This window comes from Aquarana catesbeiana, linkage group LG03, assembly GCF_042186555.1.
Source record: "Aquarana catesbeiana isolate 2022-GZ linkage group LG03, ASM4218655v1, whole genome shotgun sequence".
In the NCBI taxonomy this organism is placed as follows: domain Eukaryota; kingdom Metazoa; phylum Chordata; class Amphibia; order Anura; family Ranidae; genus Aquarana; species Aquarana catesbeiana.
The window spans coordinates 132,124,357-132,268,535 of record NC_133326.1 but is presented as its reverse complement, the minus strand read 5'-3'; the positions used below and the strand labels follow the sequence as shown (position 1 = coordinate 132,268,535).

The 144,179-nt window shown below is 43.3% G+C and overlaps 2 protein-coding genes across 6 annotated transcripts; one reads left to right on the top strand and one right to left on the bottom strand.

Moving 5' to 3' along the window:
* The first annotated feature begins 38,703 nt into the window (after nucleotides 1-38,703).
* Nucleotides 38,704-85,032, top strand: MIOX (myo-inositol oxygenase). Of its 5 annotated transcripts, none has more exons than XM_073619261.1 (10): nucleotides 38,704-38,825; nucleotides 53,973-54,035; nucleotides 55,562-55,642; nucleotides 69,123-69,285; nucleotides 74,474-74,541; nucleotides 75,136-75,245; nucleotides 77,313-77,380; nucleotides 77,956-78,005; nucleotides 79,050-79,162; nucleotides 84,624-85,032. In XM_073619261.1, the coding sequence occupies exons 1-10, from the start codon at nucleotides 38,736-38,738 to the stop codon at nucleotides 84,730-84,732; spliced, it is 915 nt and encodes a 304-aa protein (XP_073475362.1). In that variant the 5' UTR covers nucleotides 38,704-38,735; the 3' UTR covers nucleotides 84,733-85,032. The 5 variants fall into 5 exon arrangements, with proteins under 5 accessions (XP_073475362.1, XP_073475365.1, XP_073475366.1 ...); XM_073619264.1 differs by having other exon boundaries at nucleotides 38,781-38,854; XM_073619265.1 differs by lacking the exon at nucleotides 38,704-38,825 and adding an exon at nucleotides 38,829-38,849.
* Nucleotides 85,033-95,097: 10,065 nt separating this feature from the next.
* LMF2 (lipase maturation factor 2) lies at nucleotides 95,098-135,196 on the bottom strand. The gene is made up of 14 exons (XM_073619260.1): nucleotides 135,002-135,196; nucleotides 130,754-131,007; nucleotides 127,452-127,480; nucleotides 126,552-126,748; nucleotides 122,172-122,350; nucleotides 120,830-120,965; nucleotides 119,017-119,151; nucleotides 111,683-111,788; nucleotides 107,986-108,082; nucleotides 105,675-105,857; nucleotides 103,364-103,532; nucleotides 100,748-100,859; nucleotides 99,190-99,298; nucleotides 95,098-96,021 (listed from the first exon to the last, which is right to left on the bottom strand). Exons 1-14 carry the CDS (start codon nucleotides 135,093-135,095, stop codon nucleotides 95,707-95,709), a joined length of 2,115 nt encoding a protein of 704 aa, XP_073475361.1. The 5' UTR covers nucleotides 135,096-135,196; the 3' UTR covers nucleotides 95,098-95,706.
* Nucleotides 135,197-144,179: the final 8,983 nt, after the last annotated feature.

The window sequence follows — 144,179 nt, the reverse complement described above, 5'->3', positions numbered from 1 at the left end:
CTCAATCTAGAAGCAGTATAGGCACAAGTTTGTCTCTTACCTTCGTTCTTACGATCGGCGCGTCCAATGCTCCTTCCTCCGCTCACAGATCGTACGTAATACGCACGCGTGTTACGCTTTATACACACTGCGCATGCGTGTAACTCCGCCCACCCCTGACGTTCTTTCTAGTCTATTCCCCGCCCCTTTTCGTTCGGCGCAGTGGGTGAAGAGCATGATAGCGGAATTACAGCAGGTGCATGCTAATTCTAGCAACGAGGAGGAGGAGGAAAGGCCGGATCCAGGCACGTCCCGATCCAGAAGGAGACGTTTTAAGGCCACAAATATGTCGTTTGGGGAGATGTTGTAGATGGTCGACATCATGAGGAAGTCCGACTATGACGGAAAATATGGGCCTTACCCCAACCCCAACATCTGAAAGGCCAAGATCATGGCGAAAGTGGTCAGGAGTCTTGAGAGGAATGTCGGGGTACGAAGATCTAAAGATCAGCTCAGGAAGCGGTGGTCGGACCTGAAGTTGAGAGAGCCAGAGCAGTACCGAAAGATCCGGAGAGTGCTGCAAAAAAGTAAGTAGTTGTGCTGTGTTGCTATTCTTTCTGTCTTTATTCCGTTCGTTCTGCTCCATATGCTTTTATTAATTGTAACGTTTAAAAGGGCAACTTTAATGTTCATGGGCCCATTATTCGTTCGTATCAAACATTTTTCTTTCGGCCTCTAGAACACCATTGTTTAGGCCATATGCATTTTCACACATTTTTGGGGCCTACTTGGATGCCAAATATTTGTTTGTGTAGATGGGTTTGTTACTAGAATGAAATGCCAACTAGATTGTGTGTAAGGAGAGGACACTGAGCAGCTGTTTTCACATCTGGACACTGGAGCACTAGTGTGGGACACAAGAACACCATTTTTATTAGGGGGGGCACACAGGTGCTCCAGTGTATACTATAGGGGGGGCTACATCTGTGAAGCTTGTACCAAACAGGTAAAGTACTGCAGCTTGACAAAGGGCAATAAAAAATATACATCTTGGAACTCGGCTAAAATAGACAATTGTACCCCACTTCCAAGCAATGTTTCCTAGTTCTGCCATCAAATATCTGTGTGCTAAGTATACCATTTTTGTTTTACATAGGGGAGAAAAGACTCGGAGGACACCCCTCATCCCAGGAGAACACAGACCCCCCACCTCCGGAAGAAGGGGAAATACCGCAAACACAAGAAGCTGAGCAGGAGGAAGAAGAAGATGTGGTGGAGATTGGCACCACAACAGGTGAGTGTCTGTGACCACAGGCTCAGGTAAAAGAGATGGATGGTGGCAGATTTTTGAGACCTTTTTTTTTGTTCTTTATCTCTTTTTAGGTGATTGTGATGTGAGGGAGAGAGAACGTTTCACATCTGAAAGTTCCCAGATACTGATCGGGGAGATCATGGGGTGTAATCTCGAATTGCACAACATACAGCAACAAATCAGTGATGTTATTAAAAAAAATAATAACATCATTGATGTTTTGGGGCGAATTTAAACCCCACAAAATCACCTGTTTTATTGTGGTCCAATCTTCCAAAAATTTTTTCAATGTTTAGAAAAGCCAAATTTGGAGGATGCACACAGTGTGCCAACATGTGCTATCTGCCATCACGGGAGATCAATGGACGCGTTTTGGGGGTGCAACCCCTTCCTCAATTATAAAGTCGCGTTGAGGAAGGGCTTGCTCCCCCAAAACACGTCCCTTGATCCCCCCTGATGGCAGATAGCACATGTTGACATTCGTAAATTGGTGTGCATCTTCCAAATTTGGCTTTTCCAGGGGTGATTTCCCCCCATCTGAACGCTATATCAAACCCAGTTCCTAAATACTCATGTCTGATATAGCCTTCAAGTTCTACCAAATGTGAACTTTGTAAGTTCAAGTTTTTTGGCTTTCTTGTTGGTTTTACACAGGCCTGTTTTATCTGAAATGGATATTTCGATTTTTGATAATGCTACTGCAAAAATTGTTATACAACAAACATGTTGGTTTGTTTTAAAAAACCTTTCGTAAATGCACATGTGATTGTGCAGGTATAAAAAAGTGCCTTACTCAAGAATGTGTGGATTATTGTCTCAACACTACAACACTTTTGGGGTGATGTAATTACTGTTTTATGCAAAAATGGGGGTTATTTCCTAAGGGCAAATACACTTTGCACTACAAGTGCAGGTTCAGTGCAGTTGCAAGTGCACTTGTAGTAAAATGTGTTTTTGCATTTAGGAAGTACCAGCCAACACTGTTTTTTATAAGGTTACCCAATCACGACATTTTCTGCACTCAACACATTTCTGTCAGGGTCAGCTAAAACAAACACAAGCAGTAAACGTCCACAAAGAATTTCTTTTGGTTGTTTTTTATTGGAAAAAGGTTTCACAGATTGTCTGGCATATTGATAGCTCCCCTACCCGCAAAGAACTCCAGGTAGCGTAACCGGACATCACGGGCACTCAGGGAGGGCAAGCCAGGACGGCCACTTTCAAGCGCCGTCAGTGTTGATGGATTTGGGATTCCGGCCTCAGGCCCAACTGAGCCAGCATAGTTGGCTGAATGTTTTCTTAAAAAATTATGGAGAACACAGCAGGCAAGTATTATATGGTTCAGTTTATACTCCGCCATATGGATGGGTGTCAGAAATAATCGGAACCGGCTGGCCAGGATTCCAAATGTGTTCTCCACCACTCTTTGGGCTCTGGCCAGCCGGTAATTAAAAACCCTCTGTTCCGGGGTGAGGGTCCTCATCGGGAATGGCCGCATCAGGTGGTCCCCCAGCGCAAATGCTTCATCAGCAACGAACACAAATGGGAGACCTTCAACATTGTCCTCTGGAGGTGGCAAGTCCAAGCTGCCATTCTGAAGACGCCTGTAGAACTCCGTCTGGGCGATCACTCCACCATCGGACATCCGGCCATTCTTCCCCACGTCCACATACAAGAACTCGTAATTAGCCGACACCACCGCCAACATCACTATACTATTAAACCCCCTGTAATTATAATAGTACGACCCCGAGTTGGGTGGTGGGATGATGTGGACGTGTTTCCCATCAATTGCCCCTCCGCAGTTAGGAAAGTCCCACCGCTGGGCAAAGTGGGAGGCCACAGTCTGCCATTCCTGTGGCGTTGAAGGAAACTGTTGAGGAAAAAACAATAAACATTACTATTTTTTCACAGAAACATGGCAAGCAGATTAGACACAAACATTATGGGGCAACCTCCAGATAGCATTTATTAAGAGGAATTTAACAACAACAAAGTATAAGGTACACCTATCATATTCCCCCTCCCCCCCTCATGGGCCATTTCTAACATTATAGGGGGGGAACTCTTGGACAGGTAACCCTCTTCACTTCATTGAGAGATGAATGCCTAAATACAGGGTATTACTTGGAACAGACCCTCCTTAGTTACACTATTGACAGACCACTGGACAGGTAAGAAGTGTCATAATACAAAGATATAAATACACACTGTACACATTTGAGCACATTTGAACATTCTGCTATTACCTATCAAGATAATAATAGGATACAAAAACTTTAAACAGTACCATTGGAAAGTATACAGGCAGGCCCTTGCACTACATGCTTTGGGGAATTCATCCATAAATCTGACCAGTAAAGAGGTGGGTATAGTGTGTATGGGTTTGGCAAAGTCAGCAGATAGATGATTGAGGATAGAGAATTGGGATCAGCTGACTTAGCAGTTGGGGGTTGGGAGGGTTACAAAAAATTTGGGGACACCACAAAAAAAAACCCTCTGGCACTCTGCCTGAATTTAAATAAAAAATAACATTTCCAAACATTTTAGGGGGTGTTTGGGGTAAAGCACTACTATAGAGCTGATAAAATACATTGTTAAGTGACTACATGAGGTGAATATAGGGGCAGGAGACACCATGCTGGAGAGGTTATTGAAGGGCAAATATGTATGAAGGACCTAAAATAATAATTACCTAAAAATCCAGCATGCATGAGGACAAAGGGGACATTCACATCATATTACAATCATGGTAATTAGGGAATGAGGAAAGAAATACAATATATTATCAAATATTAAATACAATAAAATGTGATATAAAAGGATAAAAATCTTACCTTCATATACTCCTTCTGCAGGACCTGGATGATGGCAGAATAGGTCTCTGGGATAATGATACCCAGAGCCTGGGGGGAGATGCCTGTCGAGAACTTGAGGTCCTGCAGGCTTCTCCCTGTGGCCAAATACCGCAAGGTAGTGACCAACCTCTGCTCCGCAGTGATGGCTTGCCTCATGCAGGTATCCTGCCTGCTGATATAGGGGGTCAGCGAAGCCAACAGACGGTGAAACACGGGGTCCGTCATCCTGAGAAAGTTCCTGAAATCATCAGGATTATTCTCACGGATCTCACAGAGCAAAGGCATATGACAGAACTGGTCACGCTGAAGCAACCAATTCTTGGTCCATGAACTCCTCCTCACCCTGTTCATGGACTGGACTTGTGTCAAGGTCAGGACCCCAACACCAAGCCCCCGCACAGCACGAACTCTATGAGGAGTACGCATACGAAACATGGCTAGAAAACGGTCGGCTGCTCAGAACGAAGTAACAGAACGCACTGAAGAACAGCAAGGCCTGTGAAGAGCGACCTGAAAACCAGTAACGAACGAACAAGAATACAATGACTACCTAAAGTCACGCGGAACTTGCTTGCACGCACTGAAGAGCAGATACAAACCCACAAGCACAAACTGGAAGGCAGAAAACGATCTGAAAACCACAAGTCTGAAAAAGCGCGAATCGTCTCTCACCAAACGTTTACTAACACGAGATTAGCAAAAGGAGCCCAAAGGGTGCCGCGCTTGGTTCTGAACCGGCCTTTTCTAGTCTCGTCGTACGTGGTGTACGTGACCGCGTGGTTGTCGATTGGAAATTCCGACAACTTTGTGCGACCGTGTGTAGGCAAAACAAGTTTGAGCCAACATCCGTCAGAAAAAAACCTAGGATTTTGTTGTCGGAATGTCCGAACAAAGTCCGACCGTGTGTACGCCCTATAATGTAAATGAGTAAAAGTGGTTATATAACTGGGTTATGTATTGTTTATTGCCAACTGAGCAACGGATGTCAGAGACATGTGATGTAAAACAAACTTCTGCTGACCCCGCAGTTTACCGTCTTCTCTATTCACCATAGGGTCCCCTCCTTCCAACATGCTATGGTCAAATGACATTCACTGTAGTGGAGGTTTAGTAATTGCTTTAACGCATGAGCAAGTTCTCCATCATGCTATTGTGAGACCTGCCACTACAAACATACAATATACTGCACGCTTTGAAACAAGTGGAAGAGAATGTAGTGAACAAGTGGTAGTTAACTTGCTATGTCAGTTGTATCAAGTTTACACAGTTTTGTGCAGTCAAAGATATACTGCAGTCAGTTGCATTTTAGTAGCACATACACTATATTGTCAAAATTATTGGGACACCTGCCTTTACATGCGCACTTTAATAGCATCCCAGTCTTAGTCCATAGGGTTCAATATTGAGTTGGCCCACCCTTTGCAGCTATAACAGCTTCAACTCTTCTGGGAAGGCTGTCCACAAGGTTTAGCAGTGTGTGTATGGGAATGTTTGACCATTCTTCCAGAAATACATTTGTGAGGTCAGGCACTGATGTTGGAGGAGAAGGCCGGGCTCGCAGTCTCCACTCTAATTCATTCCAAAGGTGTTCTGTCGGGTTGAGGTCAGGAGTCTGTGCAAGTCTTTATGGACCTTGCTTCTTCTTTCTTTCTATTTTCTTCATTGGTTTCATTATATGGATGCCCCCCCCCCCCCTTTTCTACAATAAATGGATTACTATGCTTCTAATACTAATAACTAACGTTGAAAGAAACAATTTTTCTGACATGTATTCCAATAGTTCTCCAATGTGTTGACTTGTATGATTCTGTTTACAGATTATTTACAATGTACTCTAGCACACGTGACTTTGGGACCTGACATCACATTCTAGACCTGGTGTGATAAAAAAACATTTTGGCTTCCTTTCCCCTTTTATAAGATTATAGGACGTCATACGTAATTTGCCCACTAGATGTCAGTGGCCTTATTACCAGTCTTTGAATGCAGAGATATTTTTACTTTATGTGGGCACAATTTTTGGCAGATCGCTTGACGCGGCCAATGCCCAGTTTTTCTGTGGCATCCAAGAACAGGTGGACTGGCTGGTATTTTCCAGCCATTGCCATCTGTCTGCCTGTTCTTGCTTTCCTCTGTGGTGTTTTTCATCGCCAAGGAATGTTGGCCGCGTCGGTGGGGGGCGTGCGGGGTGCTCCGCTCCATCGCGCATGTGCAGCAATGCTGCTTGTGAGCACAGCATGGCGGGGTCGCGTGCGCGCCCCTCAGGGGGCTGATATGGATGAACATCTGTTGTGCTGGTTGCACTCAGCTGACGCTGATTACAGGAGGCGGGGATGCAGCCAGCGGTAAGTATTTAAACAGGGTCCATGATTGTGGACAGAAAATGCAATCTGTTCACAGGAGACCCGAGAGAGAGAGAAACACACGCTTAATACCAACTGCTTAAAGGTAAGGCCGGGTCTGCTACACAAGAGGTGAATATCTATGGCTAAGGGAGGCATTTTGTCTGTCTGAGGCAGTTAGACATATGTGAGGCATTCACAGCAGACCTGGATGTATATCTGATGTGATTCACATTCTTTGTCTGCTGATCCTCTTAGTATCTAATATGAACTAGGTAGACATGTATATTTCATTATCCAATTAGACTACAGGCGTATTTGCCTGTTTTCTTTGGCTCTGAACAAGGTGTAGTGCAATTATCAGTACATCAGCAGAGCTTGTATCAATGCTATACTATATACCATTCTTTTATAGTCTAGTTCACTAATAAAGTGGTAATAACTTGGACTTTAATATATTTATTTTCCAACCCTGCAGTGCCTCCTCCAATTTCCATTTAAAAGAAGTATACCTTCTCTTTTCCCCTCTGAGCATATACTCAGGTATGTCAATGGTATCATGAGGAAGGAGTATCTCTATTAGACTCCGAAACGCATCGGATGAAGGATTATTTCTACATATCATCTATTTGTAACTATTGCAACATCAGTATTGGCTGTCATGTATACTCCAATATATATTTTTTTATCTATGTATCTTTAATAAATTGTATATTTTTTCTACTTTATTGTTTTGCTAAATTTATGCAAGTGCCGCTAAAGTCCTACCCCAAGGAGGTTCCCTTTTCTTTGTATGTTCATATATTTGGATGTTGGCACTGTGAAACAGTCACTGATACTCTTTTCATGTTGGAACAGGAAGGGGCCATCCCCAAACTGTTTGCACAAAGTTGGGAGCATGAAATTGTCCAAAATGTATCTGGATGCTGACGCCTTAAGCGTTCCTTTCACTGGATCTAAGGGGCCAAGGCCAACTCCTGAAAAACAACGCCACACCATAATCCCCCCTCCACCAAATGATTTGGATCAGTGCACAAAGCTAGGTCCATAAAGACATGGATGAGCGAGTTTGGGGTGGAGGAACTTGACTGACCTCTACAGAGTCTTGACCTCAACTTAATAGAAAACCTTTGGGATGAATTAGGGTGGAGACTGTGAGCCAGGTCTTCTCGTCCACATCAGTGCCTGACCTCACAAATGAGCTTCTGGAAGAATGGTCCAACATTTCCATAGACACACTCCTAAACCTTGTGGACAGCCTTTCCAGAAGAGATTAAGTTGCTGTAAGTGCAAAGGGTGGGCCAACCCAATAGTGAACCCAACGGAATAAGACTGGAATGCCATTAAAGTTCATGTGTGTGTAAAGACAGGAGTCCCAATACTTTTGACAATATAGTGAATCTACATAGTTGACCATTAATAAAAAGGCTTGTAAACCCTGTCAAGTAAGTGAAAATGGAATGAAGAAATGCTTTATCAGTATTTTGTGGTTACCTCCACTTCATTAACTGCAGGCTGGAGTCTTTTTGGTTCATATTATAATAGAATTGTTGCTGCAAAGTATGAACAAGGCCAAGCGTACATTAGTGAGGTGGCAATGACAAAAAGAAAGCACCATCAAATGGGAGGTAAATTAGCCACAGCTCAAAGAACCCCTAGCAACCTCTGGAGAAGCCCTAAGGTTCCATAGAACCCTGGTTGGGAATGGCTGATCTATACAGTACTAGGCATCATGATATGGCACTAGCACCATCACATCATTTTATAATGAAATGTTATATTTATCAGAGGGCATTTTGTAAAATATATATAGACCACTATGAACTGTGTGCCAGCAGTTAAAGAATTGGCACTAAATATTAGTCATATTAATCTAGTCATCAGGAAATGAGCACTATAAAATGGTAGATCACACCAGGAATTAGGCAAACACAATATTGGGTATTAGGCAAACACAATATACTAATGTCATAGCTCCCAACTTTTTCTCATTTGGATGGAGTAAAGCCAAATCTCTTCATCCCTCTTTTTGGTCTGATGTACAGACCCCGATAAAAAAAAAAAAAAAAAAACTATTAAACTACCAAAAGTATTATACTATATTAAACTTTCATCTGACCTCTATTTTATTGCATTGCTATTTTGAAAAAGCAGTATTAAGGAAAATTTAGTGGTAGAAAAAAACATTTGTGGGTTTAACCAATTATTTTTTAAGTATTAATCCGTAATAATTTAGAAAGTGTCAGGTGTGTGTCCTTTACCTACATACTTTCTAACTAAATCATCTCAGAAAATCGGGGGGTGTGCAACGACAACTAGGAAATTCCAGACAATAAATGGGAGGAAGTTCTGGACACAAAAACCACAGAGGAAAAGTGGGAGTGCTTTAAGAATACATTAATTATGGGCATAAGCCAATGTATTCCAATGGACAACAAATATAAACAAACTAAAGCCAAACCCAAATAGCTAAATTCAAGTGAAAAAAGGCTTATTAAAGAGAAAAAATTATCCTTTAAAAAATACAAGGCCCAGGCTACAAGGCTACAAGGCTCAATGTTAGCATTCCAACACTACAAGGAATGCAATAAGAAATGTAAGGGTGCAATCAGGGCAGCAAAAAAAGCCACGAAAGACACATAGTGGTTGAGAGTAAAAAGAATCCCCATTTCCGGGAGATCGGGCTGCAGCGAATTACGTCAGCAGCTCGGCTCCCTCCTCCTTCCCCTGCCGCCGGGCCAGTAGGAGAGTGCAGAGGTGCCTCCCGCATGCGCAGTAGGGACCCAGCGTGAAGCCGTAATGCTTCACTACTGGGTTCCCTTACCGGCAATGGTGGCGGCAGCACCCGACAGCTGATGGAAACATCTGCTGTGGGGCTGACATCGCTGGACCCCAAGACAGGTAAGTATCCTATTATTAAAAGTTAGCAGCCGTAGTATGTGTAGCTGCTAGCTTTTAATTTTTGCAGGGGTGGGCAGACCCACACTTTAATGTGAAAAAATCATCAGGACCAGATGGCTTACAGCTGGGCGTTCTCAAAGAACTTAGTCATGTCATTGCTGACCCATTATTCCTAATTTAAAGGGAAAGCTTACTGACTGGAATGGTACCAACTGGCTGGCGAAAAGCTAACATAGTTACAATATTCAAAAAAGGCTAGAGATATATGCCAGGAAACTTAGAAACAGTTAATCTAACTTTAAGAGCATGGAAAATATTGGAGAGGATGATAAGGGACCACATGTAGGAATTTGCTGGTGGAAATAGTATCATTAGAAGTAGCCAGCATGGATTTATGAAGGATCGTTTTTGCCAGACCAACTTATTAACATTCTATGAGGAGGTAAGCTGGAATCAAGATAGAGGAAGGCCAGTGGATGTGGTGTATCTGCCAACAGTACCTCAAAACACTACAGTACCTCAAAAACACTTAGATTAAAAACTGAGGTCAGTTGGCATTGACCATAATGTGTGTACCTGGATAGAAAACTGGTTACAGGGACACGTCCAAGGGGTGGTGATGAATTACATATTTTCTGAATGAACTGGAGTTGGAAGTGGGGTACCAAAAGGCTTTGTCCTGGGACCAATTCTGTTTAACTTTGGCATAAATGATATTGAGGTGTGAAAAAATAGTTCAATCTCAGTGTTTGCTGATGATACAAAGCTAAGCAGGGTAATAATCTTAAAACAGGATATAGTAACCTTCCAGGAAGACCTCAATAAAATAGAGGGGTGGGCAATTACATGGCAAATGTCTTTACATTTATCAATATTAAACCTCAAGTAATGCATTTGGGGGCTAAAAATATGAGTGGGGAGAACCACTGGGGGAATCTAGGATGGAAAAGGATCTTGGGGTTCCAGTAGATCACAGGCTCAGCATTAGCATGCAATGCCAAGCTTCAGTTGGAAGAATATTAGCATGCATCAAGAAGGGTATCTGCTCAAGAGAAAAAACTATAATCCTACCACTTTACAAGACTCTAGTTCGGCCGCATCTTGAGTATGCCATCCAATTCTGGTCACCAGTCCCCAGGAAGAGTGTGCTGGAACTTGAGAGAGTCCAGATAAAGGCAACACAACTAATAAGGGGACTGGAGGGCCTCAAGAATGACTGCATACATTAAACTTATTCTCCGTGGAGAAGAGACGCTTAAGAGGTGATATGCAACATACAAATATTTAAATGGTGATCCTAAAATAGGGAAAAGATTTTTAAATTTTAGGTCACTTAACCGCTTGCCGACCGGCTCACACCGATATACGTCGGCAGAAGGGCACGTACAGGCATACTAACACACCTGTACGTTGTCCTTTAAGGCGTGGCTCAATGCCCGCGAGGATACCCGCGATCTTCTTTCGGAGAGGAAGAATGGGGAAATGCTGATGTAAAGAAGCATTTCCCCGTTCTGCCTAGTGACACTGATCACAGCTCCCTGTAATCAGGAGTGGTGATCAGTGTTATGTCACACATAGCCCCTCCCCCCACAGTTAGAATCACTCCCTAGGACACATTTAACCCCTGCAACGCCCCCTCCTGGTTAACCCCTTCACTGCCAGTCACATTTACACAGTAATCAATGCATTTTTAATTGCACTGATCTCTGTATAAATGTGAATGGTCCCAAAATAGCGGCAAAAGTGTCCGATATGTTGTTACTAGTAAAAAAAAAAAAATATTAATAAAAATGCCATAAAACTATCCCCTATTTTGTAGACAATATAACTTTTGTGCAAACCAATCAATAAACGCTTATTGCAATTTTTTTACCAAAAATATGTAGAAGAATACGTATTGGTCTAAACTGAGGGAAAAAAAATTTTTTTTTTTAATATTTTTGGGGAATATTTATTATAGCAAAAAGTAAAAAAAAATGCAATTTTTTCAAAATTGACACTCTTTTTTTGTTTATAGCGCAAAAAATAAAAAACGCAGAGGTGATCAAATACCACCAAAATAAAGCTCTATTTGTGGGAAAAAAAAACGTCAATTTTGTTTGGGAGCCACGTCGCACGACCGCGCAATTGTCAGTTAAACCGACGCAGTGCTGAATCGCAAAAAGTGCTCTGGTCTTTTGCCAGCCAAATGGTCCAGGGCTGCAGTGGTTAAGAAGACATGGGGCCAGTCAAGTTTGATGAGAATCAGTTTATTTACAAACTGGTAAGGGGATACTTTACTGTTAGGGCAGTAAGAATGTGGAAATCCCTTCCACAACTGGTGGTGTCAAAGGAGGTTGTTGATAAGTTCAAAAAGCATCTAAGAGCAATATACAGGGATATGGCAATTGGTAGAGACATAGGGTTAGGTCCATATATATGTGGACACAGGCACAATTTTGATACTTTTGGCTCTGTATGCCACCAGAATACAATTAAAATGAAACAATCCAAATGAATTTGAAGTGTAGACTTTCAGCTTTAATTCAAGGGGTTGAACATAAATATCAAGTACAAATTTTAGGAACTGCAACCATTTTTATACACAGTCCCCCCATTTTCAGGGGCTCAAATGTAATTGGACAAATGAATATAATCATAAATTAAATGTTCATTTTTAATATTTTGTTGAGAATCCTTTACTGGCAATGACTGCCTGAAGTCTGGAACCCATGGACATTACCAAAGACTGTGTTTTCTCCTTTCTAATGCTTTGCCAGGCTCTAACTGCAACTGTCTTCCGTTGTTCTTTGTTTGTGGGTCTTTTGCCTTTAGTTTTGCCTTCAGCAAGTGAAATGCATGCTCAATTGGGTTGAGATCTGGTGACTGACTCGGCCATTGCAGAATATTCCAATTCTTTTCTTTCAAAAACTCCTGGGTTCTGAGACCTTTGGGAGTCAATTAACCCCCTTTGAACTGTTGTGCTTGGAACCAACCCCGTTGAGACATGCTATCTCCCAGGCCTACCAACTATTACTAGCCCATAGTTGGTAACTATTACTAGCCCATAGTTGGTAGCCCAACCACCAGACTCTAGACCTCCTTACATAACCAAATACAAGCTACTAGTCCGGTGGTACTACACCCCGGAAGGAATACATCAGATGTTCCCCCAGAGCACAAACCTTTGTTGGAGATGTGGGGAGGCGACTGGCTCGCTTCTCCATGTCTTCTGGGCTTGTTGAACACTCCAGCCTTTCTGGATGGAAGTACATCACATTGTGAAAAAAATTCACAGACCGGGAGGTACCTGAGACCCCTGAATTCTTCCTTCTACACCACCACAAGATCCCCACCAAAGCCTACAAGAAATCAATTATCCCCCTCCTGCTTACAGCGGCAAAGAGCTGCATCCCCCTGCTTTGGAAACAGACACAGCCCCCTTCAGTGGCCACGTGGCTGAGAAGGGTATCGGAGGTAAGGGCAATGGAAGACTTGGTGGCCACAGAAAAAGGCATCAGTGAGCAGTTTTCAAAAAAATGGTTTTACTGGCACGAATTTGTATACTCCGAGGAATATAAGGAGCTGATAGTCTAACTTCCCAGAGATACGTTGACCTGGCTTGCTTCCCGGATGGGGATGGCGAGGCTGGACGGAGGTACATGCATCTTCCCCGACCCTCCTCACCAGTGTAGAGGAGGCTCCCCCCACTTTTTTTTTCTCCTCTTCCCCCTTCTGCTCCCTCTTCCCCTTTATCCCGTCTCGCTTCATGTTCTACTTTCTGCTGCTCTCCCTAAGCTATTGCTCATCTTGTACTTTTTTCTTTTCCTTCTCTCATTCTTGGGTCGCCAGACCTCAGGATCAATGCGGTCCCCATTACCTTTCTTTTTACATAAAATACGGTGTTTGCCGTTTAAAGAGTGGTCATGTGTGGGGCAGAACCTCCCTATCCTTCTACAAATTGCTGATACCCCAAGGAGGGTGAAAGTTTTCTGTATGATTAAGATGACTGTATTATCAAATGCCTTTGGGGAGACTATTGTTTCTCTTGAACATTTTATTGGGAATGTATCTGTGTTTTCACATGATTACCTCTCTAAAAAATAAAGAATTAAAAAAAAAGCTCCTGGGTTGCTTTTGCAATGTGTTTTGGATCATTATCCATCTATACTGTGAAGTGCCGTCCAATCAACTTTGCTGCATTTGGCTAAATCTGGGCTAACAGTATATCTCTAAACACTGCAGAATTCATCTGGCTGCTTTTGTCTTCTGTCACTTCATCAATAAACACCAATGGACCAGTGCCACTGGAAGCCATGCATGCCCATGCCATCACACTGCCTCCACCATGTTTTACAGATGATGTTGTGTGCTTTGGATTATGAGCTGTTCCAAGCCTTCTCCACACTTTTTTCTTCCCGTCATTCTGGTACAGATTAATCTTAGTTTTATCCATCCAAAGAATGCTTTTCCAGAACTGGTCTGTCTTTTTTTAGATGTTTTTTGGCAAAGTCTAATCTGGCTTTTCTATTCATCCGGTTTCTGAATGGTTTGCACCATGTGGTGAACCCTCTGTATTTGCTCTTGTGAAGTCTTCTCTTGATTGTAGACTTTGGAGTTGATTTACCAAAGGGAAATCCACTTTGCACTACCAGTGCATTGCAAGTGCACTTGGAATTACAGTCGCTTTAGATCTGAGGGGAAGATCTGAAATGAGGGGAAGCTCTGCGGATTTTATCATCCGATTATGTACTAGCAAAAATGATAAAAATTTTCCTTGCATGTTCCAGTCAGATCTACAGCGACTGAACTTCCAAGTGCACTTACAGTGCACTTGTAGTGCAAAGTGGATTTGCCGTTAGTAAATAATCCACTTTGACAATGATTCATTTTTGAAGCCTTACAATAGCCTGTTTCACTTGCATGGACAGCTCCTTTGAACGCATGATGTAGGTTCACAGCAATAGATTCCAAATGCAAATACCACACTTAGAATCAACTCCAGACCTTTTACCTGCTTAATTGATGAAGAAATAACGAAGGAGTAGCTCACACCTGGCCAGGAAACAGCTTTTGGTGTAATTGCCCAATTACTTTTGGCCCCTTGAAAAAGGGGGGGGGGGTGGCTATTGTTAAGAGCTGTCATTCCTAAACCCTGCCAAGGATTTGGATTTACATACCCTCAAATTAAACCTGAGTGTGTGCACTTTTAGCCCATAGCCATTATATAACTATATCTTAAATATGTTTTGGTAAATACCTAAAAAAAATTGTGCCTGTCTCTAAATATATATGGACCTAACTGTAAATACATACACCCACACGGGTTCAACTGGATGGACTGATGTCTTTATTCAACCTTACGAACTATGAAATTATGAAATGTTCTATTTTTGTGGATAGTGCATTTCTATAATACTCCAAGGCCTGTTATTACACTGGAACTGGAACCGTCCAGCACCCCGTTTGAGTGCTTCTGCCAGTATATCGCTTCCTACATTCTGGACATAGAAACCAGATATTATAGCTGCATAACATACAAGACTAGCCGACAAATAGCTTGTATGAGAACTGGAACACTTTATTGAAAAAACTCACACAGAATATATACACTACACAATCAGATGAGGCTGAACACATTATCGAATGCAAAGGCAACTGTATACAGAGATATAATTTAACATGAGCTAATTAACACTCACATTTAGGTTTCATTACTCAGGCACAGGATAGTCCGGTTACACCAATCTCCATCACAGCTTCCAGCAGAGGGGGTCACGTCCTGTGAATCCTTCTCATGGCCGGCGTCCTGACCAGCAGGAATCTCACATCATGTGGATCACAGGGAAGTCCAAAGCGAGGCTTGGAGAGCAGCTGGTGGATTACAGGGAAGCACTGGAACACAGCATGTGGCGTGATGGTGTCACAGATAAAATCGTGACACGTTTACGAGCATGCGCACTAGGGGGATGTCTGTAGTGCGCACTCCTTTCTCAAGCTTGAGAGTGATTCACAGGACATGACCCCGCTCTGCTGAAAGCTGTGATGGAGATTGGTGTAACTGGACTTTCCTGTGCCTGAGTAATGAATCCTAAATGTGAGTGTTTTTAATGCACTTTGTCTATTAAAACTATACAGTCCTAACTAAGAGGCGCCTGCTTCCTGTTTGTTTTCTCTCTACATGTTTGGAGTCTGCTTCGGCTCCCCCTGCAAGGCTGCCCTATCTGCATAGACTGTTTCCTCACATAGAGCTTAACAGCTCAAAGGACATTTGTATGGACTCTAATCTCATGCTATATACTATAACCTGCACCACTATCCATTGTATTTCTAGGTCACTCAATGCCCACCCAGACAATGTTGTGATTAATCAGACAATAGGTGACCCAATTAACAATGAGAGAGATATGCTTAGCAGAAAACACATGACACCTTAATAAACAGACGATAGTAGGAGATCACCAGCAACAGACTGTCTGGCTCCTACATTGGAGTACATGAAACAGAGGTCAATGTGACCAGGTCTTTCAATGAACTTGTATAGTTCAGAATCAAACAAACCAGGAATAGTCTTCATATATTTCTTGAGAGATATTTTTGATAAATATTACTGTCCCATTTGAAGTAATCTAAACCACATTCTCAGCATCCATTCAGTAGTTGTCCATCATTTTCTCGGTCACCCTGTACCTCTAATAGACACAGGATAACTTACACATAAGAGGGGCCCCGGGAGCTGAACCAGGAGTTTCCTGACCTCTCTAGGGTAAGCTGGGTTCCACGGGCCCCCTGCCCAAAGTAAATCCCATCACACACTGTACAATAGGGACTGGTTAATACAGTAGCCAACACTCAAAATGTACAGGGAACCATATTTTATGCAGTAAACTGTTATGCTGGCTTGTAAATGATCTATATACTGTAGCTCTGATCAAAGATTTTATTGCACAAAGCCAAGTTAGATGTACTTTTTAAAAGATGTGTTAGTTTCCCATATTACAAATGAATGGGCTAAAGCTGGCCATAGATGGATAGAATTTCAAACAAAAATTCCTAGGAAAATTCTCAGAACATTTGTTTGTCGTTTGAAATATTTCCTTTGCTTTTAACATTTGATTTTGGAATTAAAGAAATGTATTGAATGAAAACCACATACACTGTTAGAAAATTGTTCGTCCGAGAAAAAATTTCCATCCTGCTTCCTCTGAATTGTCTTGTCACCGCAATCAAAAATAAACTTAGATTTCACCCGCTATCGGTTAGAAAAATGAATGAACTTTCTCAGAACATTCCTTTCCTAAGAATTTTCATTTTCTACCCATCTATGGCCCAGAACCTGCCTAATTTCGATCCTTCCATGGGCAGGCGGGTTATACTTAAGTTGATCGGAAACAGCAAAAAAAGGCCCTCTGGCAGGACTTTGAAAGGCAATGACTCCAAAAATTGTGCATATGGACAATGAGTATAAGAATTAATATGAGTTTAACCACTTCCGTACCTTCCTAACGCTTCAGTAACAGTAGTAATGACAACGGTATCATTAGCAGTAATCAGCATGGATTCATGAAAAATCGTTCTTGCCAAACCAATCTATTAACCTTCTATGAGGAGGTGAGCTGCCATCTAGATAAAGGAAGACCCGTAGACTTGGTGTATCTGGATTTTGCAAAAGCATTTGATATAGTTCCCCTTAAACCTTTACTGTACAAAGTAAGGTCCATTGGCATGAACCATAGGGTGAGTACATGGATTGAAAACTGGCTACAGGGACGAGTTCAGAGGATGGTGATAAATGGGGAGTACTCGGATTGGTCAGGGGTGGAAAGTGGGGTCCCCCAGGGTTCTGTCCTGGGACCAATCCTGTTTAATTTATTCATAAACGACCTGGAGGATGGGATAAACAGCTCAGTCTCAGTATTTGTGGACAATACTAAGCTAAGCAGGGCAATAACTTCTCGGCAGGATGTGGGAACCTTGCAAGAAGATCTGAACAAATGAATAGGGTGGGCAACTATATAGCAAATGAGGTTCAATGTAGGAAAATGTAAAATAATGCATTTGGGTGGCAAAAATATGAACGCAATCTATACACTTGGGGGAAAACCTCTGGGGGAATCTAGGATGGAAAAGGACCTGGGGGTCCTAGTAGATGATAGGCTCAGTAATGGCATGCAATGCCAAGCTGCTGCTAACAAAGCAAACAGAATATAGGCATGTATTAAAAAGGGGATTCATTCCAGAGATAAAACGATAATTCTCCCACTCTACAAGACTCTGGTCTGGCCGCACCTAGAGGATGCTGTCCAGTTCTGGGCACCAGTCCTCAGGAAGGATGTACTGGAAATGGAGCGAGTACAAAGAAGGGCAACAAAGCTAATAAAGGGTCTGGAGGATATTAGTTATGAGGACAGGTTGCGAGCACTGAACTTATTCTCTCTGAAGAAGAGACGCTTGAGAGGGGATATGATTTCAATATACAAATACCACACTGTTGACCCCACAATAGGGATAAAACATTTTCGCGGAAGGTAGTTTAACAAGACTCGTGGCCACTCATTAAAATTAGAAGAAAAGAGTTTTAACCTTAAACTACGTAGAGGGTTCTTTACTGTAAGAGCAGCAAGGATGTGGAATTCCCTTCCACAGGCGGTGGTCTCTGTGTGGGGCATCGATAGTTTTGACTATGTGACCTGGCCACATGGGTACAGGAGTGAAGGAGTTAATAAGTGCTCTATGTGCACCGTGGCATCCTATTATGTTACTGGAAACAGAGGTACTCGCAGACTCAGCAGTGTCCCTCCTATTGCATCTAGTTACAGTGAGGCTTCTGGATAATTGCTGACGTCACTTTCTGTCCGAACCTGTACCAGATCGAGGCTTGGAACGCACACCAATCCCGGGAGACGAAGTGGCGGAACTAACCCAAAAAATACACTGCTGAAATCATGGGCGTCCGCAGGTAGCGGCAAGGGGGTCAAGTGCCCCCCCTGGCTCAGCCCGACCAGATCACTAATGACTTATCTTCTCTCCTCCTCCTTGGCTCAGACTGCCGGCTGTGTGTGCTCTGCCTAGGTATGTGTGAGAGGCCCTGCGCTCCCTTCTAGATAGGGGGCCCGAAAACACCCACCGCATGGGGCCCCAGCCTCATCTAGGCTGCTTGGCAAGTGCAGCAGTTGTTGGAGCCTTCCATCTGTCTTTTCTGGGGTTAGTAATCAATTTAATTCTCTCTAATGTCATCTGTAGCTTTCAATATAGAAATTAATTGGAGGGGAGTTCTTCATACTAATGATTGTGTGTGTATGGGGGTGTAATGTATCTGGGTGTAATCTGGGTGTATGAGGGTGTAATGTATCTGGGTGTAATCTGTGTTTGGGGGGTGTAATGTATCTGTGTGTATGGGGGTGTAATGTATCTGGGTGTAATCTGTGTGTATGGGGGTGTAATATATCTGGGTGTATTCTGTGAGTATAGGGGAGTAATGTATCTGGTGTTATCTGTGAGTATGGGGGTGTAATGTATCTGGGTGTATTCTGTGAGTATAGGGGTGTAATGTATCTGGTGTTATCTGTGAGTATGGGGGTGTAATGTATCTGGATGTAATCTGTGAGTATAGGGGTGTAATGTATCTGGGTGTAATCTGTGTGTATGGGGGAGTAATGTATCTGGGTGTAATATGTGTGTATGGGGATGTAATGTATGGGGGTGTAATGTGTCTGTGTGTATGGGGTGTAATATATCTGTGTGTATGGGGGTGTAATGTATCTGTGTGTATGGGGGTGTAATGTATCTGTGTGTATGGGGGTGTAATTTATATGTACTTTGTCCGCAGTCTCTGACCATCTCCTGTACTACGTCTGCAGCCTCTGACCGTCTCCTGTAGTATGTCTGCAGTCTCTGACCGTGTGACATTGTCGAAAAGGGGCGGAGCATGGGTGACCTTAAAATTATGCCCCCCCTGAAAAAAGTTCTGTGGACGCCCATGGCTGGGATGACTCAGTGCTGGTCTAAAGGCACCTGAATTATGAGTGCACATTTTTATAATTGGAGATGTTTACCTTGTTGGTTTAAATACATTTTACAAAAGCATATTGAGTAATGATGGCTATTTACTTCTTATGAGATATCAAGATTTGAGGAGTAACTAGTGGCAATCTAGCTGGAGAAATGCCAGGAAAATAAAGATGTTATCCCAATATGAACCAAAGGCAACGTTTTTTCTAGGCTCTGGTGAGTGACCATTTCAGAAGGTCGTGGTGATGCACGAAGTGGTGAAAAGGCTTCCAAAATAGCACGGATGTAATTTTGAGCACACCACGCACATGAGATTTAAATTATATAATTGTGAAGTGGACTTTGGGAAGTATTGTTAAAAACCTGTGCTCTGCAGTTTTTATAACTTTGCAATTTTACACTTGATAAATTAATAATTTGCACTATAACCTTGCACTATAGAGTTATAAAGTTTTGATGTTTGTGCACATTTCACTGATACTGTTTTCAGTGGTAATATTGTATAAGCACGCCAATTTATGATCAGCTCAGTTACATTTTTATATAATATCAATTTCCCTCTAACCAATGGTAGAGAATTCCCAACGGCAGCAGATTTTACTTTAATTTTAAATACAATTTTTGTGCCAGGTGACACATTTTTTTCACTTTATAGTTACAGTGTGTAGTGACACAGGTCAGTACTTTTTACAGAAGAATTCTGAACTTTTACTGCACACAGTTTGATGGCTCATCTCTAAGTTGGGGATCTGGTTTAATGTTAGACTTTCACATGACCGAAAAAAAAAAAAGGAATTTGGAGAATTAATACCTGAAAAATTTTTTTTAAACTAGTGTTTAGTGGCACTTTAATTAGGACGCTCTTTGAGAGATTACTAACGGTAGCATGTATTCATTATTTTTTAACTGAAGTAATCTAAATGTAAGAGCAGACTTGGAAAACCTTTCAAGCTTTTTAAATATCACTCCTAATTGCTGGTGACCTACGTCAAGCTCAAGAAGTGATGCCACTGAGTTTGAAAGGACAGGGCAAAAAAATCATACATAAAAGCACAAGAGCACTCCAATGTTAAGGTTCTGATTTTGGTGAATCAAGATCTGCAAAGACAAGTATCTATAATAAACTTAAAAAGCAATGGAACAGTTCAGTAGTTTATATTTCCGAGTGGTCCCCACAGTTGGCACAGATGTTGTGTTGGCTCGTATTGCTTTCAGTTTACCTTAAACTGCAGACGTTGGACAGTAGCAAAAGCAAATAATCCAACACATAATAGGCTTTGTTTCAAAGCTCAAAAAATTTGGCAGCTAAAAGGTTTGTTACACAAATCATAGGAAAGATGATGTGGTTAATGGGCAGGTCAGTGGAAAACAGATATTGTATTTTTTGCAATATGGCATATACAGTATCACAGAGAGATCACTACCCCGACTTCCCAGCTGCTGGAGGACTTTCAGCTGCTCAGAATCATTATGTAGATGTGAAGTATTTTACCCACAAAATGATTTGTAATTCTATTCAGTCTTGTAATCCAGTGTCACTAGGGTTGGTGTCACCACCCCCCCCCCCCCCAGCCCAGTAGGGCACTGAGCAGGCTAGCGCATCAGCAAGGCTCTCTCCCCATTATTGTCCTCGGCGACCCAATTCCTGTCCTATTAGTGTCCTTAGTCCCCCCCCCTCCAAAATGTCCTCATTCTCTCATTACTGTCCTCGGTCCCCCTCCCAATAATGTCCTCAGTGACCCAAATACTGTCCTCAGCTCTCCCCTCATAGCGCCCCACATTACTGTCCTCAGCTCCCCCCACAGTGCCCTAATACTGTCCTCAGCTCTCCCCTGCCCCCCACTACTGTCCTCAGCTCTACCTAGGCCCCCACTACTGTCCTCAACTCCCCCCAGCCCCCAGAGTGCCCCATCACTGTCCTCAGCCCCCCCAGCTCCCCATTGCTGTCATCAACTCCCCGCCTCACAGCGCCCTATTATTGTTCTCAGCTCTCCCCTTCCCCTATTAACACTTATCTCCACATCAAAATTTACCATTGAACTCCAGGCAAACAGTTAAATTCACAGGTTAACCATAGCTCCCAACTGTTCCTGATTTCGAGGGACTGTCCCTGATTTGAAACAATGTCCCTCTGTCCCTCTTTCTTCCTCATTTGTCCCTCGATTTGGCTTGATCCATATAGTTGGATATAAAATGCACTTTTTATATTTTAAAAAGTGTTTCCCAGTGCCAGTGGTGACTCTAGGAGCAATATATAGGGGGGCACAGTCAAAATTGGGGGGGGGGGGGCACTAATAATTTTCACCACTAAATCATACCACTGAAAAAACTAAATAAGTATATATAAATAAGATTACAAAATATGAGAGTAATGTGGTATGCAATAATACCTTTTTATTTTACTAACCTAACACTTAAAAGACATGCTTTCAAGAATCTTCCAACCAAGAGATGGTCAGAAAGTGCAGACATGGCACAAGAGATGGTCAGAGACTGTGGACATGGTACAAGAGATGGTCAGAGAGTGTGGACATGGCACAAGAGAGGGTCATTGAGTGCGGACATGGCGCAAGGGATGGCCAGAGGCTGCGGACATGGCACTGGTCAGAGGCTGCAAACATGGCACTGGTCAGAGGCTGCGGACACGGCACAAGAGATGGTCAGAGACTGTAGACATGGCACTGTTCAGAAACTGCAGACAGGGTACAAGGGATGGTCAGAGACTGTGGACATGGCACTGATCAGAGGCTGAGGACATGGCACAAGGTATAGTCAGAAGCTGCAAACATGGCACAAGGGATGGTCAGAGATAGTGGACATAGCACAAGGGATGGTCAGAGACTGCAGACATGGCACTGGTCAGAGGCTGTGGACATGGCACTGGTCAGAGGCTGCGGACATGGCACAATAGATGGTCAGAGACTGCAGACATGGCACAAGGGATGGTCAGAGAGTGCAGATATGGCACAAGGGATGGTCAGAGGCTGCATACATGGCACAAGGGATGGTCAGAGGCTGCGAACATGGCACAAGGGATGGTCAGAGACTGCATGTCCACAGAGCCTGACCATCCCTTATGCCATGTCCGCAGCCTTTGACTGGTGCCATGACCGCAGTTTCTGAAGTCCAGCAGAAGCTGTCAGGGCATGCTGGAAGTTCCGGTTCCACAATAGCTGGCAAGTGACAGGTCCACTTTGAAGCTCGGCCCCCAACCTCCACTCACCACATCCTGGGCTCTAGCACTGAAGGTCCCCCAGGAGCCTTATTCAACACATATGTCTCTGGCAGGGACACCTTCACACTGGCCCTGAACAGCAGAGTGCAGAGGCGAAACATGACCCCAGGAACAAGGCATGGCCGTCAGAGTTCCCAGCCAGCTGCTGCCCGGGAAGGCAGGGTATGCAGGTCACTGGGGACAGCACCAGACAGCGCAGGGTAATGGGACACCTGGGGAACCTCTATCACAGAGACCCCCACAACTCCTCTGTGCAGTCTGAATGTGGCAACCCTAGGTGCGGCGTGGATAGCAATCAAAGTAACAATGCACTGTGTCTGTCTCTCCCTCCAGCAGCAGAAAGCCAGGAGGAGTGAGAGGGAGAGAAAATGACTTTCAGCTGCTGGAGGGAGAGGCAGACACAGTGCATCATTACTGTAATTGCTAGCAATGCCGCACGGATCCTTTCCTGTCTTGCTCACACTAGTTTTCCCTGCTGTTTAGGCCCTCACAGGAGGACCTGTGCTACCCCTATCAGCCGCCCTGGTGGGAGGGCAAAAGGGGGGGGAAGGAATAACTTGGGGAGGATTGCCCCCCTTGCTCCCCTCTAGAAATGTCGCCAGTGCTAAACCTTTCATCCAATTTCTAAATTGCTGCATTTGTAAATTTCAAAAGCCAGTATAATTAGTAGTGATAAAAAAGCACTTGTGGGTTTAACCAATCTTTTTTTGGTATAATTCGCTTTTAAGGGTGTGTGTCAGGGGGTGTGTCCTATGCCTACGTACTTTTGCTAATAAGTGTCCCTCGTTCCCATCTCAAAAAGTTGGGAGGTATGGGTTAACCATTTGAGGAGGGGGTACTGGTAATACAAGACAGAGCCAAGTACTTGGAGGAAGCTTACAGACTAATTGGGGACACAAACACGTATGAAAGACTCTTGTGGGATCCTACTGGCACCTACAATAGTGAGCTCAAAAGTCTGCTAGTAGCTGGTGGAGAAGGTCCTGACGAACAAAGAGCATCAATTCTTGCACTCTAAACATCTGGTGGTCCCCCATTTTTACCATATACCCAAAGTCCATAAGGACATGGAGAATCCCCCAGGAAGACCCATCATTGCAGGAATTGACAGTTTAACCAGCAATCTAGGCAGCTACATCAATCACTTTTTACAGGATCTAGTAACCAGCTTGAATTCAAAGACTGCGGCTATGCTTTGGAAATTCTATCCTCCTATACTTGGGAAAAAGGCTACAGTTGGGTATCACTAGACATAGCCTCTTTTTATACATCTATACAGCATGAGTTTTGTCTCAGAGCAGTAGAATATTACATGGCGGAAGCCCATTCATTCAATCCATTGCAAGCACAATTCCTGTATGAGTGTATTAATTTTACATTAACCCATAATTATTTCTCTTTCCTGGGCAACTACTACAGGCAAGTCAAGGGAACGGCTATGGGGGCAAAGTTTGCCCCGTTATCCTAACCTCTTCATGAGTTATTGGGAGCTCCAATACATCTGGGCGAACAACCCATATGGGGGTAATCTAGTCCTCTATGCCCACTACATAGATGACATCCTCATAATTTGGAATGACACGGATGAGGAGTTGGAGGGCTTTCTGGCCCACTGCTCCAGCAATCCTTTTGGAATTTCTTTCACCCATGTAGTTGATGAGATGTCTTTAGTCTTCTTGGATTTGGAACTGCGGGCAGATGATGAAGGCGGTATATACCCAGGAACACACTTCAAACCAAGTGCCGGAACTCATATCTCCATGCCTGCAGTCATCACCATCCGAGATGGATTAAGAATGTCCCCTTTGGTCATTTTTGTAGGCTCACGCGCACCTGCACTTTCAGGAAAGACTATGAGGAACAAAGACTAGTCCCGATGAACAAGTTCAGGGAAAAGGGCTATAATGATACATGATGAGCTGTGGGGGTGGCTGCATATAGAAGAATCATTCTCTCCATCTTCCTCCTGCAGTCCCGGAATGCCTGCTTCTCCTCTCCCTCTCTGCAGCCACCCCCACTGCTCCTCCTATCCTGCTTCTTTCTGCTGCCTCCTGTGCTCTCCACCCCACCCAAACTCTTTGCTTTCTCGTGCTCTCCACCTCCCCCCATGCTCTCCGCCTCTCCCCCAGTGCTCTCCAGCCCCCCCAGTGCTCTCCACATCCCCCCATGCTCTCCGCTTCCCCCTGTTCTCTTCACATCCCCCATGCTCTCCGCCTCCCCCCTGTGCTCTCCACCTCCCCCCATGCTCTCCGCTGCCCCCCGTGCTCTCCACCTCCCACTATGCTCTCCTCTGCCCCCTGTGCTCTCCACCTCCCTCCATGCTCTTTACTGCCCCCTGTGCTCTCCAACTCCCCCATGCACTCCACTGCCCCCTGTGCTCTCCACCTCCCCCCATGCTCTCCGCTGCCCCCCGTGCTCTCCACCTCCCACTATGCTCTCCTCTGCCCCCTGTGCTCTCCACCTCCCTCCATGCTCTTCACTGCCCCCTGTGCTCTCCAACTCCCCCATGCACTCCACTGCCCCCTGTGCTCTCCACCTCCCCCCATGCTCTCCGCTCCCCCCCTGTGCTCTCCTCTTCCTCCCTGTGTTCTCTGCCTCTCCCCTGTGCCCTTGCCCCACCCCATGTTCTCAAGGTTCCTCCCTGTTCTCTCCACCCCCCATACTCTTTCCTGGTCCCCCTCGCCCCCCCCACACCTCTGGGGGATCCTTCAGGGTGGAGAGTGGGGAAGGGGCCGGTTAACATGTCATGGGCTGCTCAATCCAAAATGCCCGGGCCCTTTTTTTTGTCCCAGTCCGGTTCTGGTTAGGGTCTTTAAGGACAGTATATTTTGATAGATTCTTAACAATTCTTATGCAAACAAGAAGCACTGGTAGGCAGGGGTGTTGCTAGGTCTGCAAAAGATCTGGGGCTAGAGCCCATAGCAGCGGTCACCAACCTTTTTGCAGGCCCGGGGGGGGACACCACTGGTAAGCAATTTTTTGCGGGCAAAGGCTGGAGTTGGCGTTTCAATCATCATTTCACCATGGTTGATATGGTGTCAGGGTGATCGAAGCGCATTGTTTCTATTGTTACATTCTAATATATAATGAAGTGGTTCTACTTGCCATAATGCAGAATCAGTGGGAGCCCTGGGCATGTCACTTGCCACATCTCCTGCCACCATTTGCAGACTGCCACGTCACCTGCCACCATTTGCAGATTGTCACTTGCCACATCACTTGCCACCATTTGCAGATTGTCACTTGCCACCATTTGCAGATTGTCACTTGCCACGTCACCTGCCACCATTAGCAGATTGTCACTTGCCACGTCACTTGCCACTAGATGTGGGTTGTCACTTGCCATGCCAGCCAGTGCCACCAAATGTATAAGATATAATATATAAGAAAAAAGCTGCGCTATATATTAATAATCAAAAAATGTGACCTAAAAGATATTCATAAAATGAACATGGACAACTCATAATGTCACACCAATAAATGAATAATCATAGGTAAATTGTGCTGAATAAACATAAAAGTGAATGTATTGAATACAAAAATATATGAATAATGTATATGTGATAGAGTCTCGTCCAATGGGCTATTTAGATAGAAATCCCACTGAAAGTGCAGTTATTAGTGATTTGCCCAGTGATGATATCTTAGTCTTTCAAACGTTCGTGGCATACGTCCACAACACCATAGGAGATGTGGTAAAGTGCGTTAAGAAAGTTCCTCCACCTGTGATCTCAATGCCGCTTACCAGCTTTTTAGATCTCTTGTTAAGGAGATCGTGAGTGCCTGTGGCTCTTATCCCCAGCCAGGGGTCTTTAAAAACTTGAATGGCTAGACGTCACCGGACTCTCTATGTGGGGTGTCCTCTGTGGTAGTAGATATACGCTCATTCCCCATGTAAGAATATGAAGGTATCCATAGCATAATTCGTTTAAAAAGATGTGTTTATTAAAAACTAAAATATTGCACTTACAATTTCGCTGTATATAAAAGCATTCAAAGACGGCCGGCTCTCAATAGCTGCCCGTAGCTTCCAGGTTCAGCGCGGTATGTGGTGACTTCAGCACGCCGCTCCTCTCCCCTGTGCTCTCACCCCACCCCATGTTCTCAAGGTTCCTCCCTGTGCTCTCCATCCCCTCATGCTCTTTCCTGTTTCCCCTCGCCCCCCCCCCACACCTCTGGGGGATCCTTCAGGGTGGAGAGTGGGGAAGGGGCCGGTTAACATGTCATGGGCTGCTCAATCCAAAATGCCCGGGCCTATTTTTTGTCCCAGTCCGAGTCTGGTTAGGGTCTTTAAGGACAGTATATTTTGATAGATTCTTAATACTTCTTATGCAAACAAGAAGCACTGGTAGGCAGGGGCGTTGCTAGGTCTGCAAAAGATCTGGGGCTAGAGCCCATAGCAGCGATCACCAACCTTTTTGCAGGCCGGGGGGGGGTGGGGGACACCGCTGGTAAGCAATTTTTCGCGGGCAAAGGCTAGAGTTGGCATTTCAATCATCATTTCACCATGGTTGATATGGTGTCAGGGTGATCGAAGCGCATTGTTTCTATTGTTACATTCTAATATATAATGAAGTGGTTCTACTCACCATAATGCAGAATCAGTGGGAGCCCTGGGCATGTCACTTGCCACATCTCCTGCCACCATTTGCAGACTGCCACGTCACCTGCCACTATTTGCAGATTGTCACTTGCCACGTCACTTGCCACCATTTGAAGATTGTCACTTGCCACCATTTGCAGATTGTCACTTGCCACGTCACCTGCCACCATTAGCAGATTGTCACTTGCCACATCACTTGCCACTAGATGTGGGTTGTCACTTGCCTTGCCAGCCAGTGCCACCAAAAGTGCATTGTCGCTGCATTGGTGGCAGGCTGGCAGCACTGGTCCATTTAGTGAGGGCAGGAGAGCGGATATGCGGGGCGGGCAGTGAGAGATGATGTAATCTCTCTGCTCCCCGCCGCACCTCCGACATTGAAGAGGCCCACGCTTTGAGGGCGGAAGGGTGCTGATGTGTGGCAGGCAGTGAGAGGTGATGTCATCTCTCTGCTCCCCGCTGCACATCACTCCCAAATTGATGCGGCCCGGCTGTTAGGGCGGCAGAGTGGTGACGTGGAGCGGGCGGAGAGAGATGATGTCACCGCTGCTCGTCCGCCCGCCCGTCTCTCTCCTCCACCTCTAATGCAGCCCGTCCACCGCCGCAGCCGTGACCCGCTGAGACTTGGGGCTATGGGCTCCAGATTCGGGGCTACAGCTTCAAAAGCCACCCCCTGGCGACGCCTATTCTGGTAGGAAAACAACTGCTCTTGGTTGCATAAATCCAATGAATGAAAGCCATGGTTTGGGTACTACCCAGAAAAATGGGGTTTAGTAATCCCACCCTGATTGGTTACAGAAGGCACCTCTTGTCTAACATTTTATACTATTTTAACATTTTAAATGTTTCTAACACTTCTTTTATACAGGTCCTAATTGTGTTTTTAGAGTCATTATCCAAAGATGTCTGGCTATACTACTACCAAGACAGATCATCACCTAATACACATACGCCAGTGGGAGAGGAGCTCTTCTTTCCCACACCTGGTTGACACATGCCTATGGGTGCATGTATGTGTACATATATAAATATATATATATATATGTTTATGTGTGTGCACATGTATGTGCGTATGTATGTGTATGTGCATGTACGTATGGTCACATTGCATCCCACATGGCTGTCCCCCCTGTGTGTGTGTGTGCATCTGTGTGCGCGCAGTCACACTGGTGCACAGGTGGCTGTGTGTATGCATCTGGTTACACACATATCGTAGACATTCATGTGTGTGTGACAGTTTTGTGTATACAGCCTTGTGAGCCCATGGGTGTGTTAATGATGCCATAATGGATACCACCCATTTGCTTTTATTGCATTTCATTTGATTGATGCTAAACTATTACCTGTTATCTGTGAAGTTTCAACAGATCTCTTCTTGTCAGGTTTGTTGCAATGGCATGGATCTTGTCACGTACCTGGTGATGAGCCCGGAATGCAGAAAGAGACCTCTCTTGCATCCTTGACTCGCGGCCCCTGATAGAGGAAACAGGGAGCACGGAAGTCTAAGGTAGCAGGAGTGCCTGGCAGGATCAATAGCCGGTGGATGGATCAGGAAGCCTTCAAGAAACCGTAACAGAATCAGCAGGTCTTGGCAGCATGAGACAGGAACCAGCTGGAACCAGGAACACACAGGAGCAGGTAAGTAGCACTGGATGCGGTGCACAGGAGAGTCAGGCAAGCCGGGTCAAACCAGACAGATGGTGCAGGTACAGATGCAGCAGACAGGGATGGAGTCACAGGACAGGCCGGGTCCATAACAGGCAGGCACGGATGGACCAGAGGATAAGGCAGAAGCAGAGTCGTAGACAAGCCGGGGGTCAGAGGCAGGCAGCAGGCAGGGAAGGTCACAGGTCAAGCTGGGCAAACACTGGATCAGATCAAGTCAAACAAGTAAGGCACAGGAACGCTGTAGATCAGGCAGCACTTGTCTTAGGGAAGAGCTGTGTTTAAATAGCCCGCCTGGTGCCAATGGCTGTGCGCATGCGCGCTCCCGTGCACACGCACGCGCCCAGGCGCCCGCAGGCGCACACAAGCAGGTGAGGGACCACTGTTCCCAGCCAGTCTTTCCTGATATTGCCCCCCCCAATGGGCAGCCTCCGGATGCCCAACCGGGCCATCTTTTCTGGATGGGTCCTCTTGAAGGACTGGATCAGATTCCTGGCATGGATGTTCCCTTCAGGTTCCCACTTTTTTTCCTCGGGACCATACCCCTTCCACTTAATGAGATACTGAACATGGTTATTCCTCTTCCTGCAGTCCATTATTGCCTCTACTTCAAACTCTTCCTCACCATCAACTACTATGCAGCACTTGTCTGAGGGAAGAGCTGTGTTTAAATAGCCCACCTGGCGCCAATGGTTGTGCGCACGTGCACTCCCGCGCACCAACGCGCGCAAGCGCTCTCCCACGTGAACGCATGCGCGCAGGCGCACGCAAGCAGGTGAGGGACCACTGTTCCCAGCCAGTCTTTCTTGACAGATCTAAATAATTGCCCGACACCCATTGTATTACAGTAAGGGTTGGAATGTGAGGGCACAGCCATTGCACCTATTGGCATACTCTATTGGCCATATGACCCTGGCAGACACACAAACAACCACCTTGTCACCAGATACCGGATGTGACATTGCGGGGCATAAAAAATAGCGGGTAGACCATTGATCCCCCCGCACCTCCAAGTCGCATGAGGGAGCTGTGTCTCCCACGCACGCTAGCATCTGTATGAAACAGCTCCTCAGCTCCTTGCACAGATGGAAAGGGCTGCAAGGGCTGGGATGGTGATAATAATGGGGAATTTTAACTACCCAGAAATTGACTAGTGCAATGGCACTACTGGAACAGTTTAAGGGAAAAAATGTATAAACATATTACAGGACAATTTTATGGTCCAGTTTATTGAGGCCCCAACTAGGCATGATGCTCTGTTGGACCTGGTAATCTCAAACCATGAGCTTATTACTAATGTTCATATAAAGGAACATCTGGCGTAGGGACAATGTGGTGCCTATATTTAAAAAGGGAACAAAGTCTTTACCAAGTAACTATAGACCTGTTTAACTTCTATAGTCGGGAAGTTACTGGAAAGTTTAATAAAAGACCACATAGATGAATTCTTGCTGGAAAAAATGATTTTAAGCAACAGACATCATAGATTCATGAAAGAAAGAAGTTGTCAAACAAATCTGATTTCTTTTTATGAGGAGGTAAGTAAAACCTTGGACAGAGGGGTGGCTGTGGACGTGGTATACTTGAATTTTGCAAAAGCGTTCGATACAGTTCCCCACACAAGGATAATGTGTAAGGTAAAGTCTACAGGCTTGGAAATATCAGTTTGTAAATGGATAAAAAAACTGTCTAAAAGCTTGAATTCAGAGAGTAGTGGTTAATGATTCTTACTCTGAATGGTCTAAGGTTATCAGTGGTGTGCCCCAAGGTTCAGTGCTGGGACCATTACTTTTTAATACCTATATAAATGATATAGGGTCTGGGATTTCAGTCTTTGCAGATGACACTGAGCTATGCAGTGGAATAACGTCGTTACAGGATGTCTCCAATTTACAAGCCGACCTCAATGCACTGTCTAATTGGGCGACTATGTAGCAGATGAGATTTAATGTTGATAAATGTAAAGTTATGCACATGGGGGCTAAGAATATGCATGCATCATACATACTAGGGTGAGTACAACTGGGGGAATCCATAGTGGAGAAGGATCCGGGGGTTTTGGTAGATCATAAGCTCAATAATAGCATGCAATGCCAAGCTGCGGTTTCCAAAGCGAGTGAAGTCCTTTCTTGTATTAAGAGAGGTATGGACTCCAGAGAGAAAGATACGATTTTTTCCCTGTACAAATCATTAGTAAGAACTCATCTGGAATATGCAGTTCAGTTTTGATCACCAGTTCTCAAAAAGGATATCGGGGATCTGGAGAAAGTGCAGAGAAGGGCAACCAAACTGATAAGAGGTATGGAGGAGCTGAGCTATGAGGAAAGATTAGAGGAACTGAATTTATTCTCTCTTGAGAAGAGGAGATTAAGGGGGGATATGATCACCATGTATAAATATATAAGGGGTCCATATAATGAACTTGGTGTTGAGTTATTCACTTTACGGACAACACTGAGGACAAGGGGGCACTCTTTACGCCTAGAGGAAAAGAGATTTCATCTCCAAATACGGAAAGGTTTCTTCACAGTAAGAGCTGTGAAAATGTGGAATAGACTCCCTCTAGAGGTGGTTCTGGCCAGCTCAGTAGATTGCTTTAAGAAAGGCCTGGATTCTTTCCTAAATGTACATAATATAACTGGGTACTAACATTTATAGGTAAAGTTGATCCAGGGAAAAGCTGATTGCCTCTCTGGGATCAGGAAGGAATTTTTTCCCCTGCTGTAGCAAATTGGATCATGCTTTGCTGGGGTTTTTCGGCTTCCTCTGGATCAAATGTGGGTATAGGATTGTGTATATGGGAATGTATGATATTATTTTTTATTTATTTATTTATTTATTTATTTATTTTTATGGTTGAACTGGATGGACTTGTGTCTTTTTTTCAACCTGATTAACTATGTAATTATATAACTATAAAACACTTGGGTCCTCCCAAAGCCGCCACACCGGAAGTGATGCAGCGATGACCGGAAGTGACGCGGTGGTAACCGAAAGTGGCGGGTGGAATGCAGATCCTCCCGCACTTCCGGATTACAGTGGTGTGGCGTGCGTTCCACACATGCTAGTATGTTGGGAATACCTCTGGGCCCATCTTGGCAGTGCCTGGGTGACACAGAGTATGCTACATCTCACAGATCAATGGTTAAGGGAGACGTTAGAGGATACCAACACCCCCCCACAGTAAGCGGTTGGATTCACCATTGGGAATGTTTAATATATACCATATTATAAAGCTATATGTATACGTTCTAATCTCTACATGTATGGTGAGGCTATAGTGCTATACTTTTACACATGAACTGACAATATGGGAATGGTGGGCCTGCGATGCCTGACAGTGATATACACCCTCCTCCCCTTTGTCAACAGGGGAGGTGGTGTTTATGTGGATGGGTGTGGCACCACTTGCTATCATGTGGGCGTGTACACAGGTGTGTATGTGTGTGTATATATACAGACAGTTAAAAGAGGCCAGTCATTCATCGCTTTGGCTCTGAGGAAGAGGGTCCTCCCTCGAAACGTGTTAGCCACTCCACAGTACCGTCTGGTCTTCTGGCATTTCCGGTTGCAACTATAGACATTCGCTATTGCTCTTGCCTTGATATGCTTGTATACCACGTTCTTATGTGAGTATAACTATTGCTGTTTTTACCTATTTTTGGTAATGCACTAGGTCGTTGCACCCTCCCTTTTTTCTTACATATTAACCATTTGAAGACCGGGCCTATTCTGACACTTTTTGTTTACAAGTAAAAATCAGCATTTTTTTTTTTGCCATAAATCATTTAGAGCCCCTAAACGCTATGTGTATTTTTTAGCAGAGGCCCTAGAGAATAAAATGGAGGTTGTTGCAATTTTTTATGTTACACAGTATTTGCACAGCAATTTTTCAATTGCAATTTTTTTGGAAAAAGTATACTTTCATAAATTATAATGCAAAAAACACAATATATAACCACATTTTTAAGCCAAATAAATAAATACCTAACATGTCATGCTTTAAAATTGCACACGCTCGTTGAATGGAGACAAACTACGATACCTAAAAAGTCCCTTAAGCAATGCCTCAAAATTTTTTACAGTTTAGAGTTACAGAGGAGGTCTAATGCTAGAATTATTGCCTTTGCTATAACATTCACATGTGTGGTGCAAACACCATTTACATATGCGTGCATGACCTGCATATGTGTTGGCTTTTGCTCGTGAGCACGGAGAGATTGGGGTGCTTTAAATTATTATTATTTATTTTTACACTGTTCCTTTTGATCGTGCTTATTCCTATCACAAGAAAAGTAAACATCCCCATTGTTTTTACAGAATGTAACATGCTCACAAAAAATGTTACATTTTGTAAAGTTACAACACAATCCCAGTTCAGTGCTGTGAAGAGGACCAGGCATCACTGGAAAGAAGATTTCTACAGGAACCATCTGCCAGCAGGACATGGGACATTCTTCGTTGCAGGAGCTGTGGCAAAAAAAAAAAAGAAAAAAAAGAAACTTCAGCTTTAAAGTGGTTGTAAACCCTTACATATACCCAGTGAAGTGACTGGCCTCAGGTGATACACAGAGATGAAACAAATCCTCCTACATAAGTTGTGCCCGTGCATCTGCAGTTTTCTCTGCTTTATAGCCATCCAGAGTCCTGAATTTATAAAGTTTGTCTGAGCTGCCAGAAAAAAAAGGAGAGCTGAATTTGCACTCTGCAGAGCTCAGTAAGGAGAGCTCTGAGAGCTGATTGGAGGGAAGAGACACACCCCCTCACACTGCACACAGGAACATTGCTGAGGCTGTCAATCAGCTGAAGGTCCCTCCCCTGTCACCTTTTTTTCTCTCAAAAAAAAGAAAAAAAGAAAAAAGAAACCCCCAAGCCTCTTTTTAAAACGTAGACACTCCGTAAAATATAGAGTGAAACGTTGTTAATTTTATTTATTTAAGGGTGAATACTGTGATAGCCATGTATAGCTATCAACCTGATTCACCTAAATACCATGATTTTAAGCTTTTTGAAGTACTTTCGAATGACATTGCTCATGTCATCAAATATATTGTGGAGAATTGTTATTTGCTACATTGTTCTTAGCTATCTCTGTGGGCTATAGCATCCCTCCCCTCTACGTTATGAAGAACAGGGCAGGGGGAGATTATTGTAGTCCTATGCAAGGGTGATAATACTGCTTCTCCATAACTAAAGTTTCTCTGATTCCTCCTGTATTGAATTGTATTGTAACTGTAATGTCTGCCCTAACGTTGTGAAGCGCTGTGCAAATCGTTTGCACTATATAAATCCTGTATAATAATAATAATAAAGGCAAACAAAAAGGGCCTTGTGACCCTCGGAGAGGAAGTCTGTTTCCCGGCAGGCAATAAATAAAGGATAAAGCTGGTAATAAAGAAAAATAATGCAGAAACCACATCCAAAGGCTGGTAAGATGCATGCTATTAAATGTTACTACTTGGGTTTAGATACACTTTAAAGCCCAACTCCAGGAATAAGCCTTGGTTCACATCTATGTGAGCGTGTAGAGCTGCCTATTCATTTCAATGGGCTACCCTACCCACGAGAAACACAAGGAAAGAGGTCCCTGACCCTTTTATAAAATTGCACCACACCAAACAGCCCCATGCCGTTTGGAGCACACAAAAATGCATGCAGTTGTTGATGCGTTTGAGTTCCTTTAAGAATTAATGGTACCCTTGTGCATCCGCTAAAGAGTAAAACATTTCTGAGCGTGTCAGAAAAGTGCAAGATTTTGCGCACTGCTCCAACACGCAGAGATGTGAACCAAGCCTTAGACCCCTTTCACACTGAGGCAGTTTTCAGGCATTTTAGCGCTAGAAATAGCGCCTGAAAACTGCCTCCCATGCTGCCCGAATGTGAAAGCCTGAGTGCTTTCACACCCGGCCGGTGCTCTTTTGGGACATTAGAAAAAGTCCTGCAAGCAGCATCTTTGAAGCAGTTTGGGAGCAGTGCTCCGAAAACACCCCTGCCCATTGCAATGAATGGGCAGCACTTCCGAAGCACCTGAAAAGCATTTCAATAGCGCCACAACACGGGCCTTTTTAACCCCTTCATCGCCGCTAGCGGGGGTTAAAAGCGTCCCGCTAATGGCCAAAAATCGATGCTGAAACAGCGGTAAAACACCGCTAAAACGAGCGGCACTTTACCACTAATGCACGGGCGGCCCCAGTGTGAAAGGGGTCTTAGACAAAATCTACCTTTTGCAGCAGTACTGACACTCATAAATAAATAAAGTGTTAAGAATTCTATCTCTAAAAAGTAACAAGTGATCCAATCTTTTTTCATATCAGTTTTAGACTCGGCATACACTGGTGCGATGCAAGAACTACAGCGATTCCTGTGCGGGTTCCCACATTGCATCTGACTCGCAGGCAGTTTACACTGCTCTCTGCAAACCACTGCGGGTGTCAATGTAAAGGTAATGGCACCCCCAAATCGGTTCGCAGAACGCAGTACGAACTGTGAAATCTGATGGAATCGGAATGCATGGGTTTGAACACACATGCGATCCGATTCCAGTGTGGACAAAAAAAAAGGGTCCTGCACCATTTTGGTCCAAATGCGATGCGATTTCAGCCATACAAACTGTATGGCTGAATTCGCACTGCACAGACATCACATGTGATGTGCAAAGGCATGCGGTGTGAATCATATGCGATGTCTGGGATTGCACCAGTGTCAACCCAACCTTGAGCAATTTAACCTGTGTCCTGTACAGATTGGCATTGGTGAGATTAGAGCACATTTCAATTATCTGCTTTTATATATATATATATATATATATATATATATATATATATATATATATATATATATATATATATATGGGGGGGGGGGTTCTAACTAATACTGTAGATAGCTGTTCAAACAAAGGTGATATAATGTTGTCTTTTATCTTTATAGCGGATGAACGATAAGAAAGGGTGTGCCAATCAAACTATAATGTACCCTTGTGCAGACCTTTCACTGTGCAGACTAATAAAGATATATGTTTGTACATAGTATCCAGAAAATAAAACATATGTGTACACACCAAATATAAGTCCTAGAAACCAAGGTTATACTTCTGTAGGTCAATGCACTAAACAAATGTCATGGTGGCTATGTGGTGTATGCAGCATACCTTCTATCATACCTTCCATCAATCCCTATCACAGGGATTCCGTAGTTGTTTAACTGTGAAAGCAGCAGGGCATAAATGTTTATAGCTATTACACATATGGCTGGATTTGGGGTATGTTTTCCAAATGTTAGTGGATTTGTATCTGCATGGAGGAGTGTGGGTGGCTTAGAAAATTCTGCTATAAATGCTGGGATTCATGAGGCCAGTTTCACACAGATGTTACAAATGTAACAGATTTGGTGAGATGCTAATTCTTTTACTTTCACAGTACGCCATAATATTTCTTTTTTATCTAATAAAGAAAAACCCTCTAGTGTGCTAGAAGGATAATACATGTTTGTGAGAGTAGGTAAATTTCCAGGCTGACGTGCTGACGTTCCGCGTGTACCGTCCGCAGGACGGGTGTTCGCTTTAGCCGGCCGGCTGATTGCTATTTGCTGTTTTACTTCTACTACATTGTAAGCGCTTTTTTAAATTTATTAATAAACGCAAGTTATCAGGATTACGCTATGTCGATTCCTTTCCTTTTTCCGGGGAACTCCTGAGTGTTATCCATTCTGCTACCTTGGATTTTTACGCCTAATTGATCTGTGCTGTGACTGATCCCTCCGTGAGGCTTGGTGGAATGCTGCCCCCCAGATATTCCCTCTGGATAAAGGCCCCGACCGGGTAAAAGGTTGCAAGCTTTTAAAGCTTGCCTTGTGGTAAGCGTGCATTTTATATGGTGTCACCACAGCGGTGCGGTGGAGGAATTATTCACTCTTCTTATTGAATTGTCACAATAAAGACTGAGATATGGGCTTAAGGCTTTTCACATTTATTTAGATGGACAATTTTTTATATATGATTTTTTATACATGATTATTTATGCAATATACTCTATATTTTCTATTTTGGTGTTTATCACAATTTAATGTTTGTCATTAATGGTATTAGCGCTGCTACCTTTTATTTTATATGTTTTTGTGTGTATCCCACATTTAGCGGCTGCTCTTATTGGTATTCAATATTTTTTTCAGGGTCTACTTTTTTGTAATAATTGATGAAGGTCAATTTTTGTGTCACTATTTGCACGGTTTATTTCACCATCATACAGCGCGGTATTTTTTCCATCCTAAATTTCCAGGCTTGGCTGGCAGCCAAGCCTGGGTGTGATTTTGACCTGGGTTGGGAGTGGCTCAGGGTAGTGCTGGGTGACTCACAGCTAGCATCACAAGGGGTGTTCTGGGGAGCCCTGACCAATCCCCAATCTGGATTGGCAGGGGGCAGGCCTCCTTAAATACCCAGGGTTAGCCCAGCTGAGGGAGGAGTTGATCGGGTGGAAGATGAAGATGGAATGTTAGGCTGTCGGGGTCTTGGAGGGAGTTTCCCAGTTTCCCTCCCACAGAGGTGTCCTGACCAGGAGGCACAGGAGGAGCAAAGAGGACAGCGGGAGAACACTGCCGGGCAAGTCTCCAGGAGTTCCACAGAGGCAGCCAAGAGGGCTGGTGAGTGTTCACACAGTCGGGAGGACTGGGAGGCATGGAGTCAGCCTGCGGGTGGGACTGTGCTAGAAGTGTTCCCTTTAGTGAGACATGGGTTAGAAAATTAATTGTTGCTACTAGCAACCACCGGAAACCTCAGTGGCCATCTGCTCTCAGTTGCTCAGGCACAGTCATGCTGAGTGACATGTCTCCACATGCCTGCAAACTTCAGTTTGTCTAACAAGGGGTTACAGCAACATGCCAGGGGAGGGGCCTGCCTATCAGCTTCACAGATGCCAGCCTGTCTGGAAGCAAGGGGGGTGGTGCCACACCCTAGAGGAGACCCAGCGTTCCCTGCTAGCAGACACCACGAGGCGGAGGAGCAAGATGGCGGAGTGTGCTCCTGTGTTTCCAGCGCTGACCTGGTTGCCTGATCTGCAGGAACGGACACTGGTGGACACCGGTGTCCGGTTAGACAATCGCAGGGGATTTGCTCTCGGGATGATTGAGGGGACGGAGCGACTGTGCCTGCTGTGTCCAGAATGCCGGATACCGACTGCAGTGGTCAGTGCATGGATCCGGTGCAGTCATTGTGGCAAACTGCTCACCCGGATTGCTTCCAGCCAGCAGGAGCCACAGTACTACAGCTTGAACCTGCAGTCAGCACTGTGTTGTGTGCAGCCGCGGAAGTCCCGGAAGGCCAGATCGGGCCTGGAATTATTACCGAAAGGCCAGGTGGAGTCTGAGCCTGGTGACTCCCCTGTGAATATCTGTGCATGAGGGAAGAGGAGTCTGTCATGGCCTGCAGCCTGGTAAGGGACATAGTAACTGTAAGTACTGCCCAGCAGGAACCAGAAGTAGTCCCTGAAATGCCGGCTGGCTCTGTTACTCTAACTACTCTGTAACATCATTTACATCTCAAAATAAATTTGTAAGCAATTTTAATTTCTTGTAATGAAAAGACCTTTGCTTCTTTTAACCCTAATAGTATTATTAATATTAGTATTATTATCAGACCTCTACATTTACATGCTCATCACACTAGTGGAGAATGCTTCAAAACCAGTTGATAAATTATGAGGACCTCACAAAGAGATCTCACAAAGGGTTAATCAGTGAGCCACTGATCCAACTGGCAAGGAAGACTCAGCAGAATCTCTCCAATCACTGTTCTCTGGTTAAATGGTCACTTATTCTTGGCCAGTACCACAGTTACATAGTACACATAAATGAGGTCCATTTCATGCAATTTTCTTTCACTGTGTACCTTCAGTCTTTTCCTGGATCTCCTCTCCCTAACAGAAAACCCTTGAAAATGAAGGCTATACATCTGGTGAGTGTACCCTAAACCTGCAGGGTAAGGTGTGTATTATCTATATGTGTAGTATCTGAGAAATGTATTTTACTTCAGTTGTCTTATACAAATTGTATAGCAATACTACAGCTTAAAGTCATCAGTGACAAGTTATTATGTATCAAAATGTGTAATGTACTCACATTATAAACAAGAGGAGCCAAGAGAGAACTTTGCTTGTGCTCTGGTAATATGGGCTGTATCGTAACCAAAGACCTGTGTAATGGTTTCTAAATACCTTTTCAACTACTTTCTGCAGAAACTTTGCTGAAGAGACTGCGTGCATGTAATGTAGTCTTGGGACAGGTGATGGGATCCATTACCATGGTGGTATATTATTCTGAAGCGCTGAGATGCTTTGGAATCTTAGGTAGTTGATTAGCAGTTTTCTTTGACCTAACAATTACCCGAGTATTGATACTAGACTTCTGCTATTTCCTGACGGCTGCAATCAGGCTGGGGGGCTGTGTTAATAGCAAATAACAATCTTAGCAGTGTGTTTCTGCTCCTTCACTGTCCAATCAACAGGCTGCAGCATGAAAGATAAAACCACTAGTTTAATTAGTGTTTGCCCAGTTAAAGCTTTTTTTCTTAGTTTTGGACAGAATGGGAAAGGATCAGAACCCTTGTTTGGTTTTACTACTATCCCGGGTTTGTCGGAGAGTTTTCCCCTAACTTATTGTCCCAGTGACAATGATTTTAACAGGTGGAAAGTTAGGGAAAATCTACAACAGACACAGGCAGCAGTAAGAAAGTTGACAAGGTTTCTAGTCTTCACAACTAAAAAAGAATTTGAATTGCTGTAACAGGTGGCAATGTTACTGGTTATGCAGGACGTATTTTCCTCCACAAGGTGGCGGCAGCAGCATTTGTGCTTTTGTTGAAATTGACTTTAGACTATCGCACATTGGGAGATGTAGTCTTGATGGAGATCAAAGTCATTGCCAATACTGGGTAATCAATAACTGTACCCAGGGATACCTGAGAGCAGGAGGAGCGATATAAATAGAAAAGCCCGGGAAAGAGAAGGGCAGTTGGGAAGAGCGCCAACCAGAGAGCGGCTGCAGAGGAAGAGGTCCTGTGCCTTGCTGGGAACGGAGGGAGCAGGCGAGTTGCTTATACGCTGAACACAGATGTACCTTGAACCAGGATGCTGGACTGAGCTAGGCTTTGATGCGCTTTTGGCTGTTCCGGTACCTGTTCTGGAACGCTAGTCTGTGATCCAGGCTGCTGCTGTTCGGGCCTGCTGGAGGATCCACAGAGGTGAACTGCCAAAATACTTGTCATTCTTCCCACCTCAGCTAATGTTCAACAAATAAAGGGTGGCCCCTCCACTGCTTCAGCCAATTGCTACAGGAGGAATTGAGAGAGAGAGAGAATGGTGAGTGGGTTGCGGATCCACAGTTAAGCTGAACCATCTACGGTGTTGTTAGTCTCCACTTGCAAGATGCTGCGGGTATAAGTTTCCCACACACCATTGCTCTAACTGCTGCTGAATTTGGCACAACGTGGCCAATTCACCTCTTCTTTTCATCCCACTGAAAAACTGTGCACACTTTTCATCTAATTATTTAACTGTATCCAAATATAAATCCAACTCCTGAGGTGCAGTACTGTAAACACTCAAACCATAGACATATTCAATATCTGCATGCCCATGTCTTCAAGGGCCCCAACCTAGCCAGCGGAGAATACACATTAAGGACTATGGTCAGATAGCTTCATCCTGGGGGCAGATTTGTGTTTGACTTTAAATTAATACTCTCAGGCCTAAACCTAGTCCCTTGTCAGAAGAGCTCTCAAGTGACACAGCCTGATCTCTGTTGATACTTATGTGGTCACTTGCAAAAGTTCATCCCATGAGGAGAGCTATCGTTTATGCTATTTGGGTCATGGTAAGCTGGAGTTTAAAAACATTGCAAGGGACTTTGTGAAGCTGTTTGTGTACTCATTATTGTGTTTAATGCAGCTTGACTCTAACTTGTCAATACATTCTGTTATTCTTTCATAGAGTTATAAGTCTAATTCTTGTGTGCTCATTAAAGTTGCCAGGAAGATATACTGGTGGTGTCAGTGAGGTGTCAGTGAGGTTAAAGCCTCACCCAGGGCTGGACAGGAGCAGAGGACCCATAATAACCAGTGGTTCCCGCAGGGTGTGCGCTACAATAAGATTATTTACACTGAGATGATCTATTTAACATGTTTTTCTAACTATCCTGTTATAAGTACAATCAGAGAGAGAGACATTAAAGCTGAGTGGGGGGAAACACAATACCAGTTTTCATCTTGTCTCATTCAGGTATAGTGAGGCGAATATGAAGGGTAGACAATGGTAGTACATGGATGTGACTCTTGCAACGTGTTTTGTCTAAGAGTAGGTGGAAATATTTTTTTGCATATTATATGTTGCTGTCAATTTGTTATCTACCTACCAAATATCTACTTAGATGGATGCAGCATCAGTCCCCTGCCAGCTCTAAGGCTGAGAACCAAGCAATCAAACACTGCTGATCGCTCGTTTCTCAGGGCTCCCTAAGCAGAGATGTGGTGACTGTCTCTCTGCTCTATCCCCAGCACTCACTGGAGCACTGGGCTGTGGAGGTGGTGAGAGCAGCTGGCTCAGTGTCTCAGCAGCTTGCTGAGAGGCTGAGCTGGCTGCTGGTCCAGGCATGAGGGTGGATAACGACCATATGGTCGTGATCTTTCCCGAGCCCGGACCGGCTCTGTGAGGTCAGCTGACAGAGGGCTTCAGCCCACTGTCTGCTGGAAATGGGTCACAGGAGTGCCAAATGATCTGCACATCTGTGATCCACAGGAGAAGTACAGCCAAAGCTTCTCTTTTAAATTTAACTATGATGATATAGCTTTGCTTTTGTGCAAAACCTTTTCAGTGCAAATATAATGGCATTAGGATTATGGGTTATGTTTAGGAAATAATGTATATTATTATTTATTATATCTTTTCATGTGACAACATTGAAGAAATGACACTTTGCTGCAATGGGGGTTATTTACGAAAGGCAATTCCACTTTGCACTTGAAAGTGCACTGAAACTGCACTTTCAAGTGCAGTCGCTGTAGATCTGATAGGGACATGCAAGGAAAATAAAAAACAGCATTTTAGCTTGCACATGATTGGATGACAAAATCAGCAGAGGTTCCCCTTATTTCAGATCATCCCCTCAGATCTACAGCGACTGCACTTCCGAGTGCACTTGCAGTGCACTTGTAGTGCAAAGTGAATTTTCCTTTTGTAAATAACCCCCAATGTAAAGTAGTGAGTGTACAGCTTGTAAAACATTGTAAATTTGCTGTCCCCTCAAAATAACTCAACACACAGCCATTAATGTCTAAACCGCTGGCAACAAATGTGAGTACATCCCTAAGTGAAAATATCCAAGTTGGTCCCAATTAGCCATTTTCCTTCTCTCGTGTCATGTGACTCGTTAGTGTTACAAGGTCTCAGGTGTGAATGGGGAGCAGGTGTGTTAAATTTGGTGGTATCGCTCTCACTCTCATACTGGTCACTGGAAGTTCAACATGGCACCTCATGGCAAAGAATTCTCTGAGGATCTGAAAAAAAGAATTGTTGCTCTACATAAAGATGGCCTAGGCCATAAGAAGATTGCCAAGACCCTGAAACTGAGCTGCAACACGGTGGCCAAGACCATACAGCGGTTTAACAGGACAGGTTCCACTCAGGACAGGCCTCACCATGGTCAACCAAAGTAGTTGAGTGCACATGCTCAGTGTCATATCCAGCCTCTTCTAAAGATAATGCACAAGAAAGCCCGCAAACAGTTTGCTGAAGACAAGCAGATTAAGGACATGGATTATTGGAACCAAGTCCTGTGGTCTGATGAAACCAAGTTAAACTTATTTGGTTCAGATGTTGTCAAGCGTGTGTCGGGCGGCAACTAGGTGAGGAGTAAAAAGACAACTGTATCTTGCCTACAGTCAAGCATGGTGGTGGGAGTGTCATGGTCTGGGGCTGCATGAGTGCTGCCGGAACTGGGGAGCTACAGTTCATTGAGGGAACCATGAATGCCAACATATACTGTGACATACTGAAACAAAGCATGATCCCCTCCCTTCAGAGACTGGGCCACAGGGCAGTATTCCAACATGATAACGACCCCAAACACACCTCCAAAACGACCACTGCTTTGCTAAAGAAGTTGAGGGTAAAGGTGATGGACTGGCCAAGCATGTCTACAGACCTAAACCCTATTGAGCATCTGTGGGGCATCCTCAAATGGAAGATGGAGGAGCGCAAGGTCTCTAACATCCACCAGCTCCGTGATGTCATCATGGAGAAGTGGAAGAGGACTCCAGTGGAAACCTGTGAAGCTCTGGTGAACTCCATGCCCAAGAGGGTTAAGGCAGTGCTTGAAAATAATGGTGGCCACACAAAATATTGACACTTTGGGCCCAATTTGGACATTTCACTTAGGGGTGTACTCACTTTTGTTGCCAGTGGTTTAAACATTAATGGCTGTGTGTTGAGTTATTTTGAGCGAACAGCAAATTTACACTGTTATATTAGCTGTACACTTACTACTTTACATTGTAGTAAAGTGTCAATTCTTCAGTGTTGTCACATGAAAAGATATAATAACATATTTACAATGTGAATGTGTGTGTGTGTTGTCGGGGGAGGGGGCAGAGAAAGGGCAATACACTGATCTTCCCAGTGAATGGCTGTTATCCCAGCACAGCCAGAAACCTGACCACATTGGGATGGATGTGCTTCTTTGCCTAGCATTGTCAGTTTGAAGTATGAAAGCAGGTGGGGGTTGACAGGATCACCAGGAATTTTACACAAAGGAAGCAATGCAATGAGAACAGGATACTTTTTACCACAAGGACATGGTACAACATATACACATCAGAAATCTGAAATGTTTGGGTAACAAATTCTTTAAGGGTCAGGTTAAAGGTTAGATTTAACCTTTAGCGTGTGTTTACCCAACCGTATTTTTTTTTTTTTTATAGTTTTAGATAGAGTTGGAAGGTGTAGAACCCCAGTAAAGTTTTTAATTGCTGTATGTGTCCCCATTGGGTAGATTCACCCCACTTATTTGTTTTGGCAACCATTGCATCCAAGACAACAAAGTGCTGGGAATTCTAAAATTTTACAGTTCTAACCAGAACAAGAGGTGAGGGGAAATATTCTAATGGGGAATTCCTGTTACTTCCTGTTGTGTCAGCACAAGAAGGAGAGACAAAATCCCAACAAGACACAGACAGGAAAAAAATAAGCTCAGAGGGCTTTAACCCTTCTCAAATCTACCCAAAACTGAAAGAGAAAAAAATAGTTTGGGCTATGCATACACTTTAAGGGGTCAGGCTAAAGGACATGGTGTAGGGTACAAATTGGGGATCCGAATGAGGTCTAATAATCATTGGTAAGGTTTAAGTTTACTGTACATGGGTTGAGATTGGCTAAATTTAAGGTTTGGGATTAAATGTTAGATGGCGGTTTTCAATGAGGGTGCCAAAATATTATATGCACTAACATGATGGAATTGATGTGATGGAAACGCATCTGTATACAGTTTATTCATGTAAAACTTTGTGTCCCCACATTAAAAAGGAAGTGTGACCATTTTCAGAAATGGATATTGAATGCACTGTAATGAAGAATTTGATTTCTCTTTACAATAATTGCATACAGTATTTGGTTTATCTAATGCGAAAAGCCTTAGTAGATATTATATATTAAAAAAAAAGAAAATTGAATATCAGATACATTTGTAAATTTGAACAATTTCCCCTTGTCATAAACTGACTTCTTCCCCTTAAGAAACAAAAGCTATGTGTTGTAATTTTTTCTGTATTAAGGTGTCATAAGCAAATAGTGGTAGTACAATAAATAGTTTAGGACAGGGATATGCAATTAGCGGACCTCCAGCTGTTGCAAAACTACAAGTCCCATCATGCCTCTGCCTCTGGGTGTCATACTTGTAGCTGTCAGAGTCTTGCTATGCCTCATAGGAATTGTAGTTCTGCAACAGCTGGAGGTCCGCTAATTGCATATCCCTGGTATAGGAGTTATCCTTAACATCTGCTTACACTGCATGTTTTATTTATATTTTATATATTATATTATTTAAGAACAAAGGGTCTAAAGTTACATACACCCACACTGTAGGTCCCACCACTGCGCCAAGATATTATATTGAAGTTAAATGATACAGCTGCCACTTAAATAAACAAATGATCATAAAACATCTACTGTATAAACTAATGAGGTAAAAAGTGGTGTTGAGTAAAGAAGATAAATGAATGATGTGTAAACAGTGATCATAAATGAAAATGACCCAGTGACAAGTGATAAATCAATATCATACATGAATAGATCAATGAGCATCAAAGTCCACTAAATCAGTACTTCAGATATACAAAATGGAAATCAATGAAAGTTCAAAAAGTGTTGTAAGAAGGGTGTAAACATCAAGCTCATCCACCACGCCACGTGCAAATGGTGACTCCACTCCCCTCTAGGTGTCCGCTCACCAGATGAAGTTGCCTTGCACTCTCATGCTCGGCAAATAAGCATCAACTCACACAGGGTTAAATATTAACATCAATCTCCAATCCTTAATGTATATAAAAAATCAAAGTGATCCAATAGTGCAGTATCTTTTGATCAAATTTATTAAAATTAAAAGGCTTCAAACATTGCACTCACACTAAATCAGATAACATTACACATGTAATGAATCCACTGCAGCAGCATAAGACTGTCATAGCATGGTCACAGCGGATCCAGTGTGTATGTAGCGATATCTCACCCACACCAAAAATTGTCACCGCCAGAGCGTCACTTCCAGTAATTGCGTCTGATATCACTCTTGGTTGCCGTACAGCCACGTCCTGATGCTTTTCGTCATCACGACTTCCTCCTGGCATATACTATTAAAAATTCTATAATTACTATAACATTATATAACCATAAAATAAACATAAAATATGATACAAACAACCCATTCCTAACTATAGGCTCATAAGCAGGGGTGGACTGACAACTCATGGGGCCCCCAGGCAATAGGAGATTATGGGGCCCCCACGCAATCAGAGATTATGGGGCCACATAGTATACACACACACAGTATACACATACATGTAAACACAGTATACACAGACATGTTTCTATTGGTTGTCCCTGGTCCATACTGTCTATTGGCTGTCCCTGATCCATACTGTCCCTGGTTTTACTGAGGCTTGCAACCCTGATGGGGCCCCCTAGTGGCCCAGGGCCCTCGGGCAGTGCCCGAGTGGCTCAATGGTCAGTCCGCCCCTGCTCATAAGTCCATCAATTCATAAATTTAAATAAAAATTACTTATCAAGCAATTCAGATCCAGCTCACCGTTTAACTCCCAGGAGCCAAACTCTTTAATAGAAAAATCCACTTGGTTTCTCTTTGTGATAGGTCCCTAACCCGGTTAGATCCCCTCCACGATGGAGAGACATAATCTAAATCCAAACTGGGCCCAATTATCCATTTTCCCTCCCCGGTGTCATGCAACTCATTAGTGTTACAAGGTCTCAGGTGTGAAAGGGGAGCAGGTGTGTTAAATTCGGTTTCATCGCTCTCACTCTCTCATACTGGTCACTGGAAGTTCAACATGGCACCTCATGGCAAAGAACTCTGTGAGGATCTGAAAAAAGAATTGTTGCTCTGCATAAAGATGGCCTCGGCTATAAGAAGATTGCCAAGACTCTGAAACTGAGCTGCAGCATGGTGGCCAAGACCTTACAGCAGTTTATGAGGACAGGTTCCACTCAGAACAGGCCTCGCCATGGTCGACCAAAGAAGTTGAGTGCATGTGCTCAGCATCATATCCAGAGGTTGTCTTTGCGAAATAGACACATGAGTGCTGCCAGCATTGCTGCAGAGGTTGAAGGGGTGGGGGGTCAGCCTGTCAGTGCTCAGACCATACACTGCACACTGCATCAAATTGGTCTGCATGGCTGTTGTCCCAGAAGGAAGCCTCCTCTAAAGATGATTCACAAGAAAGCCCGTAAACAGTTTGCTGAAGACAAGCAGACTAAGGACACTGGAACCATGACCTGTGGTCTGATGTGACCAAGATAAACCTTTTTGGTTCAGATGGTGTCAAGCGTGTGTGGCGGCAACCAGGTGAGGAGTACAAAGACAAGTGTGTCTTGCCTACACTTAAGCATGATGGTGAGAGTGTTATGGTCTGGGGCTGCATGAGTGCTGCTGGCACTGGGGAGCTACAGTTTATTGAGGGAACCATGAATACCAACATGTATTGTGACATACTGAAACAAAGCATGATCCCTTCCTTTCGGAGACTGGGCCGCAGAGCAGTATTCCAACATAATGACCCCAAAAACACCTGCCTTGCTAAAGAAGCTGAAGGTAAAGGTGATGGACTGGCCAAGCATGTCTCCAGACCTAAACCCTATTGAGCATCTGTGGGGCATCCTTAAATGAAACGTGGAGGAGCGCAAGGTCTCCTACATCCACCAGCTCCATGATGTCTTCATGGAGGAGTGGAAGAGGACTCCAGTGGCAACCTGTGAAACTGAGAGTTAAGGCAGTGCTGGAAAATAATGGTGGTCACACAAAATATTGCTACAGGCATACCCCACTTTTAAGTACACAATGGGGTTTATTTACTAAAGCTGGAAAGTGCAAAACCAGGCTCACTTCTGCATAAAAACCAATGAGCTTTTAACCTCAGATTGTTCAATTAAGCTTTGGTAATAATACCTGGAAGCTCATTGGTTTATATGCAGAAGTGAGCCTGATTTTGCACTTTCCAGCTTTAGTAAATATACCCCATTGTGTACTTAAAAGTGGAGTATGCCTGTATTTTGGGCCCAATTTGGACATTTTCACTTAGGGGTGTACTCACTTTTGTTGCCAGCGGTTTAGACATTAATGACTGTGTGTTGAGTTATTTTGAGGGGACATCAAATTTACAGTTATACAAGCTGTACACTCACTACTTTACATTGTAGCAAAGTGTAATTTCTTCGGTGATGTCACATGAAAAGATATAATAAAATATTTACAAAAATGTGAGGGGTATACTCACTTTTGTCAGATACTGTATATATAGTGCCTTGAAAAAGTATTCATACCCCTTGAATTGTTCTACATTTTGTCTTGTTACTTACAACCAAAAATGTAAATGTATTTTATTGGAATTTTACGCGATAGACCAACACAAAGTGGCACATAATTGTGAAGTGGAAGGAAAATGATAAATGGTTTTAAACATTTTTTACAAATAAATATCTGAAAAGTGTGGTGTGCATTTGTATTCAGCCCCCCCGAGTCAATACTTTGTAGAACCACCTTTTACTGCAATTACAGCTGCAAGTCATTTTGGGTATGTCTCCAATTGCCTTCAGAAGTCACCTAATTAGTAAATAAAGTCCACTTGTGTGTAATTTAATCTCACAATAAATACAGATGTTCTGCAAAGCCCTCAGAGGTTTGTTCGAGAACCTTAGTGAACAAACAGCATCATGAAGGTAAAGGAACGCACCAGAGAGGTCAGGGGTAAAGTTGTGGAGAAGGTTAAAGCAGGGTTAGATTATAAAAAAATATCCCAAGCTTTGAACATCTCATGGATCACTGATCAATCCATCATCTGAAAAAGAATAGAGTATGGCACAACTGGAGACCTACCAAGACATGGCCGTCCACCTCAACTAACAGGGAGAGCATTCATCAGAGAAGCAGCCAAGAGGCCCATGGTAACTCTGGAGGAGCTGCAGAGATCCACAGCTCAGGTGAAAGAATCTGTCCACATGACAACTATTAGTCGTGCGCTCCACAAATGTGGCCTTTATGGAAGAGTGGCAAGAAGAAAACCATTGTTGAAAGAAAGCCATAAGAAGTCCCGTTTGCAGTTTGCGAGAAGCCATGTGGGGCACACAGCAAACATGTGGAAGAATGTGCTCTGGTCAGATGAGACCAAAGTTTAACTTTTTAGTCTAAAATTAAAATACAAGTTGTGGCGGAAAACTAACACTAACAACGTGAAACATGGTGGTGGGAGCATCATGTTGTGGGGATGCTTTTCTTCATCAGGGACAGGGAAGCTGGTCAGAGTTGATGGGAAGATGGATTGAGCCAAATACAGGGCAAATCTTAGAAGAAAACCTGTTAAAGTCTGCAAAAGATTTGAGACTGGGGCGGAGGTTCACCTTCCAGCAGGACAGCGATCCTAAAGCTACAGCCAGAGCTACAATGGAAAAGTTTAGGTCAAAGCATATTCATATGTTAGAATGGCCCAGTCTGAATCCAATTGAGAATCTGTGGCAAGACTTGAAAATTGCTGTTCACAGACCCTCTCCGTCCAATTTGACAGAACTTGAGCTATTTTGCAAAGAAGAATGGGCAAAAACGTCACACTCTAGATGTGCAAAGCTGGTAGAGACATACCCAAAATGACTTTCAGCTGTAATTGCAGTGAAAGGTGGTTCTACAAAGTATTGACTCAGGGGGGCTGAATACAAATGCCCCCCACACTTTTCACATATTTATTTGTAAAAAATTTTGGAAACCATTTATCATTTTCTTCCACTTCACAATTATGTGCCACTTTGTGTTGGTCTATCACATAAAATCCCAATAAAATACATTTACGCTGTTTGGTTGTAACATGACTAAATGTGGAAAATGTCAAGGGATATGAATACTTTTTCAAGACACTGTGTGTGTATATATATATATATATATATATATATTAAACTCCTGGGATATTGATGTAGTCAGTTAAATAGCGAAGGGGTTGTTAATCTGTTTCAGCTGCTTTGGTGTTAATGAAATTAACAACGGGTGCACTAGATGGGCAACAATGAGATGATCTTCAAAACAGGAATGGTTTTACAGGTGGATGCCATTTTTTTCCCTACTCATCTTTTCTAACTGTTTTTCACTAGTTTTGCATTTGGCTAGGGTCAGTGTCACTACTGGTAGCATGAGGCGATACTTGGAGCCTATAGGGTTTGCACAGGCAGTCCAACTCCTCCAGGGTGGCACATCAATACGTGCCATTGCCAGAAGGTTTGCTGTGTCTCCCAGCACAGTCTCAAGAGCATGGAGGAGATTCCAGGAGACAGTTACCCTAGGAGAGCTGGACAGGCCCGTAGAAGGTCATTAACCTATCACCAGGACTGGTATCTGCTACTTTTTGCAAGGAGGAACAGGATAAGCACTGCCAGAGCCCTACAAAATTACCTCTAGCAGGCCACTGGTGTAAATGTCTCTGACCAAAAAATCAGTAACAGACTTCATGAGGGTGGCCTGAGGGCCTGATATCCTCTAGTGGGCCCTTTGCTCACTGCTTGGCACCGTGGAGCTCAATTGCCATTTGCCATTGAACACCAGAATTGGCAGGTCTGCCACTGGTGTCCTGTGCTTTTCACAGATGAGAGCAGGTTCACCTTGAGCACATGTGACAGACATGAAAGGGTCTGGAGAAGCCATTAAGAACATTATGCTGCCTGTAATATCGTTCAGCATAACCAGTTTGGTGGTGGGCCAGTGATGGTCTGGGGAGGCATATCCACGGAGGGACGCACAGGCCTCTACAGGCTAGACAATGAAACCCTGACTGCCATTAGGTATCGGGATGAAATCCTTGGACCCATTGTCAAATCCTACGCTGGTGCAGTGGGTCCTGGGTTCCTCCTGGTGCATGACAATGCCTGGCCTCATGTGGTGAGAGTATGCAGCCAGTTCCTGGAGGATGAAGGAATTGATACCATTGAATGGCCCCCATGCTCGCCTGACCTGAATCCAATAGAACACCTCTGGGACATTATGTTTTGATCCATCTGACGCCGTCAGGTTGCACCTCAGTCTGTTCAGGAGCTCAGTGATGCCCTGGTCCAGATCTGGGAGGAAATACCCCAGGACACCATCCGTTGTCTCATTAGGAGCATACCCCGATGTTATCAGGCATGCATACAAGCATGTGGGGGCCATACAAACTACTGAGTACCATTTTGAGTTGCTGCAATGAAACTTCAGCAAAATGGTCTAGCCTGCTGCATCATTTTTTTACTTTGATTTTCAGGGTGTCTTTGAATTCAGCCCTCTGTATGTTGATCATTTTCATTTTCATTAAATGATGTGGTATCCTTTCATTCCCAACACATTACCCAGTCCATATCAGTATAGATATCAAGCATGATATTTTTCCTAATTGAGAGCTGATGTGTTTTCAAAGTGTTCCTTTCAGTTTTTGCGCAGTGTGTATATATATATATATATATATATATATATATATATATATATATATATATATATATATATATATATATATGTGTGTGTGCACGTTTTTTCCTCCCCATGATGCTTATTTATTTTCTATGAATTTTTTTTTATTCATGTAGAAAACTTTATTGAAAAAGTCAGACAATTCCAGAGCAGTAAGAAACTGTGTTGCATAGCATATGCAGCAAAAGGTTACAATGGTGACACAATCATAAGATATAGCAGATATAGCCAGATACACAGGGCCGGATTTCCCACAAGGCCACTGAGGCCAGGCCTCGGGGCGGCAGTGGTGCAGGGGCGGCGCCGCTCCTGCGGCGACTTTTCGGCTTTCGCGGCCGCCCCCCCCGCACTGGCATAGCAGCATGGCAGATGCGGCAGGTCTGTGCCTTCTCTAATATCACTGCACTGCCCCCTCACCACACTGCCTGTCTTATTCACACAAAACATAAAGCACGGCAAAGGGCGGGACTTTTTAAGTTAAGAAGTGGGTGATTGGTTGCTAGGCAGTGGGGCAGTCCCAGCAATAAATCACTCACTTTTAACATGAAAAGTCCCGCCCGTTGTCCAGAGCGGCCAGGCTCCATGTCTTGTGTGAATAAGATAGGGTTCTTTGGGGAGGGGGGAGTGCTGTGCTGTAAAGGAGTTTGATATTGAGAGAGGACTATGATGGGGGCTCAGTCTGTGATTGGGGGGGGGGTCAGTCTGTGATTTGGGGGGTCAGTCTGTGATTTGGGGGGTCAGTCTGTGATGGGGGTCTGCGATGGGGAGTCTGTGATGGGTCAGGACCAGTTTGTGATGGGGGGTCAGTCTGTGATAGGGGGTCTGTGATGGGGGGGTCAGTCTATGATGGGGGGGTCTGCTATGGGTCAGGTCAGTCTGTAATGGGGTCTGTGATGGGGGGTCAGTCTGTAATGAGGGGTCTGTGATTTGGGGGGGTCAGTCTGTGATGGGAGGGTCTGTGATGGGTCAGTCTGTGATGGGGGAGTCAGTCTGTGATGGGAGGGTCTGTGATGGGTCAGTCTGTGATGGGGAGTCAGTCTGTGATGGGTCAGTCTGTAATGGGGGGTCTGTGATGGGGATCTGTGATGAGGCAGGGGGGATGTGACGTAAGGGGGGGCCTAGGACACTGATGTAAAAGGGGGTCGTGATGTAAAAGGCAGTATGTGATGTAAAGGGGGGACTGAGGACACTGATGTAAAAGGGGGTCTGTGATTTCTGCACTAGCAAAACACAGGTCTCTGCAAGGGCAATAGAAAACAATTGTTTTCTATGTGTCCTGTTCACACTGCAACAGCGCCACTGCGTGCTGAGCAGTGTGGTGCAAAATGCATACTGTTTCTATGCACTGCAAATGAGCTGTGGTGCATAAAAATGAATTAAATGTATTTGCATAAAGAACTATTTACGATCATCTTTGGGTAAAGAAAGACTGAACAGTTTAGCTTTACTTGCCATTGAGTCAGAACTTTTAAATACTTTGTCCATGAAGATATTATGAGTTTGCCAAAAGAAAAGTTAGAACTAAAAAATTGTAGGGAGTTTCTTACTGCTATAATCTTTAAAAGTCATTTTCTGCATTACAGAGTATTTTCAGTCTGTACAATTAAAGCCAGTTATTTTCAGTGTTCTCGTGTGTGGAGATATGTTTTTAATTGATCTATTGTAGCAGTCATTGATAAAGGACGAGAATGGTGGTGGTGTGTGTGTGTGTGTGTGTATGTGGGGGGGGCAGCATTGAAGGACCTGGCCTTGGGGCGGCAAAGGGAGTAAATCCAGGCCTGCACATACAGTCATTGGTCTCAGCTACCAGGAGCTGTCATTGTTTAATAGAGGGAAAAACCAGAGAGTATGTAATTAGTGAGCTCTACCAAGACCCCCACCAGCCTGCTGATCACCAGGTCTAACGGGCAAACACCAGGTGTGTCAAGCCAAGGTTCCCATATTTTCAAATTGATTAGATCATCATGCACTGACATTTTTAGCCTAATTTTACCTTCGGGAATATAATATATTTTCCAGAGATTTCTTTCTTATATAATAACAAGGATTTTTCATGCAAGGAAAGCTTCATTCATATGTATACTAGTTATACATATGTACTGTACATATTGCTATAGATACATAGGGGTTGATTTACTAAAGGTATATGGACTGTGCACTTTGAAAAGTGCCGTTGCTCCCGAGCTTAGTAAATGTGGTAAAGTTTCACGTTACAAAGAATATCCAATCACCGGAAAGGAAAATAAAAAAAACAGCATTTTGCTTGCACATGATTGGATGATGGAAGTCAGCAGAAATCTCCTTCATTTAATAAGCTCAGAAGCAACTGTACTTTGCATAGTGCACAGTCTATTTGCCTTTAGTAAATCAACCCCATAGTCTCACATATACAGTATATTTTCTTATAAATCTGAATATAAGTGTACTTCAGTATTTTTCAAAGATACGGGAAAGATCCAGAGTTTATTAAACCTTGTGCCTGGCAAGTGTGAATACACATAGTTTTGTGTGGGAACAGGTGTATCAGGGCAGCGCTGTTTAGGAGTTGTCAGAGAACACTTCATGCGTGATGAGTAAAGTCTATGTACAGGGACATACGCCAGATTGTTATTTTGCAGTGTTAGTGTTTTTCACCTTCATCAGTCACAAGGTACACAGTGTATGTTGTTGCAGTATTGCTGTCAAAATTGTTTTTTTATTTTTAAAAGTAGACTTTCGAGGTACCATCTATTTAACCTTATCTACATGATACACAATAATCAGACTACTGAATAACTTATACACATTTCAGTGGTAAATAAGAGAAGACACAATACAAATGAACTTTTTCACTATGTACCATTTTCCTTAGTTGCAGGATCCTTCTCTCACTTATCGTCCAGAACCAGAACATCACAACTACAGGAATTATATGGTGAGTATATCACAATGGAATAGAACAAAAAAAGTGCCCCTAGTAATGCATAAAATATATACAGCATTCAGTCCAGTGTTTGCCTGCACTGACGATCTGGGGCCCATCGGAATAATGGTGTGTTATATTTGGAAGATACCTAGGGTGCCAGGTTGTCAGGATCAGCCCACTGGGTAGCACTGTAGAAGCATCCTGACCAAATACAAATTTGTAAAGCACTGGGCAAACTGTGAGTACTTTATAAATCCCATATAATAGAAATAAGAATTATTTGTGCAGGGGGTGTCATTTGTTGGGTATAGTGATGACAGTGAAGCTGCAGATGGAGTGAATGGAACGATGAATGAAAAAATGTGGCAAGGGGAACAGACAAAATGGGCAGTAACCTTCTGGTGATCCCAGGACAAATGCTGTCCACCATAGTACAGGAAAAATGACTATTAAAGAAGGATCCAGACTGCTTCTCTACACAGGGATGGGCTACTTTACATTACATGTGATTGCCACTGCTTTAAAGCAGAAGTAAACGCTCTCAATCAAGTTTAACTATTTTTAATCCTTAGGCTGGGTTCACACTTGTGCGAAGCGGGAACCAGCGAGATTCTTGTGTGGGTTCCCGCATCGCACCTGAAGCTGCGAACCGCTGCGGGTGTCAATGTAAAATTAATGACACCCCCCAGATCAGTTCGCAGATTGCACTGCGAACTATGAAATGGTGAAGGAATCGGATCACATGGGTGTGAACATCCATGCGATCTGATTCCAGTGCAGACCAAAAAAAGGGTCCTGCATCATTTTGATGCGAATGCGAAGCAATTTCAGCCATATATTTTGAATGGCTAAATTTGCATTGCACAGACACCCCATGTGATCTGCACAGCAATGCGGTGCGAACCCAGCCTTACTCTGCTAGCATTAGTAGATAGATAGGAAGGTGAACTATATTTCTTTGTTTTAAACTTCTTTTTTTTTTTACAACTCTTCACTTGCTTCCTGGTTTCTGGCCTAAGCCAAAATTATATCATACATCCCAAAATCTTAATAGAGGATGGGAGGGGAGTGGAGGTAGGGCTTTCTCAGCTAAGCACACCCATCTGCCTGCATACTTGAGCTAAGGGCAGATGTATTCCAGGATGTAAATGCTACATAAATCATCTGCCCTTACTCAAGATGGCAATGGCTAAAAATGCCAGGGGTGTGGCTTTCAACGTGATTTCTCATCAAAATAAAACAAGGATGGATGGGTGAGTTTGCTTTGAATCTTAAAAATATATTAAATGGCTTTTTCAGTTTGTGGTGCTCCGCTACAGTTTTGTTGTGCTTTAAGGTGAATGCACTACAGCTCAGTAGTGAAGCAGTGAAGCACAGGAGAAACCCTGGGGGGTTAAATTTTCTACTGTTTTACTAGGGATTATGTTACTTTGAGCAATAATTTGAGGCAAGAAGCACCCATTAAAAAGGTGATCATTATGGATGTTTTATTTAAAGCTTTTTATGTAACATTGTTATCTCTTAACTTGTTCTAGGATGGCCCCCTTGTGGACAGAGTGAAAATGACCTACACACTTATGCACACATACCAAACGGTGGATTTTGTAAAAGAAAAGGTGATCAAAAACTAAAGCAAATATTATACCTTGGTGATGATGTATAAATATACAAAGGAAAAATGGTACATTTAGTAGCCAACTATGTGTGAATGTGCTTATGTACTGTAAATATAGTGTGCATGTGTGTGTGTGTGTATATATATAAAGTAAATACACCCCTCACATTTTTGTAAACATTTTATTCTATCTTTTCATGTGACAACACTAAAGAAATGACACTTTGCTACAATGTAAAGTGAGTGTACAGCTTGTATAACAGTGTAAATTTGCTGTCCCCTCAAAATACCTCAACACACAGCCATTCATGTCTAAACCCCTGGCAACAAAGTTCAAATTGGGCCTAAAGTGTCTATATTTTGTGTGGCCACCATTATTTTCCAGCATTGCCTTAACCCTCTTGGGCATGGAGTTCACCAAAGCTTCACAGGTTGCCACTGAAGTCCTCTTCCACTCCTCCATGATGACATCACGGGGCTGGTGGATGTTAGAGACCTTGCTCCCCTCCACCTTCCACTTGAAGATGCCCTACAGCTGCTCAATAGGGTTTAGGTCTGGAGACATGCTTGGCCAGTGCATCACCTTTACCCTCAACTTCTTTAGCAAGGCAGTGGTCATCTTGGAGGTGTGTTTGGGGTCGTTCTCATGTTGGAATACTGCCCTGTGGCCGAGTCTCCGAAGGGAGGGGATCATGCTCTGCTTCAGTATGTCACAGTACATGTTGGCATTCATGGTTCCCTCAATAAACTGTAGCTCCCTGGTGCTGGCAGCACTCATGCAGCCCCAGACCATGACAGTCCCACCACCATGCTTGACTGTAGGCAAGACACTCTTGTTTTTGTACTCACCTGGTTGCTACCACACATGCTTGACACCATCTGAACCAAATAAGTTTATCTTGGTCTCATCAGACCGCAGGACATGGTTCCAGTGATCCATGTCCTTAGTCTGCTTGTCTTCAGCAAACACTTTGCGGGCTTTCTTGTGCATCATCTTTAGAAGAGGCTTCTTTCTGGGACGATAGCCATGCAGACCAATTTGATGCAGAGTGCGGCGTATGGTCTGAGCACTGACAGGCTGACCCCCCACCCCTTCAACCTCGGCAGCAATGCTGGCAGCACTCATACGTCTATTTCCCAAAGACAACCTCTGGATACGACGCTGAGCATGTGCACTCATTTACTTTGGTCGACCATGGTGAGGCCTGTTCTGAGCGCAACCTGTCCTGTTAAACCGCTGTATGGTCTTGGCCACCATGCTGCAGCTTAGTTTCAGGGTCTTGGCAATCTTCTTATAGCCTAGGCCATCTTTATGTAGAGCAACAATTCTTTTTTTCAGATCCTCAGTGAGTTCTTTGCCATGAGGTGCCATGTTGAACTTCCAAGGACCAGTATGAGAGAGTGAGAGCAATAACACCAGATTTAACACACCTGCTTCCCATTCACACCTGTGACCTTGTAACACTAACGAGTCACATGACACTGAGGAGGGAAAATGGCTAATTGGGCCCAATTTGAACATTTTCACTTAGGGGTGTACTCACTTTTGTTGCAAGCAGTTTAGACATTAATGGTTGTGTATTGAGTTATTTTGAGGGGACAGCAAATTTACACTGTTACGCTGTACACTCACTACTTTACATTGCAGCAAAGTGTCATTAAAATGTGGGGGTGTACACCAGGGGCGGACTGACAACTCATGGGGCCCCCGGGCAATAGGGGCTCATGGGGCCCCCTTTGTCCCCACCCACCCACACAAAAGCCACACCCTCACAAAGCCCCACGTATATATTGCACTGCTACATTACATGCATTGGTCACAAAATTTCTCTACTGTATGTTCCAAATAAGGCTCGGTTCACACTGGGGCGACTTGGGATCCGACTTGTACGCCCTCAAGTCGCCCCAAGTCGCCCCAAGTCGCTTTGCATTTAGATTACAATTGTAGTGAATTGAACCATCTTAACTGACACTACTGAAGTCGCTCCGACTTCAAAAAAGGTTCCTGTACTACTTCTATCCGACTTGTAGGCGACTTGTACCCATTCAACTCAATGTAAGTCGCCTGCAAGTCGGATCTCTCAAGCGACTTTGCAGAGAAAACCCCTCCCTCCCCCCTCCCTCCCAGAGAGGTGATTGGCCACAGGCGAAGTCGCCTGTCATGGAGGCGACTTCAAGTCGCCTCGCAATTTGCCGAAGTCGCGCTGAAGTCGCGCTAAAGTCGCGCTGAAGCCGCGTTGAAGTCGCGGTACAAAGTCGCGCTAAAGTCGTGTTGCCCATGTGTGAACCGACCCTAAATGTTTAAAGAGTTAAGAAAATAAAGAAAAATAAACTCACATTAACAGTGGAGAGGGGAGGGGCCAAAGCAAGTCACTTGTATACTGAAGAGTGAAACTTGTAGCTGCCCGGGTCAGAGGCCCCTCCCCTCTCCACTGTATACACTCTGAAGGAGAAATACAAGCCCCAGGGAGATGCTGCGAGCACCATAGATCTGCCAATCACCGCCTCCCACTCCCCCACTGCATCCCAAACTGAAAGCCAGAGGTGCAGGGGGGAGATGCTTTGTCTTGGGCCCCCCCACAGCGGCAGAACGGCTCCGCCACAGCCCGGCAGCAGCATACCCCTAGATTCGTCAAAAATCTCTTAGGAGCTTCTCACGGGCCCCCTACTGGCCGCGGGCCCTCGGTTGGCGTCCGAATGACCGAATGGTCAGTCCGCCCCTGGTATACTCACTTTTGTGAGATACTGTATATATATATATATATATATATATATATATATATAGCACCCTGGTGTTTAGGCAGGGTTCCTATTAAATTTATCTGCCAAGTGATAGTTGCCTTGGCTAATTGTCAGGAGGTCAGTTGATTTCGCCCTAACTCTGAAATTGCTGCACTTCTCTCAAGACAAGAGCATTGCAAGTACAGACTAGGAATAAATGGGAGTGTCTTAGCCAATGGGCAAGGATTTTCTTGGATCCCTTGACCTGCTGGGAGAATCTATTTATTTGGGTGGGGTAAGGTGACCGGCATTCTTTGCCACCTGGACAGCTGTCTGGGTGGACGTGTGTTGTAATATCCTGGGTTGCTAATCCATAAGCCTTGGGCCGATACCCGGGACATCTGGCTGCTAGGCTGCCTGGGGGCCTATCCAGAAGCAAGAGAGCAGCATAGGGTTGGGACTGCGGCTTGCAGTCCAACCAGAAATAGCGGTTCTGCCGGCCGGAGAACCAGCTGTGGTCGGAGGTAGAGGGAAAGCTGTCCCCACTAAGGGACCATCTACCTTGCTACCAGAGACCACTGTGAGTAGCTAAAGAAAGTACCTGAGCAGTATTCTCACAAGCCGAGGACGGTGAAGAATTGGGAAAACTTCAGCAAGTGCCAAGCCAGGGACCCAGCCAGTGGAGGTGACACTTGCGGAGCATTATTATGTGCCAAGCCAGGGATCAAGCAGGCCAGTGGGGTGATGCTTGAGGAGTATCTGTGAGTGCCAAGCTAGGGACCCAGCAGGGAAGCGGGGTGACGTTTGCGGAAGATACTGAGTGAGAAGATTGGAAGAGCTCAGGAGATAGGGTGGCGAGTGGATCTGTTAGTCTAGTGAAAGACTGGGAGCTCAGCTGAGTGAAGTTCTACAATAGGAGATTGTAGAAGAAGTGAAGGAGTTCACTGCAACCATTGTTAGAAACTGTTACAAGATTGTTGCCATAGGAGACAGCAGTCCTTCTCATGCAGATGTGGTGTCCAGCCTGATGCTTTTCCCTGCATGGCTGTCTGCCTATAGAAGTCTCGGAGTCTGCCAATTAATATTGCATCTACTAAAGGGTGTCCTGGCCCTAACCTTCTCTCCCACAGTTCTGTTTAGGAGACAATAAATCTCTTTGCATTCAAGAAGTGTCTGGCACCCATCAATCTACCTTGCATTACACCCACTATGCCTTGTAACCCACTCTACGAAGGACATCAGCTGTCCCTAACTTTGGAGGTCACCATTAGGCCCCAAGGGGCCTGGGACTTGGCTACACACACACACACACACACACACAAATATATATATATATATATATATATATATATATATATATATATATCAGTAAATACACAGTATATATACACACAGTAAAGATAATTATTAATTTGTAATATATTTATTTATTAACAAATCAAGATATCTCCTATTTTGTTAAGCTATATTCTGGCTTGCACAATTCCAGCCTTTCCCCTAATTGAGGTCACTGCAGGGTATAAATAAGAGACATGAAGGGGTAGCATACAGGAGATCTATGGGTCCACACACTACTACTACAATTCTTCTAACAAACATATCAGACATACAGGATGCACTCATAACACGAAATTCATGGACCAGTATGGGTTTTCTAAAGACAGCCCAGCAGAAGCATTTTGTTATCAGACCCTCACTCTGGCTAAAATTTGACAACAGGGAGTGAAAAGGGAACCAGGGGGAAAAGGAAAGGAGAAGAAACACTTTCCAAAGTCATTCAGTTGTGTGTTCTCATATTGCTTGAACCTAAGCAATATGTGCACTCATCAATTCACTTTAACTAATCCATAGCGATTAATCTGCACATATGCTTTCAATGAAAATCAGAGAAAGAATTGTTTAATGCATATTTTCGCCTGAAGCTGACTGTAACCAAGCCTTTTCAAAGCTCTCTGAGATGGGACAATTTTATCCATATAACCAGATTTAAACATATTCAGGAATAATGTCCAAAAAAGGGTTAACTTGTTGAAGGTTACCTGATATGTTCTGTATCATACAAAGATTAGAACCAACATTGGAAAAGCAATTTATCAACTGAAAGTATATTAAGTTTAACAGACATATCAGTAGAGACTTCATTAAAGTATAATTTGCCACAACCTGATCAATAACCCAACACATGCCTTGTTTTGTATCCACAACATATAGGAAATATGTTTAATTTCAAGTACTTAATAACCTTGAATAAAGGATTTGCACTGAGTATGGTATTTTGAATATTATAGGCTCATTCTCCTTCCTTGTTTGGGTGACCTATTTAACGTAGTACTAAACCCTCAGTAAACATTACAAAAAGGTGCGCTAAGCTGAAAATAGGTGAAATCAAAAAACTGCTGCCTAGAACGGTGTATCAAGTGAATTACAGCAAAATCATTTTTTGGGTAAATAGTCACGATCTGTTCACAAAAAATGACAAATAATAAATGGTGCAAAAAGTTCATAAATAGTCCAGTGCTCCACAATTCGATGTGTTTAGTGAAAAGATGATACTCCAACTTTTCCCACATGCAAATACAACAAACTGTTTGTGGTGCAGCTGAAATAATCCACAATGGAAAGTGTGTCACTGCTGTGCTCTATATGTGAAAATTGGCTGCTTACCAAACCAAATGATCCCACCAAGAGATTATATGCGTGTGAATGGAAGCGCCTCTGAAGTCAAGTAGTCAGCCAGCTCCAGGGAATGTATCCAGGCTTATGGTGCTCCTTAATCTCGTTAATCACATCATGTGGTTATAAAAGATAATGGAAGACGCTCATAGTGCATTAATGTGTATAAAGCTGTTTTATTAAATAAAAATTGCACTTACAGTATATCAAGGACAATGAATTCAAGTGATATGGGATAAAATCTTGCAAGGCCGTCTGCAGTGCGGTCCGCACTATTTGATGTAACTCCAATCCAACGCATTTCCTCTCAGAAGGCATCGACTGGGATGAAGGCTTCCATTGTCCTTGATGTAAGTGCAATTTGTATTTAATAAACCAGCTTTATACACATAAATGCACTATGAGCATCTTCCATTATCTTTTATAACCACATGATGTGATTAACGAGATTAACTACTTAAGAACCGGAAGGATTTGCCCCTTTAACCTCCCTGGCAGTTTTCCCCAGTGTGGCTTGGGGTTAAATTTTAGTACCAAAAGCGGTAACCCCAAGCCACACTCGGGATTGCATTGCAGGATCCTGGTGCAGTGTACTTACCTTGTCCCCCAGCTCCTGCCATGTCCCCCCGCTGTGTCTGCGGTCTGTGTCCTCCGCCCCAATGTCCTGTGTGCCGGGCTCCGTTCTCTGCAAGCGTCGCGTCGCACGGGGCGGAGCCTGGTGGCAAATTAAAAAAATATTCTTACAGATTACATTACTTCACAACCCTTTTGTCCCTAGTGCTTTGTCCAATGCCCTGCATGCAGTTTTATATTATATATACTGGTCTTTCTGCCTGGAAACTTGATATTGTCCATAGCAACCAAAAAGTGTCCCTTTACGTCAAAAGTGGTTTTAGACCAGCTAGAAAACAGCGATAATAAATTAGAACACTTGCAGAATTGAGCGATAGTGAATCGTGGGGAAATTTATTTTATTATTATTAAATTATTATTTTTTATAATTATTTATATTTATTTATTATATTATAATTTATGATTTTGTGTTTCAAACTTTATCATACCCGGGATGTCTACTAGGATCTTGTTTGGACAGATTTAAGTGTTTTATTGCTAAGAATTACAGGCCTACAATATAAAACGCCAAATTTCTATGCAAAACAATGCACCGCTTTGAGACACAAAAATCTGACAGAATCATACCGCCAGGGAGGCTACTGACCAGGCCATTTTTTGCGATAAGGTACTGCGCCGCTTTAACTGACAATTGCCCAATCGTGCGATGCTGTACCCAAATAACATTTATGTCCTTTTTTTTCCCCACAAATAGAGCTTTCTTTTGGTGGTATTTGATCACCTCTGTGTTTTTTTTTCTTGCTATAAACAAAAAAAGACCGACAATTTTGAAAAAAAAAACAATTTTTTTTACTTTTTGCTATAATAAATATCCCCCCAAAAATGTAAAAAAACACATTTCTTCATCAGTTTAGGCCGATATGTATTCTTCTACATATTTTTGGTAAAAAAATCGCAATAAGCATATATTGATTGGTTTGTGCAAAAGTTTTAGCGTCTACAAAATAGGGGATAGATTTATGGCATTTTTATTATATATTTTTTTTACTAGTAATGGCGGTGATCAGCGATTTTTAGCGGGACAGCGACATTGTGGCGGACAGATCGGACACTTTTTTGGGACCAGTGACATTTATACAGCGATCAGTGCTAAAAATAGCCACTGATTACTGTATAAATGTCACTGGCAGGGAAGGGGTTGACACTAGGGGGCAATCAAGGGGTTAAGTGTTCCCTAGGGAGGCATTTCTAACTGTGGGAGAAGTGTAGTGACTGGAGGAGGAGACAGATTGCTGTTCCTTATCACTAGGAACAGCAGATCTGTCTATCTGCTCCTGACAGAATGGGGATCTGTCTATTTATACTGATAGATCCCCGTTCTGTCTCTCTCAGGAGCGATCGTGGGTGGCCAGCGGACATTGTGGCCACCAGCCACGTGCATCAGTTCCTGCGTCTCACACGTGCGCCCCCTAGTGGTCTTAAAGCAGCCGACGTACAATGATGCAGATTAGCCAAGGAGAGCTAACCTGCCGCAGTTCAACTGCCGCGGCTGGTCTTTAAATAGTTAAGGAGCACCATAAGCCTGGATACATTCCCTGGAGCTGGCTGACCACTTGTCTTCAGAGGCGCTTCCATTCACACGCATATGATCTCTTGGTGGAATCATTTGATTCAGTAAGCGGCCAATTTTCACATCTAGAGCACAGCAGGTGACAGGTCCGTGTCCGCTCTGCTATGCAGAGCGAACACAGACACAGTCCCGCTCTCCTCTATGGAGCAATCGGATGGAAACGGACCTCCTGTATGGAAAATAGGACCAAATAGGTGCCGTGAAGAGGCCTTGCAGCTTACGCATGGGTTTGCAAATGCGTGTTAACTAAACCCCTGTTTTTAACGCAGACTGTTAAACAGGTTAACTTAGTCGGTTGGCAGTTGAGCTATGGAATGTTCTGTTTTTGTCTTTCGTGCGTTTGCCCTTCCATGTGCTCCTTGCTGTGAAGGCCAGTTATAGGTGATAGGTGACCACACATGTAAGGGGCATTTTTCCCAGTAATCACCTCGCTTATGTGTCAGGAGATGTACTGTGGCTATAGTAATTATTAGCAGGGGTTCCCTGAGACTGGAAAGTTATTTCAAGGGTTCCTCAGAATTGAAACGGTTGAGCATGGCTGAATGGCCTGAATACTGCTGAATCTTGATCGGTAGTGATAAGAGCAACATCTCACTGGCTCAGCTACATAGGAAGCGATTCCATAGGGACAAGTAGACAGCCTCTTAAAGTGATTGTAAAGTCTTGTTTTTTTTTTTCTAAAAATAACAAACATGTTATACTTACTTGCTCTGTGCAGTAGTTTTGCACAGAGCAGCCCAGATCCTCCTCTTCTCGGGTCCCTTGCTGGCGCTCCTGGCCCTCCTTCCAGCCGAGTGCCCCCACAGCAAGCAGCTTGCTATGGGGGCACCCGAGCTGAGCCGCAGCTCTGTGTGTCCATTCAGACACGGAACCGTGGTTCTGCCCCACCCCCCCCTCTCCTGATTGGCAAACTGACTTTGATTGACAGCGGCAGGAGCCAATGGCACCGCTGCTGTGTCTCAGCCAATAAGGAGGGAAGTCCCAGATGGCCGAGGCACTCGTGGACATCGCAGGATCTAGATGGGGGCTATAAATTACAACCTGGCAAGCTAAATTTATTAGCAACCCTGCCTAAACACCAGGGTGCTACAATTACAAAATAGTTGATGAATGCCAGGTATGATATTTTTTACACTGTTACATTGATCAAGCTTGGACTAATGTAACTATATATATATATATATATATATATATATACCATGCCTATGGGATCCCTCTAGAAGCTGGAAATCACTGTAGTAGACACCTCTACTCTAGTGATCTCTTAGCTTCTGGGTCCCATGCCAACCATCTGCCCTGCTGCATTGTGAACACAGGAGGTCGGCCATAAATGCCATGCAGAGAACGCTTAGCATCCTCTCAATGAATGCAAAGCGCTCTTTAAACGGACAGGGGGGAGAGGTGGGGTGGGTGCAAGCTGGACCAATGTAACTGTAAAAAATGTTGTATCTGGAAATCGTATTTAACAGTTATATAGTACTAAGTGTTCCAAAAATATAGTGCTATACAAAGAAACAGGTACAATACAAATATTATTCTCTTATCTGCACAAATATTGCATTATTGATCAACCTGACCTTTCCATTAGGTAACCAACAACCATATCTGTCATTTCCCACTTTACATTTCATATGACCTATAATCTTTTTCTGACTTAAAGATAATGCCAGCTACAACTAACTGGTTTTGAAGAGGCTGTAAAGTGCTCATTGCACAAGCATATTGGATTGTCTCATTTGTGCTTTGATCTCATGTTTTCTTAGATTTAATGAATAAGCCCAATCTCTAATATTTATATCAAAGGGATTTTTACTGTGTCTGTGGCATATGGAGTATGGAGTCACATTTTGGTGTTGAACAGATAAGGGCTGGTTTTTTTAGACCTCTTGTACATGGACATTGTTTATTGATGTTCATATGCAGGACCTTACTGGCAGAAAGATCCTGAGTAAAAGTTGTGTTCTGTAAAGTCTTTACAGTAAAGACCTTGCATATATGCGCAAACAAGTGTGTAAACACGCGTATTCAGCTATTCACATAAAATTCTTCTTCATCCTCTTCTAGCTGTCAGTGTTGCAATTTACACATATACAATACATATGCGTGTAAATTAATGTGTGCAAATATACCCTAAAAAAGAGCATTTTGCACCAAATGCTATTCTGTTCCTGCAGGAAACATATCATAAAGATGCATGTTTTAAAGTGTAACTAAAGACAAAACTTTTTTGTTTTCATTTTGGATAGAGTAAGGGAGGGCTATAAGCCCTGTCATTTTTTTTTTTTTTGTTGCCATCTGTATTCCTATGAGGAGATTTCCCTTCACTTTCTATCCCATAGCTAAAAGAGGATATGAGAGGAAATTCCTTTAACCACTTTCCGACCGCCCCATAGCAGATTTACTGCTGCAGGTCAGCTGCGCTGCACAGAATCGTGTGTGTGTATATATATATATATATATATATATATATATATATATATATATATATATATATATATACGTGATTTTGCATTCTGGGTTTTGGGCGCGAGTGCTCCCGCTGTGATTTTACACAGCCGTAGCTGATCAGCGGGTCCCGCAGACCCGATCTCCGCCAGCACCCGCTGATCGTTTGTTACACTGACAGAATGCCAGTCTGCCTATGTAAACAAGGCAGATTGTCATTTTGTCAGTACAGAAGACATGAATCCTGTGTTCCTGTAAAGCAAAAACACTGATCCATGTCTTCTACTAGTAAAAGCACCTCCCCCACTACACTAAAACATTAGCTAGGCACACAGTTAACCCTTTGATCGCCCCTGATGTTAACCCCTTCCTTGCCAGTGTCATTAGTACAGTAACAGTGCATATTTTTAGCAATGTCACTGGTCCCCCCCAAAAAATGTCAAAAGTGTCAGTTAGGTGTCTGATTTGTCCGCCGCAATATCGCAGTCCCGCTGTAAGTCACTGTTCGCTGCCATTACTTTAAAAAAAAGTATATATATATATAACCAATCAATATACAATTATTGGTATTTTTTTTACCAAAAATATGGAGCAGAATACATATTGGCCTAAATTAATGTAGAAATTAGATTTTTTTACATTTTGTTTATTAGATATGTTTTAGAGCAGAAAGTAAAATATATTGTTTTTTTTTTTCAAACTTGTCAATTGTTCTTTGTTCAGAGCGCGAAAAATAAAAACCGCAGAGGTGATCAAATACCACCAAAGGAAAGCTCTATTTGTGTGGAAAATGTTTTAATTTGGGTATAGTGTCGCACGACCCCGCAGTCGTTAGTTTAAATAACGCAGTGCCGTATTGCAAAAAAGGGCCTGGTCAGGAAGAGGGGTATACCTTCCGGGGGTGAAGTGGTTAAAAGTGATTGAATCCCGGTGTATCACCAGGGTCACCAGAACTAGTGTCCCAATTGGAAAATTTCCTTCATTAGTGTTCTAATGTCAACCTAAAATTTTGGGATTTTCTTTAATTTCATTTTTAATGATAATGGTAAACAGGACAAATAGAGAGGGCGAATCTCCCTAAGGGGCACAGACAGCAATAAAACCCTGATAGGTTCTCTAGTCCCTCTTCACTATATTCAAAACTGAAAAAAAGTTTTGCTTTTAGTTACAATGTAAGTTTTTAAAATTGATAAGAAGGTGGTCACTTTCTGAAGGCCAATTGCCAGTTGCAATGCCAATTTCTTATTAATTTCTATCTAGACAGAAGACAATTACTAAAATAAACCTGTCTGGAAGACATATGAAGGCTGTCATTACTGACCTTTTAAAAATGCTCGTCGTTGGCCTGTGTCTGGCATTAATCCATAAAGATACTGACCAGCACAAACATGCAGATTGAGAAAGTAAATTTAGATCTCCTCATCTCATTGGTGTTTTAGAAAGTAATAAAGCCACTATATCTGCATGACAGCCAGGGATCTAGTGTTTCCAAAAGGCATCCTCCATATATCCTCACTTTAAATAACTAAATTCTGCTGGCCGATCTCAAAGTCTCAAAGTTTTTAAAGTTTTTGCGGAAGGTAAAAAACCTTCTGTGTGCAGCAGCCCCCCCCCCCCCCCCAGCTTCCCCTAATACCTAACTGAGTCCTATCACGGTCCAGCGATGTGCACGAGAGCAGCAGCTCTCTGGGGGACTCTCCCTCCTCATTGGCCATTGGCTCCCGCTGTTGTCAATCACAGCCAGTGAGCCAATGAGAAGAGAGTGGGGGCGGCGCCGGGCTCCGGCTCTGTGTGTGAATGGAACTGCTTGGGTGCCCCCATTGCAAGCTTCTTGCTCTGGGGGCACTCGACAGAGGAGGGAGGGGCCAGACGAGCTGGCAGGTGACCTGAGAAGAGGAGGATTGGGGCTGCTCTGTGCAAAACACAGTATTACATGTATTACATGTTTGCTATTTTTAAAAAAAAATGCCTTTAATATTACTTTAATTATGTGGTTGTAAACCCTCACATATACCCAGTGAAGTGACTGGCCTCAGGTGATACACAGAAATAAAGCAAATCCTCCTACATAAGTTGTGCCTGTTTATCTACAGTCTACTCTTCTTGACAGCTGTTTAAGGTGCAGAATTTATAAAGCTTGTCTGAGTTTTCAGAAAGCTAAGGGAAGGGAGTTGAAGTAGCACTCTGCAGAGCACAACTGACGAGAGCTCTGACAGCAGATTGGAAGGAAGGGACACCCCTTCACGAGGCACACAGCAACAGAGCTGAGGCTGTCAATCACATGCTGTGTGCTGGAGTTCCCTCCCCTGTCATCTTTTTACCTCTTGGTTTTCAGGAAAACCTGTCAGAAGTGACTGATGTTGATAGCAGAGGAATGAGGCAACAAACAAGTGACACTCTGAGGCTCTGAATTGAGCACTGTATAGGGATACTTTGTTCATATTTTATGTCAGAGGTTTACAACCACTTTAATCATTGTCTCTAAGGCTACTTTCACACTGAGAAGCTTTACAGGTGCTATAGTGCTAACAATAGCGCCTGCAAAGCGCCTGTAAAACGCCTCTCCTGTCACTCCAGTGTGAAAACCTGAGTGCTTTCACACTGGAGCGCTCATAAAGTACCCCTGCTCATTGAAATTAGTGGACAGTGTTGCCGAAGCACCGGCAAAGTGCCAGTGCTTTTAACCCTTTTTTGGTCGCTAGCAGGGGTTAAAATCACCTCCCTGGCGCCGCTAAAATGACGGTAAAGCGCCGTTAAAAATAGCCGCCGACGCCCCAGCACCTCAGTGTGAAAGTTCCCTAATGCACTAATGCAGATTTTAAAAAAACTACTATAATACAAATCTCTGAAATATTCCTGTCTGTCGTGATATTACAGACATTTCTTAAAAGTCGTAGTTTTTATCGCCGATATTGTGAACGGTTTGTGTTTCCGATACAACACATGCGGCTGTTGGGTGTGTAACAGGTTAACTGTGCAATTAACTAAACCCAGTTTTGATCACTCTCAGTCTGCTGGCACCTAGATTGTGATCCCACAAGCTGAAAAATCTTTGTGCAGGGTGAAACTGAGAGTGTCATTGTCATGTATTGGTGGCAGCATGGTGGGATCTGACACCACTGTCATCACAGAGAGGTTTGTGTACAAATGTGTTTATATACAATAGAAAGCACTGTATTGCCAGAATATATCTACAGTATGTCCCATGAATAGAGTCTTTTGCATTATCTAGACACACAACAACATTTCTGCATGCAAAAAACAAACTATGGATCTGAGAACATAGGGTCATTGTATGAATTGCCAAACCAACATATACAGTAGACGCTATAGATTTATCAAGTTACATTTTTTCTCTTTTTTGCTTTTTAGTGTTTACTGTATTTTTTTTAACTAAATATATCTTGGAATGGCAGCTTTTGTAAAATTGTCTTTTCAGCATGCCTTGTGGGGTTCATGCAACCACAAGAAGATGACTGTTATGGAAGCGCTCAGTTTGCTGGATAACTTGGTGGATGAATCTGACCCTGATGTGGATTTCCCAAACTCCTTTCATGCATATCAAACAGCAGAGGGCATTCGCATGGCTCATCCTGACAAAGGTATGTGCATATTCTACAAACCACGTGACACTTTCCATTTAATATGTAAGATGATACACACAAGATGAAAGCGGTGCTTAAAGTGATTGCAAAGTTTAATTTATATATTTTTTTAATATCACAAACATGTTATGCTTACCTGCTCTGTGCAGTGGAACTGCACAGAGCAGCCCCGGTCCTCTTTTTCTGGGGTCTCCCACTGGCACTCCTGGCTCCTCCTCTGCTTGGTGAAGCTACTTCCTATGGTGCCACACCTGCAGGCTCAATCCTGAGCTGCTTTGCCTGTGTTCATAGACAGACAGTGTGACTCGGCCCGGCCCCCTCGCTCCTTCGTCACAAGATTTGACTGACAGCAGCAGGAGCGGATGGCTCCCACTCCCTTGTGAGAGCTAGAAGAGCCCCTACAGATGGGCACGGTGCTGGATTGAGTGAGGGCACAGGTAAGTATAATGGGAGGTGAGGGGGTGTTACTGTTACCTAATTATTTTTTACCTTAATGCAGGGAATGCTTTAAAGTAAAAAATGTTTAGACTTTATACACTTTAAATCAGTCAATCTTCACCGAAGCAGGTGCTGGAGAGATCATGTGACCAGACCAAAGCAACTTCAGAAGAGGTGAATATAGACAGCTTTCCTTTTACAGGGTAGATAGAATATGCTTAGAGTGTGGGTCGGAGTAGATTTAAGCTTAGTTAGGTTTTGACTTGCCTTCCACATTAAAATGACATAGACTTAGGGGTAAGGTGACCACAATCCCAGATATTAGAGTGCTGTCCCCAGAAAAAAAATGACCCCAATTTTAACTCTGGTTAAAAGAACATGTCCCTGATTTCTTTCCAGCTTTAATAATGGTGTCCTGGGCCCAGGCGGCTATAGGGTAATCCATCGTAGCACCAATTCTGGAGCAGGAGGAGGGAGGGGAGGAGTGTGTCTGCACCCGGGTGTGTCAGGGGTTATGATGATGGCACGTGTTAATATAACATGGTCTACCCAGTCCCTCTGCTCTTAGCTTGTGTAGACATTTTTGAGGGAGGTAAGGATATTTACTGCCTTGCTTTTCTTTTTGATGGTGACCCGCAGTGCACATCTGGGTCTTGAGATGGTAATGGGAGGAGGGAACTGACCAGCAGATGGTGGTCTGTGGGGACTCACCAGCAACACCATGCCAACACCAAGGTCCAGTGATTTAATTTCAGGGAACAGGGAATTTGTGCTGAAGTTGGTTTTGTTATAGGGGGATGGGAAGGTTGGCCTCCACACTCTGCGTGTTTTGTAAACACGGGCCAAATATCGCCTGGCATCAGAAGGTTCAATAGAAACCGTCCGACATATACGGCCCGACATATGGCATTACCGAACAATGTCTGCCGATCAGCTCCCGATCAGCTCTCTCAGCTAATGACTGAGAGCACTGACTGGAGTGTTCTGGCGGGTTGGCCATCCTCCTGTCAGAACACAAAAGCACAGCAGGAGAGATCACTGTACTAAAGCACCGTACACACGGGACGAATGCCAGGCGACATCAGGCGGTTCAATAAAAAACAGCCGACATTTGGCCCACATGTATGGCTGCTGGTCCCACAGAAGCCAGCTGTTTGGCCGGCTTCTGTCCAATGAGCATGCTGGAAAACCAGCAGCCAACCGGCTCCCAATCAGCGCTCTCAGCCAATGGGAGCACTGATCGGAGTGTTCTGGCGGGGGGGGGGGGGCGACTGCCCCCTGTCAGAACACAACAGCTCAGCGGGGGAGATCACTGTACTAACATCGGATCGTACTGCGACTTCGACCAGAGCTGACAGTTTTTTTTCCTTCAACCCGCTAGTGGTGTGTACGAGGCTTTATGTGTTATTAGACCATATCGCTTTAGGCCACTCACACTTTTAGCACTTTTTGGCCACACACAGCATTTTGTGTAGCATACTTTGGTGCCACTATTATCCCTGGCACCTGCTTCACCCCTCCCTACCCCCCAAAAAAGTGGAAATGGTCAGTAGGGTGTCCCCAGATTTCATTTTGAACATTTGGTCACCTTACCTTGGGTATGGTAATCATTTACATTTACAGTAACATATTTATTGTTACTTTGTTTTTGAACAATGTCTGTTGCATTTTACTATACACATACACAAATGCCACAATTATTTGGGGCCTGTTTGCTGTTTATACCGCTAACCACAATGTTTCAACAACTACTTGGTTACTCAATGGTAAATATAGCCTTTTAAGATGATAGCCTTTTCTGGAAACATGACTTTGTATTATATAAAGCTATTATTTTAATAACCATTGTGAACAAAATTAGTGGTGTGACCGCAGTTATTGCTGATAATATTATACAGTTTAGAAAATAAAAGCAGTTATGTTATTGATTCCGTGGGCAACACCCTTTTTCCTTTTTATGCTTATTTGAAAACAATTAAATACACAGCTGAAATACACATATTTGTACTGTTTTAACTACCTTGAAAGTTATATTTTTCACAATGCACAGCCAGACAGGTGGCACGTTTCTGATTTAGCAATTCATCATCCTGGTTCAATAATTTAGCTTTCTTTATCACCTTTTCCTCCAGTATTTTTTCTGGAGAAATATATTCAAAATTTATCTCGGGAAGCGATATTTTAAATGCAATCATTTGTAAAAGTATTTACTCTGGCATATTGTATCAATTTGAAACTTATTTTGGCAGCTAATGTGAACCACCTATACTAGAGTGCTTACACTCCTAAGGAAGGTAGCCTTCAATTGTGTGTGTGTGCAAGCACAACCTAATTAGTGAGAAAAGTTGATTACAAAAAACATTTTGATGTAGAAGTAGGTTTAGCCACAACCAGGGGCGGACTGACCATTCGGCCACTCGGACACTGCCCGAGGGCCCCGGGCCACTAGGGGGCCCCATCAGGGTTGCCAGCCTCAGTAAAACCAGGGACAGTATGTAAAAATCTGTGTTTTTTTTTACATCTGTCTCTGAAATGTCCCTTACCGACATCCTTTTGGTCTAAAAATCCCGAAATTATAGCTGCCCCATGCATTTACTTTAATTATATAATTAATTTATTTTCTATGTTTGTATAACTTGTCAGATCTAATGACATACAACAGATTTTATTGGGTCATTTTTGTGATTAATGTGTATGAGGGGTGCCTGACGCTCCTCCCCAAGGAGCATTCCTACAGGGTTACCCAAAACAAACAGGAAACACTTGAATTTTTAAGGCCCCTTTCACACGAACGTTCCGATTGGGTTCGCCTGTCCGTTTTTCAGGTGGACCCAATCGGAGCCTTTATTGCTATCTATGGAGCGAACGGATGTCAATGGACATGTGTCCGCTGACACCCGATCCCATCCTGTCCGCTAAAAACAGATGGTTGGGGATGCTTTCCCCCATTTGTCTGGCGGATCGGGTGACAGTCGGATGGAAACAGACAGGCGGTTTGTTTCCATCCGACCGCCCCATAGAAAACAGCAGGCTGTGTCCGCTCAGCATCAGCAGAGTGGACACAGACCTGTTACCCGCTTGCTCAGCGGGGATCAGCAGGGAGATCCCCTACTGAGTAGGCAGATCCTCTGGTGAGGTCTGCCCTGTATGAAAGAGGCCTTAGTGTTTTTCAGCACTCAGCTTTTTCACCAGCAGCAGGGAGAACAAGAGAGAACACGAACAAGAGAGAAGGCCTGGGCACAGATGAGACTAATAATGAGGTCTGGCTACAAGGTAAGATATAGACCTGGGAACAGAGGCTTTATCCCATCCAAAGGTCTACAAAACCTCCAGGCTTATGTGGGAAACCTAGGTGACATATACACAACATCCACAATCCTACCAACCAGTGCCTCACAATGTGTATTTTAATTCTAGGACAAAATGGGGTTGATTTACTAAAACTAGAGAGTGCAACTCTGCATAGAAACCAATCATGCAAATTGGATGCGGGTTTCTCCGCATCCAATTCGCATGACAGGCAAAAGTGACTGGCTCTCAGTGTCCAGGGCGGCTGCAGTCCAGATGGAAAAAGGATCCTGTGCATGTTTGGGTCCTGTTCAGGTGCAGATTTAGGCAAAAATTTGGATCTGAATTGCAACTGAACCAGTGAACAGACACGCACCGGACCCCAGGCACGAAACCACAGCTGCACATGTGTAAACTGAGGCTTAAGCTTGGTTCACACTTCTGCGTGTGGCTGTGGGAATTGCAGCGACTCCTGCACCCGCAACCATCCGCAGTGAAAACGCACTGCTCTGCGAAAACTGAATGACAACCCCATGCATGTAAAATCACAGTACAGGTGTGGGAAATTTCCCTGCGGTCATGTTTTTGAAAAGGTGCATGCACCTTTTTTTTGTGGAAATGCAGGCACAGCAATCTATTCATTTGAATAGGCTGCCGTGCCTGCGCAAATGCGGCCCGCAAAAACGCATAGGTGTGAACCTAGCATACCTGTCAAAGCTTAATTGAACAAGCTGAAGTTAGAAGCTGATTGGTTACCATGTACAACTGCACCAGATTTTGTGCTCTCCAGTTTTAGTAACTCAACCCCTATGTGTCAGCTTTGGCTGTTTGCTTGGAGTTCTGTTTAAATATGTCATTCTTAATACCGTATATCTTCATTAACTTAATTTATATGTTTACAATGAAATTTGTTTGTTTTTTCTACCACCTAAAATCACTTAAAGGGTTCGTAAAGGCAGAAGGTTTTTTATCTTAACACATTCTATGCATTAAGCTAAAAATCCTCTGTGTGCAGCAGCCCCCCTAATACTTACCTGAACCCCATCTCTGTCCAGCGATGTCCACGAGTGTCTCAGCTGTCCGAGACTCTCCCTCCTGATTGGTTGAGCCAATCAGGAGTGAGAAGGGGCAGGGCCGAACCGCAGCTTCATGTCTGAATGGACACACAGAGTTGCAGCTCAGCTTGGGTGCCCCCAAAGCAAGCTGCTTGCTGTGGGGACACTCGACAGGAGGGAGGGGCCAGGAGCACAGAACAGGGACCCGAGAAGAGGAGGATTGGGGTTGCTCTGTGCAAAACCACTACACAGGGCAGGTAAGTATAACGTTTGTTATTTAAAAAAAAACAAGACTTTACAATAACTTTAATTACTGGAAAAGTTATAATCTTGGACAGTAATTTCCTGCTTTAGATGTCTATCTCATGTGTCTAATTTTTGTCTAACACATTTTCTTCCCTCAGACTGGTTCCAATTGGTTGGTTTGTTACATGATATTGGGAAGATTATGGCCCTGGATAATGAGCCACAGGTACCTGATCCATGAAATGAGGCATCTATCTCATAAAGGCCACAGTGCTAGAGAACCACCTCGAGCAGTAAGATGCAAAGCTATAGTTTAGCCACGAGTGGATTGTGTGCAGGCATAAATGAACACTACCACTCATTTTACAGTATTCCTTTCATCTGTAGATATTTAAATAAATATATAGGCTTTCAATGCTTTCAGCCTCTTCTGAAATGCTAGTTGTTTGGCTGTTATGCTGATCTAATGGCTTTTTTTATGTCACTTACTTCTAACAAAAAGATCGCATCAGATGTTTTGACTTTGCTTCCTGTATACTAATTTTAGATCAGTGATTTAGAAAGGTTTAAACTCATTTTAACAGCATGACATCCAGGCAAATAGCAATTTCTGAAAGCATGCAGCACTATCAGCCCCCTATTTCTCATATGACAGGTTTATTTTAATGTCTCTGCAGAACAGAATATAGGATGATAGCAAAGGCTGTTGTCTACTGCTAACTACTTGTAAATCTAACTATGCTCATAGTTAGAAGTATACATAAAATGATGCCAGTGCCATGTGGTCAATGGGAAACAAGCTGATCTTTCTTCTTTGCAGTGGGCAGTTGTTGGAGATACTTTTCCAGTTGGCTGTAAATTTCAGAAATCCATTGTGTATAGTGATACAACCTTTAAAGACAATCCAGACACAAGGCACCCAGTGTACAGGTGAGTAGAAATGACAGTGTTTAAAAATCAATTTTATAGTGCTGCAACAAGGACCTCTATCATCAGTTTTATAGACTAACACTGTAGTAATACACAAACCCTTAGATAAAATGCAGGTCTTTTCTATTCTAAGTGGTATGAGTTAGGCCATGCAAAGTGCAGAAAAGGGGAAAAACATATTTATTACCACGCCATACAATACAGATATTCTACAACTGCGAATTCTAAATCAGCCTTTCTCAATCAGGGTTCAATGGAACCCTAGGGTTCCTCCAGAGGTTGCTAGGTGTTCCTTAAGCAATGAGCAACTTCTACCTCTCGGATAAGTTCCCACTGACACCAATGATCATTTTAGCTATTTGTAAGGGGGGGGATTCTTCCCATTAACCAAAAAAGTAAGAAACATTTTTCCCACTGACCATTACACTAATGTACAGTGAGCTATATAGATATAATAATTATTAGCATGGGTTCCTTGAGTTCCTTTCAATGGTTTCTCTGTGTTCAAAAGAAAGGCTGGTCCACATTATTTAATAAATGTGACAGACTTGTTACAAGGGACAGGACGCTTTAGATGTAAACAAGGGCTTGTTGAACGTTTTTGAGCTTCAAGCTAAAAGCAACAAATCGTTCAAGTGTGAACAGGGGCCTGATGTGACTAAATGAATAAATATAACATCCAAACTTCAAAGTAACTCAAAGTGCACAGTGTACAGAGTGGTGCAAAATTCCAACCAAAGTCCAAAAACTCTTGTGCAAATCATGTTCAAGAAGTGCTCTCCGTGAGGGACCTTTGCCTCCCCTTTTGAGTGAACTCTCACCTACAGTATCTGACTCCCCTCACAAAGATCAGATTAGGCGTATCTTTAAATCAATAACAGGTATCAAGGCTCCACATCAAGCACCTCCTGAGGGCCCCTGATGACATCACTAATGACAAAACATGTTGGACTGAGCTTTCTGATTTCAGGGAGAGTACTGTGTTTGCGAGCAGGAGGAGTGGGGCAGGCGGCTGTTGACTCATTGAGGCAAAGAAACATATGAGAGCGATCCCAGTGGCTCCATTTTCTATCTTTGCTCGAGTGCCTTTTCGATCTAGTGAGAATGTAAGTGCAGATCTTTAATGTTTCAAAAAATAAATCCACCAGTGAGCACTGTAGTCTCTATTTGTCTTCCTTGAGCTTTTGTGATGGGAGTGACTGAGCCTGGCTTTTCCACAAGCTGATTTAACCCTGGATCACATATTGAGAACCCATTCTGGTGTGGAATATATCCCCCCAGGAGGTGCTTGATGTGGAGCCTTGATCCCAACTGCACCGTACACTTTGAGTTACTTTGAATTTTGGATGTTATATTTATTCATTTGGTCACATTATTGTTTTTTGCACAAGTCTGTCACATTTATATATTTTCAGTATAAAAGCGCAACACATTTATATTTATGTACTTTTAGTGATTTGGTCACTTTTGTGTTTGCTGCTCACTTCTAGTTTTGATCTGTGTGCAAATTTTTTTCCTTTATCTCATTGGCCTAGATTATTTGTGACACAATCGATGTTCAACATACATTGTTAGTTATGGTTATTGCTTTTTCCTGCCTATTTAAATTCTTACTGATTAGTCTCTAAAGCAGTGTATAGCACATAGTGGGACCATTTATCAGGTACATTTGGTTTCATTGTGTTTTGCAGAGTCTGTTTAAGATCATGCTGCCTTTGCATAAGCCTGTGTCAAGACTACTCTGTTTGTACAGTATATATAGGTACACTAAACAAAATATGAAAGATTCAGGTTCTGTCAAAGTGTACTCCTAAATATATACTGATGATCAATTTGTCATCAATACTTGAGATGGTAATTTACAGTGGGGAAAAATCAAACAAATAATATTGGTTGTCTGTTTTAGGCAATCAGTGCATCGTAGCAGTTCCTTCATCTTCCGAAACAATGGTGTTATATTTAGAGGTCTACAGTATAAAGCTCTGCCATTAGAAACAATTACTTTGCTTAAACTGGAGTTTGATTTTAGGCTTTCCATCAGTAACCAACACTGCTTTTCTTGCACAGCACCGAATATGGGATCTATGAGCCTAACTGTGGTTTGGAGAATGTCCTCATGTCCTGGGGCCATGATGGTAATTTACGTGTAATTTTATGTAAACGTGTAATTTTATGTTTAAAAGAAATAGGAATTAGTAAAGGCAATGCAAATATTGTGAGCTAGCTTAGGCATACAAATCATTGATGTGCATTTAAAAAACATTTTTATCAATCCTAAGTAATGCACTAATATTCATGATTTTATTATCAAACAGCGTTGCTTAAGAGATCGGTGCAAACCTTACAATCCACATTGAACTCAATGGGCTTTTGAATAAAAAGTGATGCAGCACAATGCAGTGGAAAGAGATGCAAGGAGCATAAAGCACACATCAAGCTTTCAAGTGCTTTGAGATTTATTTGAATAGCTTCAGAAGCTAAATGAGTTCAAATGTGACTCCATAATTGTGGCTGCTGAGCAAGTAAAACAAGGGGGATTGTGGAAGCTGACATACCGTGTCTTAATACAGGGGATGTGACTTGTCCGCATTCAGTGGGTGGTGGGAAGCTACCTTAATGCAAATATACAATCTTGTTCCTAGGATTATGATTTCTGCAAAATACTGTTTTAAATGCACTTTCTCATTCTTTATCATTTGCTTTTCTTTAGAATACCTGTATAGAGTTCTGAAGTTTAACCAATGTACCATTCCAGAAGAGGTAAGGGTGTGTCCAAATCATGGTGGAGTGTCTGATAAAGGCATGAATCCCTAAAGTTTAAGGCAGGCCATAGATGATACGATTTTCTTTCCTGCAACCACAGGTTGCAGGAAAGAAAATCCCTCAATTCCCCCATCAACACAGTCAGCTATTGTATTCACAATGATTATTGCTAGCGGCTATAGTCACTGGCAATAATCATATCATAAAAATCTGATATGCTGTTTGTACTCAATTCGATCGATGGATCCCCACCAGTGGCAGAACTACCAGGTTGCACTTGCGACTGGGCTCTGGTACTCCGCCAACGTGGGGGGACCCCAAGACAGCAGGAGGGTGACCCACTGCGGGACCATAATAAAGGGTCCCACAATGGGAGTAAAGGATCAATGGGACGGGCCGTGGTCTGGAGCCAGGGGGGCCCTTCATGGTTTCTTGCACCAGGGGGCCTGAGGGTTCTAGTTAAGCCTCTGCCAGCGGCTATAGCTGCTAGCAATAATCACTGTATTCTCCTGGCAGGGACAGCAGCTTTGACTAATATTGAATAAGTCCCCTGCTATAGCTGTAGGTCATTTATATATCTCATAAAGCCTGACCTGAAAAATCTCAGGACATTGCTAAGCTAGGCCTAGCTATTACCGTGCATCTTCAGCATCAGAGTAGTGAGCTGTCAGACTCTGAGCTCAGAGCTACTGCATCAGGGGAGAGAAAAGACATGTGAGGAGGGTTTAATCAGAAAAAGAGCTCACTCCTGTGATGGTGAAGGGTAATAGCTAGGCCTTACTTAGCAACCTCCTGGAAGTTTTCAGGTCAGGCTTCATGAGGTACGTAAATATCCTACACCTATAGCAAGGGTATTATTCAATTTTGGTCAAAGCTGTTGTGTTTATTTTCATCTACAGATGTCCCTCATCTGCATAGGCAGTTTTTTTTGTGAACTAAAACATTAAACAGAAATTGTGCTAAAGCACCAAAAGTCAACCTGTATATTGCTACCTTTACACAAACTGGAAATATTCTCTGACCTGTTGTCTGACTTTTCAGGGAATGTACATGATCAGGTTCCATTCCTTTTACCCCTGGCACACTGGAGGGGATTACCAGCACCTCTGCAATGAGAAAGACCAAAAGATGCTGCCTTGGGTTAGAGAGTTCAAGTGAGTCTTTTGGATGCTGTGTAGGATAAAAAAAGTGCACAAATTAATGTTTTAGACAAGCTCAGATGTTCAAAATATTCTATGTAATTAGTACAGACTTAAGAATGTGTAGCAAAAACATGGCCCAATGGTGCAGTACTCCTCTATGGGTAATAAGGAAAAACCTCCAAGGTGGCATAGCATTTGTACGTCTCTGAATGCCCAAATTTATGTGCTTTCCTGTAGCTCTGGGGCACCTCCATTCTCATGATTTTTAGATGGGCAGCAGTCAGTTGTTTTTGTAGTTTTATTGCCAACTTTATTTGTTTTTGTAGTGTTATTGCTAACTCAGGTGAGAGAGTATTAGGCTGGGTTTACACATGTGCGGTGCGAATTGAAGCTCCATTTTCACAGCTAATTGACAAATTAGTTGTTTGGCGTTTAAGGTCAGTTTTTGATCAGTATCAGGTCAGGTTTACATCAGGATCAGGCCAGGATTTTATCCTGTTCACAACTGAATGACATGTGAGATTCAGAAGCGTTCCCATAGAAGTCAATGGGCCTGAATTCGCACCTGAGCTGGACTGCACTGCTCAGAAAACTGACAGGACTCTTTTTCAATTCGGACATATGTGAACAGGCAACAATAGAAAGCAATGGTGGCCGCTCCATTAGGGGTGCAGGGGCGCCTCCCCCCTAATCTCCATGCGGCTGAGGCTATAATTGGCTTCAAAAAGGGTGGGCTCAGGGTGCAGAGCACTGCGCTCCGAGCCCACCCACTTGTGACATTAGCAAATTAATATTCGCTTTTGTCTTCCTGTTTCTCCTCCCAGCCAATCAGGAAGCGGGTCCTAAGACCCAACTGGCCAGAAGGAGAAGCAACTGTCCGGTCTCTTCCAGAACGTTCTCTTCTGCGGTTACTGGTCGGGCTCAGTGTCCCCCCATCACCTGGCCTGAGCCAGCTGCTTCTATCTGGGCACTGGGGACCGAGTCGAGTGCTTCTCCTGTGGGGGGATCCTCCGGAGCTGGGAGCCCGGGGACCGGCCTGATACGGACAACGCAAATACTTCCCTACCCGTCCCTTCCTCTGGGGAACAGAGCCCAGCAACGTCCCCATCCCCCAGCAACTGGACCTACTGGACAGACACTGAGCTGAGGCTGCACCGACTGCCCGGGAAGCAGTCGGTGGCCACAACACACCGGGCTCAGCCCAGACCAACTGGCTCCTGCTGGATTCTTCTATACCAGTATGTACTGGGGGGAACTGGGATCATACTCCACCATAGGCTCTATTGCGGGTGATTGACTGAGCAACAGGGGGGAAGAGATTTGTTTGCCGCCCCCCCAAAAAAATTAAGGGCACCAGCCGCCACTACAAGTTAAGGTCCTTTCTCCTCCTGCCATTCACTTGCTCAGCAGGAGACCTCTCCGCTGATCCCTACTGAACTGGCGGATGTAAGGTCCGTCCGTGTTATTGATTGTTTCTGATCATGCGCAGTCTTTTGTATCTGTTAAATGAAAATCATTTGTTCTGTTCACATATGACAAAAATTTTGGAGTTTGTCCCATCAGAAATTTTCATTGGAAAGTCTGAATCGGATGTCAAAGGTTGTGTACACACTATATAAAAATCGAACGATCATGCCTCATATGTGCCATTCTTCCAATTTTCTCATAGTGTGTACCCAGCTTATAAGCAGCCACAGTCTTGTTCTGTGTGCAGTGAATTCTTTTCAGCCTACCCTTTTGAAGCATCCACAAAACTCTCTCTCGATATGGTTCAGCAAAGAATCTTCCCAGCTCAGGATATTCTGGGCATGGTCCAGGGGACACAGAAACAGTCTCCCTAGTACAGCTTCATCTTGGTCAGGGCACAGAGGAGGAAAAACACCCTGGATTGTTCTGCCAAATATTTAGCACCTTTCCCCAGCTTGCACCACTGGGCTAACTCCTTAGGGACTGCCTAGGGATGATAAAGATTCATAATTCAGACTATTAACTCTTCTTACTTAGACTGCTTGACTTTTCTCAATAGTATCTGGCAAAAGCTATTAACCTGAGCTAAGGAACTCTTACAAATCACAGTAAAATAAACAAAGCTCGTGCTGGCTACAACTTGGCTATATAAAGCAGATGCATTTAAATTAGGGACATCGCTTCTTATAGGGCGTACACACGGTCGGACTTTGTTCGGACATTCCGACAACAAAATCCTAGGATTTTTTCCGACGGATGTTGCCTCAAACTTGTCTTGCATACACACGGTCACACAAAGTTGTCGGAAAATCCGATCGTTCTAAACGCGGTGACGTAAAACACGTACGTCGGGTCTATAAACGGGGCAGTGGCCAATAGCTTTCGTCTCTTTATTTATTCTGAGCATGCGTGGCACTTTGTCCGTCGGATTTGTGTACACACGATCGGAATTTCCGACAACGGATTTTGTTGTCGGAAAATTTTATCTCCTGCTCTCCAACTTTGTGTGTCGGAAAATCCGATGGAAAATGTCCGATGGAGCCCTCACACGGTCGGAATTTCAGACAACACGCTCCGATTGGACATTTTCCATCGGAAAATCCGACCGTGTGTACGGGGCATAAGAAGTTCCCTAAGAAAAGTTGGGCACGCTTGCCCAATGTAGTCACATTGCAAGACAGGACAAAATGTCTAATTTCTTATGAGGGCAGTTCACACCACACCACCAAACCACAGCAGTGAAGTGAACTGTATTGAAGTGTCACTCAGGACATTTCAATTAAGTTCTGTGAAAAACAAAACAGCACTACACGCAGGGATCCTGTACTGCGGACACCTACTATGGCCGCATTGCATGTTTTTTTTTGTTTTTATCCCACAGTTAAGTTTTAAGACAGGGTCACTACATATATCCAGTGAGTGTACATCCAAGATCCAAACAAACTCTTACGCGGCTCTTATGCGACTTTCTGGCATACTTGGTCCGGCACACTTTCCGACGGACTTTGTCCGCCAGGTGCGCCGGACTTTAAAACGGACGGACTTGCCCACACACGCCCGGACTTTCCGGTGGGCTAAATCCGCCCGTCTTTCCGACGGACTTTCGCCGAAGTTACGGCGGACTTTCAGAATGAACGGACTTGCCCACATATGGACAAGTCCGTTCATTTTGAACGTGACTCAGGTACGACGGGACTAGAAAAGGAAGTCAATCTTGCCGCTTTTATCGGCGAGATTGATACCTTGCAAGCCCCGTCGCGGGGCATACCAGGCCCTTAGGTCTGGAATGGATTATAAAGGGAACCCCCTACGCCGAAAAAACGGCATGGGGTCCCCCCTAAAATCCATACCAGACCCCGACCCGAGCACGCAGCCCGGCCGGTCAGGAAAGGGGGTGGGGACGAGCGAGCGCCCCCCCCTCCTGAACCGTACCAGGCTGCTTGCCCTCAACATGGGGGGGTGCCTTGGGGGAGGGGGGCCCTATGGGGCCCCCCCACCCCAAAGCATCTTGTCCCCATGTTGATGAGGACAAGGGCCTCTTCCCGACAACCCTGGCCGTTGGTTGTCGGGGTCTACGGGCGGGGGGCTTATCGGAATCCGGGAGCCCCCTATAATAAGAGGGCCCCCAGATCCCGGCCCCCCACCCTATGTGAATAAGTATGGGGTACATGGTACCCCTACCCATTCACCTAGGGAAAAAGCATCAATTATAAAACACACTACACAAGTTTTTTAAATAATTTATTAAACAGCTCCGGGGGGGTCTTCTTCCGGCTTCGGGGGTCTTCTTCTGGCTTCGGGGGTCTTCCTCCGGCTTCAGGCGTCCCTCCGGTTCCTCTTCTCCCGGCGTCCGGTTGGTTCTGCTCCGCTCCCGCTGGCCTCTTCTCCTGGTGTTCCAGTTCTTCGGTCGGCTCCTCCGCTGTCTTCAGGCCGCTCTTTTGCCAGCGGAGGTCCGGACTTCTGGGCTTCTTGTCTTCTTCCCTCTTCTCTTCTCCAGATGTTGACAAGACGGTCTCTCCGGCTGGACTGCTCTCTGAGCGCTCCGTTGTGACTTATATAGGCGGAGACCCCGCCCCCTTATGATGTCACAGCCCTGGGCATGCTGGGACTGTGACGTTTTAGGGGGCGTGGTCAACATCACAACTTGTGTAGTGTCTTTTATTATTGACACTTTTTCCCTAGGTGAATGGGTAGGGGTACCATGTACCCCATACTCATTCACATAGGGTGGGGGGCCGGGATCTGGGGGCCCTCTTATACCGGATTCAGCTAAGCCCCCCGCCCGCAGACCCCGACAACCAACGGCCAGGGTTGTCGGGAAGAGGCCCTTGTCCTCATCAACATGGGGACAAGGTGCTTTGGGGTGGGGGACCCCCCCACGTTGAGGGCTTGTGGCCTGGTACGGTTCAGGGGGGGGGCGCTCGTTCGTCCCCACCCCCTTTCCTGACCGGCCGGGCTGCATGCTCGGATCGGGGTCTGGTATGGATTTTAGGGGGGACCCCCACGCGTTTTTTCGGCATAGGGGGTTCCCTTTATAATCCATACCAGACCTAAGGGCCTGGTATGACCCACGCTCGCCGCAATAGGAAAATTTGTTTTTCCTATTGCCGCAAGCGCGAAATGCAATACCCTGCCCTTGTGTCGTATCTGGTCCATTGGACCAGCATACAGACGAGCGGGCTTTCCGTCGGACCAGCACACAGATGAGCGGACTTTCCACCAGAAACTGAGTCCGACGGAAAGATTTAAAACATGTTTCAAATCTAGGTCCGGCGGGCTTTTGGGAAAAAGTCAGCTGGAAAAGTCCGCCGGAGCCTACACACGGTCGGATTGTCTGGCGGACTCTGGTCCGCTTGACCAAGTATGCCGGAAAGTCCGCTCGTGTGTACGTGGCATTAGACTATTTTTTCTTTTTTCAGGGGGACGAGGCAGGGGGAGTGTATCACAAATTCATTATAGATGTGACACTGCACTTATGAAGACTTTTCCCTCCTATTTGCATCCCTTAGGCCCCGTTCACACCTGAGCGATTTTTTCAGCTCTAATACGCTCAACAAACACAATCCTATTAATTTCAATGGCCCTTGAGCGTTTTGACGCCCGTAGCAAAATGCTTGTCACGCAAAAAAGTACATGAGCTTCTTTTAGGCAGATTGGCCCCATAGACTTCAATTTGAACATCTGAAAAATGCTCAATATGAGCTTGTGTTTTCCAAATGCTTTGTCGCATGTTTTCTGGCAAAACAGCAGCTCTCTACCCCTAATCTCCTCCCCCTAGTGTTTTCTATTGGCCAAAATAACACCTGAAGCTTAAATACACATGTAAAATGCTTGTAATAGGCTTCTAAAATGCTCATGATACCACTGCAAAACGCTCAAATAAAAACGCCTGAAAGTCGCTCTGGTGTGAATGGGACCTTAGACTAATTATCAATTGAGCTGAATGCCACTTTTTTGTTTTGCACCTGTATGTTTAACATATGTTTTGCTTGTGTGTTTCCTGTAGTAAGTTTGACCTCTACACAAAGACTGAGGAAATGCCGGATGTGGAGATTCTTCGACCATATTACCAAAGAATAATAGACAAGTACTGCCCTCGGGTGTTGTGCTGGTGAAATATAATTGAGTACCATCATAATTACCTTGTGTCCTTAATCTCTGAAATAATACCCATTTTTAATTGCTCAGAGTACATTGCAGAGACCACTTCGTTACATACAAATGCCTATTATAAATAAAGCTATGCATATTTTAATAAATAACAAATAATAAAACCTTAAACCTGGACTACAACATCAGTGCTTATCAGTCCAAATCTAAAAGTTCAGATCTCCCTACAGTTTTGTGATGCAAAATAACACATTTGTTACCCTACAAAATAAATAAATATTGCATTAGAATAGTCTTCCATAAAACTGATTCTTGTAGTAATTTTCATAATACAAAACACAGTGGGAAAATCCACAATGTACTAATGCTGCTCTCTAGTGGATGTGAACATTCAGTTTGAAAACATATTGGCAAGTATTAAAAAGGAGAAATTGAACTTAAACGATACACTTTACTTTTGGTGGAGACGGATGAGCTCAGTCATTTTTTTTTTTTAATGTATTGTGCTGAGAACCCGGATTACATGATCCAGCTATAAGAAGGTCCTCTGGTTATCTTGTTCCCTTGTTGTTTGTGTTTGTAGGTTGCTTGGAAATAGGAGACCACAAGAGGAACTTTCAAAGCTGGATGTTCACATTTTTGCTGCAACAATAAGTTGCAAACAGCCAACATAGAGAAAATAAAAAAAAATATATTTGATAAATAATTAGTTTTAGGGAAATTATGGGACTCATTTACCATAAGAACCATTGGAGATATCTACCTCAGCTTTACGAGAAAAATAAGGGAACAGAAGCTTTACAAAAAAAATTGCCTGCCATGTTAAAGGGAACCTGTCACAACTAATCCTGTCACCCAGTCCTGGAGATTTTAACTAGAACCTTTTTTTTAGAAATTGGGCACTACAGCCTCAGATGTAAGAAGCGTCGGCTAGTTTAACATGTTCCCTTGAAGCAGGCCATGGATCCGCTACACCTGCTCCTAAAGATAGCTCCACTAATCCAACCCAGGTTTTTTTTTTAACTATTTTAAATGCACTTCTAATACAGGTTACATGAAATTGCACCAAGTAAATTAAAATAGAAAGCATTCATGTTTATTTGCACTCAGCCACAGTTTACACTCAAGACCAACGTCATGTTAAAAATAATCAGCTGTGTCTGTGTATCTAACATTTAGAGTGGTGTTTACATTTCCACTGTCTACACACAGCCACTCAAGGATTTTTTTTTAAGGACTTTCCATCTACCATGCAATAAATGTCACATCTTACACAGTCTAGACCCTAGCCATCTCAACATTTCCTTCCAGTCATAGTTGCCTGCTTCTTAGTAAGGTAGGTTCCTGTGTGAGTACAAGAGGTGCTCTGTATGAAATCTGATCAAATCGGGATCACATCGACTGAAAGCTAGCCAACATTCACCTTCCTGTAGCTCAAAGCTAAACCAGCTTTCAACTTCCTATCCACTGCTGATCTAACACTGATGAAAATAAAATGAAAGCTAAATTATATATACAAAGTGACTTGTTTCTGGAGAACACCACCTTTAAATTAGAACTAAAACCTCATAAAATAATACTTAGTTTTCTAGAGGATTGTGTACTAAAAGAAATGTTATTTATATATATATATATATATATATATATATATATATATATATATATATATATATATATAAAACAACAATACAATTTATTTTGCTTTGTTCACATTTTATTTCTCAGCACTGTAAGTATCATATTGACCAGGGGTGTCCAACCTGTGGCGTAAGATGGCTATTAATGCGGCTCCACACAAAATAGTATGCTTATTAAAAAATGTTGATTTTTAAAAAAAATTTTGTAAAAATGGGTTTACACTTAGCAAACACATGCAGCTGAAGAAACATTTGACAGTGGTGTCCGTTTAGGAAGCAGTGGAAAAGCAGTGGAAAACATCCGCTGCTCAGATCTCTGGCATTCACAGAGGAGATCGCTCTCCTCTGAGTACCTATTTATGAAGCGGTGTAGATCACTTCTCTTTTGGAGAAGTGAAGTGATCTATAAACACTTTGAACAGTGCAGAACGCCCCCTGGTTCTGTAATCTCGTGAGACATAGCGAGATTACAGTACCAAAAAATTTAGCTTCTTTAGCAAGGCAGTGGACGTCTTGGAGGTGTGTTTGGGGTTGTTATCATGTTGGAATACTGTCCTGCGGCCCAGTCTCCGAAGGGAGAGGATCATGCTCTGCTTTAGTATGTCATAGTACATGTTGGCATTCATTTTGCATAAAAAGAGAGTTTGGGGCTTTGTGTGAAGCATACAGCCGTATGCTTCACAAAGTCCCAAACTCTTTTTATGCAAATTGCCAATAGGGATGGAGGCACTTGACGTGTCCTGGCCTCATATAAAGTCCCAAACCTCTTTTTCTTTATGATGTTGGCATTCATGGTTCCCTCTATGAACTGTAGCTCCCCATTGCTGGCAGCATTCATGCAGCCCCAGACCATGACACTCCTACTTGACTGTAGGCAAGACACACTTGTCTTTGTACTCTTCACCTGGTTGCCGCCACACACGCTTGACACCATCTGAACCAAATAAGTTTATCTTGGTCTCATCAGACCACAGGACATGGTTCCAGTAAACCATGTCCTTAGTCTGCTTGTCTTCGGCAAACTGTTTGTTGGCTTTCTTATGCATCATCTTTAGAAGAGGCTTCCTTCTGGGACGACAGCCATGCAGACCAATTTGAAGCAGTGTATTGTTTGAGCACTGAAAGGCTGACCCCCCGGTCGTCGTCCCAGAAGGAAGAGGCTTCCTTCTGGGACGACAGCCATGCAGACCAATTTGAAGCAGTGTATTGTTTGAGCACTGAAAGGCTGACCCCCACCCCTTCAACCTCTGCAGCAATGCTGGTAGCACTCATATGTCTATATCCCAAAGACAACCTCTGGATATGATGCTGAGCATGTGCACTCAAATTCTTTGGTTGACCATGGTGAGGCCTGTTCTGAGTGGAACCTGTCCTGTTAAACTACTATATGGTCTTGGTCACAATGCTGCAGCTTAGTTTCAGGGTCTTGGCAATCTTCTTATAGCCTAGGCCATCTTTATGTAGAGCAACAATTCTTTTTTTTAGATCCTCAGAGAGTTCTTTGCCATGAGGTGCCATGTTGAATTTACAGTGAACAGTATGAGAGAGAGAGAAAGCTATAACACCAAATTTAACACACCTGCTCTCCATTCACACCTTAGACCTTGTAACGCTAACAGGTCACATGACACTGGGGAGGGAAAATGGATAATTGGGCCCAATTTGGACATTTTCACTTAGGAGTGTACTCACTTGTGTTGCCAGCAGTTTAGACATTAATGGCTGTGTGTTGAGTTATTTTGAGGGGACAGCAAATGTACACTGTTATACAAGCTGTACACTCACTACTTTACATTGTAGCAAAATGTCATTTCTTCAGTGTTGTCTCATGAAAAGATATAATAAATTATTTACAAAAATGTGAGGGGTGTACTCACTTTTGTGAGATACTGTACGTATGTGCATATATTCACACATAAACATGGCAGGGGTACATGGTTACTGTCTTGATGGGGTCTGATCGAGGAAGAAGGAAGTCAATTTTCCTTCTTCCACCTCAGAATGCTCTCTTCTCTCCCAGATGCACCATCTCTGAGCTGGTGAATCGGGGAGTGTGAATTCTGACACAGATTGCCAGTGACGTGCCGAGATCGCACCTTCATAAACTGCCTGTTTCTGTGTCTGTCAATAACAGCTTTCTGTCTTTACCAAGATATCTCACTCTTCCCAATCACACCTTATTCAACTCATCAGTTTTAAGCATCACCTGTTTTTGTAAGCAACTGTTTTATGGGTGAAGCGCACAAAGGGCAAAATTAGAACAAAAATATCTTATGAGCACCTTGAGAATTGCTACTACATCCATCAAATCAGATATTGATGTGTTAGTTCATTAAAGTGTCAAGTATCGCACTGGTTTTATGTTGCCCTCTTTTACAATAAACATTACAAAAACACAGTTTTATTGTCCAGATCGGTACATTATCTATGTTAGTGAACGTTAACTTGTGATCTGCCTGACTTTTTCTGCTCATCAGCTATCCTTATTGTATGTGTGGCCCAAGACAATTCCTCTTCTTCCAATGTGGCCCAGGAAGGCTAAAAGGTTGGACACCCCATTATAGACGCTTTGTGGAAACATCTTGTACAGTGAGGGGAAAAAATGATTTGACCCCATGCGGATTTTGTTTGCCCACTGACAAAGAAATTATTAGTCTATAATATTAATGGTAGGTTTATTTTAACAGTGAGGGACAGAATAACAAAAATATCCACAAAAACACATTTTTAAAAAGTTATGAATTCATTTGCATTTTAATGAGTGAACAAAAGTATTTAAACCCCTATTACTCAGCAAGAATTCTGGCTCCCAGGTGTCTTCTATACAGGCAACGAGCTGGGATTAGGAGCACTTTAAGACCCCTTTCACACTGAAGTGCTGCTTAAACAGCTGCTAAAGAGCCGGTTTGTTTTTGCAGTGCTTTTCGGACACAAGCATAGTGCTTGACATGACCTTAAAGAAAAAAAAAAAAAATGTTTTTCTGTACTTTCGAAGCACTGCCCATTCATTTCAAAGGGCAGGGGTGTTTTTGGAATGCTTTTTACAGCACTCCAAACACGCACCAAAGATGCTGCTTGCAGGACTTTTTCTACCGCCCCCCCCCCCCGTTCAGTGAGAAACCACCCATTCAAATGAATGGGAGGCAGTATTCAGGAGCTATTTTTAGCACTATAAAACGCCTGAAAACTGCCCTAGTGCGAAAGGGGTCTTAAGGTAGTGCTCCTAATCGCAGCTTGTTCCCTATATAAAAGATACCTGTAGACAGAAGCAATCAATTGGATTCCAATCCCTCCACCATGGCCAAGACCAAAGAGCTGTCCAAGGATGTCAACCTACACAAGGCTGGAATGGGCTACAAGACCATCGCCAAGCAGCTAGGCGAGAGGGTGACAAGAGTTGGTGCGAGTATTCTCAAATGGAAGAAACACAAAACCACTGCAGCTGGGACCATAGTCACCAAGAAAACAATTGGTAACACACTAAGCCTTTAAGGACTGAAATCCTGCAGCACCCCCAAGGTCCCCCTGCACAAGAAAGCACATATACAGGCCCGTCTGAGGTTTGCTAATGAACATCTGAATGATTCAGAGGAGAACTGGGTGAAAGTGTTGTGGTCAGATGAGACCAAAGTCAAGCTCTTTGGCATTAACTCAACACGCCGTGTTGGGGGGGGGGGTTATGCTGTCTATGACCGCAAGAACACCATCCCCACCGTCAAACAGAGGTGGAAACATTATGCTTTGGGGGTGTTTTTCTGCTAAGGGGACAGCACAACTTCACAGCATCAAAAGGGACAATGGACGGGGGCATGTACCATCAAATCTTAGGCGAGAACCTCCTTCCCTCAGCCAGGGCATTGAAAATGGGTTGTGGATGGGTATTCCAGTATGACAAATGACCCAAAACACATGGCCAAGACAACAAAGGAGTGGCTCAAAAAAAAGCACATTAAGGTCCTGGCATGGCCTAGCCAGTCTCCAGACCTTAATCCCATAGAAAATATGTGGGGGCAGCTGAAAGTTTGAGTTACCAAACGTCAGCCCCAAAACCCTAATGACTTGGAAAGGATCTGCAAAGAGGAGTGGGACAAAATCCCTCCTGAGATGTGTGCAAATCTGGTGGCAAACTACAAGAAATGTCTGACCTCTGATTGCCAACAAGGGTTTTGCCACCAAGTCATGTTTTACGAAGGGGTCAAATACTTATTTCACTCATTAAAAAGCAAATCAATTTATAACCTTCTTAAAATGCATTTTTATGTTTTTTTTTTTTTTTTGTTATTCTGTCTCTCACCGTTAAAATAAACCTACCATTAAAAATTATAGACTGCTCATTTGTCAGTGGGCAAACGTACAAAATCAGCAAGGGAGCAAATACCCCCCCCCCCCCCCCACTGTAGTTGTGCATGCACTCAAGCAGCAGCATCAAATTTTACTACAGTGACTACAACGAACATATCTGCACACTATTCATTGGAATGACTCAAGAGCGCAGGAGAGAGTGACAACACCACAGCTGATTTAAGTACTGTCACTCTAGATAAGGAAGTACCTGCAAAACAACTCACTGGTATAATTCAAAATTTAAAAGCAGGACCAAGAAAAAAAAAAAAAAAAGTAAACTTTTTTTTTTTTTTTTTACATTATATGAACATTTGTAACAAAATATTTGGTTTCAAGTTAGTTTGCCTTTACAAAAAACTGCTTGGCATCTTAAGGGGGATTGGTAGATAAAAAAACCAAACTGCAACTTTGACTAATACCTTGCTATACTATGCTATAGAAAGGGCATTATTCAATTTAGTCAAAGTTGACGTGTTTTTTTTTTTTTTTATACTTTCCATGCATAGGGAGTCTTTTGGTAAATGTGAACTAACCCTTTAGGGGTTTGGGTTTAGATACCCTTTAAGCTGCACATTTGTCAAGTGAAAATAATCCTACTGCATTGCCCATATAGGCAACAGGTTCACTTTAAAGTTTGGTACGTCTGCAGCACATACTCGCCTTTCCCTCACTCTCTTGCTCTGTAGAGCTGGCAGGAGTGACAAAAATAAATACTTCCATGTAAGGAGGAAGGAGCATGCGACATTGCTTTAAGATGCTTTAAAGTTGAAGTCTAGGCAGGGGCGTTGCTAGGTCTACAAAAGATCTGGGGCTAGAGACCATAGCAGCGAAGTAAAGAAAGTCATACGCTTGGGTGGGCATACACATGTATATAATATACATACAGATAGATCTATCCATCTTTCATCAGGGTCCCCAGAGAGCCTCCCCCTTACATCGGGGTCCCCAGAGAGCTTGTCACGTCACCTGCCACCAGATGCGGATTGTTACATACAGAGAGGCTAGGGTATATAGAATGGCTGGTGTATACAGTTTTCCCCCTCCCCCATGGTCTGCACTCACCTGCTTAGGAGCTCAGTGTGAGAAACTTCCTTCCGACTCTATGATATGGGCAGAGCAAGGAGGAGACTCGCTCTCACACTCATCTCCCTTCTCTGGATGTCAGTGAAGCACGGAGTGCAGACAGCGATGTGTCAGGCAGCCCAGGACACTCATGATAGGGCCAGCCCTGGACTTGGGGCTATAGGCCCAGATTCGGGGCTCCAGCCTTAATAGCCACTCCTTACAAACGCCACTGAGTCTAGGTATGATCTTTAATGCCTAAGTGCATTAACCATTGGAAGTATGCAGATCTCATATCTGAGACACTGCTGGGGTAGGTGACAATCACTGAAGTAGCTGCTACAACTACTACTGGTGGTGGTATTGCTTTGATCTTTCAGGTCCTGCAATCACTCAGCACTGCCCCCATTACAAGAATGACTTGTATTTTTCAAGAAATACAAGGTGTTCTCTGATTGGACTAGATAGAGATCGTGACATCACCACCTTGTCCAATTAGCTACCAAAACTATTGCTTTGCTCTGAACTGGGCAACATATCTATAAAAACAAACATGCTTTGAACACTGCAGTCATTGCTCCGTTGAATGTTTATATCACTCACACAAGATTTCATGTATAGAGTCTGTGTTATGTGTTTATAATCAATGAAGCAGATATGCAGATAAAGCTTTATTACAAAATACAAAAATCACATTGTGCATAAAATCCAATGAGACAAAAAGCTTCTAAAGAAACACCTTTGCATGGTGATCATGTAGCTTAAAAACAAACATTTGAGGGGGGGAAAAAAAAAAAAAAAAAGTTAGTTCTCAGTAGATAAGAAATAGCACCGGAGTTCAAAACAAGCTATGCAGATACTTTACTTGCACTAACTGGTACTAAGAATAGGCAATTTGCACAAATGCTGGACTGGTGGCTGTTTTTTTTCCCAGCTAGACATTGGAGCAGTTATTAAAAGTGAACCTTTACTCTGTTTGAGTTTGAAAAGTAAACATTCTGTCTAAAGTTGGACACATATGGCACAGCCTAATTGTACAATCTGCTTTAAGTGGAACTACTCCCCCCCCCCCCCCCCATCCTTTAGGCTGGATTCACACCTATGCATTTTTAGTGCTTTTTGCATTTTGCAGATTTGCACTACAGTCCATTTACCATGGTTTCCTATGGAACATGTTCTGTAGTGCAAATCTGCAAAATGCAAAAAGCACTAAAAATGCATAGGTGTGAATCCAGCCTTACAGCCATGGAAGCTGCCATCTTAGCCTCTGTCTGATCTGCAGTTGCCATGGTGCTGCACGTGATCAATTACGCCACCAGACATTCACAGGCTTGACAGTTCAGTTGGAAGCCAACATAGGCACACTCATACCTGTGACAGTTATCATTCATGGCATGTATTGATTGTACCTGTTTAGTAAACAGTTAAATTGGTGGGTTTTGTTCCACTTTAAAAGGCCTGTGGACAAATTTTGGGCTTGCGCCAACGGCATTAGTTTGGGATGCCGAGATCATTCACAATTCATTGACAGGTGTGTCTAAGCTTCAAGCTACTTGCATTTCAATAGACTGGTATGGGAATGCAAAAACACAGTCTGAAGTGACCAAAAGCGTGTTGACATCGACCCTTGGATTTGCCACAAGTATGCAGTCCCGGGGCCTACATGATTGGATATAAGTCGATCGATACTTTAGGTAAGCAAGCTCACACTACATAGCTGCTGGTAAATATAAAGTAGATTGTAAAATCGTATTGTGACATGGGAAACAGCTAGGGGCAAACACAACAATATACCTGCTATTAGCGTAACAGACAAAAAAAAGCATCTTTACGCTCCTCCGTTTTGCTTTTAATTTGTAACTTGCGCATTACTCAATAGATTTGACGGGTAAGCGCCACCACCTGCCATTCCACTGCCCATTAATCATGTCCTTATTGGTCACTAAGGCACTCTTATTAGTAAATGGGATGGCAGACATCAGGCCTTTGTTACGAATTTAGATAAAGTCAGAGCCTAGTAACCAAGTGATGAGCACAGAAGAGACTTTTCTGGCCATTATATTTATTATCAGGATATGTTGTGGTGTTCATTCTTAGGCAAGAAATAAAATTTGACACATTAAATATACAGGTTCACTTTAGCTCTCTTCTCTGAATGGCAAAGCCAGTCAAACTAGACTGTGAATGGTATAAGGTTTCTCCCCAGTGAAAACGTCTGCGTTCAGGGTGGGTAAAGTGAGAACTATGCCAGTTGAATACATTTAATACAGTGATCAGTAAAAAGTGCCCTTATCCTTTTAGGCTAGCGGGCCTCTCACTGCGTCTCCTATGATACAATGATTAATCAGGTTTGAACTTATTAAAATGTAAAGACAATAAGGAATAATTTCCACGTATCTGATATTACCCAATCTGTGAACATTTAGCTTTTGGTCATAAACATAGCAGTAAAACTGAGCTCTGTTAATAAACTGCAATTATTTAAGATATAACTGCACTTTCACAATTGATTTACTTAAACTTGCTGTACCTGCTGCCTTAAAAACTATGCCACTATAATGGGTTACCTTTGCCAAAGACAACTACTATTCTAGCAGCATACTCTGGTTAGGGGTCATGCCTTGCTTTGCTATGAACATGCTTTTCTCTTGGCCCACCACTAGAAAGACCGTATGGAGATAGGAGACCTGTCTTGCATTCTGAACATGCAGTCACAAAACCGAGACACTTTAGAGACTGGGAAACTCAACTTTACTAAAAGGTAACACTGGGGGGTTTATTTACTAAAGGCAAATCCACTTTGCACTACAAGTGCACTTGGAAGTGCAGTTGCTGTAGATCTGAGGGGGACATGCAAGGAAAACAAAACAAAAAAACAAAAAACAAAAAAAAAAACAAAAAAACAGCATTTTTGCTTGTACATGATTGGATGAAAAAAATCAGAGCTTCCCCTCAGATCTAAAGCGACTGCACTTAGAGTGCACTTGCAGTGCAAACTGGATTTGCCTTTAGCAAATCAACCCCAAAATATTGCATCTTTTTAGCGGCTGATAGGACATGTACAAGTTTATAATAAAGAGTTCAATTCTGTATCATACAATTACATAGGAAAAAATATAGATGAAAACAAATTAGTTTCTATTCCACATCCTAAAGAGACTAAACTGCAGTTTCTTTTTAGTTTTTAAATTGGCCTGGACTTACCGTACTTGATCCATACAGAAATGTACAATAATAGAGACAACCTCCCCCTTACCTAGAAAATTCCACCAATTATATATACAAAAGCAATAAGGCACATATGGCTTCAGATAAGAGATTCACACATCCAATAAGGCACTTTAATACAGTTGGATTTTGGTAGTTTTGCATCATCACATTTCACAGACTAGCTGTAAAGGACACTCATGTAATAATGGATGTATAAAATAAAAGTGTGACTAAAGCATGCAACTTGTCAGTTCTGGACAGGAAAAGAACAAGACATACATAAAGCAATCTTCAATTTTTTTTTTTTTTTTTTTAACCATTGATAATAAATTAGGATGCTACAGCCAGTCTTCAATATATACAGCTTATCAGCCAAAATGTTTTTTTTTACATTTTATATCCAAAATGTTTAAGACAACACAAGATGGTACTGGCTGTAACATATGTGGTTTGGTGTCCAGATCATCTTATATATTTGTAAAAGCAAAAATATAAAAACAAAACTGAAAACTATGGGCAAGAAATGCATATAAAATTCATTGATCAGTGGTTATGAATTCATCCCTTGGTGATGGTCTAAAAGGAATAGACAAATGCCTGTAAAAAAATGCAAAAAGAGCATGCCCAACATAATTAAAACCCACCAGTGTATAACCGTACAGACCCACATCCTAGTACTGTGGACGGTAGTGCTTGATGATAGGTCAGTCTTAGGCTTCTGCCTATTCATGAGCTCTTTTCACGCTTCTTGCTGCTGTGGCCTGTATCTCCTGAGCCTGAAGCACCAGAATCACCGTGTGCACTGCTAACCTTTTGCTTCTTTTTATGCGACTCGTTATGTGATTTTGAATGGCTCCGATGCTTGGAGGCTGCTGGTTTGCTTCCTCCCCCAAATAAAGCTTGTAGGGAATTAATAGCAATTATGGCAATAAAAAGGGAGTACAATAGTAATGGTGCTGGATAAGGGCATAAGAATTCACGAATAAGCTTAAGTGTGGATGGAAGGGGGGCGTCCAGTGAACGACGAGGAGGTGGCTTGTCCTGGAAGAAAAACAAAAAAAAAACAAAAACTACCATCAAACCTCTGAACTAGGAGTTCACACCATACTGTAATACAATGTTAGCTTGCAGGATAGACATAGAAAATGTAAAGAAAATCAAGCATACAATGCATTGTACAGCAAAAGGGCAGAATTTTATAGGACAATTTTACAAGCTGATCTGGGTACACTGCTCAAGTGGTAAACGGATTAAATATTATTGCAAAATATTTAACATTACTTTATGCACCTTACAGTTAAAAACCACGCAAGCATCATAATACCTAGGAGCAGTAGTACTGGGTGAATCAATGGAGAAGTGCTGGTTTCTTGCTAGATCATAGACTTGATAACAGTATGTAATGCAAATAAACTGCTTTTACAGTGAAAAAGGCAGAGACTAAAGCCAGCCATAGACAGTTTGAATCTCGGCCGGTTCAGCAGCAACCGGACAAGATATGAATCGTGTATGGGCAGGCTGATTGTACCCAAGTTGATCGATTGATCAACTAGCCTGCTGGATTTTTCATGCGATTATTGCCAGAGAAAGCCTCTAGCACTAATCACGGTGCTCTCCCGGCCTGAATTGCTCCCCCCGCGCCACCAACTTATGGTTGCAGGGGAAAAAAAAAAAAAAAAAAAAGAAAGAATGAAGGGGAAGGTTTTCCCCTCCTTTGCAAAATACTAAATGGCATGGGCGGCCGTTCCTTCAGAGCACATGTGCCGATCATCGGCACATTATACATCTGCTAAACGGCACAAGTTTAGGAGATATTTACAGTACCTATAGGTAAGCCTTATTCTAGGCTTACCTATAGGTACAAGTACTGCAGGGAGGATTACAACCTCTTTAAAGAGAGTCACAGTCTTGTACAGAGCAAAAGTTAAAGTAGATGTTGCAAAGCTGGAGAGAGAGAGCTGAAAAATGAAAAAGGGGCATGGAAGACCTCAGCAAAGGTTACCAAATTAATGTACTCTATCTTGGAAAGAAAGGGGGATATGATCTCCATCATGTATAAATACATACAGCAGATTCAGTTGTTCACTTTAAGATTGCAAGAGACAAGTGACTGGAGGAAGAGAGGTTTAACCTCCACATATGGAAAGAGTTCCTTATGGTAAAAGCTGTAAACGTGTAATTTTTGCAGGAGCTAATTCTAGCCAACCTGGATAGTTTAAAAATGTGTGACTTTTATTTGCTTTTTTTGCTCTGCATGTCTTTCAATGCGATTTACTAAATAACAAAACTATATTGTTCTGTATGTCAAGACAACTGCCACTAACCGGGAAAAAGTACCAATGTGACCAAAGTCGTAGGCTGCAAGTATATTGCATCATGTACGGCTTCTGTAAATGTAGAAATATAGAAGATGCTCTTTACCACAAAAACAGAAGCCTAGCAATACTTTACCCCACGCGTATAACTGCTCACACCACTAGAACTGCGTAGCAGCAAATGAAATGGGGAGAAACCTTTTACAAGTCTTAATGCCATAAAACTGGCATACAGCAATGCACCAGTGCTCTAGGTAGCTTTTCACTAGTATTCAGTTTTCTTCCATCTTCAGTTTAGAATTATGCCACGCTGGAAGAAGCTAGGGCTTTCTTAACTGATATTTGTGCTGAAAGACAGCAGGCAGTCAACTGGTCAATACAGTGGCATCAAGAGCTAGAATTCGGGCAGGGAAAGTATACTCCTGGATCTCCAGAAATCAAGAACACAGGATGATGAGATAAACCTAAAATGCTCATTAAGGCTTTTTTTGACATTGTAATTATGAAAGTACTCCATTAAACACTTCTCTGCAACCATGATTTCACTTGCTTTGTAATCAATATCCATTTCAGAACTAGAACATTTAGTCAGGCTACTTAAAAAAGATTTTTTTGGGAACTACCAGGATATATAGAGAGATAATAGAGATATCGCTCTCTCTCTCATAGAGATTATATCTCTCTCTCTCTATATCTCTATCTCTAGATCCCTATCTATCTACACAATGGGGAGGACAACTCGACCCCTTTTTTTCTCTTTATAGACCATTACAGACAATACATCAGAAGGAGCTTGAAACTTTAGTGGGGATTATCTTGCCACAGAGTCTCGCAAGCTATACGTTTAGATCCATCTGAACATTTAGCTTATCTCTAAGCATATCTGATGCAGGAAATGTATTTTATTATTTACTACAGGCACTTATATAGCACCTTCAATATGCAGCGCTTTACATATATTAAACATTCACATCAGTCCCTGCACTCAAGGAGCTTACAGTCTAAGGTCCCCAACTCACATTCATGCATACACATACGAGGGCAAATTAAACAGGAGCCAATAAAACTGACCATCATGTCTTTGGAGTGTGGAAAGAAACCAGAATATCTGAAGGAAATGCACATAGGCACAGGGAGAACATGCAAACTCCAGGCAGACTGGGATTTGAATGAAGGAAGAAATTGGCTGCACACCTATGTGATTGAAGTCCATTTATTGAATGTTCCATGCAAACAATGACACACACCACAGTTGCAGTAACCGGAACAGAGGTGGACTAGTTTCACACAGCTACACTGTGCTTACTGATCAGGTGATGAGTAAGCACAGTGTAGCTGTGCGAAACGAGTCCACCTCTGTTCCGGATACTGCAACTGTGGTGTGTGTCATTGTTTGCATGGAACATTCAATAAACGGGACTTCAATCACGTCGGTATGCAGCTAACTTCTTCCTGCATTCAGTTTTCTAAGGTAGGCAAGTCGGGGCTTGCATCTGTGTGAAGAGTCTCATACTATTTATTGTGCCTGGAGTTTCTCACCTGGCGATTTTCCTTTGCAGACTGGGATTTGAACCAATGACCCTAGTGCTGTTAATCAGAAGTGTTAACCATATATTCAATTAGAAATTATGTTGCTTAGTGTGGCAAATACTTAACCATTTACAAAGGTGACCCCCTACTAATGTTTGTTAACTATTTCCAATATGGTTTCATGCAGGGAGTTTTCATTTTTTAAAGCCCACATAAAATGTATATATTGAAGACTTGTCCAGAGATGCTGTTGATCCTTCTAATAACATGTTACAATCCTCAAACGATAATTGCCTACTAATACTAATCTTCATTCAAATTATTCTCTCACCCAGCCTTAAGAAGCTTAATTTGCCACACATACCTTGAGTCCATGCTGGTTCAACAGGGATTCCAAGGTAGGGTCTCCGATGAACACAGTAGGGAAAAACTCCTCAATATGACGTCGGCGCCACCAATGACTGGCCGCTTGTCTGGCAAAAGGAGCAGAAATGTGAATTAATAGTGAACAGCTACATGACTGAAAAGAGTATTCCATTGTCCAGAGACTAGTAAAGAACAACTAAACCATAGCCTATAAAAATAATCTAACAAATACGCTGCTCTAAGGTGAAAATATCAATCTGGAGATTATTAATGCATATGAGGTACACTGAAAATACCACATAAAGCGGCTTATCCAGCCACAGCAAGGCACAAAGGAGAATATATATTATATTATATATATATATATATATATATATATATATATATATATATATATATATATATATATATATATATATATATATATATATATATATATGTGATTTTAAGGCGCAATGTGTAAATAATATACTAGATGTATACCATTAAAATAAGAGTAGCGATGACTAAACTACTACTAACTGTATATATAATGAATGAAAAATTGTTATTTATATAATCTGAAATTTACTGTGTAAAAAATATATAAATATATCACAGTGATAAGTACAAAAATACAATACATCAAATCCAAGATGTGATACATGGTTATTAAAGTCCAATTTATGAAAGAAATGCACATAAAGTCCATAAAACAGTTCATAAATAATCCAACGTGTGTGCATTAATCTTAGTGCTTAGAACTCCATGTTCAAGTGCCATCCAGTGACCCCCCGGGGACAGCCGCTCACCTCAGAGCATGCGACTCAGCTGTGAGAATGAGTCTAAACACGCTTATGAGCCATCCCACGGCTCAGCGATGGAATCCAGATACAGTTTTCAGCACCAACTCCACAGTTAGGAATAAAAGGAAAAGAAAAAACTGGATAGTGTGATATCGTTTATAAATGTTTATTGGGATAAAAGCTCCCCACATTAGGGTACTCACATTTGCAAGGTGCGTGAGTGCAGCAATCTAATAACAGTCTCCAAAGTTTGCCTGTCAGGAGGGATAAGCTGTGCATCGCATCTCAGTGGAGAGAAAGGCTCCGTGCTCCGTCCTGGCCCCTCCCCTATGCGTGTTCAACACAGGGTCACGTGTCTTCATCAGGGGGAAGACATGACCCTGTGTCGAACACGCGGTTGCAAAAGCACAAGGTTTTTTACCCTCATGCAGTCTATGCATGAAGGTAAAAAAACCTTCTGTGTGCAGCAGCCCCCCTAATACTTACCTGAGCCCCCTTCTCGATCCAGAGATGTGCACAAGAGCCTCCCCAGGGACTTGCACGCCCGATTGGCTTTTGACAGCCATATCACTGCTTGATCAAGCACAAAAGCAAATTTAAAGTGGTTCTAAAGGTAAACTGTTCTAAATAAGTACAGCTCACTGAAAGTCAGATCGGTGACTGATATCTATAGATGCTTTCTGTCCATGCTTATTCACCATAGTGATCTGCAATATATGTATATGTATATGGCAACAATTTGATACAGACAGTTCCAAATGTAATCCTTACCCTGTTTGACCATTCTCTGTAAACCAATACTTGAAGAGTTGTGCTCTTATATAATGAGGGGGGCGGGCATTGAAAGGATACAGCGACTCGTCATTCTGCACCAAATGCACCACTGCAAATGAAAATCAATGAAAAACATAATACATTTATTTCTTCCAGACTTAAACATGCTATTTCCATCTTAAAGTAGAACTATAGACAAAAACCTTTTTTCCCCCCCTCATTTTGGATAGAGCAAAGGGTTGTAGGGTTTTTTCCGCCATCTGTGTCCCATAAGGGAGATTTCCCTTCACTTTCTGTCTCATAGCCAAACAGGAAGTGAGAGGAAATCCCTGCAAATTAAGGGTATTCCCTAGGACCCCCAGGTCACCGGATCTAGCGTTCCACTGGAAGATTTCCTCTCTATTACTTTTCTGGGGACAACCAGAAATTTGTGATTTTATTTTTACAATTATTGAAAGTGAAAACGGACAGGTCACTTAGGGAAGGTGAATCTCCTAAACCTCTTCCTGACTGCCCCACGCACATATACTGTGGCAGGGTGGCCACTCTGCGCCAGATCACGTACTAGGTACGTGATCTGGCACTTCTGGGCCTGGGGCACGCATGCGCTGCCGGCGACCTGCTCTCGCTGTGATTGGACACAGCAGGAGCCCATCAGCCAGATGTCTGCGTGGACCAGTCGATCGTTTGGGAAATAGGCAGACTGCTGTTCTGCGACAAGGGAAGGCAGTGATCTTGTGTTTCTGCCAAGCAAACACCAATCTCTGCCTTCCCACAGTATACAACCCTCCCCCCCCCCCCAGTTAGAAAGCACTCCCAGGGAACACTGTTAACCTTTGATCGCCCCTGATGTTAACCCCATCCCTGCCAGTGCATACTTTTTAGCACTGTTAGCTATATTAGTGCCACGTGTCCAATTTCTCCGCCGCAATATCGCAGTCCCACTATAAGTCGCTGATCACCACAAATTACTAGTAGAACGAAAAAAAAAAATATGTAATATAAATGAGATAGATATCCACCACAGTTTGTAGATGCTATAACTTTTTCACAAATCAATATACGCATATTGGGATTTGTAGCAGAATATATATTGACGAAGAAATTCGATTTTTTTTATTGGGTATTGTTTATAGCAGAAAGAAAAAAAAAAAAAAAAAAATTATATATTTTTTTATTTTCCCAAGAGGTGATCAAATACCTCCAAAAGAAAGCCATTTGTAGGAAAAAAAAAAACCACGGGTGTTATTTGGGCACAGTGTTGCGCGACCGCGCAATTGTCAGTTAAAGTAACGCAGTGCTGTATCCCAATAAATGAAGTGGATAACAGGGTCACAGACTGCAAAGAAAACCTGTCAGGGGTTCTAATCTCTCTGCACTCTATCCAAAACTAAAAAGGTTTGCCTTTAGTTACACTCAAACATGTGGATTTTGAGAAACAGCTGTCAACTGTTGAAATCAGAAGCATTCCAGATATGGGCTTTAAAGCATATGTTAACGCAACCTTGGTTTAAAAAAAAAAAAAAATTATAAACAGAAGTCACCTCTAAAAGTACCTACCTTCCCTCCCAGTCGCCCTGGCATAAAACACTGCTCTGACCACTAGAACAGGTCCCTCAAATCTGCTGGGAATTAGATGCTTAACCACTTTAATACAGGGCACTTGTACACCTTCCTGGCCAGACCAATTTTCAGCGCTCTCACATTTTGAATGACAATTGCGTGCTCATGCGACGCTGTACTCTAACAAAATTTTTACCCACAGCCTTCTTTTGGTGGTATTTGATCACCTCTGGGGTTTTTATTTTTTGCGCTACAAAAAAAAAAAAGTTGTTTGTTACAAAACTTTGTAAATAAGCAAGTTTTTTCCTTCACTGATGAGGCTGGACTGACGGGCATTGATGAGGTGGCACTGATATGCGGCAGCAGGCATCACTGATGCCATCCCTAATAGGCAACGATTGCCATCCCTGGTGGGCTTACCTGGTGGTCATGGGTAGGTATCCCTGGTGGTTCTGCACTGAAATTCAGTGCACACCCCCCTGACAGGAGAGCAGCTTTTCGGCTCTCCTCTACTCGCGTCTGTCAGCGTGAGTAGAGGAAAAGAAAATACATGGCTTTTCCTGTTTACATTCTGATCAGCTGCAATTGGATACAGCTGATCACGTGATACCTAGATCGGAGATGCAGTGTGTCAGACTGGCACACCACCGGTCACGGCTTATCCTGCTGGACATCAAACAACGCCCAGTCAAGATAACAACCACTTCCTGGCCGTCATTCTGCTATAGGCTGAGCGGGAAGTGGTTAAGGGAGTGTATTTCTTAGGTCTGCTGCAGCTCTCATTAGTTCCTTCCACTAATGTTGCACCACTGCGGTGACGTGTCAGAGGGAAGAACCAAGTGAAAGCTGCAGAAGACCCAGCAGATTGACACTACCAGAAGTGTCAGGTATCCTGCGAACTTCAGAAAACCAGTTAGCAAATTGTAAAAGTGCCAATAAAGAGACACAGGTAGCTTTTGGCCAGGAGTCTACAAAGACACCTCAAAAAAGGACATGCATTACGGATGTTCTGGAAACCATCAACTTCACCTAGTGTTCTCTATAGCTTACCATCCTTGTTTCCTTGTAGAAGTCGATGAACAAAGCTGGTAAACCACGGACTCTGCGAGTGAGGTCCAAGAGCTGCAAACCACATCTGCCAGTCCAAGCGAGGCTGGTGAGGAGTGAGGATCGGAGGAGCTGCACTTATATTTCCTGGCTTATACATGAATTCTATTTCCTGTGGGAAGATTAGGTATTACAAAAAGTTGCATAAATAAGACAAAGCTAGTCTGAGCAGTCCAACAATTCTAATTCTTCACCTTTTATCATTCCAGCATTGAAGTATTAAAGATGAACTCTGGGCACAAAAGCTTTGGTTCAATGATATTCCTCAATAGTCACAAAAGGATATAAATCCACTCAATATGCACAGAATGCCTTTACAAACTGATCACGGCCTTGCTAGAAATAGTGGTGAAATCATCACTGTACTGTGCACAGCCTGAGCAGAAGGCAGAGCTGTGAACTGGACCTAGCAGGTCCTCTTCCTATGAACTGCCTGCAGAAAACTACAGGGGGTGTATACAAGGCCAATCACTGGTCACCCTGCAAGGTGAAAGTGCAGCAGTGACTGGTCTTTATTACAGGAAGTTCTTGCTCAGAGGCAAGGTTTCACACTGATTACTGGGAAGAAATACACAAAGCACACCAAGATTCAGGCAAGGACATATGACTCTTGTATTTGGACAATATTTGCTTATGCCAAAGTCCAGCTTTAAAGAAGTAGTAAAGCCCGCTTGGTAATTTTTACCTATAGGTAAGCCTATAATAAGGCTTACCTGTAGGTAAAATGAAGATCTCCTAAACGTGCACCATTTAGGAGATATTCACCCTTGATGCTGTGACATCACCGGTGCATGCGCTCTGAAGATGCGGCATACCTTGCCAGAGCTTCGTGCCGAAACTGAGGGCTTCCACGCACATGCGCAGGAGTGACGTCATTGTGGCTCCAGCCAATTACACAGCTGGGGCACGTGAACCCGGAAGAAAGACCAGGGGAAGATGTCAGCCCTCTCAGTAGTGACAGCCTGCGGGCGATGCATACTAGCACATTATGCAATTGCCTTACAGGTGTGTTTTTTTTTTTAACCAGCAGTGTTTTACAACTACTTTAAACTGTGTCCCAGTCCACTCAAAACAAAAATTTAGAGGGCGATATTTGAATTTACCTTTTTGATTTTGTTACTTTGAAGTACAACTATTTTTTGATGTGGTCTTCATATCATTTTTACTTTTTAATATGGTCTCACAAGTTATATTTCACAAAATCTATATCCTCACATTGAAGGGATTTACTCTCACTTCCTGTTTTGGCTATAGGATAGGAAATGAAGGCCAGGATGCAATTTCTGGTCAGTCACTCGAATTAGTGCATTATTAACTACAACCAAAAATTTTCACTTAAAAGAGGAACTGCAGTCTGCTCACATCTTTTGTAATAAAAACATCTTTGCCTTTTTGAAGCTTCCCTACAAACACTTTGCATATCATTTTATATATATTGTGATTCTGTACTTGCCAATTATTCTGCAGAAATCTCCCTCCACTACGTCTGGCTGCAGCCGCTTCCTGTTCACTTCCTGGATTTACATAGCGGCACACCTCCAGCTCTGCAGCTCTCATTGGCCCTCTTATAATTCATCCCCCCTCCCTGGCAAACTCTCACAAGAGTGAGACAGAGAGCTGTGGATGATGTCATAAGCCTAGACTTATTACCAGACAAGAAAGAGGAAGTGGGCTGTATAAGGTAGTTCCTGGCAGAAAAAAAGTTTTACTATCCAAAGTTAAAAACAAGGACAGAAGATATAATAGATGGAAAGATGAAAAAATTACTGAAGGTCTGCTTTAACGGTGAAAATAGTTAACAGCACAAATACAGTAGGGGCAGGTGAATCTTCCTAATGCAGGGAAAAAGACTGCAACAAAAACCCTATCCAAAAATTAAAAATAAAGTTTTGGTACACTTTATGGTGTTACTTGCTTATCAACATTTGTCTTGGATTGAGTCAACTTTCACTTTACTGGAAGAGTGATCAAAGAGGGAGTCCTTTCCAGAACAGGGAATTCTTTACCCACGCCTTCCATTAATAAATGTTTTGACATGGAACCTGGATGTGCCTGTGAAGGTGTTTTCCACACAAACGAGGTTTTCCTTGCCTATAAGGCTCACCAAATCTTATTGTAGGTCAGAATACCATATGTTGGAATATCAAATAAAGATTTGAAGGTGTATGGCTAGTTTTAGAGGCTTCTGAAACAAATTTCTAGCACCCCTATCATAAAATACCTTATTTTTTTAAAAACCAAAATCCAGATTTACCGTCCAAGTCTCTTTGTCATAACTTCCTTCTACAACAACTTCAGGTCGGCCACCAACACCAGTCATTCTTCTAAACAAGCCATAAGAGTTCACCAGCTGGTATTTGTCCACTTTATTGAACAAACGATGAATAGATGGCCAGAGCTGACCATTGGACTCAAAATCGATATATGTGTAGGGTACCTGGAAAAAAAAAAAGGGTTAAGAACTGGTTGAATCCTGCTGAAAGATCACTATATTTAGCATGTAAGTCCCACTTTCTACATGACGAGCGAATACATGGGCTGGGAGAATATTTCAATGCATGAAAATCTAAGGACGTTATCCAGGGAGTTTCCAGGCAATATGCAAACACAGTTTGGACTAGAATTAGAAATTAAGGTTCCGTGCTTGCTAATACTGCAAAGTAAATGCCAACTATTTTAGTGCAAGACAATTTCACTCAAAAAGTGCAAAAGCATTGTTGCCATGGCAGAAACATGTAGAACACCTATATTAACTATCATAAAAAAAATAAACGATACCGTATTTATCGGCGTATAACACGCACATTCATTTTAAGAGGGAAGTTTCAGGAAAAAAAACCCTAAATTTTAAATAAGGAACTTTAAAGCAAAATAAGAGTCAGTGCCCATCTGCAGCCTCACCATTGCCATCAGTGCAGTCTGATCGATGCCTATCTGCAGCATAGAGGGGACAAGGAGGGGGGCAGGACGAGCGCCGACAGATTACATACAGTGACAATCTCCTATGATAGACAGAACACTGGTCCAATGGCGGCCCAGGAGACAGGACTTCCTATTACAGAGACCACCAAGTAAACAGGAGATTCTCAATCTGACGGCGCTCGTCCTGCCCCCCTCCTTGTCCCCTCTGAGGCAGCTAAAATTGAAGTATTGGCGTATAACACGCACACGCTATTTGCACTCTATTTTCATGGTGAAAAAGTGTTATACGCCAATAAATACAGTAATTTCAAGGCTGGGCTTTTCTCCTGACAGTCTTTGGCAGACAAAGGCAACTGCACCAGTTTGTTTGGGCATGAAAACTGATGCTCACTACTTGCTGCATTCATCCCTTGACATTTTGAGAATGTGCACTAAACTGTGCAGCGTTTTTGTCCATTTATTTATGCATTTTTCACCACAGGCATAGGGCAGCCCATTGATCGAAACAGGCTGCTATATACACACACACACACATCGCAGTAGCTCTCATAGTCCTGAGTGCTGAGCTTTGCACATGGTTTGTCGAGCATTTTAATGCGCTTCTACTTGATGTGTTTGAGGTTCCACTAACAACGAATGGCACTGCAAGCGACACGCTTTATATGCAAATTTTAAAGTGGTTGTAAACCCTTACACACCACTTTTACCTACAGGTAAGCCTATAATAAGGCTTAGCTGTAGGTTCGGTGAATACCTCCTAAACTTGCATAGTTTGGTGCGGGGTGGGGGGAGGGTTTCGGAGTGACTGGTTAGACTCCAAGTTCTTTTTCTGTTTTTTTTTTGTATTTTCTAAGTGTCTATGATGATTTGTCTACTAACTGTAAGACATGTAATGTTGCTCTCTCGCCACTAGAGGGAGAAGTCTACCCAACAAAAGATGCATGGATAGTTGCATTCCTTATCAGAAATGCTGATGTACTGTGCAAATTCTATATGCCTTTAAGGCTGTTCCAATCCTGTCAGATATTCACCATGATGCCCAAATGACCCCACTTAAAGTCTTGTTCTGGAATGTACGAGGCCTTAACTCCGGGAGATATGTCGCCGGCCACAGCGGGCCCGCTGCGGGGGCTTCGATCTAAGTAAAGTTTTTCATAATGAGCTAGTATGCTAATCATACTAGCTCATTATGCCTTTGTCTTTTTTTTTCCCCCTGTGGGTTTACAACCACTTTAATGTGCGTCAGCTTGCCACATTTAGGGTGCCATTAATAATGGCACCGCAAGCATGACAAGCTGTTTTTACGCATTTCAGAAACACGTGCAAAAATGTAAAATTTGGGTGCATTCACAAAACACTTGGGTGTGAATGGAATCTCAAGGGGCAAGGGCTATAACATGAAGGGGGTCAGCCAAGCTGCTGGGCAGAAAGATTACTTTATTAACACGACTGATTATGGCCCATGCATTACTCTACTTTTGAAAGCGTTTTCAAGCAAAACTGCTCTTAATAAAATTACTAGCATCTGTTTTCTATAACACAATTTAGAACCCAGATTAAAAACGGAAACCCACTTTATTCTTTTGATAGAAAAGTGAGGTTGTACTAGCTGGAGGCAATTTATTAAATTTATAGTATCTTACCAAGCTGACAGCAAACATGCCAACTGCTGCAAAAGAGAAAATGACCCATTGCATCGTTGCCCAAAACTTCCAGAAAATACCACGAACAGATGCACTCCTGATAAAAAAAAAAAAAAAAAAAGAAACAAGGATTAAAAAAGACATATCTGGTCTATTATATGGAGACTATACAAAAAGCATAGCAAAAGTAATTTGCCTTACTAAAAGCCTAGTCTACCCAGAAATGATCTGCTTAGGGAGGATACAATAATCCACCAGAATCTCCAAAAACTTGTGTATGTCAGAGGAAAACTCATATACGCTATATTGTCAAGAGTATTGGGACACCTGCCTTTATATGCACACGAACTTTAATGGCATTCCAGTCTTAGTCCGTAGGGTTCAATATTGAGTTGGCCCACCCTTTGCAGCTATAACAGCTACAACTCTTCTGGGAAGGCTGTTCACAAGGTTTAGGAGTATGTCTATGGAAATATTTGACCATTCTTCAAGAAGAGCATTTGTGAGGTCAGGCACTGATGTTGGATGAGAAGGCCTGGCTCACAGTCTTCACTCTAATTCATCTCAAAGGTGTTCGATTTGGTTGAGGTCAGGACTCTGTGCAGGCCAGTCAAGTTCCTCCACCCCAAACTCGCTCATCCAAGTCTTTATGCACCTGGGGCACCTTTTAAAATTATACCATGTTTTCGAATTTAACCAGGCAGTCCTCAATGTGGTCGTCTGATAGCATCGGATGTAAAAAGTCACCAGCACAGATTCTACCTTCGTTACCACTGAGAGCAGCGCCAACCTTTTCTACTATCTCAGAGGGTTCCTGTCCCTCCGCGAGAGACACCTGCTCTCCACAGTAGGCTCAACCACTAGCACTTGTTACCCAGGTTTAGACTCTGACCCTGGCAGACCGGTTGGCAACGCCCCTCTGGGTCCCCGCTAATAGTTTATGCCCATGTTTAAGCACGTTGTGATTTTTGGCTACCCTGTAGCATGGAGTATAATGCACAGCAACTCGGGGAGAGCGCATATCTTTCACAGGATGCTGTGGCTCACCACTCAACAATGTGACTTGTTCCCTGGCAGGGATCAAAAGGGAGTCTTTCCTCTGAGCAACAAATTACTTCGGGAACCCCCAAGATATGACAAGTCAGGCCCAGAGGGAGAACTCTCTGCCTCCAATCCTACAATCACCTCCAGGGGATCTAGGTCAGCTCCGGCAGGTTCACACAGCTGACAGATTTCCTTACCGTTTACCTCCTGCAATACAGTTTTTAACACTTCACATGGGGGTTTCTCCTTTTTAGGGGAGGCCCCTGAACCTTTGAACTTTTGTTCACACAAGTCCCAAAATAGGGGGCAGTCCCGCCCAATTAGCAAATCATGGGATAACCCTGGGATCACCCCAACTCTCAGTGTTGCAGTTCCTGCGGTTCTGGACAGGGTTACTTGAGCCATTGGATAGTCCTCGACAACCCCATGTACAGAGACCACTCCAATCTTTCTTGGGCATCAGATTTCCCTGAAACCTGTCTGATCGGAGCAGGGCAAACCCACTCTCCGAGTCAAGAAGTGCTACAACCTCCTGCCCATTAACCCGCACCACACTCTCAAGTGAGCTTAGATTATTCATGTTACCAGTGACAAAAGCAAACAGAGCCATGTCACATGCCATTGGCTCCTCCCACCTTAGACACTGGGCCGCCAACAGCGAACCTCACGGGGTTCCCATTCTCCCTGCTGACTCTAAGGATGGTTTGACCCTTAGGGTGCTCCTAGCGGCAGTGTCAGGCACCTGAGCAGACACCATGCGTTCAACCGGTGCCATCTTCGTGCTGGAACACACTTCCTTAGGACAGGCCAGCTCTCTGGTAATAGAGGGACTCTCCTGGACACTTTCTGCACAACTGTAGCACTCGACAGCAGCAGCCATCTCTTCCAGGGACTGAGGCTCGGACTGAGCAACCCATCGGTGCAGCTCCTTAAGAAGACCATGCAAAAAGCAATCCAGTGCAACTCACTCTACAATCTGAGTGGTGGTCTTCTCCTCTGGTTTCAGCCAATCCTGAAACAGGTGCAGTAGACGATACAGTTGTGCGCGGGCAGGCTTAGCTCAGTCAAAGCGCCAATCATGAACACGGTCTGCCTTTAGAGACACAGTCACTCCCAGCCTGGCTAGGATTTCTGCCTTAAGCAGTTTATAGTCCCATTCTGATTCAGAGGCCAAATCACAATAGGCCTGTTGAGGATCTGCAGTCAGGAAAGGAGCCAGCACATCCGACTAGTCTTTCTCAGGGAGACCTTCCCTTGTTGCAATCCTTTCAAACATTGCCATATAAGCTTCCACACCATCTGTGGCTGTCAACTTTTGCATAGTCAGGTGCACTGCCTTCCGGGGGTCACCTTTCATTATTTCAGCCTGCTGGATCACTGCCTTTTGCAGTGCTGCTATCTGCTCACTCAGTAAGTGGTTTCTTTCACAGTGACTGCCTGGGCATTAGCCATTGCTAATTGTTTAAATAGCTCCTCCATGGCTTGTTCTGAAGACTTCACAGCCTGTGCAGCTTTCACCAAGGACATGGGATTGGCCTGTACCCCTCAAACTGCCCAATGCATAGCTCCACCAATTTGTAAGGGATCAGGGGGTGACAAGCTGGCTCATACAGTTCAGTCAACTTAAAAGGCTTTATTCAGCAAAAAGCAACAGAAAATTGACAAACTTTGTCTTTATAGGCAGTTCAAACAACACAGTATAAGACAGTCCTTTTAAATGCTCAGCATCCCAGCCTCAGCATATAACATAGCAAAGTCCCAGTTGAGGCAAGCTCACCCAGCAGGATCAAGTCATAGGTAACAGGGGTCCTTCCAGCTTCAAGCTCCTCTCAGCTTTGATAGCTCAACAGCCATCTCTCTCCAAACACACTTCTCCTCTCTGACATTTTCAACTCAGCTGGTAATAAGCAGGTCTGAAGGGGAAGTACCTGCCCTCTTCAATTAACCCCTTCTTAACCCTGCCCCAGGCTGACTCCAGAATAATATACATAATTTACAGTCATATGCGAATGAGAAAATATGAGGAATGTATACAATTGAGAAGTCTTGATCCCATTTCTGTTCCCAGAGTATTATGTTCGGGTATACCTAAAACGTATGTATAACTATGTCAACTTCCATGTGTTCAGTGTATACTTTTTCGTATGCGACAATAAAAACCCGTAAAAAAAAAAAAAAAAAAAATCTTAAATCATAGAGTGGGAATTACTGTTACCAACTATAACAAATTGGATTGTCCATTGATCTCATTACTTGGTAATTAATCCATTAAAGTATATCTAAAGGCAAAAAACTTAAAGTTTTGAATAGAGTGGAGAGGGAATAGAACACCTGCCAGTTTTCATTGCTGCCTCTGCCCCAGTTAGGGAGAATCACCCTCTTTACTAGTTAGCAGGGGTTAAAATCCTTCCTAAATCATCCAAAATGGGGAAAAAAAAAAAAAAAAAAAAAAGAAGTTTTGCCTTTCCTTACAATTTAAAAGGATGGATAGTAAAGTTTCCTATGACTTTGCTGTTTCTAATTAACTCATGTTTGGGGGGGGGGGGTTTTTTTAGTAATATTTCCACTATAGGTCATGTCCACAGAGATACTTTATTCTAAGACAAGATGACACAGTAATAACATGCTGTATATTTACTAGTGTTATACTCACCTGTACATGCCTTTAAGAATCTCCCAACTTAGGGAAGCAGCTGCTAACCAGATAGATGGAAAGAGGAGCGTCCTGAGCCACTGAAGAAAGTCATGATAGGTAAAGGCTGCGAGATAAAAGAAAAGTACTAGTTACTTACCGGTAACTGTCTTTCTGGGAAATCTTCCAGGACGGCACACCTGAGAGATGAGAGGCTCCTCCCCACAGGAAACACAATCAAAGCTGTTTTAAGTCCACACCCTTCCTCTTGATCCTCAGCTTGTAGAGAAGTAACTCCTGAACTTGTTTCACAAGGGAAATCATTCCTCATAGGCACTCACCTTCTAGCGTTCTAAAATTTTCCCTCCTCCAACGGGTGTGAAGTAGGCCTGCCGTCCTGGAAGATTTCCCAGAAAGACAGTTACCGGTAAGTAACTAGTACTTTTCTCAAGTCATCTTCCAGGACGGCACACCTGAGAGGATAATCAAGTACCTCAGGCCTACCTTGGGGTGGGACCACTGCAAGACCCTCTTGGCGAACCTCGGTTCTGCAGTAAGCTTTACCTTTACTCCATATGCTTGATGAAGGTATCTTAGCTGGATCATGCGGCTGATCTGCCGGTCTACTCCACCGGTGTCCCTGCCTTCTCTGTTTCGGATGCAGGACCTAGGTGGAGTGGGCTCTTAAAGATGGAATCAGAAAACATGTTAAACTTGTAGGTTATCAATGTTGCCTGTCACACATCTAACAACAATGGCCTATTCTGCCTATAGGTGCTGTTTAGAACCACTAAAAAGATTAATCGGAGACCTGTGTTGTAAGACAAGGACACTACATTGATCCATAAGGGGGCCTGTCTTAACACAACCCTGTCCAGGGAAATAAAACTGCCAAAAAAGGGGGGCCCTGACAGACAACCCCTTTTTGTTCATTTTTATCTTTACGTCAGCAAAGACTGAAGGGAAACCTACTTAAGGGAAATAGATTAACAAAAACTTAATCCCTGGGTTTAAGGCATGCCCAATCTATAGTTTTACTTACGCCTGAGAGCCTACTCAGGAGATTAACATCTATAGCAGGAGAAGAACACTTATATTGCTACATCTAGTTTTGCTAGAAGGGCAAAATGAAGGCCATGCACCGAGCTGTAACCTATTTGGTCGGGTATACATCTTTATACTTCATCTTCAGGCCATAAAACACCTCTGAACCGAACTTCCTAAGTTCTTTTTAAACAGGGCGATTCATTATCGCCTTCCTCCAGTGACCCATAACGCTACTGGGCTTCAACCCTAGGAAATGGCTCTGGCATCCCTGAATGTAAGGGGTCGAGGCTTTCTGACATGTGACATCTGCAGCCAGAACTCCTGGCCCTTTCACGGAAGAGAAGGCTGAAATACAAAAAGGTGATACATGTATTATTAATATCACAAATAAAAAAATCATAGATTGCGGACATAGCACAATAGATTTAGACAGAAAGGACACAAGCATAGACAACAATGTTGTGTATCTGAGTGTGACTAGCTAAACCAAAATATCAAATATGGGAAGAGACCCAAATCTGAACCTCACAGTCTGGTTTTCTGATGTGCGGCCAATATGTAAGCATTAAGACACAAACACACCTTAAATGCTGCGCATTTCTGAAGTGCAGCTAGCTAGGTCATAACTGGTAAATTCAGAAAGGACGGGAACCCCCTTTTACAGTGGTGTTTTACTGATGTACAGCAAAACAAGGCTATAAAGAGAAGACAGAAAGACCCAAACTTCTATGTTGCGTATTTATGACGAACCACCAAGTACAGTTATAAGACAATCCTTCCTGTTATGCAGTTCTGTAGTGCAGTTACATGGAACCAACAGAGAAAGAACACAAGCAACCTACAGCATTGTGTTTTTCTGAAGTGCCCTAAGGTAAGGCAATATGAAACAGAAAGCACCAACAAGCTTCAATGTTGAGTACTTCTGCTGTGCAGCAACATAAAAACAAACAAACAACAGACAGCCTTTACAGCTGCGATCTTTCTGGTCTACTGCAAAATAAGGCAATAACTCCACAATGAGTATTCCTGCTGCGTTGCAAAACCTGAACCAGAAGGGACAGATAAGCTTAGGGTTCCCACACCCGTGCGACCCAACCTGCCACTTGGGACTGCAAGACGCATGAGAAGTCATATACTATGGCTTCCAAAGGGTACAATTCGTGACTGTGCGACTCCAGGTCGCAGCGTCTCCAGCAGTCCCTGCTTACGGAACCACAGACCTCAAGATTACACAGGTCGCAGGAAAAGCAGTTTTCAGGTCGAACAAACAAGGGGTCCCCTACTGTGTATACAGGTAAAAGCCAGTAAATTAGAATATTTTGAAAAACTTGATTTATTTCAGTAATTGCATTCAAAAGGTGTAACTTGTACATTATATTTATTCATTGCACACAGACTGATGCATTCAAATGTTTATTTCATTTAATTTTGATGATTTGAAGTGGCAACAAATGAAAATCCAAAATTCCGTGTGTCACAAAATTCGAATATTGTGTAAGGGTTAAATTTTGAAGACACCTGGTGCCACAAACTAATCAGCTGATTAACTCAAAACACCTGCAAAGGGCTTTAAATGGTCTCTCAGTCCAGTTCTGAAGCCTACACAAACATGGGGAAGACTTCAGATTTGACAGCTGTCCAAAAGGCGACCATCGACACATTGCACAAGGAGGGAAAGACACAAAAGGTTATTGCTGAAGAGGCTGGCTGTTCTCAGAGCTCTGTGTCCAAACACATTAATAGAGAGGCAAAGGGAAGGAAAAACTGTGGTCAGAAAAAGTGTACAAGCGATAGGGATCACCGCGCCCTAGTCAAGATTGTGAAAAAAAACCCATTCAAAAATGTGGGGGAGATTCACAAGGAGTGGACAGCTGCTGGAGTCAGTGCTTCAAGATCCACCACCAAGAGACGCTTGAAAGACATGGGTTTCAACTGCCGCATACCTCGTGTCAAGCCACTGTTGACCAAGAAACAGCGCGAAAACCGTCTCACCTGGGCTAAGGAAAAAAAGAGCTGGACTGCTGCTGAGTGGTCCAAAGTCATGTTTTCTGACGAAAGCAAATTTTGCATTTCCTTTGGAAATCGAGGTCCCAGAGTCTGGAGGAAGACAGGAGAGGCACAGGATCCACGTTGCCTGAAGTCTAGTGTAAAGTTTCCACCATCAGTGATGGTTTGGGGTGCCATGTCATCTGCTGGTGTCGGTCCACTCTGTTTCCTGAGATCCAGGGTCAACGCAGCCGTCTACCAGCAAATTTTAGAGCACTTCATGCTTCCTGCTGCTGACCTGCTCTATGGAGATGGAGATTTCAGGTTCCAACAGGACTTGGCGCCTGCACACAGCGCAAAATCTACCCGTGCCTGGTTTACGGACCATGGTATTTCTGTTCTAAATTGGCCAGCCAACTCCCCTGACCTTAGCCCCATAGAAAATCTGTGGGGTATTGTGAAAAGGAAGATGCAGAATGCCAGACCCAACAACGCAGAAGAGTTGAAGGCCACTATCAGAGCAACCTGGGCTCTCATAACACCTGAGCAGTGCCAGAAACTCATCGACTCCATGCCACGCCGCATTAATGCAGTAATTGAGGCAAAAGGAGCTCCAACCAAGTATTGAGTATTGTATATGCTCATATTTTTCATTTTCATACTTTTCAGTTGGCCAACATTTCTAAAAAATCCCTTTTTTGTATTAGCCTTAAGTAATATTCGAATTTTGTGACACACGGAATTTTCATTTGTTGCCACTTCAAATCATCAAAATTAAATGAAATAAACATTTGAATGCATCAGTCTGTGTGCAATGAATAAATATAATGTACAAGTTACACCTTTTGAATGCAATTACTGAAATAAATCAAGTTTTTCAAAATATTCTAATTTACTGGCTTTTACCTGTACCTAAGAAACAGCAAGGAAGATCAATGAGAAACACCACTTACTGCTGTGCCTTTCTGCTATACGGACGATAAGGCAGTAAATAAAGGACATACAGGACACAAAACAATGTTCAATCTTTGTGTATGTCTGATGTGTAGCATATACCAATACTGAGCAGAGATGTCATCACCCTCAATGTGTCTCCCTGCTGAGCAGCAAAAACAAATCAGAAAAAGACAAACAACCTTCACTGTTGTGTCCTTTCTGATATACAGCCAATAAGGCAGTAAATGAAAGACATAAAAGGACAGGCAACCTTCAATTTTGTATGTGTCTGATGTGCAACAACAATCTTGAATAGAGATAGCACATCCATATTCAAGTGATTTGGCATGTGACTCAACATGTCAAATCGCATGCCTAAAATTGGCAGCCATTGCCGTTAATAGCACTGTCTGAATCAGCACGGGCCACTTTGTGGTGCTGTACTGATTACCAATGGCAGTATGTGTACTACCCCTGGCACAGGTTCAATTTTGTATTTTCCAACAAAATCAGGATCATCCATCATCACTGCTGCCTTTCTGATAAGCAACCAATAAGGCAGTAATACAGGACCCACAGACAGACCTCAATCTTGTATATCTCTGATGTGCAACAATCTAACAATTCTGAATAGAGATAGCACATCCATATTAAAGCGATTTGGCATGCGACTCACATGTCAAATCGCATGTCTAAAATCGACAGCTATTGCCCTTAATAGCACTGTCTGAATCAGCACGACGCCACCTTATGGTGCTGTACCGATTACCAAAGGCAGTATATGTACTACCCCTGGCACAGGTTCAATTTGTACTTCTGTTATGGAGCCCGACAAATCAGGACCATCAATCTTTCCTGCTGCCTTTCTGATAAGCAACCAATAAGGCAGTAATACAGGACACAAAAACCCCACAGACAGACCTCAATCTTGTGTAGGTCTGATGTGCAGCAATATAACAGTTATGAGCAGAAATGTCATCACCAGACTCAATGATGTGCGTTTCTGGCGTGCGGCACAAAACCAGAAAGTACAGACTACCTTCCCTGTTGTATTTTCGGATCTGTAGCCAAACAAAGCAGTACCTTTAGGATATAAAGGACACCCAACAAGCTTCAGAGATGTCACAAATCTCAATGAGTACTTTAGTTGTACTGCCAAACACCCCAGCAAGGACAAACCTTCACTACTGAGGTCTACTGGTGAGCAGCCAAGAAGGAGTCATGGTGTATCCCTTTATGAAATAACCAAACAGGGGCAATTTCATAGGCATAGCCTGGGCTGTAGATACTAATCCTTCACCACCAGTGAAGGAACCAATCCTAAAATGGTTGGACACCTTACTATAGTAGCTGTTGTCTTACCTTACCTCAGTAGATTGAGCAAACGCTAGCCAGCTCATACACGGGCGGGGCTGATCAGTAACTAAAGTCTCAATGAGCCCAGCCCTAGAGACCAATATAAGACCTCTAAAAAGGGTGGTTACCAATTTAGCCTGGAGGTAAATAGCCACCTGCAGCCCTTTAAAGAAGCAATCATATAGCCATCTAGCTCTTGCATATGTTTGCACAGAAAATCCTTAATCAAAGGATATAGGAAAATGATTTATGGTAAATCGCTTTTAGATCTGTCACTGAGTGGACTGTAGCCCAAACCAACAAAAAGGTTTTTCTTACCCCCTGCATTAAAATATAACCACAAATGTAAGAGTGGAGTGGGAGGTTGGAGCTTATGAAAAGTTACCCATAGCAAGCAACCCCCAAAAGGAGGATCTGTCACAAGGGAACCCCTACTGTGCCACACAGAAGCTTGGTCCCTGCCACATTGTTGAAAGTTAGGTCAGCTTTTAAGCATCTTGGAGCAACTTTAAGCAGATTCCTAGCAGCTGGGCTAATAGGGCCAGATAACCTAGTGCACCTGCTGAGCAAGGGAGCTTACTCCTGAATCCTTCAACCATTGCACCATTAATAACTTGTTCAGTGGTATACCTGGCCAGTAAGGAACTCTTTGTTCTACCAGGTCACCCTCTTTGCTGTATTCACCCCTACTAATGTACCACAACCGGGTATGTAGGGAGAGGCTGGCAACCTACTGTTGTGATAACCACAGTGTCTCTGCTATAAGAGGAAGCTGTGGCTGGTGGTTTTTAGCAGTAGCTTCTGGGCTATTTTGTTATGGAGACCCCAGGTCCTGCACTGCACCACTCAGTAAACACAGGTGGAAGGGGAAAAAATGCCTTACCTACCTCTTTCCCATCTGAGGTGGTTTAGGCACACTCGTTCCTCTGCACCACTTGTCCACCATACAGCATCTCTGATGTAAGAGGGAGCTGTGGCTGGTGTCTTTAGCAAAAGCTTCTGGGCTATTTGAATCCAGACCCCAGGGGAGATTATCTCAAATGCCCAGAAACCATCTGGCTGGGATTGGGGGATTTTTGACTCACCGTTGTCTTCCCCTTTTGCCACAGCCACCGGGCTTGCTTTTCCATCCTTATGGTCCACACGCAAGGAGGATAGCCGCCAAAGGGCCCCCCCCCCCCCACAACTGCTGTCCCCTTAGGGAGCTGCAAGGTTAGGCTGTGTCCTGCACTGTCCAGTCAGTATATACACATGGGGGGGGCAATGCCGTATGTTCCTCATTCCCATCTGAGGTGGTTTAGGCAGACATTCACCATAGTGAATTGGTGCCTCCTCGAAAGGAGGATGTGGGCGCCTGCTCCTGCTGACTCTCAGCCTTCCCTTCTGGGTAAGAACGCATGTCGTTCAGGCGGTGCCCTCCCCAGCAGCCCACGTTAGCTACCAGGGACCCAGGAGTCAGGGGATACGATCCCCCTGGAAAGAACCGATGGCCAGCACCCCCGTCTGAACGGATGTCCGGACAGGTAAGGGGGGAGACAGGATAAAGGCCCCTGAAGTTCTGGGTACACCACTGTACCCAGGGGCCTTCAGCTCTCAGGGGAGCTTTCCCAGTTTCTGCTGCCCCCCCCCTGAAGAAAGGATAGGGGAACCCCGGCGGGAAGGATAAATATACCGTGCCAGACCCAGAGGCTTCTCAGGCATTTGGTCTGGCTCCCAGGGGGAGACCACCAGCCCCAGGCTTCGGTCATTTGGAACAAAAAAACAAACAGTTTCGCCGTGTAGGGAGAAACAATCAAAAACTGAGGATCAAGGGGAAGGGTGTGGACTTAAAACAGCTGTCGATTGATTGTGTTTCCTGTGGGGAGGAGCCTCTCATCTCTCAGGTGTGCCGTCCTGGAAGAGGACTTGAGAAAGATTTTTTTTTTTTTTAAGATAGAATATAAAAGAAACTGTTGGTCTATATTAAAAGAAAAAACAAAAACAAATTCTGAAACTTAATCTGCTAAACAAAAATATAATGGGCCACTTACCAGTTTTGGATTCCACAGTATAATTCTCCAAGTTGATTTGAAGATCAAAATATTTAACAGTCCAGAAAGCAAGTAACCCGAAAGCAAGGAGATCCAAGAGCACAACAAATAAAGACTTTACAGAGAACCCCCGACCTGTAAAAAAAAACAAAAAAAAAAAAAAAAAAAAAAAAAAACACAGGCACAGAATTAATAGACGCAAACCTGATCCTAATCCCATCTGTGCATCGTTTGCATTAAAGCACAGGAGAGGACATCATGGAGATTTAGTAAAACTGGTGCACACAGAACCTGGGTGAAGCTGTACATAGTAACCAATCAGCTTCTAGGTTTTATTGCCAAAGCTTAAAGTGGTTGTAAACCCTTACAGACCACTTTCACCTACAGGTAAACCTAGATTAAGGCTTACCTGTATAGGTGCTTGAAATATCTCCTAAACCTACACGGTTTAGGAGAGATTTACTATTTCCCCGAACAATGCCGTTTTCGGGCGCATGCGCACTCTTGAAAGGGCACGCTGTGCATTTTCAAGCTGTGGTCATGCCGTGACTGGCGAGTCCCACGCGCATGCGCGGGAGTGATGTCACGCGACTCCGGCCGGAGTTCGAGGCCCCGGAAGGAAGAGGGGTGAAGAATGAACGCTCGCTGCCAGTGAGGAAATCGGAGACATCGCAGGATCCTGTGTCAGGTAAGTGACACATAATGGGCTACTATGCGATGCATAGTAGCCCATTATGCTTTACCTTTGCAAGGAAACAAAGGGGAAGTAAAACCCACCAGGGTACACTTCCTCTTTAATTGAACTAGCTAAAAGTAATTGTAAAGTCTCTTTTTTTTTATCTTCAATAAAAACATGTTATACTTACCTCCTCCGTGCAGGGGTTTTGCACAGAGCAGCCCAGATTCTCCTCTTCTCTGGCCCCTCTTCTGTGCTCCTGGCCCCTCCCTCCTGTTGAGTGCCTCACAGTAAGCAGCTTGCTGCACCGAGCTGAGTCACAGCTGTGTGTCCATATAGACATGGAGCTACAGCCAAGCTCCGCCCCTCTCTCTCTTGATTGACTGACAGCAGCGGGAGCCAATGGCGCCACTGCTGTATTTCAGCCAATCAGGAGGGAGAGTTTCAGACGGCCAAGACACTCATGGACATGGCAGGGCAGAGAGAGGGAGCTCAGGTAATTATTAGAGGGTGTTGGGGAGGCTGCTGCACACAGGTTTTTTTATCTTCATGCATAGAAAGCATGAAGATAAAAAAAAAAAAACCTGGACTTTACAACTCCTTCTGGCAGTCATGGAAGGATCTAAGATACAATTTCTCCCACAATGATTTATTAAGCTGTTGTGAATCGTTTTCTTATTTAAAAAAAAAATAATATATATATATATATATATATATATATATATATATATATATATATATATATATATATATATATATATATACCTACAGAAGGTTTTTCACCTTAATGCATAGGACCTCAAGGGTTTACAACCCCTTTAAACAGCTGGAATACTGGTTAGGTTAGCATGTTGCATATACACCTTAAATGAAAGTTAGGAATTTGTGATAGCTATCATCTTAAAAGGAGATGTTCACCTTTTGCAACATGTCAGAGGTACAGCCAGGTAGATACACAGACAGTCTGGAAGACTGTGGCCTTACGCCCACGACCTGTTGATCGTGGGCGCAATGCTTTACAGGTCCATTACAAAAAATACATAAATGCATATTTTTTTTTTTTTACATCAAAAAAAATTTGCATTTATTTTTTTTTTTTAAAGGACTTATCCTTAAGTACCATGAGGCAGTAGTCACCTTTCTGCTGTGCTTTTTTGGCCTTCTGCTCTGCTTTTAAATGCTGGTCATCCAGAAGAGGAATGCAAAGAACCAGGGTAAGCAGGTTAAAGAAATTGTAATTTCCAGTAAGTATGATGAGAACCTGTAAGAGAACCTAAGAAAGCAAAGAAGGAAACTATTAACTCACATCGGCATTAACAAACTTGCATTGTATGCATTCTTAGGACATTTCTAAATACAAAAAAATATGTTTAATGGTATAATTAAGCATTTGGGGAGAATGGAATCTGTGTGTCCAGAGGTCACTTAAATTTTGCAAGCACACACAAAAACAGGAGGCCAATAGCTCGAAGTTCCCGACTCTGGGCCAATAATGGTTGTTAGTAATACGGAGACCCAGAGCTTTTGGGGGCCCACTCGGGTGGGGGTGGTTTATGACCAGGTGAGGGGTGGGTGTATATATAACCAGGTGTGGAGGGGGTGGTATATGACCAGATGGGGCCCGACTCACTTTCTGAGCTTCTTGACCGGAGAACTCTGTAACCAGCTGCCTCCCAATGCCCAGACCCCCAAACTCCTGGTGATGAGCCCAATAGTACCTCTCTCTCTCTCAGGTCCCTCAGTCAGGCAGGGAGAAGAAGTCTGCAGCCTATCTCTGCATACAGAAGATGATCTCAGGACCGGAGGGGAAGAGGTATTAGTCAGGTGGAGGGAGGTGGAACTCCTCCAATCCATCTCCCGGCCGGAGAAACAACAGAGTCCTTTGGTGACAGTGCCAGGTGCCCAATCAGACCATCGGGCTCCTCCAATCACAACATCGAGTCCGTCCCTTTGAAGCTAAGCATGCCGCGGCACCTGACCAGAGAAGATTGAGGAGGAGGTGGGTGGAATTTAGCACTAGGCCTCCTCCGCTTTGAATGCGGGGGCCTCACTGTGTGTGCGTGATGCCACTGGTTGCTAGACGCCATGCGGTAGGCATTCCCAACCAGGTAGTACAATGTACCTGGCAGGGTGGCTAGCTGTGTTAGTTTCATTCTGGGACACTGTATTGTAATTGAATGCCTGGGACAGACATGCCAACTGACAGCCTAAAACTGGCCCACTGAGCCATAGGCCCACCGGGAAACTCCTGGTAGTCCCAATGGCTAGTACTTGCCTGGATGCAAGTACATTAAAAAAAAAAAGGCAAGAGAACTTAACCTGGGAAAACAAAGATTGTTTAAACTTCCCAGATAATTTCAGCTGCTCAACACAGGAGCCTAGTATGAATGTAGCCTAACAGTGAAATATTAATGTCTACAGATTGCATTCTGTAGACTGGTATTGAAAATTAAAATTATATTGCATAATAAAAACTTACCTGAGAATAAAATGAAAAAAGACGAAGCCTTCGGGAAGGCAGGAAGAAAAGCCATGGAATCCCAATTTCTATGACATATGTAGCCACTACTGATAATTTTTGGAACCACACAGGAAGCTGATGGGCAAACCAGGCAGCTGGAGTTGGGATACACTGGGTCTCATAGTGATAGGTAAGAGCTAAGAAAGAGGGAACAATTGTAAAAATGAATACATAACTAAAAACATAAGATCATTTCTTGAAAAGTTTTTTTTATTATTTTCACACGTATCACAATGCCCTTTTCTGCACTGTGGCAAAATAAACTTTTACCTCTGCATAAGGGATCTCCCTTTGTTCCCCATACAGTTTAATGTCTGACCTGGAAAGAATTCAGTATATCAGGGACACCGACAACAACAAAAACCTTCCACATTATCCAACACTACCATCATTGCTTGCCTCCTATGGAAGATTCTACTCACTGCTTAAAAGGAGAAAAAAAAAAAAAAAAAAAAAAAAAAAAACAACCCACACAATTTGTGTTCCACTTAAGAACCGGGCCTATTTTTGAGTTGGTGTTTACAAGTTAAAATCATTTTTTTTTTTTTTTGCTAGAAAATTACTTAGAACCCCATAAATATAAATTATATAAATATATATATTTATATAATTTATATGGTATTCCTCTTCAAACAGCTGATGTACAACGACAGCAAGTGGTCCTTAAGTAGTTAAAGCCTCGTACACAGGTTTAGATTTTTGTGGCATGCTAGTCTCATGTCAAAAGTGAAGAGGTTACTCAATGCGAAAATTTTAGTACGACAGAATAAAAAAAAAAAAAAAAAAAAAAAAAAAAAAAAAAAAAAAAAAAAAAAAAAAATCGCCTGTCGAAAGCATTGTACTAACGATCCGAAAATCGTCAGACAGCTCGTCGTATGAATTTTTCCATCAGATTTTCGTATCGTGTGTACAGGCCTTAAGGGGCATGAGTTCACAGAGAAACACAGATTAAAGCTGCCCATAGATGAATATGAGGTTTTTGTAATACATAAATAGAGGGTTAAGGGCTCTAATATAGTACATATATATATATATATATATATATATATATATATATATATATATATATATATATATATATATATATATATACATACACACACACGCACACACACGGACGTAAGAGATTTTATGTACATGCAAATTTAAAAAATAATTCTTGTAAGTGTGCCTTTCTTGGGGCTATTTTTAATAAATAAGTATACAGAGAGCACTATGTAGTCTGTGTTTGTGATTACACGTGACAACGGAGTTGAGAGATGTGTAGCTGAACGGAATCCTGGCAGTGGAGGAATGAGATTGTTGATTGTTGCGGGGTTTTCACACAGGAGCGATCATTATCTGAATCCATTGAAGTCATCCTTGAGGTTACAAAGATGAGAGAGCTGACGCTGAGCAGAAGTCTGGGTGTGGAGGAGGGAGATTGAGGATCATAGTGGAACGAAAGAGACCATTATCGGAGTTCACTGAACTCATTCTTGAGGTGAGTAGGTATTACAGCTGGTGACTGTGTGCACAATTTGGGGAATATTTTCTGTTGGAGGACGGAGGAACACAGCGGTGGAATAGACACTTATTGTTTCTATTTATGGACTGATGTTTCATATTATTTGAGAAATTTGCATATATACGAATTTATACCATTGAGGAGTAATTTAATTTATTTAGCAGCGCTGCACTATAAGATAATGAAAATAATATATCAGAATACATTGATCAGAAGACAATGCAAACAACATTGGCACACTATAAGCATGATGGAACTGGTATGAGACAGAAAACAGAGAGCCCAGTATGGGGTCTGTATATAACAGTTCACAAGGCTGAGGATAAAAGTTCTTTTGAGTAAAAGTTCCTGGTGCTAGATGGCTGCAGAGCTCCTAAATGAGCTAGAAGGGACTCTGCAAATATACAAGGAAAGAGAAAAAAAGCAGCACCATCTAAGTGGAGCAGATCATGAATTTATTGGCAAATGCAAGTCAGCAAGTTACAGTGTGCGACTCCAATTGCCTGAAAAAAGGGGCACGCATGCTCCAAAACGCAGGCATCCGAAAGTGGAAGTGACATCGCCGGACATCTCCAAGTGCACCTGAGCCACCAGGAAGCGCTGGAAGCCACAAGCGCAGCCAGTACCACTGGCTGTACTGCCTTCCACCGACAGAGTCGTCCTCCAGAGCCGATGATCAAACATATACCAAAAGCGCTGATGTGTTCACACACAAAGTTGCTGTCTCACATTTGCCTGTAAATTCATTATCTACTGAACTTGGATGGCGCTGCTCTTCTCTCTTCCCTTGAATACACTGATCAGTGGCTGCAGCTGCTGATTGACAAGTGTGCCAAGATTCCTATTTGATAGAAGTCAATCAATAAATCAAACTCTGTCGAGTGGGAACAACCATAGAGAGATAGAAATTCATCCAGTCCCTGCTTAAAAGGATAAGTTTGCTTTTAATAAATATATAAATGCACATTTTGCAGGTAAAACAAAAAAAATAAGAAAAAATTGTGCATTTACCATCTTTTTTTTTTTTTTTCTCATAGGAGCCTGGAAAGCATTGCACCCATGATCTGCAGATTGCGGTTGTCATGCAGGACTCCTATAAACAGTAAGTGTGTGCTGCCTGCCCACATTTTGTATGGCCAGGCAGTTTCACATTGACAGAAGAATCAATGAACTACCACAGCGCTCAACGGCGCCAGGGTAGTATATTGAGAACTGTGTACCGTCAGCCGCAAAGGATGTTGAGACTTGTAGTTCATTCATACACAGAGCTCTGTGAATGAATGACGCGGCTGTTTTTTTTTTTAACCGCTTGCCGACCGGCTCACGCCGATATACGTCGGCAGAAGGGCACGTACAGGCAGATTAACGTACCTGTACATTGCCCTTTAAGAAGCGGTTTGCGGGCACGCCCGCCGCGACCTCCGTGGGTGTGATCGCGGGTCCCGCGGACTCGATGTCTGCGAGGATACCCGCAATCGTCTCACGGAGAGGAAGAACGGGGAAATGCTGATGTAAACAAGCATTTAGCTGTTCTGCCTAGCGACAGGACACTGATCACAGCTCCCTGTAATTACACAGTAATCAATGCATTCTTAATTGCACTGATCGCTGTATAAATGTGAATGTTCCCAAAATCGCGCCAAAAGTGTCTGATCTGTCCACAATAATGTCGCAGTCCTGATAAAAATCGCTGATAGCCGCCATTACTTAGACACACACAAGTAATGGCAGCTATCAGCGATTTAAAAAAAAAAAAAAATTATATATATATATATATATATATATATATATATATATATATATATATATATATATATATATATATATATATATATATATATATATATATATATATATATATATAATTTTTTTTTTTTAAATAAAAATGCCATAAAACGATCCCCTATTTTGTAGACGCTATAACTTTTGCGCAAACCAGACGCTTATTGTGATTTTTTTTTTTTAACCAAAAATATGAAGAATATCGGCCTAAACTGAGGGGAAAAAAAATTTTTTTTTTAATATATTTTTTTGGGGATATTATAGCAAAGTGTAAAAAATAATTTTTTTTCAAAATTGTCGCTATTTTTTGTTTTGTTTATAGCGCAAAAAATAAAAAAAAACGCAGAGGTGATCAAATGCCAAACGAAAGCTCTATTTGTGGGGAAAAAAGGACGTCAATTTTGTTTGGGTACAACGTCGCACGACCGCGCAATTGTCAGTTAAAGCGACGCAGTGCCGAATCGCAAAAAGTGCTCTGGTCTTTGGCCAGCCAAATGGTCCGGGGTAGTGGTTAAAAAAGTGACAGCTAGTACGGGGAACTTCTCTCAGTACTGCTATTACAGGGAGAGAGGGCAGTGGGGAGCGGCTGCAGCAGTGGGAACATGTTACATGTTCCAGCCTAAAAAAGGGTGTAACATGTTCCCAAAGTTGAACTCATCTTTTAACCAGCTGAATTTTGATCCATCCATGTCCACCCTAGCAGTAGGATATTAGAAGCTCTGGTATAAAGATCAGAGATACTAGACAAAGTACCCCTTTCTGCCAAACCTCTAGGACTGAGGTCACAAAAAAAGCACTTCGTAAGGAATGGCATCTATGCCTGCCCATTAAAATGCTCCCATCATTTTCTGACAAGAAACATAGTAAAGAATGAAGATCCAATATCCAAGGAAGGAGAATGGTGATAGGGAAGAAGCAACATTTTATAGTCATAATTGTATAGATTAGAAGATGGGGAAAAAAAAAAAAAAAAAAATAAAAAAAAAAAAAGCAGAATTTCAAAAGGAGAATAGTAGAAAAATGAAAGTAAGTAACACAACTGGCCTCACCTGTCAAACCCCACCATGTGGGACACCGGCTAGTTAGTTTTACAACTCCAGATGCAAACATAAGTCTAAAAAGCAGCCATCGAATTAGCCAGAATGTGATGCCATCATGAGGAATCCAGGTATTTGTCTTTGAACGTAAAGCATGCAGTGGAGCCACCAATATTGTTAGAAATCCTACTTCTAATAGAAGGCTGTCCCTGAAATAATAAATAGAAAATAACATTCTGTTCCACTATGGGTTGCATTCATTAAATCCCAACTCCAGGAAACTTAATGATCTCTTGCACAGGGGCTGCGCCCACACTGCAAGGGTTAATCACTCATTTAGGTGTAGGAGGCGTCGAAAAGAAGCTCCTCCGATCCACTGAACTGCTAGACCGGTCCTTGCAGTGCCTTCTCTTCCACACTAGTGCAGTCTAAGGTCCTGACATCATCAAGATTCATAGCCCTGCATTGGATGAGTTAATGCCGAAAGGACAGGGACAGGGGAACGGAAGTTCAAGTGCTTTCATTATCCCCTTGACTAAACAAACAGTTGAAGTGGTAGGAAAGCCCACCTTCTTTACTTGTACCTACAGGTAAGCGGATAAGGCTTACCTGTAGGTACAGTAAATATCTCCTAAAAATGCACTGTTTAGAAGATAGTTACAATAATATTAGCCTGTGACATCACTGGTGCATTTGCACTGCACGCTCAATGGACGGCATGCTGTCTATTGAGAGAACCATGCCATGTTCACGAGTCCCGCCTGCATGGACAGGAGTGACGTCATTGCTCGAGTTTTGTTTTTCCAGTTTACTACCGCTTTAACCCTTGCAGTGGGGCTGTGTCCCAAGGATTTTTAAAATGTCCTTAGTTTGGGCTTTATAGAAACAGATTGCTGCAAATGAAGCACTTACCATTGGAAATACAGAAAAACTTGTCCGACCTGTAGAAACAGAATAGAAAATATGGTTTTAAATACAAATATCCCAATTGCAAAAGAGCTTGGCAAAACTATCATGCAAGCTAAGTCGCCTTCTGAATTGCTAGCTTCGTTACATTTCAATAACTTAAAGTGGATGTAAACCCGATTCATGAAATTTGACCTAAGCACATATCTGTAGTGTTTTCTTATCTCTCTCCGAAGCACTAAGTCCCTTGTGTTCATGCTGCTCCGTACCTCTGTTATCAGCATAACTTCTGACAAGTTCTCAGAGATGGGAGATAAAAGCAGCCTGGAATGTGCGTCTTGGGAGGTTGCTATAAATAGATTAGCACTGAGCTTGCCTTGTCAAAGTACAGCTCTGAAAGCATTTTACTTCTTCTGCCAATGTGGAGGGGTGTGCCTTTCCTCCAATCAGCTGTCACACAGAATGTGTCAGAATGACACTCCTACTGCTGAATGAGGGAATTAAAATTCTTACCATGATAAGAATTCTAAAGAATATATAAAGGTGAAGACAGCAGATATACATGTAAAACTTATGTAGGGAGATTTGTTTCATCCCTGTGTATCACCTGTGGCTGTTCACTTCACTGGCTACATGTGAGTTTAAAATCCACATCAACATCCGCCCTGAGCTATATTAAAGGCAGTTCCCCTTTATTAATATGGTACACCAATATTTAGTGTGTAACATGTTACTATGAACCAGTCCTGGCACCTCACAAACCGCCCCCCCACGACAGCAGATGAGGGTTTCTCTCACCGTACATGATGTCATAATTTAAAGCGGAGATCCGTCCGCCCCTTTAAAAATTAAAAGTCAGCAGCTACACATACTGTAGCTGCTGACTTTTAAAATTAGGACACTTACCTCTCCTGGAGTCCAACGATGTCAGCACCACAGCTAATGTTTCCATCGGCTGGTTGGGTGCTGCCGTTGCGATTGTGGGTAAGGGAACCCAGGAGTGTAGCGTTTCACGTTCACGACCGGGTCCCTACTGCACATAGAGCGCTGCGCTCTCTCACTGGCCTGGCAGAAGGGGAGGGAGGAGGCGGACTGAGCTGCTGATGTAATTTGCAGTGGCCCAGTCTCCCGGAAGTGGGGACAGGGTACCTGTAAAAACACAGGTATCTGCTCCCCCTTCCCCACCCCTGAAAGGTGCCAAAATGTGGCACTTGAGGGGGGAGGAATCGGATAAAGCGGAAGTTCGAACTCCGCTTTAAAAACAGCGTGGCTGTGCAGGGCTGCATCATTCATTCACAGGAATCTGTGAATGAATGAACAAACGAACTACAAAGTCCTGTCTGCCACCGCAGCAGATGGCTTTTAGTTCTCAATGGACTGCAAGGTCGCTGGTGAGCGCTCTTTATTAACACTTCCTATAGCTGTCAAACAGAACACCCGTACAGCAGTATGAGCAGAAAGCTGTTGGCAGTGTCTGAAGAATACTGAAATTGCCTCTGAAGGCTCCTGAGGAAAAAATAAAAAATAAATGCACTTGTTTTTGCAGGTAAAGAAAATGTGCAATCATCTTTTTTAAAGGTGATCTTAGCCTTTAAATAAAACTGGAAATGAACACAATGCATAGGCTTTCATTGGTACCACACAGTATCTTTACTGTAACACTCTACCTTGGGTGGCACCAATGCGGACAGGATTTATAGGCTGGCCTATTATATGCTAGTTGTTCTGTTACACAGCAAAATAGCAGGATTACGATACCTGGAAAAGGTTAGAAAATCAGCGATAACTCAAATATAATGCTACCAACACCATCTGCAACAGTAATCTTTTCATTTTATTTACCGGTATTTGGCACTCGTGTATGACCATCTGGATAAATGCCAACCATGTAAGGTTTAGGTTACATAAACCAAGTGTTTTCACCATTTTAAAAATAGCACTCAAAAACACTAAATGCCCCGTACACACGGTCGGATTTTCCGATGGAAAATGTCTGATCGGAGCGTGTTGTCGGAAATTCCGACCGTGTGTGGGCTCCATCGGACATTTTCCATCGGATTTTCCGACACACAAAGATGGAGAGCAGGAGATAAAATTTTCCGACAACAAAATCCGTTGTCGGAAATTCCGATCGTGTGTACACAAATCCGACGCACAAAGTGCCATGCATGCTCAGAATAAATAAAGAGATAAAAGCTATTGGCCACTGCCCCGTTTATAGTCCCGACGTACATGTTTTACGTCACCGCGTTTAAAACGATCGGATTTTCCGACAACTTTGTGTGACCGTGTGTATGCAAGACAAGTTTGAGCCAACATCCGTCGGAAAAAATCCTAGGATTTTGTTGTCGGAATGTCCGAACAAAGTCCGACCGTGTGTACGCCCTATAACTAAATCATTGTAAGTCTTTGGAATGTTTTCCTAAAGATCTGAAATTGCAAAGATATGAGTACCAGCACTTTGAATTATCTCAGGGGACCTGGTGGTAAGAACTCAGCATCTGAGCAACATGTCAGCAGTAGCCATTTTACAGAAAAAAAAAAAAAAAAAAGTATCCGTATCTTTAAAGCAGAACAACACCCATAACAACTAATACAAAATAATTTTCTTTAGCAAGGAAAATACATTCTACATTAATAAATATGCTACCAAAATGAGCGTGCACTGTAAATTGCCTCCAGCATTGCTCCAGTTTTTTCTCATCGGAGGCTGCCATTTTGCTGAAGCCCAGAGCACCTGAACAGAAGTCAATTATAAAGCAGAATTAAACCCATCGATTTAACAGTTTCAAAAAAGTTACATTCCTGGAATGCCGGGATTACTAACTGTCACAATTGCTTGTGTCCTCAACCAAACTGTTAAACCTTCAAATGGCTGGTGTCATAACTGATCACATGTGCAGCATCATGGCAGTTGCAGTTTAAATAGAAGCAACTTCCTTGGCAGTAAAGGATAAGAGGGTTTAATTCCTCTTTAAGGCTGTCAGAAGATCTGTCTCTACAAATTCTTCAGTGCGTAAAAGTGCCTAAAAATAGAGAACAACTGAGCATGTGCAGAGCAGGGTGAGACAGTGTATTCCTGGATTATGAAAGTATACACACTTATTTTTAATGTTTTACAGATTTACCTGCAAAAGGGGCCAGCCTGAAGTGATCTTGCAGGACTTAATTTTCTGACTAAAGTTCCACTTAAACCTTTCATACTTCCTAACCTTTCATTTATATGCCAAGCTGGCAACAAGTCTAAGCAGTCTGACCCTTTTCAGTAATAAAGGGGTACATATTCTGGATACATGAGGCAAACACACCTGATAGACAGATAAGTAGAGGATCCACAGCAGAAGAAACACCAGGCTATCACGAAGGACACTAAAAAGCATAGCACCCAAAGAAAGGAGAACTCCTAGTAAGCAGAGGAGTTCCAGTCCCTGCTCTGTATCCAGTCCTACCCTGGGACCTAACCAGAGTAGAGTAGGTGAGTCCATCAGTTGTTCCAAAAATCCTTTACCGGTGAAGCGGAGCATCCTCCAAGCAGGCAAGATTCCTTCACGTCCATACAATCCTGAAACGATAAATGAACCCGTTTAGAAATATTCACAACTCCCTTTGAATACGTGCAAAACCTCAAAGGCAGCCCAGTCTAAAATGGAGTCCCCCCACACATCAGAAGTTCTCAGACACACCGTCTTTAACATTAGTGTGCGTCCCTCACCTTTCACATCCTCAGTCCTCGTCCTCCTCCTCCCCACTTTTCACATCAGAGTCCTCAGTTCTCCCGCCTCCTTTCACATCAGAGCCTTCCACCCACCTCTAAATCGGAGTCCTCAGCACTTTTGTGTTCTCAGTTTCCCCCTTTCATTTCACTACAGCTACAGTGAATGCCACCAACCCTGAAACTGCCTCAATGTTTCCATTGTGGTCCAGCCCACCTGAACCATGGAAATAGATGACACCGTGTGAAAATACCAGAAGCAGCACGGCACCTCTTATGAGCTGAGACCACACACCAGGGTTCCGTGGTACCATGGTTGAGAAATGCTGGTTTAAATACACAAGTGATGTATAAATTAAAGCTACGGCCAACGACATTCCAGTAGCTGTAATAGCTTACAGCTTACTGCTATATACAGATTAACAGGTCAGGGTTCTGCTAGTTCTAGGCATAAAGCCCAATTCTAACCCAAAACTTTGTTTTTTTGTAGCTTGGAATTGCGAGAGAAAGGGTTCCAGCATCTGTCAGGTTTTGGATGATATTTATGTTCTGGTTCAGAGCATTTCTCTGTGTTTCACTGCTCACCCCCCCCCCCCCCCCAAAAAAAAAACAATAAAAAAACAATAAATATATCATGCTGGTTCTACCAGCAACTAAAGCATTTCCTTTCTAGGTAATCCTCTGCAGAAACCATACACGTGGAATCCTTTCCCGATGTCACAGATCTGGACACCGTTTATATGAGTGCACTATTTTAAATAAATTTGAGGCTTTTTAAACATTTTTATGCTATGCAAAGTCTTCTCTTTTACATTTAAACATAGGGCACCTAAGGATCTGAAAGATCTGTGACATCGGGAAAGGATTGCACGTGTTTGAGGAAACAAACCTTTGTACTGCGACCGCATGATGTTTATGTGCTGGTTCTTTTTAAAAAATAATTTTCAATTTTATATATGTTTGTTCAATAAAATGATGAAATTGATCATTTTTCAAAGTTAATTAATTCTGCACCTTTAAACTCCCATCCTCGCTTGCCCAATTTCTATAATTGTATCTTGGGGATTAGTGCTTGTATCAAGAACTCTCATCCCTGGTAGAAAATGTATATGCAACCTGTATGGTTTCTGCAGAGGATTACCTAGAAAGGAAATGCGTTGGTTGCTGGCCGCACCAACATGATATCTGGTGAGTCATTTTGGACATAAGTGGTGGTGGTTTGTCACAAAGGTGTGGTGAGATCAACACAAGAAGATTTTTTTGGTTTTGTTTCTTTATTATTATTGTTTTAGTTGAAGACACAATTAAAATTTGCCTGAGCTATTACAGAAGAGTTTTTTTGGGACTATCTTGAGCGTTTTACATATCAAAAATTATATGAACAGTTTGTTGCACTTTTTTTCTTGATTTGAATTGTTTTTTTGGAATAAGTTTGATATGTTTGGTAAAAGACCTGTTTGCACTATAACATGAGGGCTCTCAGTATTGAGATTTACAAGTGTAATATGTTTCACAGCACGTTTACACTTATTTATTCAACCATCTTATCGTACCAAATTTAGAAAATACCATTGCAATAGCACGTCAGCAACGATCGTACGATTTTCTAAAAGTGCGAACACAACTTTCCACAGCCGATTCCAACCTTCCAGACGAAAAAATTTCAGAAGGAACAAATAGCAAAATTGTTCTCATGCGGGAACAGAATGAACAACTTTCATTTAAAGCGGGGTTCCCATAAAAAAAAAAAAAAAGTCAGCAGCTACAAATACTGTAGCTGCTGACTTTTAATATTCGGACACCTACCTGTCCCAGGGTCCACTGATGCGGGGGGATCAAAGGTCCGCTGGTTCCCCCCCCAACTCAGTGGAGCCGGCATTTTAACTGTGGGCGCCCGGCTGTGGCTTCACAGCCGGGCACCCACTGCGCATGCGCGAGCTGTGCCCCGCAATCATCTGGGACCGGTCACGTGTCCCAGATGATTGACAAGAGGGAGGGGGGGAGAGGCGATCTCCCTTCCTTCGCTGAGGGAAGTGAGGTCAGAAGCCCAGGCACCGAAGGAGGCAGACTACGAGGGACCCCCTAGCAACAGGCATTTAGAGGTGAGTAAAAAAAAAAAAATTTTCTCCAAAAATTCTCCACTTTAACGTGTACCGTGTGATACAAAAGACTGCATATGATCAGAAACAACTAATAAAAAACCCTGTGTTGTACATTATTTCTATCCTCGGTTCCGACTTAGTTTGAAATATCAAGGAAAACTGGCCGACCGTTCGCCCGATTTTCTCATAGTGTGTACGGGCCAAAACTGTAGACGCTAATTAGGCTTAAACAGTAACACTTGTTGATCACAGCACTGTTTGCACACTTTTGCAGACATACATGTGATATATGGCTGTAGTGTTGAGTACTTCTTTATAGTGAATTTGGAGCATCTGTTCTGGAGGATTTTACTTAGTAAAACAATCTTGACATAGTGGAATGAAGATTTACAAAGTAAGAAAAATGTATTTTTATTTTTAAAACTTTGCTTGCAGGTAAAAATAAACAGGGAAAAAAAAAAAAAAGACAAACTGGAAACTAATGGGGACAGCCCTTTTAAAAGGGAACTTCCCCTCCACCCCCCTTTTCATTTTTAAAAACCCCTTCTTATATAATGATGGGTGCCCTGCTGCAATCTTCTTCCGCGATATCATCGGAAGCCAGTTGTCTATTCTGGGTTAAGGCGGCGGCCCCCAATGATGTGAAGCCAGACCTGCCCTTCTCTTTCCATCTGCAATATGGAAGCCAATGCCTTCTGGGATATGTGCATATCTCAGGAGACACCAGGAGGTGGAGCACTACATTCTCACCTAGGAGGAGGATGGGGGAATAATTGCAAAGCATTTGAATTGCCATAACATGGAATTTGAAAATGTGTATATATAAATTTAAATAAAAGGGAGGGGGGAGGGTAGCTTCACGTTGCTGTGTATGTGTAGGGATGGGGGAGTAAGGGGATCAAAGTTACATTTCAGTGTGAAGGTCAACATTTTATTTGATAGGCAGACCTTTCACATGCAACCCTCCAGTGCTGAGCTGTCACCTCTCCCGATTTTTTATTCCAGGTTCGCCCCCTCCAGAAGTTTGAAAGGCTGCGCCACAATGACGTCAACCTCATGCATATTTACAGAAGTCAGCCTTGCAGCACGGCGCTCTCTGAGATCACTGAATGCAGAGCATACTACGCATGCGCTAGTGTGAGCATCCGCTAAACAGCGCAATTTTTTATTTTCAGGCACATAACGGCGCAAGTTTAGGAGATATTCAAGGTAAAAAAACTTTATTATAAGCTTCCTTGTAGGGACAAGTTTAAACTCAAGTCTACTACAGCTTTAAGGACTAGTAAGCTGCAATGTGTAAATTGATTCTATTACTTATAAAATTGAGAGAGATTTATATATAGATATTTTATTAGCACACTTGTTACAGTACAAACTATTGTACATGTTATTTTGCATCAGGATCATTCTGTGTGTGTGTGTATATATATATATATATATATATATATATATATATATATATATATATATATATATATATACACATACATACATAGCAAACCATAATGATCCTAATGCTAAATAATGTACATTAGTTACTTTGTAGTGGAACAAGTGTACTAAGAAAACATCTGTGAATGCAATAAATGAAACAAGCACTGAACCCACCTTTGTTACCAAACCTAGTGATCTGCTCCAAAGTAAAGTATCAATGACCGCCTATATGTGTGAGGACTGGGCGTTCTATACCATCTGCAAGCACACACCATTATTATTCCCCACTATGGCATGCACACACATACCTGGAATCTGTGTATACAGGGACAAAAAAGCAGACAGGTAAATCCCACTCATCCCCCATAGGAAGGCACCCCGCACCACACGCTGCTCCCCCATTCTTGCAGACTTTCCGCTCTTTGCAGCTCCACTGGATGAGTCACAACGTGGACGGTTCGCACATGCGTATTACAAAGCGCCGCTCGCCCCTACGCACAGCGCATGCGTGTGGCTCTCATTCAAACTGTGCACTTCCTACCGCGCAGGCGCAGTACATGAAACGAGCGGCGTAGCACCGGATAACGCTGGACAGTCCTGTATGTAGAGCGCATGCGCCTCATGGAAATGTCCAAGAACCCCTGAGAGCGGTAAAAAGTGTTCTTAGTCACCAAAAACGGAACAGGAAATAATGGACTGATTTTTTTTTTTTACATTTGTATACATTTTACAAGCTTTATTAATATCAAGAAATTGCAGCAACTGAAAGTTATAAGAGAAAAACCTGTAGAGCAGGGATATATAATTAGCGGACCTCCAGCTGTTGCAGAACTACAAGTCCCACGAGGCATAGCAAGACTCTGACAGCCACAAGCATGACACCCAGAGGCATGATGGGACTTGTAGTTTCGCAACAGCTGGCGGTCCACTAATTGCATATCCCTGCTGTAGAGCATAGGTGTGTAAAGCCTATTGGAGTCTTATTATAATTAGGGGGCAGGGTATTCGTTTTAAGGTGTGGTGTAGAGGAAAATGCAGCAAACTGAGCGCGCTGTGGTGAAAAATGGGCGTGGTTGAAACAAATAGTGGGTGTGGCTTAAAGGTGTGTGTCTCAAAATGGGTGTGGTCCGAGTCTGAGGATAGAAGGAGAAAGAAAGAAATAGGGAGGGAAGGGGAAAGAAAGAGGGATGGACAGACAGCAGGCCCAGATCCTACACCGCAATAGAAATATGTGTATTACAGAAGGTTTAACAATCAGCAGATAAAGATACTCCAAACACCTGGTGTTAGCGCTTCAATCATCCCGGCCCCATGGTTGTTATGGTGTCAGGATGAATTATTACATTATAATATATAATGAAATAGTTCAACTCAGCATAATGCAGAATCAGTGGGAGCCCCGAGTGTGTCACTTGCCACGTCGCCTGCTAACAGATGCCATCAGGCGTCCCCAGCAGAGTCCCTCCTTACATCAGGTGTCCCCAGCGGAGTCCCTCCTTACATCAGGCTTCCCCAGTATAGTCCCTCCCTACATCAGGCGTCCCCAGCGGAGTCCCTCCTTACATCAGGCGTCCCCAGCGGAGTCCCTTCTTACATCAGGTGTCCCCAGCGGAGTCCCTCCTTACATCAGGCCTCCCCAGCGGAGTGCCTCCTTAGATCAGGCGTCTCCAGTGGAGTGCCTCCTTACATCAGGCGTCTCTAGTGGAGTGCCTCCTTACATCAGGCGTCCCCAGTGCAGTACAGTCCCTAGGCTCTGCCTCTCACAGACCGTTGTGCCGAAATCGGTTTCCCCCAGAAAACCTGCTTCCCCTGGCTCTCGGCTGAGATCAGAAATCCGTCCCTCCAGCCTCCAGTCCAGCTCCTCCTAATCTCCGCTCCTCCAGCCCTCTGCATTGCAGCTCCTCCCACTCTTCGTCGCAATGTTATTCGGCCATCTACCTCCCCCTCCCCCGGTTTTCATGGGGGAAAACTGTCTCAATACAACACCATGAAAACAGGGGGCACGTGCGGGGACGGTAGACATAACATTACGAGGGAGAGTGGGAGGAGCTGCAGTGCAGAGGGCTGGAGGGGCGGAGATTAGGAGGAGCTGGACTGTAGGGGCAGATTTCGGGTCTCAGCCGAAAGCCAGGGGAAACACGAAAGAGATCTCATGGCAGCGGCGCGCATATTTTTGGAGCCAGAAGCAGCTCCGGTGCGAAAAACAGTCCTGATTTCCCGGGACAAAAGCAAAGTCCCGGGTTTTTAGCCGGGACAAGGGTCCCAAAATCGGGACTGTCCCAGGAAAATCAGGATTGTTGACAAGTATGTACACACTATATTACCAAAATTATTGCCTGCCTTTACACGCACATGAACTTTAAAGGCATCCCAGTCTCAGTCCATAGGGTTCAATATTGAGTTGGTCCAACCATTGCAGCTATAACAGCTTCAACTTTTCTGGGAAGGCTGTCCACAAGGTTTAGGAGTGTGTCTGTGGGAATGTTTGACCATTCTTCCAGAAGCACATTTGTGAGGTCAGACACTGATGTTGGACGAGAAGGCCTGTCTCACAGTCTCCACTCTAATGTGAAGGCCAGTCAAGTTCCTCCGCCCCAAACTCGCTCACCCATGTCTTTATGGACCTTGCTTTGTGGACTGATCCAAATCAATTGGTGGAGGGTGGATTATGGTGTGGAGTTGTTTTTCAGGGGTTGGGCTTGGCCCCTTAGTTCTAGTGAAGAGAACTCTTATGCCCCGTACACACGGTCGGACTTTGTTCGGACATTCCGACAACAAAATCCTAGGATTTTTTCCGATGGATGTTGGCTCAAACTTGTCTTGCATACACACGGTCACACAAAGTTGTCGGAAAATCTGATCGTTCTAAACGCGGTGACGTAAAACACGTACGTCGGGACTATAAACGGGGCAGTGGCCAATAGCTTTCATCTCTTTATTTATTCTGAGCATGCGTGGCACTTTGTGCGTTGGATTTGTGTACACACGATCGGAATTTCCGACAACGGATTTTGTTGTCAGAAAATTTTATATCCTGCTCTCAAACTTTGTGTGTCGGAAAATCCGATGGAAAATGTGTGATGGAGCCACACACGGTCGGAATTTCCGACAACAAGGTCCTATCACACATTTTCCGTCGGAAAATCCGTCCGTGTGTACGGGGCATTAAGGCGTCAGCATACCAAGACATTTTGGACAATTTCATGTTCCCAACTTTGTGGCAACAGTTTGGGGATGGCCCCTTCCTGTTCCAACATGACTGGTCACCATTGCACAAAGCAAGGTCCATAAAGACATGGACTGAGCAAGGGTGGTGGAAAATGGACTTCAAGTGCAAAAATTCACATTATAATAGTAACTAAAACATATAAAATTAAGTGTAAGTGTAACAATCTAAAAAATAAAAAATACAAAGTGCTATAATGGTGTGAACCTCCCAACTAAAAAATTGTTGCACTTGAAGTCAATTTGTATTGCAATTATCTGTAGAGGGGTTTCCACCATCCCTGCTAAGTTTCTAAAAAAAGTTTGTCTTATTCTCATTTTGATGTGTGTTGAATGTGAAATCATACAACACTGGAATTATTGCACTTGAAGTTAATCTGTATGGCAAATATCTATAGGAGGGGTTTCCACCATCCCTGCTAAGTTTCATTTTTGATGTCTTGTTTTCAGTTTGATGTGTATCATATGTGAAGTTTCATATCACAGAGACCAGTATTGTGGTAATATTGAAGTTTATTGAGATTTCCACACATTAGAGGGTTCCACCATTATTGTTAAGTTATTGAGCAGTAAGTTAGCGCTGCACTTTTTTTGTGGTGTGAAAACACATAACAATGCTTAGCAGCAAGACTTTTACTGACACCATTTTTTATTTTACCTCCAGTAGTTTATTGTAAGTAGTAGTGTGGTGATTACCTATAATACTAAAGATTGGCATGTGGCATTAAAGAGGAAGTAAACCCTGATGAGTTTTACTTCCTCTCTTTTCACCTGCAAAGTAAAAGCATAATGGGCTAGTATGCATCGCATACTAACCCATTGTGTGCCACTTACCTGCGATCAATGCCCACGCTGTCCCTGCTGTTGGCTGTATCCATCTTCACCCCTCTTCCTTCTGGGGCCGCGGACTCCAGCTCTGTGACTGGCCAGAGTCGCCTGACGTTCTTTCCTGCTTGCGTGCGGGAGCTGTCAGTCACGGCACTTGCTAGTGAAGAAACGGCACGGAGGGACATTTCTTCACAGCGCATGCGCCGATGACATCATCGGCGCACTACAATTTAAACATCTTCTAAACGGCACAGGTTTAGGAGATATTTACAGCACCTATAAGTAAGCCTTATCATAAGCTTACCTAAAGGTACAACTTTCGCATTGGGTTATACAACCACTTTAATAAACATCAACAGATTTCAGTTGTGCCCCACCAGGCTGGCCCCCCATGGACAATGTGCCTGGCTGCAGAGTTCTGATGGGCACTGATTAGCAACACTGATGGGAACTTATTGGCAGCACTCATGGGCACTGATTGGCAGCACTGATAGGTACCACTAATTTGCACTAATAACCGCCACTGATTGGAAGCACTGATGGGCACTGATTGGAAGCACTGATGGGCACTGATTGCTGGCACTGATGGGTGGCACTAATTGGCAGCACTGATGGGTAGCACTGATGGGCCCTGATTGGCACCAATAGGTGGCACTGATTGGCAGCACTAATTGGCACTGATAGACAGCAGTGATTGGCAGCATTTAGTGAACCTGATTGGCAGCACTGATGGGCACTAATTGGCAGCACTGAAGGATACTGATAGGCGGCACTGATAGGCAGCACTGATGGGCACTGATTGGCAGCACTGAAGGATACTGATAGGCGGCACTGATAGGCAGCACTGATAAGCACTGATAGGCAACACTGATTGGCAGCACTGATGGGCACTGATAGGCAGCACTGATGGGCACTGATTGGCAGCACTGATGGGTCCTGATTGGCACCGATGGCACTGATAGGTGGCACTGATTGTCACTAATAGGCAGCACTGATTGGCAGCCTTGAGGGATACTGATAGGCAGCACTGATTGGCATTGATAGGCAGCACAGATGGGCACTGATAAGCGGCACTGATTGGCAGCACTGATGGGTACTGATAGGCAGCACTGATGGGCACTGATAGGTGGCACTGATTGGAAGCACTGATAGGCAGCACCGATTGGCACTGATAGGAAGCACTGATTGGCAGCACAGATGGGCACTGATAGGCAGCACTGATGGGCACTGATTGGCACCACTGATGGGCACTAATAGATGGCACTGAGAGGCAACACAGATTGGCAGCACTGGTAGGTGGCACTGATTGGCACTGATTGGAAGCACTGATTGGCACTGATAGGTGTCATTGGTTGGCACTGATAGGCAGCTCAGATGGGCACTGATAGGCGGCACTGATTGGCACTGATAGGCAGCACTGATTGGCGCTGATAGATGGCAGGGATTGGCAGCACTGATTGGCACTGATAGGCAACACTGATTGGCAGCACTGATGGGTACTGATAGGCAGTGCTCATGGGCACTGATAGGTGGCACTGATTGGAAGCACTGATAGGCAGCACTGATTGGAACAGATAGGTGGTCTTGGTTGGCACTGATGGCAATCATAGGCAGCACTGATTGGCACTGACAGGTGGCACTGATTGGCACTCATAGGCAACACTGATGAGCACTGATAGGCGGCACCGATTGGCACTGATGTCGAGGGTGGGCGGGACTGAACAGCTATCAAACACCAGCCAAATGATTGGGCTGCTTAAGAAAGGGGGGTGGGGCCACATACGCAGAGCGGCCCGCCCAGCCCCAATCCCATTGGCTGGTGTTTGATAGCTTTTCAGTCCCGCCCACCCCTGACATATACGCCAAGTTTTGACAGCTGGTCTCTGCAAGCAGTTACATTACATGACAGTTTCACACACTGAGCGGCTCTTACAAGCCTCACTATCTGTTCAATGTGAAACTGTTTCACAGGCAGTGGGGGCTACACACTTTCTTGCAGCATTTCAGAGCAGATAATGGGAGACAGCCGATGTTCTATCGAGAAATGCCTCCCTTCTAAAAATGCCCCCAATGAGTCTGTGCAATGCGCAGTAACAAATGTCACTCCAGCTGATCTGTTGATCAGCTGGCGTGACGTCATAGTTGTCAGATTGAGCCTGGCTGTTGTGGGGCAAGTTGTGGGTATGTTGAAGGGTGGGTTTTGTGTGTGCTGCAACCCACCCTTAGACACAGCCAAAACCCGCCGTTCAACATACCAAAACCGTCCTGCAACACAGACAAAACCTGCCCTTCAGCACATGGAAAACCCGCCCCGCAACAGCGAGGCACAATCTGACAAGTACGGTCTTCCTCTGTTGTTTTGATAGCTTTGAATACTACACGTCCCATCTCAAAACATCACAGATGATCTGCGCATGATCTGTGTTTATGTCACGCCAGCTGATCAACATATTATCTGGAGTGACGTTTGTTACTGCGCATGCGCAGACCCATCGGGGGTATTTTTCAATGGGAGGCATTTCTCGATAGAACACCGGCATTCGGCTACACTAACACGCACGGGGTGATTAGGGTGTGCCCAGGTACACCCGGCACACCCCGTGCGCACGCCTATGCTGTTGAGATAATAGGAAGTAACGTTGGCTTGGTTCACCCTCTAATGCAGAGCTCTTCAGACTTTAGGGGTGGGATAGACTGTTGCCAGTGGGAGTAGACATTGTCTAAGGCTTGGGGGTCAGTGGAGTAAAAAAATGACATAGCGCCTCTGGTCTGTAGAAGGCGGTATAGTGCCGCATCATTAGTGTCAGTGGGAGGAAAAGTGCCCCATTATTGGTATCAGTGGAAGGAATAGTGCCCCTCTATTGGTGTCAGTGGGAGGAATAGTGCCCCATTATTGGTGTCAGTGGAAGGAATAGTGCCCCATTATTGGTGTCAGTGGGAGGAATATTAGTGTCAGTGGAAGGAATAGTGCCCCATTATTGGTGTCAGTGGGAGGAATAGTACCCCATTATTGGTGTCAGTGGGAGGAATAGTGCCCTATTATTGATGTCAGTGGGAGGAATAGTGCCCCATCATTGGTGTCAGTGGGAGAAATAATTCCCCATTATTGGTGTCAATGGGAGGAATAGTGCCTCATTATTGATGTCAGTGGGCTGAACAGTGCTCCATCGTTGGGGTCAGTGGGAGGAATAATTATTATACAGGTTTTATATAGCGCCAACAGTTTGCACAGCGCTTTACAACATGAGAGCAGACCTTACAGTTACATTCCAATTTGGTACAGGAGGAATCAGAGGGCCCTGCTCGTTGGGGCTTACAATCTAAAAAGGAAGGGTCAGTTGATACAAAAGGTAATAGCTGTGGGGGATGAACTGATGGAGGAAGTAAAACAGTGTTAGTTAGAAGCAGGATAGGCTTCTTTGAAGAGAAGGGTTTTCAGGGATCGCCTAAAGATGGGTAGATTAGAGGACAGTCGGACTGATTGGGGTAGGGAGTGCCAAAGGATGGGAGAAGCTCTGGAGAAATCCTGGAGGCGAGTATGGGAGGAGGTGACAAGGGAGCTAGAGAGCAGGAGATCTTGGGATGACCGAAGAGAGCGGCTTGGTTGGTATTTTGGGACTAGGTTGGTGATGTAGCTGGGGGCAGAGTTATGGATGGCTTTGTAAATTATTGTTAGTACTTTGAATTTTATTCATTGGGTGAGTGGAAGCCAGTGGAGGGATTGGCAGAGAGGGGTGGAGGACACTGAAAGGTTGGTAAGGTGGATGAGTCTTGCAGCAGCATTCATTATGGACTGAAGGGGGGATAGTCTATGTAAAGGTAATACAATGAGGAGGGAGTTGTAGTAGTCGAGGTGAGAGATAACCAGGGAGTGAATTAGAAGCTTGGTGGTGTCATTAGTTAAAAAGGGGCATATTCTGGAAATGTTGTGGAGGCTAAGGTGGCATCATTTGGACATGGATTGTACGCGGGCCTGAAAGGACAGTTCAGAGTCTAGGGTTACCCCTAGCACCCTGGCATGTGGGGATGGACTGATAGATGCACCATTGATCTTGACAGATAAGTCAGGGGAAGGGGCACGTGGGGGAGGAAATATTAAGAGCTCAGTTTTAGACAGATTGAGTTTGAGGAAGTGGTTTGACATCCAGGCTGATATATCTGTTAGTAAATCAGTGATGTGTGAGGAGATTGATGGGGTGAGCTGAGGGGCAGAGAGATAGATTTGGGTGTCATCAGCATATAAATGGTAGTGGAAGCCATGGGAGGCTATCAGCTGACCCAGGGAGGATGTGTAGAACGAGAATAGTAGAGGTCCAAGGACAGAACCTTGGGGGACCCCAATGGTAAGGAGTTTGAGAGGAGGAAGTGAAGTTGTAGGTGACACTGAAGGTGCGATGAGATGGGTAAGATTCGAACCAACGGAGAGCGCAGCCATGGAGACCAAGCAAATTAGTTTTTTAATGCCCCATTATTGGTTTCAGTGGGAGGAATAGTGTCCCATGATTGAAAAACTGCAGGACATACCAGAAGTCTATGGAAAAGCGCACCTAACCCACACAAAGAACGCGGGTTAGCTGCACTTTGTTCAGAACAGTGTGAAGCCACCCGAAGAAAAAAAAGAGAGGGGAAAAACGCACTGGAATGCATCAAAAACACATCAAAAATATGCATGCAGCAACGCATTTGGAATGCAGAAATTGTGGTGTGAACCGGTCCTAAGATCATTCATTTATTGACAGTTGAGACTGATCTGCATGTGACCCTCTGACCTGTGTTTGACCTTCTGACCTGCATGTGACCTTCTGACCTGTGTTTGACCTTCTGACCTGTGTTTGACCTTCTGACCTGCATGTGACCTTCTGACCTGCATGTGACCTTCTGACCTGTGTTTGACCTTCTGACCTGCATGTGACCTTCTGACCTGTGTTTGACCTTCTGACCTGCATGTGACCCTCTGACCTGTGTTTGACCTTCCTATAAACAGCATCTGTCTGCTTTGTGCTGCTTTAACATTCCCATTGAATTGCATGGGGAGGGAAGTAACGTCACTGACCTGGGGCCCTTAGGTAAACCAATCAGTCATGATTCTTGCTTTGCAAATTTGTAGATTGTACAGACCTCCATCCTATGTTCAGGGGAAGAAAATAACAGCTGATTACATACCTCCCAACATTTTGAGATGGGAATGAGGGACACCTACTAGCAAATGTATGTAGGTATATGACATGCCCCCCTGTCACACCCCCTTAAAGAAGAATAACCCCCCCCCCCCCCCCCCAAAAAAGGTTAAATCCACAAGTGCTTTTTTTTACCACTACTATTCCTTTATATTGGCTTTTAATGTACAAATGCAGCAATTTAGAAATTGGATGAAAGGTTTAGCACTGGGAAACACTTTTTGAAAGAAAAAAAGTACATTTTATATACATCTAT

Coding starts and splice junctions, on each gene's coding strand:
- MIOX (XM_073619261.1), top strand. CDS start 38,736: ATGCAATTTTCTTTCACTGTGTACCTTCAGTCTTTTCCTGGATCTCCT. Junction 38,826..53,972: donor AAATGAAGGCTATACATCTG/GTGAGTGTACCC, acceptor CATTTTCCTTAG/TTGCAGGATCCTTCTCTCAC. Junction 55,643..69,122: donor TGGATTTTGTAAAAGAAAAG/GTGATCAAAAAC, acceptor TTGTCTTTTCAG/CATGCCTTGTGGGGTTCATG.
- LMF2 (XM_073619260.1), bottom strand. CDS start 135,095: ATGGGGGAGCAGCGTGTGGTGCGGGGTGCCTTCCTATGGGGGATGAGT. Junction 131,008..135,001: donor CCTGTATACACAGATTCCAG/GTATGTGTGTGC, acceptor TTATCGTTTCAG/GATTGTATGGACGTGAAGGA. Junction 126,749..127,451: donor GTTTTTCTGTATTTCCAATG/GTAAGTGCTTCA, acceptor TTATTATTTCAG/GGACAGCCTTCTATTAGAAG.